Source organism: Epinephelus moara, chromosome 12 (genome assembly GCF_006386435.1).
Source record: "Epinephelus moara isolate mb chromosome 12, YSFRI_EMoa_1.0, whole genome shotgun sequence".
Taxonomy (NCBI): Eukaryota; Metazoa; Chordata; class Actinopteri; order Perciformes; family Serranidae; genus Epinephelus; species Epinephelus moara.
In genome coordinates, this window is record NC_065517.1 from 19256992 (window position 1) to 19362451 (window position 105460).

The following is a 105460-nucleotide window of genomic DNA, read 5'->3' on the forward strand; positions in this document are numbered from 1 at the left end:
TTGCTGCGCCGCCGGGGGGGGGGGGGGGGGGGGGGGGGGGGGGGGCGTGGGAAGAGGCGAGCCAATGGTTGGCCTGGATACGGACACGCTCTGATGGGATTTGGGGGCCGCAGTTGAAAAAAAAATTGATATTAGAAAGGAGAAGGTACCATCCAACTCAGATGCCGTGAATCTCCACCAATCTCTCACGTCTATGTACGACACCTGCATTCAGTATATGTTTACCCCCTGCTGCTAGGGCAGAGCTCCAGCTCCTGTGATGATAGCACAAGTAGAAAGGAAGTGTGATTAATTGTCAAACAGAAATCTCCCCCCCCCCCCTTCTCATACATACCGCATTCAAATGCAAGAACACGCACATGCTCAGTGTTTCTAACGCGATTGAAAGGAAGGAGGCAGGATTAAAGCTTGATCTCTGAGACAAGTTGCTGATGCAGTGATTCACCAACAAAAACACATTTCACCATGCTTCCGACAAGCACTGTGTCTTCCTTGGCAGTGATTAAAAATAGAAGAATACACGCTTGAGTCATGCAAACATGGTTGCCTTTGACAAAACAAAGTCTATTTCCTAGCTGTTCTGGAGCTTTGAATCATAAGACATCTCCATTGGCTGATAGGCTGCGTATTTATCATAGAACTGTAAATGTTCAAAGTGCCCTAAAAACAAAAAGTGCTCAAAAGCTCTTTAGAGCAAAGGGGAACTGCAGAGCTGAGTGGGTTCATTCTACAGGCAACCCTTTCACCTTCCACGTTCAGACATTTGATCCCTTTAAAATATTGATTAGAGCAACTTTAAGAGCTTCTGGTTCTTGTTGAAACGTCTTTAAAGGATTAAAATCCACACTGAGAGCTTCATGTGAAAACATGTTACCTGTTATGTGATGCAATCAGTGCAATCAAGTGTGTTTCTTGTGTGCACAAAGGTGGGAGGATGGCAGAGCTGACTCATTTGAATTGCGTTGGCTTTGTGTTGCTTTAGAATTGGAATCCCGCAGTTATTAGTTTGTAAGTCTGAGGCACAACTTTTTTTTAGATTAAAGTGCATATATGGGCAGAATTAATAACTGCAAGGACCCTGTAAAAAGAAACTGCTCACTAGTTGTTTTATTATCAACATCAAGCAGCAAAGATTTATTTTGAGCTGCAGATGAGAAATAAAAGAGAGAAAATGTATCATGTCAATCATGTTTGAGTAATATTCTGGTATACCTCAGGGTAGACTACTGGCATTTGTTTTGAATTGTGGCAATGTGTATGTACCATAAAACTTCAATTAAAAGCCTAGTCCCAATTAAACACCCAGTCCCTTTCACTAGCCTGGTGTGGCTACACATTTTGATGAATAAACACCTGTCTCAATTAGAGGCCTGGTCTGGTTGCCAAGCAGTTCATTTTTATTTTTTTAAGTTCTTTTGATGTATAAAAACAGGTTGTTGGCTACCCACTTGAACTTAGGTTAGTTAGCTGTTTAGATCGCACATACGAATATAAACGTTTAAACTTTTGTCAAAGTAGAGATGCTGCACATTGTTAGCTTGGTTAGATTCTCCACAATTGGTTCATTTTACTGAAACCATGAGCACCAGAGAAGACCATAATTTATTCAGATTTACTGGCATGACCAAAAAAATGGGGACTCCCTTCCTCTGCAGCTGTCATTAAGTCAGAATGTGTGCCCATTCGTCAGTTACCCAGTAATTTACTCATATTGCTTTAGTCTGTAAGGGTCCAATGATAAAGAGAATAAAGAAGATTTTTCTATGAAAATTAATCCAAGTTGTGAGTATTATTTTATCAGGATAAAGTGGTGTTGTGTCGGTATGTCGGGTGCCTTAATCCTCGAGTGCTGTAAAAAGAGAATCCTAATTTTTGGACATGTAATATTCATACCAGTTTAAATAAACAATTTGATCATATGTCCCGTCTTTGCTGAGCAACTGTTTTGTGTGAATGAAATTAAATGTCTGTCCCAAATATAGGCCTGTTGAGTTCAGTGATTTAAGCAAATACCTGTAATAGCCTGGGCTACCAAATAAAGTTTTATGATATGTATGAAATTGGCAAACTTGTTAATTTCAGTTATCATTTTCAGCTGTAACTGTAACCTATTTATTTATGAGGGCTGTCAAATGATTAATTTTTAAAATCGCAATGAATCACTGAATTTCAATAGTTAATCGCAATAAATCACATTTTTAATCGCATGTTTAAAATTCCAATATTTTGCCTTTTAAGACAGTTTTGAGGTTCATATTAACAAGGTGAATGAATGAATGCAAGGAAATGTACTTTATGATCTTGACTTGTAGATTTATTTCTTCTAAATCAGTGCTGTATTATGATGTGCAGATACTCCGAGAACGGTCCTGTTTACATGAAACTATTGCTCCACAAGACAGTACGTCATATGACTGATCACAACATGCCAATCTAAGGACATCCCTTAGATCCACAGTGTTGACTGGTCTACAGTCAGTTTCCACCCATTTAGCAAGCGCTGTGGGTAACTTTTTCAATTTAGTTTCATCCACAGGTCTGTGGCGATTCACTTACTCCAAAATAGTGCTTTGCTGGCTTTGTGATTCAGTTCCCCGCTGACATCAGTCTGATTAGCTGCACCTGAGTGCTTAGCTCTTAGTTGGTAGCTCATTTAAAGCGCAGTGGTGTTGTTATTTTTCATTGCTGCAGCAGCAGGAACGTGGAAAGCCGCTGTGGCAGCTTGACTACAAGTAAGGGTGCGTTGAAAGGACAAAAAACAAAAAACATGTTATCTTCAGACTTCATTTCATTAAGGTGTTAATGCTGACAGCCCTAGTTTAAAAACATATAGTTAACACCGCTATCAGATCTATCTGACATTTCTGCTATGCTTATGTTATGGACTGTGTTGCTTTGCCAGCATTTATGATAAATCAGATCTATCAACAAGAGGGCTAGTAGTAGCTGCTTGATGCTCATTAGCTTGTCTTAACTTTGTCTACTGCTTGCCTCTGGACAAGAAGCATACAGTGGCTTTATCTGGGACGCAGCTGCCTGCTGCGTCTGGAAACAAGGACGAAAGGATATTTGAGAGTAGGCTAAATCAAGACAGTAAAGTTGTGGGTTGGAGAAAATAAAACAATCAGCTAAAACAATCATCTGAAAGATGCTTAAAGGAGCTGAATGTGACATTCAGAGCACATCTATGATTCAGAGTCTGGGATTCTCAAGATGGAGGTGGCTGAGCCAGCGGCTAGCAGCTAGCAGTGCTGATTCTATAAACAGCGCTAACAATAGCAACAGTGCTGACAAAGCTAACATCAGGACCTTTATGCTGCCTCTTCAAGGCAGGAATTCCATGCCATTATGCCGCCTCGTTGTTCTCTAAGAAAAGTGTGCAATTGTGGAATGGGGAGGCAGAGTTGTTTCACCTATAAGCCTGCAGCGGAGGTAGTGACAGCATCAAAACAACATCTGTGTAAAAGGTACAGCCAGCAGGATGGGCTATGGACAGAATGGGTGTGATGTTTTGATGACATATTTTGTGTATGACCCACTGCTGGGAGATTTAAAAGGCAGCTGATAGCAGTTAGCAGCTAACTTAAAGACTAAGAACAGCAGCTTAAAATGTCCACAAATGGGGAAAACAATGAGGTTTGGGAGCTCCCTACACTGGGAAATTCAGGGAAAACCATAACGTATCGCGACCCTAGTCACATCTCTATCGCTTTCAGTATGCTGGCATGCTATCTAAAATTACACGGCATGATGCTGCTGTTGTTTGCTTCTGTGTAAAACTGCAAAGGTAGCATAAAGTGTAAAAAGGGCCATTGTTACCTGCAGGGGAACCGGAGGGTGGGTGCTTAGCTTCTGCAACAAGTAGTCCCAGTATCAGCAGTAACAGCCATATGAACGCAGTGCTGAGAGGCAGCGATAAGGTGGCTGGAAGGATACACACACAGAAACTCACATGCACTAACATGCACATTTGGTCGGACCAGCTTACCACAACAAAGAACAGAGAAGCTTGGATTACACAGAGGTAGCATGACTTCATCCTCTGCTCAGGGCGCCATTACTCCACTATATCTTTACATAACTAATAGTTGTCTGCTGCTGTATTTTTGCTCCTGATGTCGCCTACAAGTCCTTTAAACTCTGTTAAAAAATCTGTGATAATTCTCTGTTGGTTGTTACTATGAGTAACACATTTTACATTACCCATAGTCATTTGATCACTTGTTAATATATAAGTATTGAATAGTGCAGCTTTAGTTTGCTATAGCTGCTGTATATGTTAAATTGTAACTATGCAGCATTTATTATTCTCAGAGAGACATAACAGTAGCTACATCATTTATACCATTAGTCCTCTTTTCCTAACATCTCCTCATTACATGCTCTTTTCTCTTTGAACTAAGTGAGAGCACTGAATATGAACTGCGAAATTACTCCAAAGTACCGACGACAACAACAGAGTCAGGCAAATGTCTCCACTGCTGTTGCTTTTTGGAGGGAGATGTTCCTGCAGCAGACTAGCCCTACCCACTCAGTTTGTTTTTTAGATATTGTTAAGGAGGATAGATGGAGGTGGTTCTTGAGAACACAGGTAGCTTTAAAAAGCACAGTGCAACCACAGGTGGCATGAGAAGATGGAGGACAAAATGATTCAATGCTAGATCTGGCTGTACAAGAAACCTTCCACCTACACTGCTCCATCTGAATGTGTGATTTAGAGTCTATTTTCTTCACTGATTTTCTGGCTCGCTGTGAACATGAAGCTACAGCTCCATTTGGAATGGAGGCATTGGCGAGGATACTGGGAAGTGCAGAGCGGAAGGGGGGGTGTCTGAGTCTGGCTTGGCAGCAGGGCGCTGCAGCAGTTAATTAAAGCTGCCGGGCAGGTATTTAGGATTAGGAGTGGGTGTGTAGAGAGGTCCTCTGGTGGCCTTCACGTGAAGTCATCATCTCGTGGGTAACAGTGACTGTGAGGGATTCATTTCATGATTTGTTACAACTGGGCACGGAGCATTTTTGTCAGTGATACATTTGATTAATCTTGTGCTAAGGTGCCATCCTGCTGGCTAGCAAATCATAGCCTACATATCCATCTAACCATGATACAACTGTGTGATTATGTATTGTACTATTATGTGTATTATGATTTTTTTTTTAACAGAGCAACATAGGCGTAGATTCAGGGGGGGAAAATGTAGTGCATCTGCATTTGTCTCCACTAGTAAAAACATAAAGCAGAGGACTTTTATTCCAATTAACTGCTCGAAAGTGACTCATAGATACAACAATACCTCTGGTCAAGTATGTGGTATCAGTATGCAACCCCAAAAAACAAGTTGCAAACTATCATAAAGCAGAAAGAAGGTTGAAGCAGGAAGTACCATCAAATTTCCATAAGGTGGTGCAGAAAAGGCACAAATTGATGCATAAAAATTCAGTAAAATGCAGGAAATGAAGTGCTTGACCCTCAAATTTTCATGCAGAAGGTACCCCAGACTGCCCAATCAGTTGTTCTTATGCACAGTTTGTACTTATGCAAAGTAATGCACTGGAATTTGTACATAACACACGTAATCAGGTTGACATAAAGTTGCCATCACGTGATCAATGTGCTGATAGGACTTTACTCAATATCTATCTTCTACCTTTTGCCCATATCTTCAGAAAATTTGCTATTAAATTCCACTGTTACGCCGATGACACCCAGCTCTATCTATCCACCAGGCCTACTTCCGTTCTCCCCCCCATTCCCTTTCTGACTGCTTATTGGATATTAAATCTCTGCTTTCATGCAATTTCCTCAAACTTAACAGTGATAAAACTGAGGTTCTCCTTGCAGGTACTAAATCTACTCTGGCTAAACCGCACAGTTTCTCTCGAACCATTGACAACTCCAAAGTCCATCCATCCCCTCAGGTCAAGAGTCTGGGTGTCTTCCTGGACAGTACATTGTCCTTTGAGGTCCACATCAATAATGTTACTTGCTCTGCATACTTTCATCTACGAAAATCATCTCCCATCACTTAAACCTCTGAGCACAGCCATCCTGGTTACATCTGGTATTGATTATTTCTTCTCCTGCCTCTTTGGTCTTCCTCTCAAGTGTCTTCATAAACTCCAGTTGATCCAGAATTCAGCCGACCGTATCATAACCAGAACCCCCTCCATAGATCATATCACTCATGCTCTCTCTCTCTTTCATCATAAAAAATAAATATTTTTTGATCAAGAGCAGAATGGCTTGTAATTAATTTCAAACAATATCGTGGACGAAATAATTTGTCAAAGCATATTTAAGAGAAAACAGGCATGAAGCCACAAAAACATTTTTCTAAAGACAGAAGAACTTTGATTTCTTGTGATCTCTAAAGCTGCACTGATCAACATTTTCATATTAACAATGAATGAAGTGACTATGTGTTGCGAAACAAAAAATCCACGCAGTGTTGGGTCTGCAGCTGTCCCCGGGTCTGTTGACTCCTTTTATTCTTTTTTAGCCAATTGTTTTGGTCTGCAAATTCCACTCTCATCAATCCTGTGTCCAGCAGCAGGCAGTTATCTTAACAAACGAACCCACAGGTAAACTGACTGTACACTACTTGGTCACCACACACAATTAGCAACTTGCTAATGAGGAAAGCATTCTGCACTCCAAATGACAGCTAATGATGCTCCATTTTTGCCTGGTGAGTCAGTAACACAGTCATTGCTAATACATTTACACAATAACATAATAATGAAATATGTTGGAAACAGAGATTTTTCAGATTGCTTTGGAGTTCTTCTGTCCCCAGGTGATCAAAAAAAAAAAAATCATAATGACACTTTAAGAGAGCTCAGATGAAATTTGGGACGGCAGTTTCTATGCACCACAGGTCTGGAACAAACTTCCAAGACAATTGATTGAAAACCTTTTGTTCTTTTAAATCGAGGCTCAGAACTTTTCTCTTGATCACTGCTTTCCCCAATTTCTCTTTTATTAATTGTCTTACATGGTTTTATTTGTTCTATGCGTTTATGATTATGTAAAGCACTTTAAAATGCCCTTGTGTCTGAAATGTGTTTTAATTATAAACTTGTCTCTACATTTTTGTAGTAGAAGTTAGCATCGGCAGAGGATATACAGAGTGAAACTGTGAGAAAAAACTTTTTCTTAAACACAGGTGTTTCCCACAAGCCACAAGACCTTTGCAGGCTAAGTGTGACCAGCTCAACAAAAGGGGCCATTCCAGTGGCCTTGACTATGACTGCAGCAAGGACAGCAAGCACCAGTTTACCCCCATGTCAAAAACACATATTTTTCCTCTCATCTGTGGTGCTGTTTATTAGTCTAGATTATTTTGGTGTGAGTTGCAGAGTGTTGGAGATATCAGCTGTAGAGATGTCTGCGTTCTCTCCAGTATAATGGAACTAGATAGCAGTCAGCTTGTGGTGCTCAGAGTGTAGCGCCACTGCTACAGACACGTACATCAGGTGCTGTGCATAGGGCACCAGTGCTGGAGGATGCACCAAAACAGCTTGCAACTGGCTCATCGCACAGTGCTGCTGAAGCAAAGCTCACCAAGCTGTGTGTTTGCATTCTTAGTTATTATTACAGTTATTATTGCAGTCAGTTGCCTCTGCTGAGCAACGTTTTTCAAAGTTTAAGGTCATTAAAACATACCTGCATTCAACAATGGTGCAGGAATGTCTGAGTGGTCTTGCTGTCATCTGCTTCAATGCAGAACTCCCTCAGAAGCTAATTAATGACCTTGCAGCCAGGTAATGCAGACGTGTGTGCCTTTGTAGAGCCTCGCGCGACTGATGAGAAATACCTGGTCTACAGTTCTTCTATACAGTCTATGTGTGGAATATATATACTGTCTTTGCAGAGTTTGGGGCACGCAACAAAGTAACTGCACTTAGGGGACCCAAATGTCCAGCAGCGGCCCTGTTGAAGCTCCACAAAAAAAACACATTTGAAATACTCAACAGCAATGTCTTTTCAAGAAATCATGACCTGGTTACAAAAGATAATCCACAGACTTTGTTGCAAGCAGTTTCATGTAGGAACTATTTTCTTTCTACTGAACAACACCCGCTAACCATAACACTGTGCAGGGGGAAGTGTGCATCTTCTGCTAGCTCACCTAGCACCACTGAGCTAGCCAACATTAAAGCTCAGCTGAGGAGGACGCCATTCATGTTTCCATCTTGCGCTGGCACAAGCACGAGCCTCTTGTCCATGAGTAGATGCACCTTTCCTTCTGCATGGTGATATGGTTGGCGGGTGTAGTTTGGTAGAAAGAAAATTGTCCCTCCATGAAACTGCTCACAACAAGGTCTGTGGATTCAACACATTCTCACTCCGACCTCATCACATATTGACGTTTTGTCATGGACTTTCCACATCCAGAAACAACGTTTTTTCAAATGCCAAGTGCCATATAGTTCCATTACATTGGAGAGAAGGCAGACATCTCCACAGCTGATATCTCCAACACTCAGCAACTCGCAACAAAACAATCTAGACTGATGAACAGCACTACAGGTGAGAGGAAAAATATTTTTGATTTTGGAGTGAACTGTTCGTTTTAAAAAACCAATCATTTTTATACTCCCAACACTCAAGGCTACTTTTATTTCTCATTTTCCTGTTGCCAGTTGGACTTCCATGTTGATAATACTGAACAAGTCAAAGCTTGTACGTTGTGAAGGTCAAGGAAACTGAGCTCACTCCCTCGTGCGAACATGAATGAACTTTCCTCTCAGTATTCTGTACCTGTCCTTATCACAGAGCTTCTCTGTCTTACTCCTTTTTTCTCACTTTCCCACGCGCAGATACAGTTTTATCACCCGTACGCCCAAACACTCAGTCATTTACACTCACATACGTTGACACACACTCACACACACACCATATGGCCGAATGTCAGACAGCTGCAAGACCTGGAGTAATGTGGTGGGGGATTGTGTTGCAGAAAATGATGATGATGGGCTTCTGTTCACAACAACAACACTGAGCTCCCTGCTTGTGTACATATATTTGTGTGTGTACATGTGTGCGCGTGGGTGCTATGTGTCAGCGTGCAAGTTGACTTGTTATTCTGTACGTGTGTCCGTGTGTCACTCAGCCGTGTGATAGATACTGAGCTGTCATATCTGTCAACCAGACAACAGTCCTGCATGCATATTCATTATTATGCTGATTTTCACCCAAAGAGCTTTTAATGAGTTCACAACATTAACAACTCAGATGAGGTGATGAACAAAAGCTTTGCAGCTTTTTTTTTCTCTGTAGCTCTTACTGAGAAAGCCCCAACACAGACGACTAATGACAAATTTATATTACTGTAATTTTCCTGTGGACACTAAATTAATGTGTGGGGATGGCAGGGTGGTAAAACTGTCAGGCCTCAAAGGGGTTTAGGGATAAAGTGGACTCTTGGCTATGTAAAGCATTCAAGTTATGTGAATAAAAGTCACCACAGATGTGATTACATGATTCTGTGGTAACTAGTGGTTCTGTTTATTGTTGTAAATATTTCCTAGGTAACACAATAAGTGACTAATAACTCTCACTATGACACATTTTTAAGTGCCTTGCACTCTTAAAAGCAGACTGTGACAAACTGAGGAGTAAAACCAAATCATGGGGTGAATCTGTCACCTAGTGGTCAAATTATGAACTAACATGAAAGAGAAACCTCTTTGTATCAGGACAGCAACAACATTTGTCCAGAGTATATCCTCCAAATCAGGGTGTTTATCCACAGGGTTGTATAGTACAGAGAGACTTGGACCCAAGAGTGTAATTCAGACAGCAGTTAAGTTTAAAGATTTTTTTCTTTTTTTAAATTGTAATTTACTTTTCATTGGCTTTTCTTCTTCAGACATAGTTATCCCTCCTTCCTTCTCCCATCTGGTTTTAATATATGAAGATGAATGTTTTAAGATTTCATAGATCATTTTATCAACACTGCGTCTGTCATATCTGCAGGTATAAATGGATTTATTTTCAATGAGGCAAGAAGGGATGTCTTGTGTTGATCCAGGGCACTGTGGAGAAACATGGCAGGCAGGCTGAGCAGGGCTGGAAACAGGTTGGCAGACTGGAGTAGCAGGCAAACTGGTGATTGATGGGTGTGGATCTGAGGCACAGGGAAACAAGGTACAGGCAAAAAAAAATCCAAGAGTAAAAAAAGCAACAAGTAGGCTGTTGGTAGTACTGCAAGGTAGACTGAGCGATCTGGCAGAGACTGGACTGCAGAGCTGAGTTACTTGTACTGCTGGGGCTGATCAGTGGATGGCTTTCAGGTGAGCAGGCAGATTGGCAGCATGACTGATGAGACCACGCCCACAGATACACAGGGCCTTGTGGGTGATTCAGATTGCCACCTTAGATATGTGCCTGTTAAAATAAAATAAAAAACCCACATTAAATAAAAAATAATTTAAGTTTAAACATGGACGAGTGGTTTACAAAGTATTTTAACAGGTACTTCTTCCTGTTTTTGACAGTGTTTGTGTTTGTACATTTAAACTAAATGTTGTTTTCATCCCCCAGACAGGTATCATTACAGAAATTACCAAACCATTACAACAGTTAAATGGATACTACAAAGACACTGGAGGATAAAGTGTCCCATGGGCTACAGTAATGGCTCTAGCGTGATGAATATTTACATAGGGCCCCTTCCTAGTTATCAGTCATTTTAAGATAATCAAGTGTTAATCATTCAGTAGTAATCAATAATCAAGTGTTACTGCTGGATTGATGTGCTTAGCATTGGATAAGATGTCAGTTTTTGTGTGTGTGTGTGTGTGTGTGTGTGTGTGTGTGTGTGTGCGCGTGTGTAATTGTAACTGTGACTGATTTTTTTTACAGATAAGATACTGTGATCAGTGTTTACAGTATGATACTGTAAATGACAATACAGTGATGATACATGAAAATACAGTCATGAATCTGTAAGAAAAATACAGTAATGATACTGTAAAAAAAACTTTTACAGTAACTTGATAGCATCCAGCTGCTAGTAAGTTTCTGTAAAATTTGCAGAAACCTTTTTACAGTGTATTTTTTCCTTATTTTTTTATGTGTGTTTACTGGTCTCCTATTAGGTAAAGTGATCCTTGTTTGTTTTTGTTCCATTGCTCAAACCTTCGATAAAATATTCATTATTATTTTTTGCTATACTGTGTGGTAAAGTTCATTATTTATTTATTTATTTATTACTTCAGGTCCTTTTTCAAGAGCTTTCAGCCACACCTCACAGTCTTCAGGAGTTTTCTCTGTTTTCAGTTGCTTCCTGTCACCATAGTTAATGTGAAAGATTTTATGACAGTACTGGATTTACAAGATGTTTTGCTTTAATGTGATGATGTACTTTAATTTTTTTATGAATTTAATCACTGGTTTAGCCAAACTCAGGCACTCCTATCTGGTGATTTATCAAAGTGATTTATCAGTTTGATTTATACTTTATTTCTATTAAACTCCTTAATTGTACCTTAAAAATATTCTTAATTTCCAGATATTTTTAGCCATATCACTCAGTCCTATTTCTTTTTTTCATTATTTTGCTCACTACACTACCTTTATATGTACAATTTATTATACTAAACAAATAGTGACATGTTACGAATCACTTGCAGATCGATGCAGGACAAACACATGTGTGCTCTTACCTGCCTGGTTGCCTGGTTGTAATGTGCATGGTATCAGTAACTCAAGCCTTTATGCACAGCTCAGAAAAATAAAACAATATTTATGAATAAATACCAATATTAGAAAATGTGGGAAACTAAACTTCTGGTTTGCATCACATCTGCACTACTTATAGCCTTCATTAGTATGATAGATCAAGTGCTGTTGGTGCATGCTGTACTTTTCCCAACAGCTGTAGTCATTGTATGCCATGACACTGAGGCACGTTCAGTTTTAATGTATAAATGAGGAGGATATGCACAATCTACAGTCTGTTGTGTCTTTGTATTGTGGTTAAGATAGGGTCTTGGGATTTTAAAGGAATAGTTCAGATTTTTTGAAGTGGGGTTGTATTGTGTAGTTATCCATAGACAGTGTTTTACAAATAATAAATGTCAGTCAGCACGCCCCCAGTTTGGAGAAGCAGGCTGGACTCCAACATGGAAGCTAAGCAATGTACTGCTGTGGAGGGGGTTTTAGCAACAAAATGTATTTTAGCCACCTAAAAAGAAAAAATCAAAATGCTATATTGAGAGTATTTTCACTGCTTTACCTTTCCATCAGACAGCAATTTACGATGGGAAACTGAAGCTGTCGTATCACTTTCTTTAATGCCGGACTCCATTGAGAAAAACAGTGATTTAACATCGCTGAACACAGAAGCTGTTGGTCTAACGCTGCTTTGATCAGTTAGTTTGTTTGTGTTATTGTGTGACTTAGGTGTTAAAAAGGTTTAGCTCAGGTTCACCAAAGTCACATCATAACACAAACTAACTAACTGATCGAGGCAGCAGTAGACCAGCAGCTCCCATGGTAAGCAAGCTAAAATTACTGTTTTTCCCAATGGAGTCTGGTGGATTTGACAAAAGCATAAATGGGGAGCTGAAACCATTAACAGCTTCCCTGTGGAAATAGACTGCCTGACAGAAAGGTAAAGCATTGGAGATACTCTCAATATAGCGTACACTTAAACTGATATTGATAGTTTTAGGTTGGACTTTTTTTAGGTGGCTAAAAACATTTTGCTGCTGACCCCCACCCACAGCAGTACATTGCTTAGCCTCTGTGTTTGAATGCAGCCTGCTTCTCCAAACTGGGGGCGTGCCGACTGCCATCTACTGTATGTAATACACTGACAATGTATAGGCACCCCATACAACCCTACTGCAAAAAATCCGAACTATCCCTTTAAGTACTCATTACTCCAACACAGTGTTAAAGTATATTGTATATAGTAGCCTATATATTGCATCTTGGGTCTCAACATAACCAAGAAGACACGCTGGCACTAAGTCGTATATCTGCAAGTATTTAATCATAAACATCTGACATCTTTTCTCCAAGAATAACATGTTGCATTTTACATGTTGCATGTAATATATTTCCACAAATACAAGTTGAAGTAGTCTAAAAGAAAGAAAAAGAGTTCTTGAAAACAACACAGATACATTGTGTATCCAGAGCTTAGTCCAGAACATCATTCAGCACAACATACTGCCATTTCACACAGTGCACAGATTAACAACTGTTTTGAGTAGCATTTCGTATTACTAAGTTGAAAAAAAAAAAAAAAGAAAAAAGAAAAAAAGTAGCCAAAGTTCGTCAGATGATGGCCATTCTGTTTAAGTCTCAAACAGGCAACTCTGGTCAAATGCTATACTTGTATGACGGTCAGTTGATCATTAACTTCATTGAAGTTGCAATAAAGGAAAGGAAAGAAGAGTGGGTTGCATGCAAAACTCTCGCTTGTCCCTTTTAAAGTCTAAGGGGGGAAAAGAAGAAATGGCATCTCCACTGGACTCTGTACAAAACAGTGAGAAAAGGACAGAATGACCAAGACATTATTATCTTCACAGAGGGAATATTTCAGACCATCTAGGATATCAACGTTTTTATACAGCCCTCTAATGGTAACACATTAAATAAATGGCGTATTCTCATGATTCTATCGATCTACAATTCTCTGAAAAACCTGGTATGTACAATGCAGTGGGCAATTATCAAGCCATCTGTTCTTTGAGATACTTTCTGTTATAAACACACACTATAAAATGAAAAATATCTTCAGTTTTGCTACAGGGAAATATAATCACTTTGCTCTCAATGTTTCCCTCAGTTAACGACTTACACAGGTAAACTTAACGGCAAACAATCAGAGTGTATGTGTGGTCTTACATGGATGATTTTACAAGCTGCAAAACTTCCTCTGGAGCAAATATTTGCATATAAACAAAGAAAAGAATAAAATGGCTGCATATACTTAAAATCTTTTCATCACATTAAAGGTAGTCATTGCAAGCATGGATGGATTCTTGAACAGGTCTGCTGGGCACAGGCCCAGGGGCCCAAAGTGTCAGGGCCCCCCTGGCCTTCATCTGCACAATGTCCCTCAAATTAACACAGATTAACCAGGAAGAGACTCCAAAGGCCTTTATTTTTTAACACAGAGATCGCACGATGGAGTGCTACGAAGTCCCTTCTTTATGTCAACTTTGCATTTTTACACAGAATGAAACAACATTAGCCTCTAGTGTGACATACACATTGCCAGCACATTATGAACAACTTGAGAATTGCAGGTGTGAATGCTGCATTTTGAAAAGCTGACTGGCTTTAAATGTTGAATAATACCATTAATGCATGAAATCTATGGACTATTTTAAGATTCCTGGTCTCAGTTAACACTGAGTTCAATGCGACAGTTGGTGGAGTTTCTCTCACTTTCAGGCTCACTGTGCCAAACGTGTAAGTCGGATTGTTTCCATAGCAACATTCTTTGAAAGAGCACAAGTTTTACTCCATTTTGACCAAAAATGATGTATGTGGAGTAAAAATTGTGGGTGTGACAGTGAGCTAAAGAGAAAGGTTTAAGAAGCTCTTTGCACTCTGACAGCTGAGTCCCCCACTCTAACTCTGAACATTTTGTCCTATACACACCAATGTAAAAACCTGAGGAGGGCATTTCTACCATGCTTCAAAAAAAAAAGTCTGAATATTTCAAAAAGTGTGAATGGGATTTCAGAGTTGAATACAAGCCAGAATGTACGAAAGATTTTAAAGTTTTTGGAGTTTCTACGTGAATGTATGAATGTAGAAATAGATTTTGAAAATGTTTGAAAAACCTTCCATTTGTATCAAACGTGGGCATTCCTCATTTAAATGGTGAAAATTTCTCAATAAACTGAATATTTTGGAAAGTTTTTTAATGATATGAATGATCAAAATACAAGCACACGTCCTAACTGAGCAGAACATTTTGATGTTCGGTTTCTTTGTTGAACAATGTGGAGGGATCGTGAAAAAAAGTGGGCAGAATTTTTACATAGAATAACATAAGGTGGGAATATTCTCCAGCATCCCTACCCACTTGCAATGGTAATAACAATCATTTATCTTCCTTGTTACATGGCAGCTGATCTCGCCCTCTCCTCAGAGAATAAGGAGCTCCCAGACCTCATTGTTTTCCCAATTTGCTGACATTTTCTGCCACTGTTCTTATTTTGAGTCAGCGGCTAACTACTACTACTACCAGCTGCTTTTTAAATCTTCCGACGGTGGGTCACACATATAACATGTCTTTTTCAACCTCATAAGAGGTGCCATCCATAGTCCCATCCTGCCAGCTGCCCTTTTACATGGACATCATTTCAGCACTGTTACTACCTTTACTGCCAGCTTAAAGGTGAGACAACTCGGTCCCCCCATTCTGCGATTGTACCTTTAATACGGAACAGCGAGGCAGCATAATGGCGTGGAATTGACCTTTTTAAGCCCCGCCCTTTGTGATGGTCCAACAAGCTGTCGGAATAAGCATGGAGAAGAAACATTATCATATTTTTGGAAAAATTAAATAGTGATTCCAGAGAGAAGCAGACAGAGGGGTCTACAAAATCAGCTTGAAGGTTTGGTTCTGGAACAGAGAAGAAATGTATATCTTTTTCCAACCTCTCCAGGTAACGAGTATCATTAATACACGACGTGCCCCAGGCACAACATTTAGCTCCAAAGCCACAAAACCAGCCTGAAATGAAGGAAATCTGAAACGATTGCATTAGAATCAATGGAGCACAGCTGTGTTGGTGTTGGACCCTGGTTGAGCCGGCCTTATGCTTCGTTATGATTGGCCAGTCTGCGTCCGGGGGCGGGACTTAGCGAATGGAATGCAAAGGAACTGCAAAGAGACACAAAAACGACCAAAAAAGACGCAAAATAACTTAAAAGTGACACAAAAAGACTACAAAGCGCAGTAAAACAACAACAACAAAAAAGAAGAGGCAATACCAAACCACAAAGTCTGTGTGTCTTACTCCTACATAGAAGAGGTGATGGGGCCTTTTGCATATCTGTGCCCGGCAGCCCATTGTCTCATAATCCACCCATGATTTCAAGTGCAATTACAACTTAAAACAAACACATAAGAGAGTAAACTAGCATAACTTAACACTGAACACCTCTCCAGTGTGTGTGCTGTTTTCTCAATGCATGTAGCACCCTCTTGTGGTCAAATCCTCACACTACATCTCATGCATTCAAAGGTAGAAAGGTTATGGGTGCAGGAGAGCTAATACCCACATACAAGGAAAACACAAAGGGGTGGATGAAGGCCAAATGTAATCAGTCATTGATTTGCCAGCCCTATGATCAATATCAGAGACAGCGCTTGGAAAATAACGTGAAACACAACATTGTTAAAAGTTTCAAGTCAGTGATGAAGTCATTCCCCGTCCTCTACATCAGACAACTGTACAAAGTCTGCAAGAAAAGATGATGCAATCTTCATTTCCAGCTCTCCTGGAAGTTTTGTGTTTAGTCTTTTCAACTGTTTGTCAATTGCAGAATTAGTAGTGGACAGGGTTTGCATTTGTTTACACCAAAGACACACTGAACTGAGCAGGAATTAGTGCTTTAGACAATGAACATTCAGGCCCACTGAGGGAAACCTTGACATTTGGACCTTCAGTCGGCTAATCCACCACACACTTGGCACCGCGTGGCAAAATGTCTCCACCTTTGTCCTTGAAACTGCTCTCAAATGGCTCGTTAGCATTTCTGGCAATGCTAATGTGAAACAGAGGAACATAGCTGCTTTAAAAATTGCAGGTTGATGTTCCCATTTATTTCAACAAAAGGAGACACATTTTGCCCAGCGTGTGCAGAGTGTTTGGTGATAACAGACTAATTTAAATTGTTTCTTTAACACCAGCAGCCTTTGCCTTGGTCGCCAGCCGCGCTGTCGCAGAGTCCTTCCTCTTCCTCCAGAGCAGCAAGATTAATCTCTTCATTAATGGACGTCCGGAGAAGATCCAGGTCCTTTTTATTGGCTGCCAGCACCTGTTCAGCCAGTCGTGTAAAAGTCTGGGAGAGAAACAAAGCCACCAGGATAAGATAAAACAGATAAGATCCACTGATATCCTCATCTGAAGGCCTCATAGCTCAGGGGTTAGAGTACTGGTCTTGTAAACCAGGGGTCGTGAGTTCAAATCTCACTGGGGCCTGTTTCCTTTAAATAGTACTGTCTCATTGCCTGTATTCAATAAAAATCTGTCTGTTCTAATTGGGACTTTCCATGTTATAATCATGGATAAATGCTGCTCTGCACATGGTCATAAAACGACATGAGTTTGGATCAGCTCACCTCTGTTATGTTTTGGTTGGTGAAGGCACTTGTCTCGAAGAAGTCCATTCCGTAAGCCTTGGCCAGCTGCAAGACAGATAACAGTGACGCATTTCACTTCGCTGTTTTTGTCATTTTGAATTAGGAGCACAGACAACTGACTCGTTATTTCCTTCCACACAGGTGCAGCGTGCTCTGCTGCCTGTCTGCTTTTAATGGAAAATATGAGGCAATGAGAGGCAACAGGAGGTGAAACATTAGTCAGTCTTAGTCTGAGGTCTGCTCAGTGTGTCAGGGCCTACAGAGCAGACATGAGTGCCTGACTGGAACTGCACTAATTGTTTTTATACCAGTGTCCATGTCAAGCCCAAAGGGTGACACGGTTTGATGAACTTGGAGCCAAAGTTTCTACCAGAACCCAGACGGAATTCTGAGCCTGATTTTCTAACTGAAAATTATTCTAGAGATTACAAGCTTTTGGGCAACCTGGAGAAAGTACCTTTGTTCAATTCAACATTTATGGAGATAACCTAATTTGCTGTCTTGCTAAAAGAACCTGATTTGCAATAACTATACATTTACTGCCGGGAAGCAATTAGCCTAGCTTAGCATAAAGACGTAAAGCAGAGGAAGACAGTTAGCCTGGCTTCCCACTGAGCAAGCAACGTCTGTGGACGTCCAAGTCTAGTTGATATCATGTCCACAGACGTGATATCAACTAGACTTGGACGTCCACAGACGTTGCTTGCTCAGTGGGAATTTCTTCAAAGTTCAAAAATAAAATATCTAAAACTTTAATTACTGTCCCACAGCTGTATGCCTTTGCACACCAGTCGAGTTTCTATTACAGTTTACATCTGAGTCTGTGAAAACATGGATACTTCACACATATCTTCTCCTGGGCAGCACAGAAGATCTATACAATCTGCACAGTTTCATGGTGGACACTCAAGGTTAGTGTCACCAGTTCAGTATCTGACCAAATGTCTCCCCTTCTGTTCCTGAGATATGTTGTTAAATATTGGCCAGAGAAGTGTTTATGCAGAACATTATGATGTCAGATTGCAGTTGACCTTTGACCTCTTGGATATAAAGTGTCATCACTCCATCATTATATCCTATAAGACGTTTGAGTTAAAACCCTTAAGGTGTTCTTGAGATATCGCATTTATGAGAATGAGATGGATGCAAGGTCACAGTGACCTTGACCTTGGACAACCAAAATCTAATCATTTTATTCTTCATTTGTGAACAGTGAAGTGAACATTTGTGCCAAATTTGAAGTAATTCACTCACGGTGTTCTTGAGATTTTGCGTTCATGAGAATCAGACAGACAAGGTCACAGTGACCCTGACCTTGGATTTATGACCACCAAAATTGAATGAAGTCATTATTAGGTCCAAAGGGACATTTGTGCCAAATTTGAGGAAATTCCCTCACAGTGTTCTTGGGATATCGCGTTCACAAGAATGGGAGGGAGGGTCAGACGAACGGACGGACGGACGGACAACCTGAAAACATAATGCCTCCAGCTACGGCTATCACAGATGGCGGATGGCGACAGTGACAAACAATATCATTGGGATCACTTTCAGAGCGATTTTATGATTGATAGAAACACTGACAGCCAATCAAAATCCATCCGAATCAACAGGGTGTCAGTGTCAGCATGGCAGACGATATTGCGGAGAGACCCATCAAAGACACCATCAAAAAGAAGGACTTCCAGGATGCAATCAGGCTCACCCTCTGAATCAGTGCTAAGTGTTTTGTTGTTATTATAAAGAGGCTCTGCATGAAACTCAGTGCGTATGAGTTGTCCAGACAAAGTCCTCAACATGGACGTGGCTGAACTGGTGGCTAGCAGCTAACAGAGCTAACTCCATAAACAGCGCTAAAATAATGTCCTCAATAAAGTGGCCAGTGTTTGCAGCAGAATAACTGGCACTGCACAGGAAACTCTGCAGGATCTTTACAACATGCAGTTATATAAGAAAGCAAAATCCATCCTGTCTGATTGTTCCCATCCTTCACATCAACAGATTCACTTTCTGCCATCTGGAACCCTCCTCAGACTTCCTCTAGCTAAACCAACAGACTCAAACACTCCTTTTTATACTCTGTCATCTCAAACTCTTGGAGGAAAACGTAGTTGTTGTTTTTTATCTGTCATGTATATCTTTGTGCGTGTGTGTGTGTTTCAGACCTGTGTGTATATGACAACAGAGTGAAAAAAAATCCAATTTCTCCTCGGGGATTAATAAAGTATATCTAAGTGCTGTGCAAATGGATAACTGTTGTTTGTAACAGCACATAACTCTGTCTAAAACAACAAATTGACATTTTTATATTTGCAGATTAAACAAATAGGATACAACGTGTTAATTTATGAGCTTAAGAGGTGATGAAAGGCATCATTTTGAGCTAAGCTAACAGCCTCCAGCTCCAAAACTAATACAGACATCAAAGTGGCATCAATATCCTAATAATTTCTTACAGAACCCAAACTGAACCCACAATCTTCTGCTAAACTAATACAACAAAGACAACCAGCATAATAATAATGTACCCACCTTGATGCCTTGCTCTGTGGCCACCTGCCTCTTGTCCACCTCATCTGCTTTGTTCCCCACGAGGATCTTCCGGACCTTCTCCGGAGCGTACTGCAGGCGGTTGTCATATGAATATAAAGGGAACGAGGGATATTTACAGATAAGGAAGAGGAATATAAAACAACATTAAAGAGACAGGAAGAGAGAGATTTCAAATGTCAAGAGATTGCAGAGGGGAGAAAACACAGCGCTCAGGAAATGAGACCTAGATTACAAGTAAATGGGAAGTGTGCCAAGATCAATAGAGTGTATATTTGGAGGGACGCATAGAGGAAATTAGGTCCATAATGACTAAATTAATAGAATAAAATCATGTGGGAAATGACAGGGGGGAAGCAGGGCAGACGAGATGGCTTTATGAAGACTCAAAGATAATAAAAGAATGTGACTACAAGAGAAAGAAATGTCTTTATCAAATATTCATGAGTCCACATTTAAAAATAAGATGACAGGTATTGATGGAAGATGGAAAATAATAAACAGAGCAGTTTGGTTTTTATCACACCACGTCAGGCGTCTGCTCTTTGTCAACCCGAGGCCTCTGCTCAGTGAGGAGTTGTGTCAGTTTTGCCCTTTTTCTACACTGTGGAAGAAAACTGTCTGTTGATACTAAATCCCAAATCTGTGTGACTCACCTCGTCCACATCACTGGCCCACTTCATGATGTGCTGGAAGGATCGCTCACTCGTGATATCATACACCAGGAAGATTCCCTGAGGAGAGATGTTCCAAGATTAAAAAACAGACAACGCATTTTACAGCATGTTGTGACGCTTAAACGCAGATTTTTAAAATCAATACATTCAGAAACATTAATTTGATTCCTGTAAAGAATTCAGACCACCACTTAGAGAGCTGGCAGCCTCTGCCAACAATTCATTTTACATTGTGAGACTGGCTGGATGAGACATCTGCTGATTTTTATAGCACAAGACAGGAACAGGACACAATACCACTGCCAGTTTCTGGGAAATGGACAATTCAGTTTCAGTCTGTTTAACCTCTGTAACCTCTTTAACGACAGAAAGCAGAGGCAAAATAAAGCAGTGTCAGGGTGGTGGCTGTGTTTGGCCATGAAGAGCTACTCGTAACATCCTCACACTTACAATACAGCTGCTGTGACATCCTCCCAATGTTTTAGTGATAATTTAAAGCTGCTATATGTAGAAACTTTTTTTTTATAGTCAGTCATTTTTATTGTTTTCTTTTGAGCAGAAAAAAAAGCATCAAATGGGATACATCATATGGCCATATAAATCTGACAATGCTGAGACAAAATGAATAAATGACAATTAACAATGCTAAAAATGAAAATACGTAAATAAAAAATAAATAAATAAATATACATAAGTAAATGAAAATAAAAAATAAAAATACATAAGTAAATTAAAAAAAATACATGAGTAGATAAAAAATGAAAATACACAAGTAAATAAAAAATAAAAATACATAAGTAAATAAAAAATAAATATACATAAGTAATTAAAAATAAAAATAAAAATACACAAGTAAATAAAAAACATACATAAGTGAATAAAAAAATACATAAGTAGATAAAAAATAAAAATACATAAGTAAATAAAAAACATACATAAGTAAATAAAAAATACATAAGTAGATAAAAAACAAAAAATAAAAATACATAAGTAAATAAAAAACATACATAAGTAAATGTAAAATAAATAAATAAATGAATTAAATAATAATCGGCAAATGTGAAAACAACTGAATATCACAAGACACATTTCTTAATCATTTTGAAGGATTTGACCCAGTATGTTATCGTATAGTTACCTCAGGGACCTTTACTGAAGGAGATGTAATTCACCCACTTTGCATAGTATTTCTCCACCCGATTAATAACCCTGAAGGAGGGGACCTCATGTGCAGCCACAACACCCAGGTGGGTGAACCACACCCTGGCTGGTGGTAAGGTGACTGCCTTCCATTCTGTTATACTAACTTTTCTCCCCAATATGATTGATGTCTGGACCCAGTCTGCCTAGGGTGCAGGCAAGGGTTTTAAAGGGACGGGATCTCCCAGGACAAAAAAGTTTGGGCAAAATGGGATGTCTAATTTAAGGACCATTTTGATATCCTCATGTACGGAAGACCAGGATTTCTGTGCAGCAGGGCAGGACAAGTGTGCCAACGCTCATCCTACATCTCCAGCAATACGGGCTGCCTCTGTTAATTTCACCTTAAATAACCTCGAGGAGGACTGGTATACCCTGTTTGATACTTTAAACTGCACTGGTCTCGTTCTAAGTTTCTGTGATGTTTTCTTACAGTTCTTCCCACTGAGCAAGCAATGTCTGTGGATGTCCAAGTCTAGTTGATATAAGGTCCACAGACGTGATATCAACTAGACGTCCACAGACGTTGCTTGCTCAGTGGGTTGTTCCATTACAACACATAGAAACTTTGATCCATGAGAGATCCCTTTAAAATGGTTCATCACAGCACCTCAAGTGGTGCCAACTATGAGTCATGAGTTATTCTTGTAGCTGTGACTAATTTAATTTCAGATATTAGTTTGATTTCAGTTTGTTGTGCTACTTTATAATAATAATAATAATATCACATTAAGGGGGAACTTAAGTGTTTTTCACCCTGAAACCAATTTTCCTATGTTTTTGTATCTAAGTGACTAATGAAGACAACAGTTCCTGAAAGTGATCCAGTGCTGAGTCAGACTGCTGCAGCCACAGCAGTGTAACAGGCTGCGATGTAAACCCACAGGCAACTGTGCACCATCAACTTACATCCATTTAAAGTGCTTGTTTTGCCACTGACAGGCTCAGATTGTTATTAGAAGTGAAATTGAACATTTTTCTTTACCTTTAGCTTATCTGTTATTATGACCAAGTCTCGCTCAAGGAGAAGTCTCGTTCTGAAATGTTGTAAGAGGTGACATGTTGCAGGAAAAACATCAGTGGAAACATTGGTGAGAGGAGTGCAGGGAAGAGTTTGTTGTGTTGGAGTACAGACAGTGTAGCTTATTGTTTTTTAAAAGATAACACTAAGCTGAATGTTTCGCTGATTTCAACAATGTGAAAAAGTCCATGAAATTTCAGAATGAGACTTTTCTTTGAGTGAGCCAGAATGATGATTCATTTCTTTGTAGGGTCCATAATGTTGTCAAATATCAAATAACAATCTGAGCCTGTCAGATTGTAAACTCACGCTGCACAATTGCCTATAAGGATTGCGTCACAGCCTGTTTTGCTGAACCGAAAATGTTGTCTCCATTAGTCACATGTGAATGAGGGAAAATAGGGTACAGGCAAAAAAAAAAAAAAGTTTACAAAATGAGTTGCAGCAGGAGAGTCAGTGGAGGAGAGTAGAGGACTACCTGTGCTCGTCTGTAGTACTGCTTGGTGATGGTCTGGTATCTTTCCTGGCCTGCCGTGTCCCTGGAAAGACAACAGCCATAAACGACAAATGTTAAATGTGTCCAATACTGTGGTTCATGAACAAATACCTGTAAAACTATTGACATTACCATCAGCCCAAGCTGCTGTACATTGTGTTTTACTTTTGATTAGTAAATGTTAGCATGCTAACAGACTAAGCTAAAGTGGTAAACCTGTGGTGTGTTTCAAATCACATACTTCAGTTAGTACACTTTTATGTAGTATACTATGTGCACTATGTACTTATTGGCGTAGTGCGCGAATTTCGACAGGGTAGTGTTGTCTCAAACCAAACACGGCCCTTGTGCACTTACCGGAAATAAACGACCGCAAATTAGCTAGTTAGCAAACTAGCATTAGCATTCACGTTATTGTTCGCCAAATCATTACAGACTGCTAAATGAACCCAATAAACATACTGCTGGCTTATACCCGACAACAGTATAGTGGTGCATAGTGCAAATAACACATGTATTTGTATAACGCAGTGACGTTCACGGTCGCACAGTCTTCTGCCGCCATTTCCAGTTTGAAAAGTGATTCCCTTCCCTTCCGATACGTAGCCAAGATGGCGACCATTGAGTGCGAGAAGTGTCCATAGTTCCACACTCAACTTCTTGACCGTTTTGAGTGCACCATGTGGGTACTCATAGTGCACTGCATTTTTCCATACTTCACAGTGTGAACGCACTTATGCACTCAAAATATTAAGTGTAAGTACAGAAGTATGCGATTTGAGACACAGCACTGGTAAACCTTACCTGCTAAACATCAATATGTTAGCACTGTCAGTGTGAGCATGTTAGCTCGGAATCACCCCTGTGCCTATAAGAACAGCCTCACAGAGACACTAGACCAATGCTATTGATATTGGATGAGACACATTTTTGAAAATATGATTTAAAAAATTCCACACTTAGGTTTTTAAAAATTCTCTAATTCTACAATATCAGGGCATGGAAACTACACTATAATCACGGCTGCAGCTTATAAAAACTATAGCATTACTTTTAGGTCTGTGACGTGACACAAACTCCAGTCTCCTGCTTGAAAGTACTATTATTCGATTGACCTGAAAGTAGTTCAACATAAACATACTGAGTCTAAAACTACAGAGAACAGTTTACAAAATGTGCAAATTTGTCAATGTCAAACATAAAATTGCTCCAGGCTGCAAAAAAAATTTCCCCAAAATTACAAAGGACATGACCTCAGTGCTGTGGACTCCCTAAAAACTTGGTATGTACTAGGATGGGCGTGGTTTTGCAGGATGCAGCAGTGCATGCTTGTATATTTTGAATATTTTTGACTGATACTTAATAGACTATTGTTTGAATACTGGGCCCAGTGTGTGACTCTGACCAAGGGAACCCCCTGGTTGTTCTGGTTAGTACTGGTTTGTGAATGTTAATTGTTGTTACTGTAATTTGTGTTATTGTAATTGAAGCATTCCCTGGCACAAAAAATGTTTGTTTGGGATAAATAAAGTTCTGTTGAATTGAATTCAGCAAGCTTCTCGACCGTCCCAGCCTGTGCTTTAAGTGCATGTTCATGAGTTTTCCTCTTTATATGACAGCATGCATGTACCTTTGCAAGAATGCAGAACAAAAATCCTGAATTAGTTTGGTTGGATGAAAATGAGAATGTGGACTGAGTGTCAAAGTATGGACTCATTTTTATTACTAAAGCTTTGAAGATTAGGCAAACTAGACTGAATAATATACACTAAAAGTATGAAGGCATGTAGAATATACTATAATGTGTTCCTATAATTGGTATATTTGGTTTCACACATATGTACATGAAAATTGAGAGTCAGCTTTGTAAGTCTGTTTGGGCATCTATTGATGCAACATACTACACTGATATCAGAATACAGACCATCCCCTCACTACCCTCTTATCTGAGTAGATTTTTGTTGTTTGACATAATGTCGTCCATCTAATTGTCAATATATTTTTTAGCACTATTTAGTTGTACATATTTTCCGGTATAATATTATGATGGTCAGTTTGATAATTTATAAGCAGTCAGGTAAAAATAATTTGAAAATCTGTGTATCTTTGTAAATCATCTCTGTTTGAAGGTACCGTTAGTTGTGAGGTTTAATTCTGGGCTGAAGTCAAAGACTACAAATAAATAATATCCCATAATATCCCCTCTGTATGAACTGCTGTTGTGTAATATCTAATAACATTTTTTAATCTCCTGCACAAGGCCGTCCAACATGGCGTCCCATGCCACAGCCTTACCATATCTGTATCCGTACTTTGATACCATCTATTAGCAGTGTCTTCATTTTGAAGTCGACTCCTGTGGGAGAGAAGACATAAGGTTAGGAAACATTACACTCACATAGGAGCTCTGGATGTATGTGATCTTCCTCCAGACCTGTGAGTGCTGTGTTCTGACTAAATGTTCTGAATCTTCTCACAGGCGTTTGCACTCTCCACCCCATAATTGACTGAAATCAATTAAGCCGGCGTGTCTTTTACAGACGAAGGTTCACCAGTATCTGCTGCAGCTTTGCAACATCATAGAGGGCATTAACGCAACGAGAGCCACATCATCCCTGTATAATCAGCCTGTTAGAAGATGGGGCTAATGATCCAGTGAGCACAGTCCTCGTTTAGTTCACTTCTCTGCATCGATCATACGGGAGGTGAAATAAGGGAGAAGGGCGAAACGATAGAGGAGGAGATGAGAGAGAAGGAGCAGGGCTGAGATGGGGGGGGGGGGGGGGGGGGGGTCACTTATGCTTCAGTGATCTCTGATCTTTCTCAGACAGCTGTGATATTGTTCATGGATGGAAAACCACAGGCGGGGCCCATTTTTTATTTCTATCAAGACTCACCCTGAGTTCATTTTTAAAGGCCTGAGTAGATATTGATATACGTGAAGAGAGGCCGCTCAGAGTAAATAATTTTTTGCTGATGCTAAGTATTTTTTTATGCCTTTATAACAAAAAATAAATCCATATATCGATTACTTCACCAGGAATTCATTTTGTCAGGGTGGAAAAAGACTATCTATACAGGATACAACAAGTCATGAATCTAAATTCCTGTAGCACAACCTCACTTCCATGAGAATTATTTCACTGCAAAATAACCAAACTCAAGTCTCAGCTGTGTAATGTGGAGAATAATATATCTAAATTGTAAATGCCTCTACAGAGTCAAATAACTTATTATTATTATTTTAGACTAAAATGTATCAGAATCAGCTTTAAAAATCCAGCATATGTAAAGCATGTTCAGACGTAGAATGTAAGCTTGTCTTTATTGACAGAGATATGACAGAGGAACATAGATGGATGAATTACTGCAGGGTTTAGACAGCCTATATTTATCTACAGCTTTGAGAAAATACTGAAGTTCAGATGTAGTTTTTAACCAACAGCAGCACCTCTAACTGTAAAGCTCTGTTTTTTAAAGGGACAGATCCCCCCAAAATCAAAAATACATATTTTTCCTCTTACCTGTAGTGCTGTTTATTAGTCTAGATTGTTTTGGTGTGAGTTGCAGAGTGTTGGAGATATCGGCTGTAGAGATGTCTGTCTTCCCTCGAATATATGTGAACTAGATGGCACTCGGCTCGTGGTGCTCAAAGCGCCAATTTAAAAAAAAAAAAAAAAAAAAAAAAGTCAACAACAATGTCTCTTTACAGAAATCATGACCTGGTTACTCAAGATAATCCACAGACCTTGTTGTGAGCAGTTTCGTGGAGGAACTAGTTTCTTTTTACTGAACTACACCCGCTTACTGTATCACCACACAGAAGGAAGAGTGCATCTACTCATGGACGAGAGGCTCGTGACAGCACAAGATGTGAACATTAATGGCGTCCTCCTTGGCTGAGCTCTAACATCTAGCTAGCTAAGCGGTGCTAGGTGAGCTAACAGTAGATGCACGCTTCCTTCTGCGCACAGATACAGTTGATGGGTATAGTCGGGTTTCGTGTCCCTTTAAAGCTGTAGTTGGTCTACATAAGACAAATGATCTGTGAAAACAAGAATGTTTCTCTGCCTTGTCATATTTCTTACAATGTCCTTACACATGTGGATGAAAACAAGCAATCAAATCTGAGGAGTCTCGAAGTCAGCTGCCAATCACTGCTCGTGAACTGCAGTCAAACTGACAAACGGCAGCGCTGACCAAATATGAATCAATCATGAATTACCTAGCACCACTGAACAAGCTAATGTTACAGCTCAACCGAGGAGGACTCTATTACTGTTTACATCTCGCACTGTCATGAACCTTTCGTCCATGACTGCACGCTTCCTTCTGCATGGTGGTGCAATTGGCGGGTGTAGTTCAGTAGAAAGCAAATAGTCCCTACATGAAACTGCTCACAATAAGGTCTATGGATTATCTTGAGTAACCAGGTCATGATTTCTGGAAAGAGACATTGCTCAACACTCGGCAATTCATACCAAAATAATCTAGACAGCATTATGGGTACAATCAAAAACCTGAGTCAAAGAATCAAGCTTTTACCATTTAAATATGCCAGTTTAACCATTAACTCTGTCTCTACTGAGTTATTTTCCTCTTGTCTCTCTTCTCCACAACTGTCTCCTCGGACTAATGCATCCAAGTCGGAGAAAAGCAAACCCACAGGCTTCTACAGACCACACTAATCCCTGAGAAATCAATTAACAGTTCATCCCAATTAACCTGACACTCAACACCAATATGTCACAGCAGGCATCACGCTCCGAGAAAGAGCCACTGAGTCCAATCGATTCACGTAACTGGAAGAAGTGCCGGTTTTTATTGCTTCGTTTCTGCAAGGTTTGTATTCCAGGAGATTGACATAAAGAAACAGCTGACATATGTACTATGGCTGGCCTGGCTGTTTGCTAAAAACAAGCTGGAGTCAAGGGAAGACTCCGCAGAGGCTGGAGCTCACTGAGTCGACAGCATGAGGCCTCATTTAAGTCGCGAGGCGGCCTTTGCCTTTGACGAGAGAGCATTCAGACTAAGTGAAAGGTCAGCATAACAATCAGTGGCTTGCCTTGCCTCAGGCTGGAGAGGAGATCATGAAATAGAGGCTGTCCTCCCGTGTCATCGTCCGGCTGTATTAGCAGTGTGTAAACTTCCTCTTAAATATGAGCTGCATATATGGACTAATGCATTCTCCAGCTGTACAGTAGTCTAGTCTACGGCAAGGGGGTGGACCAAGTCTGGAAAGATGAAAATAAGTCAAGATGACTACCCAGACGACTCTTATGAGAATAAATCAAAATCAGTAACTGGTCTCTCAGACATTAGTGCGTTTTGAGTTATATTTACCAGAAAACAAAAGATGCTTCCGCCCACACTGTCTGCTTCCTGCTGCTCAACAAATAAATTGTATGAGCACCCATCTGATTGCTCGGCATTGTTTTATGACTGCCTGGTGAAATGAGGCTGTTTGCAAACAATGAATAACTCAACGGCTGTCGTGAAGGTATGAAAAATGTGTCTCCTTGTTAGAGGTTTGATATTCAAATTGTTCTGGGCGTCTCCATCGCTACAGCAGAAGTCCCACTGGCTGAGAAGTGGTAAAGAAAGTCCTGAATGTTAGGTACTGTTAGAGGAAGATCAGAGGTACACGCATGTCATCGTCTGCAATCAAAAACGTTCAAGACAACGAATCGCCAGAATAAATGTTGGCATTGTACGTTTCTGCAAACCACAAACATTATGATTATTTGTATATTATCATTTAGTGAGTACGTTGAAGCTTCACGTTATGTTCCAAAAATGGTGTGGTTAATCTAACAGGGTCAATTCTACAGCAGTAATATGTGTAACAAAGTCAAATGTGCAGTTGTAATGTTAAGTATTACAATTACACAAAATTTGTTTCAGTTGTTATTACCTGACACGCTTAGGCCTCCATGGTCAATATGTAACCCATTTCTGTACCCCTACGTTAACGTTTGGGGGTAAAAGGAATAAAGGAATAAACGAAGATCGCCTCCAAAGATATCCACAGTCTGGGTCTCTTCATAGCAACACAACGCAGACAACACTAGAGTCCACCGGTCACATTAACATGTGGTTATGTTTAGGCACAAAAAATTTTTTGGTTAGGAAAAGATATTTTGGCTTAAAATACCTGTTTTTGGTGGCGCAATCACAGCTGGAAATTCTACCGATGTCTCCTTAAAATACAACCACTTTTGGTCACATGATTGCTGCTGGAACTGTTGCTAATGTCTGACTCAAAAAAACAAAAAAACAGTTTTGTTCATTGGGCTTGAACTTTGGTCTGCAGCTTGGCAGTCGTCTCGCCAATTCATTCATTCATTCATCTTCTAACCGCTTCATCCTCTTGAGGGTCGCGGGGGGGCTGGAGCCTATCCCAGCTGACATCGGGCGAGAGGCAGGGTACACCCTGGACAGTTCTCCAGACTATCGCAGGGCTGACACATAGAGACAAACAACCATTCACGCTCACATTCACACCTACGGACAATTTAGAGTTATCAATTAACCTAGTCCCCAATCTGCATGTCTTTGGACTGTGGGAGGAAGCCGGAGTGCCCGGAGAGAACCCACGCTGACACGGGGAGAACATGCAAACTCCGCACAGAAGGGCTCCCACACCCGGGATCGAACCGGCAACCCTCTTGCTGTGAGGTGACAGTGCTAACCACCACACCACCGTGCCACCCCGTCTCGCCAATGTCTCACCAAAAAAAATCACATTTCGTCTGGTAGGCCCCTGGAAATGCTGCTGTTGTCTGGCAATCTGTTGTTTGTTGGTCTTGAACAGTGGTCTGCAGATTGGTAGCTGTTTCGCCTAGGTGGAAACACCACTGGAAATGTAACAGAAAATGCAGCCAATGTCTTGCTAAAAAACAACCCCTTTTAATGGCTATATCACTGCTGGAAATACCACTGATGTCTCACTTAAAAACAACTAGTTTTGTTGTTCGCTGGTCTTGAGCAGTGGCAGTTGTCTTGCCTCTGTGTCACACCATCCATCGTCCCCTACAACTCCTGATGACAAAGTCAGAAAGGTTGATATCATACGTATGAAAGGTACAAATATAACGTATCCGTGGTTTGCAGAAATGTACAATGCCAACATTTTTTTTGGCGACTGAGTTCTTCAAGAGCAGCCTTCAGTATTACAGTGCAACTACTCAGCCAACATTTGTACATAGGGTCCTTGTGGGTAGTAAATGGGCTGAGAAATAGGCCCTATATGGGATTGTTCACAGGTTCCATATTGACCCAATGCCAACTGCGCACAAGGATGGGTCTACCCAAGTAAATAAGGTAAGGTGCCCATTTATGGCCCATACACAGTTGCTGCCCAGGTAGCCCTAGCATAACCAATGTGGAGCCCACTTGGGTAAACCCACCCATGTGGGCAGTTGGCATGGGGCCAAGATGGAACCCATGAACAATCCCATATAGGGCCCATTTTTCAGCCAATGTAGTGCCCACATGGGCCCCACATACAACAACATCCACATGTTGGCTGGGTATCTGGCATCAGTTCAGTCTGCAGGGGAACAAACTCACCTGCAGGCTTTCATATGCAAACTGAGACTAAACTGTGAATGACACATTTGTCTTAATTGTTCTTTCACTGCAAACAAAAGCTCCCACCTCACACTGACTGAAGGCCCTCGCATTTGCCAGGTTTTGAGAATAATTCGGCTGTCCATCCTAAATCACGAACGCCAGCTTGTGAAGAAAAAAGAAGTCATTCTACAGATTTCCCTCTCCTCTTCAGAGCGAGCTGTGACAATGGAGACAAGCACAATGTGCAGGCAGAGACAGCAGTTAATTTAACATGGCAGCCCTTCACAATCAGCAGTGTGAAAGTCATGTAAAAACTAATGGGTACACACCCAAAATTGACTTGACGAATTACCAGGATGACTGTGTTCGACTGTGCAAGACGGATTAGGCGGTGACACGTGTCAGCGTGCTGTAGGTAATGGCAACAGGCTCGCTAATGGATGGACGGATGGGCGCTTTGGCACTGACACAAATTCACCGGGGAACAGGTCTGTCATCCATGACTATCAGAGGATGGCCAACAACTGTCAACAGCTGCTGTCTTTATGGTGCAGCAGGACATGGGACACTTTCTGTCCAATTAAGAAGTTGTTATCAACCTGGACTGAACAATTAAGCTTTGTATTGGCCTCTAATGTGATGAAACCTGTACGATGACTCATTGTGGTTATTTTATACCAGACCAGTGTTACACAGCATTTATATTTGGATCAGGATTTTAGTTAAAGACATAACTGAATCTAAATCTCTTCCAAGAGATAAAGACTGAGTGAAAACTGAGAGGAAAAACATCACTTTCACTAAAACTAAGAAAACAGTTAGGTCTGCACCTGGTTTAAAGTTGTGTGGGAAGACTTAAAAAGCCTCAGCCTCACACTGCTCCATTTTGCAGAAGCGTGCTGGTAGTTTATATTGGTGAAGATTCTCAGTCATCCAGGTCATGGTAATAATCTTGAGTGCTGTAGCGTAGGCAACTGGACCTGCTTGAGTTTCTTGAATGTGCATTCCTGACTCTATTGAACTGCATATATGACATTACTCAACTGCATCTGCCTGGGTGTTTTGTCCTTAGGGTGAACGAGTTTCTGCCTCCCCTTACTGGATTTAAGTGCACAGGGATGTGGTGGTTGTTGAGAATCCTCCTGAGTTTCTCGGATACTCCTGCGACATAAGGAATGACGGTGTTGTTTCGTTTTTGTGTCACTTCCTTTCTGTCCACTCCGGGTCTTTTTGAGATTTTATTGCGACAAGAAAAACAGAAAGAAAAAAGAAAGAAACTCAAGCAAATCCAGTTGCCTAAGATATAGCACTTAAGATTGCTGGTAGTTCATTCACATGTGCATAGAGATTCAAGTAGTTACATTACTTTTATTCCATTTTTGTGTAGATAACTACTGAAACTACTTGGGCTGCCCCGATAGTCGACCAAACATTGTCGACATAAAAGGTCATTAGTTAGCAATTTCATTGGTCGCTTAGTCGCAGAAAAAAAAGTGTGTTAAGAGCTGTGCCTTGTCAAAATAAATCAAACCATATATGACTGGACCATGTGGGAATTTAATTTGAAAGGGCAGACACAGGAAGTGGCCACGCTCAGCAGTCAGACAGGAGTCAAGTTAATTTCCAGGGCTGGTACCTGCCGTTATTCCACAGGCTAGCTAATATCGTGTCGGGCAGGAAATCCAAAGTGTGGCATCATTTTGAGAAGGTGAAGGACGAACCCAAGGTGATATGTAAACTCATCTTCATTGGTCGACTACAAACATGACGTATCATNAGTTCACCTCCTGGGCACTGCCGAGGTGCCCCTGAGCAAGGCACCGAACCCCCCAACTGCTCGGAGCGCCTGTCATGGGTAGCCCACTCTGACATCTCTCCATTTAGTGCATGTATAGGTCCAGTTTGTGCATGTGTGTGTTCGGACCTGTGTGTAATTGACAACAGAGTGTAAAAATTGAATTTCCCCTTGGGGATTAATAAAGTATATATAAAAAAAAAAAAAAAACTCAAACCATTGTGTTGCCCCGTCCAAAATATATAATCTAATAGTTAAATTAACATCATAAACATGCGGCGACTAGTCAACTAATGGCCCTAAATGACGACTATTGGTCGACAAGTAAAATTCTAAGTCAGTTTAATTGTTCAACTTCATCCACTATAAAGTAACTGGTAGTTTGCAAAGCTGTGCTCTTAGACATCCCCAGCACTAGAGCAGCTGTTAGCAGCTTTTAAGATTAACAAACCAAAAAAAGAGACTCATAAAACTCTAACTTCCGTACTAGAGATATAAGACCACAGCTTTTATGTTCCTGGAAAACCCAGAAAGAAATACAGCTCTGACAACCCCTCTGTTTTCTCTGATAGCTCTTTATGAGCTGATAACTGTCTGGGGCGGCTGTGACCCGTGCCCGGCCCTTTAGACTAATGAGCTCGTCCAGCAGCGGCGGGCCGGGTGTACGACCAGGCCGTGACCATAACACCACAGGGATCACCACCAGGAGGACAGCTGCTTATTGAGCTATGATATAGGGCAGGGCCATGCTCGTACTTTATAGGTGTTGTGACAGCCAGGAGCTTGCAGGAGTCCGGTGACGAGGCTGCCGAGGTAATGGTGAGGAAGATTAAACTGAGCAGTGTGACTGAATAGCATTAATAAATCATCTCTACAGCTGCTCTTTGCCAGAGCAATGTGCTCTCTGGGGCCCAGATGAAAGTCTTATGTGGAACAGAGTGACCTGTTAAAATAATATGTGATACCTGAATGAGCCAAGGTGGTTTATTCCTCCAGGTTAGAGCCCGCTACTGATTTTTACTGATACTGAAGGAGAGTAAAAGCTGGAACTTTTGCTTTATCAAGAGCTTTGACCAGGGGAAAATGTCATACCCTTTTAATATTTTTCATACATATTTTCATCTGCTATCTGCAGCTCTGAGTGTCCTATGCATTGTCGAAAAGCCTTGGCGGATCAACAATGGTGGATTTGAATGACTCGTTCTGTGGTTACGACTCTCTTCCTTTTGTGTGGGAAACTCTTTCAAAGTTTGAATTAAAAAAAAAACCCAGGATGTCCTTCAACAAGACCATAAGGTTAAAATATATATCTGCTGTATTTCATCATGTTGCCTGTGAAGACTATTTGCTGTATCAATTTAAATGGACACCACTGACCTGATGTAGAATGCCAAAAAAACATATAAAGGCTGGGAGAAAGTCATGTTAAACATGAACCAAGATAAACATAAAAATCTCTAAATACCTGTTTACAGCACAGGAAACAAACAACTCTGGAAGCGGGTACCTCTGTACAATTTTTTTTCTTTTGTGTATTTGTGTTCTGGGGCCGTCTGTCATGGTTTGAGTTGAATATTTAGCAAAATCTTGTTTTAGACAACACCGTACTCGCAACTTTATGACAGGATGGGGAAGACCCTTTCCTGTTTCAACATTACAATGCCGTCTTGCACAACACGAGGTCCATAAAGTGAAGGTTTTCTGAGATTGGTGTGGGTGAGGTTGACGCCCTGCACAGAGCCCTGACCTCAACACAGTCCAACACCTCTGGGATGAACTCAAATGATGTCCTGTGGCTGAAAGGAGGCTTAATACCTTTTTAAAATTTAACGGAGTACACAGTATATGATGATATTTGTGTGCTGCGCAATCTACCCTGACCCTGCCCTCTTAATGGCAAGTTTGCAGCGTTTTGCAAGCTCTTGTAGCTTTTTCAGTCTAATGAATAAACAACATAAACTAACAACTTGTCAAAAAGGTCATATTCTTACACATATTTCACTTATTAAACAGAAAAATATAACTGTGCACCTTCTGAATTCAAGTTTATCTCTGTCACCACACTAAGCAGGCAGCAGTAACTCAGCATATAAGAACCTGAGTTGGGAACCAGAGGGTCACCGGCTCAAGTCCCCGTCGCGACCAAATATGGAGTGTGGACTGGTAGCTGGAGAGGTGCCAGTTCACTTCCTGTGCACTGCCATGGTGGCCTTGAGCAAGGTACCAAACCCCCAAATGCTTGGAGCACTTGTCAGTCAGTGGAAACAAAATTAACCTTTGTCTAACGTTGGTCTAGCTGGTCGTCTAGTTAGTTAGTCCATTGTTCCAACAATCACCAACTCTGCTTTGGCCAAAAAAAAACCCTTGATTCGCTGAGTTAGATGTGGAAATACATTGTTTCCCTGCTGTTTCTCTCTGCCTTTGCCTTTTTACTTGTCCTATAACGTTATCCCCACCACTCCAAGTCACATCTCTCCAAGCTCTGCTGCCTGTTCCACCAGTAGAGACTGACCTCTTGTGGCGTGTGCTGTGCACTACAATACATTGCTTCAATACTTCATTTCTCGTCGAAATCCAGCGCTTGGGCAGTGACTTCATAGTCAGAAGCCAACAAAAAAAGTGTCCTTTAACATCGGCATGATACGTAGTTGGTTGCCCTTTTAGTTTAACGGCGCCCATCGGTGTCAGGTAAGGCGACGAAAGTCCAAGTGGGGCGGGCAAGAGAGGTGGAGGGTGGGTCCAACAAACACTGACCTTTACCTGTGAGAGCGGTGTTCATGTTAGAGCTTAGATCGGGCCCAAAAAATTCAGCCCGACCCGGCCCGAGCCCGTGCACATTATGTCCGGGACCGGCCCGGCCCATCCAATTAACTGTAATTATGGGCCCGAGCCCGATTTAAACCCGACATTTTTCAATAAGTTGGCTGTTATAATTAACGCTAAGGACACACCGAGCGTGTTAGTGCCACGGAAGTCCTGCGAGTGTAGGCACTTGACTGTCCACACAGGCAGCGCATTTCTCCTGCGCTCTCCGCGCCGGTTAAACATCGACTCCACTCGTCTGTTCCCGTCAGTACTCGTTTTTTCACTTCAACAGGTCATTTTAAACATGGGTAAGTCCATATTTTCATCGTTTTTTATAACGTAATAAGTTAATGACAATTTGTCATTGCATGTCCATGTATTGAGCGTGTTGGGTAAACACTGAATGAATAGGGCATATTTTTTGGAGGCACGGAAAGCCGCTGTCCCTCCCACTTATCTCTACCACCCCCCTCTCTCTCTCTTTCTGTGAATTGCAACCCCCAACCTGTAGCCATTTCTCTCTTTCTCATATCTGACTCTCTCTCTCTCTCTCTCTCTCTCTCTCTCTCTCTCTCTCTCTCTCTCTCATATCTGACTGGCCCGGCCTGGGCCCGTCAGAGGGGTGGGGGGCCCCGGCCCGACCTGGCTTGGGCCCGCAGGCCGGGTTGAGCCGGGCTCGGGCTCGGGCAGAGAATCTCTAGCTGTTGGTCAGTGTTGAGCCATCAGGAAACATCTGTCGCCCTAGTTATTGTAGTGTCTGCACCATTGACACTTGCGGGCCCTTGTCGGCTTTGTTTTGGCCAATTCAGCATGTTGAATCAGTGTTAAATATGGTGGAATAAATGCAATCATTTGTATTGGAAGTTTAGCTCAGCACATGAGAGACAGAATCAGAAGTGAGGAAAGTAAACAAACGGCTAATGTCAAGAGGGCATGAGAAGCAGCATCAATGTTCATGGTTTTAGAATAAGATGCTCATCATCAATCACACAGGAGTAATGTTTGGGTCCCCACATACTGTATCAGCATCTATTTGCTCAGTCTATGAATTTTATGGGTACATTTTTATGCATACCTGCAGCGCTTTGGGGTTGCATTTTTGATGTATGAAAGGCGCTATATAAATAAAGTTTGATTGATTGACTGATTGAGATGCAAAGTAAGACTCTCATCAGGTTTTTATCCTCTAATGTTTCTACAAAAACTTGTGTTGCTCTGTTGAATCTAACCCTGCATGGGTGAGAGGTCCAGCAGTTTTTGAGATAATTAAGAGCAAAAACTGAGCGAGGGGAGTCGACTGAAATGGAAACTGATGAATTATGGAGTTAACCATGGAGGGGGGGACATGGGAGAGAATTTATATCCCTCTGTCACCGTGAAGGTTGGGAAATTATTTATTGATCGTCTGCAGGAGAGCACTGACGGTGGTCACTCTTGATCTCTCTGTCTCTTTGGACTTTGTCGGGCTTGTACAGTCTCAGGAGGCGAGTCTGAATTATCGCCCGTGAAAGACCTCCCAGCACGGCTTCTAGACACAGGCTGCTGCCCACAACTATTCAGTCCAGTATAAATATCCGGACTCCGCCACTTGTGCCGACACAAGAGCCTGATACCTCAGCACCCAGCTGTGGTTGAGAGCAGTTGCAACAAAAGCACAAACAGATCACTACATGAAGAGAGGATGGACCTTTGTTGTAAAAGGCTGCAATTATATGAACATGACTCTACAGGGAGGAAGTGTCCTGTAGAGTGCTATAGGTGCACGACTTTAAATAGCATACTGCAGTCGTAGTAAGCCTTATGAGCTCCTATCATTATTGGGTGGAGCTGGTGAAACAACAAAAGCCTTTGAAGTGCAGTGCGATAAGCAGGAGAGTCTGAAACATGAGTTTGAGTCTCACGCTGTGGCAGTGGGGTGTTTGCAGGAGTTCACTGAGCGCTCAGAATTCATACAGGCTTTGAATCCACCATAAAAGCCTCCATGCAAACGCACCAGTGGTCCAAACCATGTTAATAAATGATGCCAAAATTAACAATTAATGCTGGAATTGTATTCTCTTTACTGTCAGATCTTTTCAAGCACCATCTGTCAGCACATCCCAGCCTGACCACCAGCTCCATGATTTATTGTCTTGACCTTATTCAGACAACATATTCTCTATCTTCACAACAAAAAGTCAGCTATTCATCAAAACCAGGAAACCAGGAGGAGCATTTCCTGACTTTAACTTCACACTCGAGCCACAGGGATGTCTGTATCCTGTATTCCGTCCACATTATGTCCAATTACTGCAAACAATGTCAGAAAGTAGTCGCTCCCACAAAGAGTAGGAGCTTACTGGGAGAAAATATCTCAACACACGCCCAAACGTACACTCAGACACGGCCGCCCGGTTGCCACAGAAGAAGAGATAAGAGACACAACTGCAGCATGTGGAAAGAAAAAAACCCCCCACTGCTTACTGTACATCCTTATTTCGCTCACCTCAAAGTGAAGCACGGTAATGCGCCTGTCATGCTCTGCGCTCTGAATCCTAACTATGGAGGTAGATATACTGCACAGCCCATATTAACTATAGAGGAAAGAGGCTGGTTCGGCTTTGCTGAGTCAATAGTCATATCCAGGGATGAGGCAAATCCACGAGCACAGGTAGGAAGAGGTACTGTTAGTTTACTCTACAGCTAGATATATATATATATATACATATACATATACATATATATATATATATATGGTGCTGGATTTGTTTTCCCTGTCAATTAATTAATTATTTGGTCAATGCAACATCAGAAAATTGATGAAAAAGCCCACAATATCTTACCAGATGCCAAGCTGGTAAGGGCTGGGTAATAAATCAATATTATATGTGTATGAGGCAACATGGTGGTGCAGTGGTTAGCATTGTCGCCTCACAGGAAGAAGGTTCCTGGTCTGAACCCAGGGTGGGGAGTTCGGACCTGGGGTGGAGGAGCCCCTCTGTGCAGAGTTTGCATGTTCTCCCTGTGTCAGCGTGGGTTTTCTCTGGGTACTCCAGCTTCCTCCCACAGTCCAAAGACATGCAGGTTAATTGATGACTCAAAATTGTCCGTAGGTGTGAATGTGAGTGTGAATGGTTGTCTGTCTCTATGTGTCAGCCCTGTGATAGTCTGGTGACCTGTCCAGGGTGTACCCTGCCTCTCGCCCAGTGTCAGCTGGGATAGGCTCCAGCCCCCCACAACCCCTAACAGGATAAGCGGTTAGGGGAAATGTATGTATGAATGTATATCTATATGAGACTAGACATTATCTTAGATTTTCATTAATTCATTTTCTGTAACCGCATATCCTGTTAAAGTTTGCGGGAAGGCTGGAGCCTATCCCAGCTGACATTGGGTGAGAGGCAGGGTACACCCTGGACAGGTCACCAGACTATCACAGGGCTGACACATAGAGACAGACAACCATTCACACTCACATTCACACCTACGGACAATTTAGAGTCACCAATTAACCTGCATGTCTTTGGACTGTGGGAGGAAGCTAGAGTAAATGGAGAAAACCCACACTGACACAGGGAGAACATGCAAACTCCACATGAACCCCCTATCCCAGGTTCGAACCAGGAACCCTCTTGCTGTGAAGCGACAATGCTAACCACTGTACCACCATGCTGCCATCTTAGATTTTGGATATTGTAATATCGTAAAGCCTGCATTGAAGTAAAGTGATGTCATTTCCTGAACTTACCAAACCGTTCTAGCTGTTCTAATTATTGCCTTTACCTACCTTGTCATTATATCCACATTACTGATGATTATTTATCAATATCTTACTGTGTAAATATTTTGTGAAAGCACCAATAGTCAACCCTACAATGTCGTCGCAATATCAATATCACGGAACATGGTCGAAAATATAGTGATATTTGATTTTCTCCATATTGTCCAGTCTTATATTTTTGTCCAAAACACAAAAAAATACTGTGATTAAAGAGGAAGCTGGAGGAAACCATCACGTTTTGCTTGAAAACCAACTGAATCGATTGACCAATTACCAGAATAGTTACTGATTAATTTTCAGTCAAACAACTTATATTTGTACCATAATTGTTTGGCAAGTAGGCATCGAGACGTCTTCAAGGATTGGAGGATCAGAGGTTCCTTAAAAATGTCTTTACCAATCACCACGCCTTCATCTCTACACATGACAGGCATCCACGCACTAATTCTGCAAACTTATATGATACTGAAAAAAAACTGTTCTTCATTTTGAGGCCCCTATCAGTTTGGTGGGTGCCTGACGCACAACCTGCTCCCATGTATGAACGTATGCCGTTGCTATATTCTGTGTGGCACTTGCTTCCACTGGCAGTGCCAAGTGCTGATAGTTGGTAAACTCATCTGTATGACTGCCAAGTGTTGGATCTTCCCCCTCAGGGCTTCCCCAGCCAATGCAATTACACTGATTTTACAGTCTTTATTCCACGTGAATAAACCTCTCTAATTAAATCTGCACAAAGCCCTGTTAAATTCCTGATCAGATCTAATGTGTGGGATAGAAAGTGATGATCCAGTGGCCACAAAGAGAGGCTGATGACATCAAGAGAAAAGGCTGAGAGACCATGCAAAGCAATGGGGTTGTTAATTAAGGCAAATATGATGGATACAAATGAAGCAATAACTCCTGGTGGCAGTGCAGAGTCTTACCGATGGTGGAGATGTGAGACGGGTGAAATTCGTTGTCCGTGAATCTGCATAACAAACATGTTTTCCCAACCCCAGAATCTCCGAGGAGCAGGAGTCGGAAGAGCACATCGTACTGTTTAGCCATGGTGTTGGATGTAGTGTTGGATTAGAAACAGCCCCAGTCAGCTAACTCAGCGATGGATGAGCGATCCCTCCCCTCCTGCATCCCATGTCTGCTCACACGGTCACCATGAGGCTGTGGCTCTGCTGCTTTGTGTTCACTGACGCTGGGTCGGTAGGTGACAAAACAGGGATGCTCCAGCTTCCCAGGCTGCCTCCAGCTTCCAGTGGGTGCGGTGGAGCATAGTCAGGTAGGACTCAATGAGGAAATAAGACTTCCGGTGCTGCTTTCCAACATAAAAGCTGCAGAGGACTTATTTTAAAGGATTTTTTTATGAGAACGAAAACACCTCTGGCAAAAATCACATTCATTATAAAAACAGGTCAGTGCAAAGAAGTTACAGTAGTAAATAAAATAAATATAAACATCTTGTGATACAACCATGACATATTATCACAAAGGGCGTGTTTTTAACTGTATTGAAAATATATTAGATAACAGAGGAAAAATTTAATAAAACAAAATGAAATAAATAAAGTAAAAATGAAATAAAAAATAAATTAAAAAATGAAGACATAAACTAAAATAAAATAAAATAACAAAATAAAATGAAATTAGAAAAAATAAATTAAAAACAATAAAATGAAATGAAATAAATAAAATTAATAAAATAAAATAATGAAATGAAATAAAATAACATGTACACATAATAAATAAAAATAAAAATGATGAAATGAAATAACATGTAAACATAATAAAATGAAATTAAATTAAATAAAAATAATAAAATGAAATCAATTGAAATAAAATAGGATAAAATTAAGGGGGTTAAGACTATCAATTGTTGTACTTGTCTTCCTATTATCAGTTTAAAAGACTTTATACTACTTTACTTTCACAACTCCCAAATACAATGAAATTGTGATATATATATATATATATATATATATATATGTATATATACATAAGAAGAGAGTCTACCTGTAAATAGGTTACTGTCTGTGTTCAGTTGAATTGAATTGAATTGAACTGAATTGAATCTTATTTAATCTGATTCTATTTTATTTAGCCAAGAAGGTCCCATCGATATACAAGATCTCTTCTTCCAGGGAGCCCTCGTAAAGACAGCGGCACAGGCAGTTACAACAGTAAAAAAATAAAAAATAAAAAGCTAAGTCACATACAACAGACACAATATGTTAAGCAACACAAGAGAAAAATGTAAGAAGAAAAGGGGTTTACAGGCTAAACCAATGATGTCCATACACAATCCACCATACAGAATAGGTCAAGGACTTTATGAAGCAGCAACATGTTTCCTTCAAGGCAGTTTTAAAAAGACCTTTATAATGTTCAAGGACAGGAGTGCTTCTAAGGTAGCAACACTTTAGAGCTTTGGAGAAAGCAGTTTTACCAAGCTCTGAGCGCACCCTGGGGACATTTAAAAGAATAAGATTTCTTATATGTGTGATAGTTTATAAAGCTCACAGCATATTCTTATTACATCTGCTTATTGCAGGTTACATATCATCCACTTTTTATGTAATGTTTATTAAAGTATCTGTACTTTGCTTCAAACTGATCAAACTAGTAGTGGGATATTTGTTAAGTAAAATGCACAATGCAAGCATGACATATTAAAACCAGATTTTAACTCAGGGCCCCTCTGCAACATGGGACCTCAAGACTAGAAAGGCTAATGACAAACATGTACAACATGCTTCACTGGTTATTTGAAAAGCCCATCACATCCAGTAACATTTCCTTACTGTCCTAACTACACTGTCTCCACAGTCAGATGGTATAATAGCTGTACCTCAGCTGGCAGCCAATAGGATTCCCCAGCCAACACTCCCACCTACACCCTAATCTTAGTTGTGTGCATTTGTTATTAAATCAAACCACATCTCAAAAATCAACTCATAAGATATGCTAACAGTGTGACAATGACAAATATAGTGTTCAAAACTTCAGTGGTGTCATTTCCTGTTTCTCATCTGACAGGTTTGCATTTTTAACATTTATTTACAATCAAATTTGTGATTAAGTAATTGAATCTGAAGCTACAGGACCTCTTAAGATCTCAGCCAACTGAAAAGTTTCCTGCTTTGCCTGGTTGGTAATCCAGCTGTGTGTACAGCTGTGTCACAGCTGTGTTTGGAGTCAAGGGATCTGACCTTGTGTAAACCACCTTTCAATAAAACATGATAACGTTTGTAACCCTTCTATCACACAGACTGGTATTACTGGACTGAAAGCAGGCACAGCTCCAACACACTCTGCCTGCCCTTTGAAAGATGTTGGAGAAAAATTCTCATTGAGAGGATGTGAAGACAAATTCTACCAGATCTGGCCACCCTTTATCGACCACTTCAATAATGTTGTTAATCCTTTCCACAAACTAGCCTGGATTAAACACCATTCACAAAAGCACTATTGACACATTTGAAATACTTTTTTTTCCAGCTTATTCTTTTTTCCCCACTGCATTCTTCCCTTTTTATTTTGTCTTATTCAACTTGTCTCAATACATTTTTTCTGTTCTCTAAGAACTGAATTTCCAAAAAATTAAAATACTGCAGCTACTGCTTTTTCCCTATACGTGTGTGATAATTCACCTGTAAAACATGGGTTTGTTTAATTTCTATTTTATATAATTGTTGTTTTTTGATGTCTTCTGCACTTATAAAATACTTATCGTTCAACTTGTGTGTTTTACTCTGAAAACCCCCAATAAAAAAGAAATGCAAATAAAAAAAGCTTTAAAAACATGCTAACTACAGGGGTGTCTAACTTTGTGTCACTTTTGTCATTACTGTCCATAAAGGCTGTATGGAAATTAAAAAAAATCATGTAGAAATGTGATTTTTTTTTTCATTTTGAGCGTTTATTTTGAAGGCTAGGTCACACCACTTCCGGTAGTGCACCATTTTGTTTGTAGGCGACTTGACGCATCAACGGTAGAAATAACGCGCGCGGTGGTATTGCTTCTTTCGACGTCAGTGACATAACACCAATGAGAGAGTGGGAATGACATAAAACTATAACACAGACATTTACTTACTCGTTTATTCATAATTTGTCATAAAACTCACGTCAAACACTTTTACCAGAGGCTCTGAGTGTTTGTGTGCCTTTTATTGCACTGTGAATGACTAAAGTTTGTTCCCTTGGAGACGCCGTAGCAGGAGTGCGCGCAGTTTCCGCCCACTCCAACCTCAGCAGGAAGTGAGCGGAGTCCAGAGAAACTAAACTATCAAAACAAACTAACAGCATCGCTTCACTCCCCGCTCCCCTGCAGCTTACGGGTCCTGTTGCCACCAGCACCATGGACGGTGTACCGACGCCTCTGCGGTGCTTCGATGAATGCCACCCCGCGGAAATGTTCGTGGATGACGGTGTGGAGACTGTGACTTCGGTGGAGCAGGTGAGTGGCGGCACAGATTAGCTCCGTTAGGTAATGTGGCTAATGCTAATGCCGATGCTGAGATTGAGTGACAGCCTCTCTGCTCAGGATGGAGGCGCGTGCGGAGAAGTGTGACAGAGATTGAACTCTCACACACTTTGTTTCTATCACCATGAATCAATCTGTAGATTAGCAGAACGACCGGAAACTGATCAGAAGTAATTAGCTAGCTGGTTAGCAAAGTTGAGCTTTTAGGTAGCTAGCCTTGTACCTTAATGAGATTATGAATTAAGTTAGCCTTTAGCTAAGTAACTTAAACAGTTAAGCCTGAGTACAACACATGTCAATTTACTGTGAGACTGTTGACCAGACTGAGAGGAAAACTCCACATCTAATAGACTTATTATGGTCTGGATTTGAGTTAGTGTGGTTTATTAATTCAAGGATGCAGCAATTAAAGGGGAAGAACACTTAAATTGGGAAATTCTGACATGATGTTTTTGTGGTTTAGTAAAGTTTAATCAGTATTTGTGGACATGAGCTACTCTCTCTCAAAGACAGGAATCAGAAACTTGTGATGTCATCAAGTATAAAGTCTGGAGCTGCTCCATAGACAATGAATGGGAACCTGATTTTGTGTACCATCAGGATGGTGTCATCAGGATGGGTCTTTTTTTCAATACCCAAATGATCTTTATTCTACTGTACAGTCCTGAGACAGAAAATGTTCCCATATACAGGGAATATTCCTCTGGGTGCTCTCAGTGTCATCTATAGCAGTGGTTCCCAACTGGTCCAACCATGGGGTCCAATTTCTCCAGTCATTAGTTCAAAGTAGGGGTGGGGGAAATAATCAATACAGCAGAAGAATAACAGAATAATATAAACAATTGCTTATTCAGTTGACTAAGAACATTTTGCTGCTGCAATTGAATGGCTGAAGTGAGATGAACAGACTGCAAGCGTAATCTTACCGGATAATAAAACAGACGTTGACAAAGCTTTTCTTTGGGGGCATAAATTTGCAGTTGAAAAAAAAGGCAATATATGGTAATATATTTATTGCAAAACTCAGCATAAACCAACATATTTAAAATCACAGTAATATTGTGTCGTGATTTAAGTATCACGATAATATCGTACGTGGAGCCTCTGGTGATTCCCACCCCTTGATCAAAGTCCAGACAGTTTAATACATCAGCGTCATACTTGCGTTTGGCCATGTCACTGAGCTAGTTTGCTGTCTCTGTTGAGTAGCTGGCAGTTATTCACTCACTCTACAGCAGGAGACAGCACTTCAAAGTAAAAGCTCTGTGGCAGAAATTCACTGTACTCTAAAATAATGTTTTTTACAAACTTGACATGTTGGCGAGTCACTTGCAGTCCAATCACAATGGACCCACGACCCACTTTTGGACCACAACCAACCAGTTGGGAACCACTAACCTATAGCACCTTTTCAATTCATTGTCCATGGAGCAGCTCCAGACTTTATACCCTATGAAATCTTAAATTTGAGTTTCAGCACTCTTGTCTTTGGATCTGGAGGAGAGATAGTCCTTTTTATTAACATATTTGGACTGTCTTCAACCTTAGGAATACAATGTATGCATTTTGAATAAGGATGTAGTTCCCCTTAAAGTAAGAGATACCTAAAAGAGAAATGACCCCCTTTCCTAGTAATAGAGTCTAACTACTAACTATCTTTGCTCAAGTACGATAAGATCAGATAACTTTATTTGCCATTTGTAGAGTCAAGTCAGAAATACACAAGTAATGATAAATAGTAAAAGTAGTAGAAGTAGTGTTCTTATCTGTACTTTACTGTACAATTTTGAGGTACTTGTACTTAACTTCAGTATTTCTATTACATGCTACTTCATATTTCTGCTCCACTGCCTTGTGGAAGCCAATATTTTACTTTTCACTCCTCTATATTTATTTAACAACATCAGTTAGTAGTTACTTTGCAGAATTAGATTATTGATACAAAATATAAATCAACTAATTTATGATGTATTATTATGGATCAAACCACCCACCCAGCAGTATGTAAAATATATCAAATGAGCTCCACCCTTGCCAGCTGCAACATTCAAGTTATGGGCAAAAAATGCTTTACTTCTTATTATAGTGACATATGTATTATTCTGATGTGGGCAATTCTGCATAAAGAGGACATTTACTGTTTGTAGGCTACTTGTTTGTAGTATATTTTAATGCTGCTAATACTTATTTACTACTTTATCGTAAAGGTCTAGTGTGTAGGATTTAGTGGCATCTGGTGGTCAGGTTGCAGAACTGAAACTCCTCCAATGTGCTAAGCATGTAGAAAACTATGGAGGCCAACGCAATTTGCAAAAGGCAATGTATAAAGCCAGTGTTTGGTGGCTACATGGCAGACTCTGAGGAACAGGACCCACTCCGTATGTAGGTGTACAAAGCTCATTCTAAGGTGACAATAACACAATGTTTCTTATTTTCAGGTGATTATAAACTAATGAAAACATGGTTACGAATATTAGAGACAATGTCCTGCCCCTTACACACTCCTCTTCATCCCTTATGGGATTCAAAGAGCTCAGTATTTTTGCTCATTGCTGTTTCTGTAATAGTGTGGGGGTTTTTTTATGGGGTAGTGTTGTTAATGCCAGGCTCAACGCCCAAGCTTAGAGGGCCAGTGTGCTGACTTTTGTCTGGCTCATCGCCTGAGACCAAGGTTGAACCTACCAGAGGTCCTAAACCCCTGTCCAGCATCGCTCTCAAGGTCTTAGAAGTGCATAAGCCTCTGCACCACAACAACATAACAGTACAGGGAGAAGATTTCTTGTCCCTAAATGCCCCTAAGTCCTACAAACTGGGCTTTAAGTAAGATTTTGAATGCAGGACAATTTGTAGCGAAGTATTTTTACACACTTGTGTTGGCCCTCTCCAGCCAGGGGCCCGTAACCAGAAGTTACCCAATTTAGAGCCTGGCTGATCGATTTGCTTTCATGATATTACCAGCTGGCACATAGTATTTGATTGCTTACTTTTTTCATTCATAGGAGACAGTTCATGTTCCTCAGCAGTGACATTTTGTAAAATATCATGGTGAGCTCAGCAGATAATTTGCATCCATCAGCTGATAGGTACCAAGAAACTGCCAAAGATAAGTTTAAGGTCATTTAGAAACCCTGTCACCAAGTCATATTTTTGATTTATCCCATTACAGATCGACTTCTTTACACTAAATCATACTACACCTCCACTCTTTTGTCATCATTTGTTTATTTTGTGGCAAAAAAATTTAATTATAAGTGTCACTTATCTATCACAGAGAAATTATAAAAGTCATGCCAGGTCAAAAATGTAACTACTGCAATTTAGAATCAGCACAATGCAACATATGTGATGCTTCTATCTTTAAGTCTGTAGCTCTGTAAGCAAACCGAACCTCTGCTCTGCATTTGACTGATGAAAACAACCAGCTGATGAAAGGCTGATTTTGCTGTTGGTTGTCTTTAGCTCACAGTGACCTTCATAATCACTGTTTACGCTCTTCTCTTTTCTACCCTTTTCTTTTCTTTCCTGTCCTTTTCAACCAGAAAAAAGTGGAGCGCAGCATTGAAGAAGTCATCAATGTTTACAAGCAAATACACAGCCTACCACAGTGAGTATCCAAAGAGACGCCGTGTACTGCTACAGCTGTTTCTGAAATAACAAGTTTTCCAGCAAATGGGAGCACAGACAGTGGTTGGGTTTGGAGAGTTTGTCTCTGACTTATATGTTTCTTTTCTTATTGTACCACTTCGCCTTTACACAGCATTTTCTAAAACCAAGCTACACTGTCATAGTGAAAACTCTCTGTCGCAGTGCTGCTCCATTAGGTCTGAGCTGTTTTCACATCAGTGGTTGTGAGGATGTTACACACTGCTTAATGCCGCTAACCAACATTCACCCAACATCTGACAGGAAAGTCTCTTCCAGGAAAAGCTCTGCCCTACAGACATTATTCAACTTCCCTGACTTTGGTCAGATGTCACAGTGTTAAACAAAAATCTGATATGCATGCAAAATAATCGAGGGGAGACTGAGGGTGCTTTCAGACCTAGAGTTGTCTTGCTTTGGTCTGAATCAAGTGCTAAATTGATACAAAGTTGCATAACTGCCTAGAGTTGGTTCGTGTTCTCACGGCAGCATTTACAAGCGGACCAGATAAAATGCCTTGTGTGAGAAAGCTGCTCTTGATTGGTCAGAATTTCCATGTGGGAAAAATCCAGGAAGTAAACAAAACGTTGAAGAAGAGTACACTTGCAAGATAAATGTGACACTTTCTAATGTCACAATGGAGGGACAACTACGCAGGTTGATTTTAGCGCTGCTCATCGTGGACTATATTGCTGTCACTGTTCATTTTAGTCAAACCATACAGTTTGAAAACGAGGCGCGGCTCCAACTAGAAAACAATGTTTTGATGCATTGGATGTGCTGAATGTGCATATTAAGGCAGTACAGGAGGAGGTGCACATTAATAATCCTCCAGGTAATGTGGCAATATTATATACCGGATAAAAAAAGAAAGTTTTAAGTCATCCATTTCTTGCATGTATTAATGTTTTACAAAGGGTTTATCTTGAGCTATGCCACATCAATACAGGGTTAGTACTATACAGCTGTTATCATTATTATTTTTTCATGCAATTATATCAGATCGGTAATCAATATCAGCCATTGCCCAAGTTAAAGTATCAGGATCGGTATCGGGAACGAGAAAATGGCATCGGAACATCTCTAGGAATATCTAAACCGTAGTTATTCTTTAACCCTTTGAAACCTGAGCAAATTGGTGGGATTTCTGTCAAAGCACGGAAGAAGGCAGTAAGCAACAAAAGAAGAAATGACCCAAAAAAATTGCAAGAAATTAGTAAAAAGAGAAAATTAGGAGCAAGAAAACAAGTAAAAACAAAAAAAGAAAAGAAAGTAAGTTAAAAAATAAACAAACAAGAAAATGATCAGAAAAAAATTCTTAAATATTATACAAAATTCTGTAACATAATTTTAAAATATATAAAAAAAAAAATAGAAATATTGTTTTTCGGTACCTTTTTTCCTTTTCCCCTAGTTTAAAAAAAAAAAATCTGAATCTATTTATTTTTGCAATCTGTGGGAAATTTCTTATCGAAGTAGTAAAAAAGAGAAAATAAACAGGACAACTATTTTTAAAAAAAAAAATAAAAAAAAGTAAATGACCTGGAAAAAGTGCTTAGAATTATAAGAATTCTGTACTATAATTTTAAATATGTAATAAAAATAATTGTAATATAGTTAAGGTAGTTTTTCACTAGACTCTTTTCTTTTTGTTTTTTTAATTTGTGGGATATTTTACGTTGTCCTTTATTCCCATATTTTTGAAAGAAATTGCACCAATTCGCTCAGGGTTCAAAGGTTTAAATACTTGTTAAAGGTTTCTGAAAGCAGCACAAGAAAAGTGATGTTGCTCCAGGTTTCAAAGGGTTAAATGACTGGCAAAATATTTCATATCCCAAATATTGAGCATAAATCAGTGTGAGTCCAGCTATGAGAGAGAAGTGAAATATTAAATCTGTGGTGTACTCTTTTAAGGGAGGTGTAACTGCCTCATGTTGGTATATGAAATGGAAAATGAAGTAGCCTTGCTTTGTGCTTCAGGTGTGACTCTGTCTCGTCAGATTTTAGTACAGTAATTATGTATAAAATCAGTGCCCTAATTCGTCCTGACCTCACTTCAATAGATCATAAAAGCCTTTATATAGTATATACTGAGTGTGGAAAAACATGCATTTTCAAACCCACGGTAACAAATTGCTCAGATAATGTGTAGCCGTAGTGATGAGGAGCATCTATTCATCACACTCATAATGCTGAATTCATTTCACTGCTATTACGAGACATTTCCAGGAACACTGCTCATTGGCTGCGGCTGTTTTTGATCACCGACACCTGCTGTTTGCCCGCGGAGACGCTGATGTATGATGGCTGTTATCTAAACGACGTGTTGATCAGCCCACATACTTTGCTCCTGCTATCAGCTGTCATCAGTCTCCTCTTAATAGGGTGACTCATCTCATTTCTATGACAACTGCGCGGACCTCAATGTCACCGGCGCTGCAGTCAATGGGGAGATGTAGTACAAGAAAATTAACCGTGTTCATCAGTGGAGGTCGTGCGTTTGGTAGTGATCATGTGTTTGGCCTGGACTCTGGGAAGGTAATTGCAGTCTTACATGAAAGTCATATAATCGTCCAAATATGCCACTGAAACCAACATGGCCTAAAACAAACATACAGTTTGAGTGGCAGTTTAAGAGTGAAGAAGTGTTTACTGCTCTTTATTTTTTAAATGTAAGTTCTGCTCAACGTGAAATTATCGGTTTCATTTATGTCCACGCTCGTCTGTAGTTACGTCTGCCCTCTACTTCTGAACAGCCGAGTGGAAGCCTTGTCTGACGAGCGTCACTGAGGTGGGCGGGCTGGCTTTTAGCTGCTTAGCGCTCGTCCTCGTCTCCCTCCAGATTGTTGTTGTGTTGCAGAATAACTGCGATGAAACCTTGGGCAGCGGTCTGTGACTAACCCTGTGTAGGTAGAGTGTAATCACAATGGTCGTAGAGACCGCAGGCGGGGAATCGGATTGGGTGGGTGGAGAGGAAGGAGGGGAGGGTCAGCTGTCTTTGACTCACTGACACACACACTGTCAGACACTTGTGTGTGTGTGTGTGTGTGTGTGTGTGTGTGAGGAGCTACAGATGCAGATGAAAGTTCCTGTGGAGCACGCTGACATTCAAAGGATGGAGGGGAACAGTGTGTGACTGAGGCTCAGAGGGTTTTATGTTTTTATGTGCTCATATATAAATACTACTTTGTCACTCTGCTCAGGGATACGAGGAAACTTCACTGTTGGCTGACACACACTACATCAATGCACACAAAGCACAGTCATGGTTTATAGAGTGCATAGCTTTCATATTTGAATATTTGTTTAGTTTTTTTCTACGTATTTATACTCGTCTGGGGCCTAGTTTTTTTTTTTAAATGTCATGTTCATTTTTTAGAGAGACAAGTACTGAGTATATCATGGACTAATGCTACATACCAAAGCATTATTAGCTCAAGCTAGTTTGCAGCTCTCATCCCGAAACAGACCTTTATGCAAAGGCACAAAACAGCACATTTATTACAATTGGCACCTGAAAGTAGTAAACCAGTTCAAACTCCTGTGTTTGTTTGCCAGATGTTCCTTTTTCTTTCCTGTTCTAAATGAGGACAGACCATGAAACTCTCCTGCTGATAGGAAGTGAATAATAAATTAGGAAGAGAAACACAAAGGAGACACTAATGAGGCTGCAGAGGAGCCAAGATACCTCAAAACATATATAGGTTAATAAATAAATAAACAAGCTGATAGCAGTGCCTTATGTGAAGAAAAGATTTCAGTTAGTCTCAGATTTTGTGACATAGTTTTAATTTTTAAAAGTATTAAGTGTGTTGCTTATGAAAGTGTGAAGCACGCAGAGTGATCACCTGGTGGACATCTGATGGAAACACAAACCATTTTTCATTTTGTGTAATAGCTATGAGGTTACACATGATGTTTAAAATGGCAAAAACAAGAGTGTCCATGAATAGCATTTCTCCAAAGGGACTGAATTGAGCGTCTCCTTTTTAACTGTTCTGTCTCTTTTGACATTTTCTTGTCTGTTTCATGCTGCTGCCTGTTTCAACCTGATCCTTCTGTCCTGTGTTTGGTGTCCAGGCCGACATTGTTGCGGGAACAGCACTACCTATATCTCAAGAAGGGCTTACGTCACTTATCAGATGCTTATGAGGTACAGTATCACACGTCCAGCAGGCAGCCAACACAGGGTTGGAAATTAGCACCAGCCACCAGCCAACTTCTGGCTGCTGGATTTGCATCAGTCACCAGTCAAAAACACACTGGTAACCTATTGAATGGTTGGTAGATTTTGGACTAAAAATGATAATTTTCAACCCTAACTTCATTATTCATGATAAAGATAAACCAAGAATATGTATATGTATATGTTTACCCAAATATTGTACCAGAGATACTTTTGATAAATAAATAAGGGGAAAAACCAGCATATACACATTTTTTTATACCACATATAAATAACATTACAAAGTTATCCAGTGAAGTGGCCATCAGGCCAGAGCAGTGGTCCTACAGCAGCAGTCTCATGATAAACAGAGAGAGAGGGGCTGAGTAAATCAGTTCGCTGCACGCATCTCTACAATGAAATACAGATTTTAACTGTTTAAATGGTCAAATATGCAGTAAAGTTGCAATGACTGGACAAAATTGCAAGGTCGTGCTGAATTCACAGGGATTGAATACATTTGCGTTAACGGTTGTGATCCCAACATCATGAAATCCTGGAGGGACTGATTGTTCAGCCTGTTAGACCTGGCCTGTGGAGGTCAACAGCTCATATTCTCCATACAGAGGATGAAGAGGACACTGAATATCTTAAGCCTTAAAAATTTCACTCTTACGGAAGGTATGAGACGGATCAGACAGTTCAACATCAATGATCTTACTGGCCCCTTTAATCCTTTGAAACCTGAGCAAATTGGCTTGATTTCTATTAAAAACATGGGAAGAAGGCAACAAAAGAAGAGATGACTCAAAAATTGGTAAAGAGAGAAAATTTTTAAAAAAAAAAGACGAGAAAGAAAGAAAGTTAAAAACAAACAAGCAAATGACCTGGAAAGACTACTTAAAAATTACAACAATTCTGTAACACGATTTTAAAATATAATATTAATAATAATGATTATAAATATAGTTTTCCCCTAGATTTTTCTTGCTTTCCTTATTTTTGTTCTTCATTTCTTAATTAATTAATTAATTAATTTACTGTTGCATTTTGTCATTTCTCACCAAGTTGCTTATTGCCTTTTTGCCCATGATTTTTTTTTAAAAAATCACACCATCTTGCTCAGCGTTCAAAGGTTTAAATATGTGCGAAAGGCGTTTGAAAGCAGCACAAGCAAAGTGATGTCACTCCAGGTGTCAAAGTGTTAACTAAATATTGCAACTAGGCATGTTGCAGTATAGCAGTATTGATGATAACCATGATATTTAAAAATGAAATATCAATATCATGTTTAAAAAAAACATAATAATACCATATACATTATCCAGCACCTCTTAAATCATTTCCATTTCTTTCTGTTGTCGCTTTGTCTCCCTCCCCCATCGCCATCTGGGTGCTTTTTGACTAGTTATTAAGTGTTATACAACAGTTCCGGCCCTGCAATCTGATTGGTCGAGAGACAGTAAAACTGTGATGATATTGGAGTACAACATTCAGCGGAGCTCAATGACTTGGAGAAAAGCAACATACTGTCAGATCAAAAGGCAGAGTCGGCTGTGATTGTCACAGCCGTGACGATATCACAGTACAACATCACTCCCTCTCGTGTGATATTGCTTAATTATTGCTCTTTTTGTACGCTTTGTACAGTTATGGTTACAGACTGTCTCTTCACCTCCCTGAACTCGTAATTTCAGTTTGATTCATTTGTCAAAAAACGAGATAAAACGCACAATAAACAAAGTTAAAGATGAGTCTGACTAATAACATTATCATACCGGTCCGTTCACTCAGCGGCTGCATTAGTTCCAGTGTGTCAGTCGTAGCCAGGACAGAAGGACAGTAACACTAGCTGCCTCTGCTTTAAATAGAAATACCACTGTATTCACTTTGCAAAACATATTCTCGTCTGCTCAGGGGAAGGTCACCTCTGTTTTTGTGTGTTAACTGTTCTCTCGTTTCACCAGAAAAGAGAGATGAAGGCGTGTGTCGTCCACTCAGCCCTCATGACAGTGTTTGATTGACAGCCAGTGTGTTACTCTGCTGTCACACTGCTCAGTATCTATATGTCCACTTCAAACACTGCAGCAATGTTGCAGAGATCTGCTGATGGAAATTAGAAGCTGAGTCACAATATTATGTAATAAAGAAACAGCCCATCAGTGTGTTGTTTTTATCACAAACACCATCATCTCTCAGCGCTATGGTTCCCCTCCTGCAGGCTCGCTCTCTGCTGCTTCTGTTTACTCTCGTCTCTGTCTCTGACTGACTGATCTCACTATCTCATTTACTGCTATAATTGGTCATCTGATGCCCATCTGATCATGTGATGTGTGTGTATGTGTGTGGGTGTGGGTGTGTGTGTGTGTGTGCGTGCGGGTAGTGTCTGGATGCTAGCAGACCGTGGCTTTGCTTCTGGATTCTTCACAGTCTGGAGCTACTAGAGGAGCACATTCCCGCTACGGTCGCCTCAGAGTGAGTCACACACACACACACACTCTCACTCTCACTCTCACTCTCACAACTAGGCTGCTACAGCGAGACATTGCCAAAGACTTTTTATTATTTATTGCCATTGCATAATTCTCATAATTACTGGAGTAGAGCAAATAATGCTGCTGCAATGAAATGAAAAAATGTTGATAATTAACTTCAGCTTCACACACACTCTCTAACTGCAACATGAGCAGTTGTAGTTTTGGTTTATTGTGTCATACAATATAAATATATATGACAAATAACATAATACAATTGCCCTACGCACATAGACTTATAAGACACAATATTTACGCTCCAAAAAGAGGGATAAAATGTTAAAGTGACAGGAGTTATTTCCAACTTCGGGGTTCCTGCAGATCCTTGAAAAGTCTTAACCCTTTGAAACCTGAGCAAATTAGCTTAATTTCTTTCTAAAACATGGGAAGAGGGCAACGAAAAATAAAAGAAAAAATGACCCCAAAAATTTGCGAGAAATTAGTAAAAAGAGAAAATTAAAACAAGAAAATTTGTACAAAAAAAATAATTAAAAAAAAAGAGTTAAAAACAAACAAGAAAATGACCTGGGGAAAAAAGAAAATTATAATAATTCTGTAACATAATTTTAAATATGTAATAAAAAGAAATTGTAATGTAGATTTTCCTGAGATTTTTTTCCCTAGTTTTATTTTTTAAATCATTTTCTGAATCTGTTAAGTCTTTGTAATTTATGGCGTTATTTTTACCAAATGTTTTCCCCATGTTTTTTAAGAAATCGCACCAATGTGTTCAGGGTTCAAAGGTTTAAATACTTGTGGAAGGGGTCTGAAAGCAGCACAAGAAAAGTGATGTCACTCCTGATTTCAAAGGGTTAAAAGGCACTGATTTCATTAATCTAAAATAAGGCCTTAATGTGTATTAAAATGTCTAAAATCAATGTTTCAGTAGTCGTATAAATGCTCAGACATCGGAAAGTAATTAATTTTTTTTCTGATTCTGCATTTTAAAATTTCCAAATAACTGGATAATTGGATGATTTAATGATAATAATCCAATTTTTTTCCCCTTTGAAATTAAAAACGCCTCTCACATTAACACCACACAGACCAGGATAGTTGAACCAACAACATTCATATTTCGTTTACAGCAGGGATGCTCAGAGAAGAGAATTCACTGTCTGCTAGCTTGTTGTTACTGTACCCTGGAGAACATGGGGAAATGCACATTCAAGGAAAATTGACTGTTTAGGCAAGATTTTTCAGCCTGGCTGAAACTGGTACAGGGCAGTGCAGACGAGGCTTGGTGTATTTTATGCAGGAAGTTTTTAAAACTCGTCAGAATGGGAATCAAGACAGTGGAATCCCACATGCAGACTCAGAGTGAGGAAGTGTGAGAACAAACACCACATATTTCTCAGTTCTCTTCTTCCCTTGTTCCCTCCATGAGACCAAAAAAAGTCATGTCTTATGTCTCAGTAAAACATTTGGACAAAATTGTTCCTGTACCCAAGTAATGGGTTCCAGTTCTTATTTTTCTTCAGCTAGTTATCTTTTTTTTTTTTAGTCTGACACAGACTTACACTCAAAAGTTGTCATTCTGATTGGCATTATAAAAGTCGGAAATCCTTTAGCTGTCGGACCCTGAAATGGTCCCAAGATGTCAAAGGACAAACACAAACTATGACCAAACTACATCTGTGTTAACTAAACCATAACATAGATACAAAATTTGTGCAAAAATTTGAATTAATAACCCATCACTTTGTTTTATAAAAAAAGCACTGACCTGACCACTGACCTCCTATTTTTGTTAATGTCAGTACAAAACAGAAGAGCTCCAGGTTGTGTTATTTACTGCAGACATCATAATGAACATGATGAAGATAGAGAGGTAGATTTTATACTAAAATATAAACCCTAAAATGATCATATAATGAGTGGTGATCCATTTTCTACTATTTCTCCAGTGAGTCATTGATATTCAGGGTTGTGCTGTTAAATCATTTATTGCCTGTTGTTTCATAAATAACTGCCCCAATTAATCTTAATTCATGTCTGTAATCGAACACCCACAGTAATTATCGCCATGGTGTTTGTGTAAGAAGAAATTAATGTTTTCCTCCGATCACTGTGACTGATAATTGTGATTAGTGTAATGACAGCATTGAGCAGAACAAGCAGGTGTATTGTTTTAGACATGTTTATGCAGCCGTGACTTCAAACGCTGTCGCTTTTATTGCCACCAAAATGTCATTTGATTAAATTACTGCCAGTCCAAAGTAACGCTCAGCAGAGCCCGTGGCGAGCAGCGATGCCAGGCTGCCAACCCACACTCTCATTATGACTGCGAGGCGTGCCAACACACCGGCTGGCACTGCCCAGCGCCAATGTGACACCCTCGTGCTCACACACACAAACACACAGGCCCTGTTCAAGGATTTTCAACAATGCAACCTACAACAGCTTGCTTTCGCCGTCCCATGAAACATACACTGTTCTCAGGTCAGTACTGACACCGCGCTGTTCGGCCAGAGTTAATGTAGGTTTCACTTCCAACTCAGTTGGCTCGCGGCGTGCTCACAGTTTTGTGATTTCTCTCCATGGCGGAGGATGAGGAGGACGTTTATGAGGGAAGCAGCTCGGTGCACAGGACTGGAAAGAAATGAGAACTGTGGTTGAGATGGTCCGTGCTCGGTGCCACGTCAGGGAGAGGGAGCTCAGCCAGCGGTGCTCACTTTACAGCCTGATGAAGTCTTGCAGATCTGAGATGCAGAATTAGAGCTCTGATTAACTAGTGAATAGAAACTGGGTGTTTAAAGGGGACCTATTATGCTTTCCCTTATTTCCTGTCATGTATATATAAAGTTACAGTGTTGGATGTTCATATTTAAACAAGGCCAAAGTTCCAGATATTGAGGTCAACATATGTAAAAGTCATCCATGTGACCAACAGCCTCAGGCTTCAGACTGTTGTGAATGTTTCCATATGGTCATCTGCTTCAGGCACGTCACTGCAGGTGTTTACATTACATAGCCTACACTGCTACATGTAGCTACATGCTAACATCAGGGAAACAGATTTCGGATCGTATTCCTGCTGGAATATGTAATGGCTTTGGTTTTGTTTTGTGACTTTTCAGGATAGAAAGTGCCGATATACGCCGTTACAGTCATTCCCCAGCTGCAGTGACGGTGCAGAGACACTGAGAGTGAGACCTGAAATTGCTGACGAATCAGAGCTGACTGGGCTTTGACACACAGTTGAAAATAAAAACATGTGTCACTCATGTTTATACACTGACTCTGAAACTTTCTCATAGTAACATTCAGGTGCATGATGATGTATTAAAGGATTAGGACTGCACACAGACAGAAAGCGATTGTGTCGATAAAGAGGGAGGACAGCTCAGCCCTTTCAGTTAGCAACGGTGCCAAATGCAAGACATGAGCTGAGAGTGGAGACAACCGGGGAGGTTCCTCCAGTGGGGAGGAGCAAGGGAGCAAATGTCTGTTTCCATTTTGTCTCATATTGCAAATTTTTGGAATGAATAGAACGATAAAATGCATCAGACTTTCTGTGTGTAACGTTTTTTATGTGATAATGATTTAACAAAACACATGAAAAATATGGACTTAAGGCCTTTGCACTGAGTCTGTTTTTTTTGGGGGGGGGGGGGGGGGGGGGCGCGCACCACAGCTGCATTAAGGGCGGAGCTGTCCTCCCTCTCTGTCTCCACATTCTGTGTGTGGTTCGCCATCATCATCCACCTGAATATTAATATCTGACCTGTTGAAAGTGAGCTATCTGAGCTATGAAATGATTCGGTGCACCCCATTCCTCTGTCTCGTTGCGGCTGTGTCCCACCGCCACATTTTCTTCCCTGATTCTTGGTCAGACGTCTCTAAAAGGTTCTGACAGATGTGAAAAATTCAGAAAATTGAACCCGTTCAGAAAATTTTACTGACGGACGAAAGTTTTGGACTCAGTGTGCAAATGTGATTGACACAACTAAAACGTAGCGTCTCAGACAGAGGGTGAATACACGTGTTCCAGCACAGACAGTACGAGGAAAATAAAGTGTTTGGTTTTTTTAAACATTAAAGCATGTAGACATGTAGACAGAAACTCAAAATACAAATATGAACCAGAAAATGAGCATAACAGGTCCCCTTTAATGTGTGGAAAAAGTGGTTTGTCCATGTGAAGTTATCAGTGGACAAGTGTTAATGCTTCTGTCTCCAACCCAAATATCTCTGTTGGTTAAGGTTACATAATCAGCACACATCCTGTGATCAAATATGCAGGACACACTCGCTCATTCTCTTTTTGTAGGCTGATATGTCAGTAACATTCAGCTGTTATAGTGTCTGCTTGTGTAAGTACATGAAACAGTTTGTGGTCATAACTTTTTGATCTTCTTCTCCTTCCAGTGTGTGTCAGTTTCTGGCTCGCTGTCAGAGCCCAACAGGCGGTTTCGCCGGTGGACCAGCACAACATGCTCACCTTGCACCTACCTATGCTGCTGTCAACGCCCTCTGTATCATCGGCACAGAAGAGGCCTATAATGTTATAGACAGGTATGGTGATGGTCACACAGCCCCAGCTACCTCACTGTTCTAACACAACACCAAACATAATGTTAAAGAACACAGAAAATATTCTGTTAAAGCTGACTTTTGTTTTGTCGTAATACTCCTTTATATGTAGATGATTGAATGCTTCTTCTGTAGATATTTCAATGTCAAAATGCAGCCTAGAGTCAAGTCACTTTGGTGGCAGTACACAAAAAGGCTAACTCTGAGTAACACGATGCACTACAGTATATAAATGTACGGTGCCTGGGAGTGGCCATAGGGAGGAAAAATAAATAAATTGAGGCCATGTTTCTATTCATTTCTGAGCATGAGATAAGTGTGTATACAGAGAGCCAGCACAATGAGTCCAGCTCCAATTTAGTTTGGGCTGTTTGTGGTAGTTTTCCTTTTCCTGTACATGTAAATATCATCACTCGTGCTCTCTGCTGCACCTTACTGCTACACTGAAGGCCTTTCCTTTACTCTGGTGACTCTTTACAGCCATCTGAGAGCATTGAGTATCTGCTCCATCTGCAGTCTTTAGCTGGAGTGAGGTTGCAAACCGTGAAGCCACAAAAATGCATGACAGATCTGCTGGTAACATTTTGTGCGACCAGTATCGGATCGTTGTAAAATAACCACAGAACCCTTTCGTGTTTACGCACACATAGAACATGTCGTTTTGATGAATTATTCCACTCAGTTTCTTGTGCAGATCAGCAGTTGTGTTGGAGACTGACACGATGAAAACACTTGATACAGCACCTTGAAAAGTTGCACTTAAAACTCACCCGGCTTTAGACTCCCTCAGGACCATTCTTTCTTGCCAGTCTTTCACGGCTGCTTCTTATGGAATGCAGTAAGTTAGCAGCTGTATCAAATCAAAATAAGCCAGTGTTAACCCCAGTGCTAGGGCTCACAGTGGGCTGTTAGCCAGCAAAACTTTGTCAAGTTTGTCTGATCCCAGGCTGCTCCGACTCCCCACCACCGGGTTAGCAAACTTTCTGTTGCTGCCATTACTCAGGTTAAACCAAGCACTGCTGCTGGTCACTAGCCTGCTGTGACCCCTGATGGTGGAGTTGGCTGCGGCAGCACGGCAGGGTGCGCTGTGCTGGCTCTCTGTATATGCACTTACCTCTTGTGCACGCATTAATTAAAACATGAGAATGATTTACATAAATTGAGGCCACAAATTAGATTTTGAACACATTGATTTAGGGCCGTATAGACTTGCCGCTTGATCGAACGTATGCTTACACAATGCGCCGTGTCTGTGTATATACTTGCTGCAGCACTACCTAGCCAAATCACACAATACTGGCGACCTTGGGGCGTCGGTGGCTTAGTGGTAGAGCAGGCACCCCATGTACAAGGCTGTTGCCGCAGCGGCCCGGGTTCGACTCCGGCCTGTGGCCCTGTGCTGCATGTCACTCCCTCTCTCTCTCCTCCTTTCACACTTGTCTGTCCTGTCAATTAAAGGCCAAAAATGCCCCCAAAAATATCTTTAAAAAAAACAAACAATACTGGCTGCCTCCACTTGGGGCAGACAACAGAAATATAACCCATAAATCAGGTAGTGCATGCCGGGTGTTGTAAACAAACATGGATGCCCTTGTTATGCTTGATGAGGAAGAAGAACTATGTCACTATATAACGGCGTGGAAACATCATAGAGATGCGGGTAGTTCCGCACCAGGTCTGTCAGCCTCCCTTCAAAAGTTTCTGCCATTGCTCCGACAGCGACTCCATCTGGTCTGATCTCACGGTCATGGTGTTCATTCGCACGAGCGCACGCGTCACAGTACCTCGCGTTGAGATGTGCGGCCGACGCATCAAACAAACGCAGATCATGCATGGCAGCCATGATTCAGTCGCATTTGCGTTGTTTGTGGCAAGAATACTACGGCCCTAATTCTCTGCCAGCCACCGTACAAATCACCTCAAGAGTATCACATTGTTTTTATATTGAAGTCACATGCAATCTGAATGGTGTCGAGGGCTTCAGGTTATAAATAAAACAATAAAGCAAGGCCTTTTATTTCCATTTATATTAAATCAGTTTGATGGCACGTATAAGTAGGTATAATCATATTTACATGTCAAAGCTTTAATCAGTGGCTGTATAATGATGCTTTTTAATCTCTTTTAGTATAATTTAATTTTTATTATGACACTATTACAGTTGTAGGAGAATATTACAGACACATCTTGTTGGTGTTATTTACCAGTAGTTAATTATAAGAGCATGTAGAGGTAGCGTTTACACGACTCCTTATTTTCTGCATTTATATCTGAGTAACTGATGCTACTGTTTACAGTCGTAATTTCTGTGTTGACTGTTTATTAAATCTGCAGTACTTAGACTGCTCCTCTCACTGTGCACCCCCCCCCCTCTGTTATTTCTCTCGCCTCATCTCCTTCTCTCTGTCCATTATCTCCCCTCGTCTTCTTCTCTCTAATCCCCCCTCTCTCCTCCTGTGTGTACCCTCTCCAGGGAGAAGCTGTTAGATTTCCTAATGTCAGTGAAGCAGCCAGATGGCTCGTTTGTGATGCACATCGGAGGGGAGGTGGATGTCAGGTGAGTGCCCAGAAGATAACGCTACCTTCTCCACCCTCTCTTCTCTGTTCTCTCTTTTTTTTCTATTAGCAGGAAGATAAAATCACCACAATCACAGGCTCGATTAAAAACACGTTTGGTATCCACAGTTATTCATTACTGTGTGTTTGCTGTGTGACAGTCGACACACTCTGCAGATGAATTTGCACATTTAGTCTCTCCACCAAATAAGTAGGACATTATTAAAAAGTACGCCTCTCGTTTTATCTCCATCTCCTTTTATGCTCTTTTGTTCCCCTGGAGTGTTGATATAAAAGAGGAGAAATACCCACATCTCTCTTGCATAAGAGTGGATTTATATTATTTGAGTTAGTGTGTGTGTGTCACAGTGGGTTTTTTAATAAGCAGCTTTGAGGTATCGTCTTCTGTTCCAACAAAGAAGCTCAGAAGTCAAAGTTACTTTTTCACTCTCAGAGGAGGCTGTTATCTGCTGCCAGCCAATTAATGTTCTGCTGTCATTACGTGTTATTTAAACTCTTTTCCTCTGCGACGGGTTTCGTTATCTGACGCTGTCCTGTGAGAACCACATATCGTAACTATTCACGAAGCCTTGTTTTAATTTCTGAGGGAACACAGTGGGTTTTAAAGGTTGTTAATATTCATTCAAGGATACGTCTTGTGATATTCAGTGTTTTTCTTAATGTCAGCAAACCCCATTAAAAGACTAAAACCAACATTATATTGATCCTACTGACAAGCATTGTCTGTGTAGGGCTGCCCCTGACTAAGAATTTTTCTAGTCGACCAATAGTCTAGCGGGGCAACACAATGGTTTGAGTTGAAGGTGTGAGAAAGAATAGTATCAGTAACATTGTTAACACTGTGCTACATTACAGAGAAATACAAAACCGTACTAATGAACCTTCATTAATATATTTTATCTACAAGTGCACGTCACACACTGAGCGAGCCGCCTGTTAATGACACTGTGGGCAAAGCAGTAATGATTGTGCTAAGTGGCAAATGGGCATGTAGCTACTGACATGTTTCAGATGATACGTCATGTTTGTAGTCGACATATCACCTTGGGTTCGTCCTTCACCTTCTCAAAATGATCCCACACTTTGGATTTCCTGCCCGACCTTTCAAATTAAATTCCCACATGGTCCAGTCATATAAGATTTGATTTATTTTGATAAGGCGCAGCTCTTAATAGAGTTTCACGTTTGCTTGTTTTGTTAATTTCTGTGACTAAGCGACCAATGAAATCTTGCCGACTAATGACCTTTCTGGTTGACTAATGCTTGGTCAACTATTAGGGGGGCAACCCTATGTCTGTGTAGCCAAAGCCTGATATATCTTATTCCCTTCTGATCCCTTCACATTCTTTTATTACCACAAATACAACCACTGTTGTTGAAGATTTACAGCCATTAGCGATTGCATTTAAGATAGGAAAACTGAATATAAAATATGGCTTATCAAACTTACATTTGCATTTTTTCATTGAACTTATTTTTAGCAACAATTATTTTAAAGATTATGCATGACTGACATTTTTAAATTACCATTTTCTTAAAAAATCTTTTGTACCACCTGCAGTACTCCAAAGTACCTCTAGGGGTACCTGTTACTCCCCTTGCCTGTACCCTCATTACAAATGAGGGTACAGGCAAGCATCTGAGAAGCTTTTGAGAAGACCATGAACTTTGTTTTCTGAGCATTTAAAATCAACTTTTAACTCAGCAGAGCATTTAGAGTTGTATTTAGGTTTTTGTTTTCTCTGTGCGTCGTCTGCCTCTGTCCCTCTGGAGAAATATGAAAGCTGTGTTGGCAATTAGATATGAAAGTTTTGACAGCATTTTACGACTGCATTTTTAAGCTCTGGAAGAAGCTCCCTGACGTCACTGAGCATGCTCGGAGTTGTGTTTCCACGTCAACACTGCTGAGAAGAATAAACACTGGTCATGCACACAGGAACAAGCTTCGTCAGGCTTTGGCTACACAGACGGTACCAGTTAGTTTGATAATTCACTAATGTTTCCGGTCTCTTCAAGGGATTTCTCGATAATAACACAGAGATAATTTAACCAGCTTTATCTTATTATTTGTTAAAGCTTTACAGTCTCTTGACAAAGGAAAATGAAACGCATAAAAGCCAAGGTGACTTCACGTTGACTTGCTAGTCTTCCAACCACTCAAAGCTCTTTAACACTACATGTCACATTCATCCATTCATTCACTCACTGGTCGCCGAGGCTACCATACAAGGTGCCACCTGCGACTCAGATTTTAACACACTCACACACCGATCCATCGGGAGCAATTCACTATCTTGCACAAGGATACTTCAACATGTGGACTGGTGGGCAACACGCTCTCCCTCTGAGCCACAAAAAACAAAATGGATGTTTATATTTGGCCTGCTGGCGGTCTAAAAATACTAAGCTTTGGATGACAATGTGTAAGTGTAGGACGAGCAGACTTCCTGCTCACCCACGTCTCTCTCTGTCCATCCATATCAGCCTGTGTTTCTCTCTTACAGGAGTGCATACTGTGCAGCGTCTGTAGCGTCGCTCACGAACATCATCACACCTAAACTGTTCGAGGACACGACCAACTGGATCCTTAGGTACATGCCGCCACCATCACAAAACTGTTTTGTGCCTCCATTCAGAGTTTTAGTGTGTGTTTTATTTCCTCTGTCTGCAGCTGTCAGAACTGGGAGGGAGGTCTGAGCGGAGTGCCTGGTTTGGAGGCCCACGGTGGCTACACGTTCTGCGGCACGGCTGCCCTCGTCATCCTGGGCAAAGAGCATATGCTGGATCTGAAAGCGCTGCTGGTGAGGAACTCTCATTCACCTGACATTTTCTCACTTTCTCAATCACAGGCACATTTTCGTGGATAATGGGGTGTCACATTTCTGATTCTAAATCGAGAATCAAACAAATGAGCTGTCAAATTCCCTAATTGAAATCCAAAGATAAGCAATTCCCTTCTCCCCTGTGTGCTTGCGTGTCCAAAGACAAACACAACGCTTCACTGACGACATGGCGTAGCTTACCATAGCACGCAGCTGCCCTTTGAGACAACATGGCCACTCGCTGAGTCAAAGTTGACGGAGGAAGAACAGTAGAACTGGAAAATCCTCCCCCTCCTCTAAAGTTAATGGCGTGCCAGCATTTTGCCTTCACCATGAGTTTTGTAAACAACGAATGCATCATTGACAGCAAAACTAGTTTATAGGCTGAGCTAGTAAACTGAAAGTGAAAGCTGCTCGCTGTCATCTAGTGGCTCTGCTTTTTGTCCCCGACTGACTGATGAAATAAGTCATTGTTATTAATTTACAAATAAATTATTTAAATTTGACCAAATGGCTTAAGTGTGATACGTTCCAAAAGACGTATCACGCTTGATTCCATGTAGCCCAGTGGTTTTCAAACTTTTTGTTCCCAGGGCACATCAAAGAGCAAGCCCAAAATCTCAAGGCACACCTGTATTTATATCTGTGCACAACAGCCTCTTCATGATAGAGTCTACTGACAGTTTCTTTCACTTTTCTTTCAGTGGTGGTTCGACAGTGATCTGTTGATATTAACGATTTGAGACTTGATAGTCTAACAAAAGTTAAATCGTATAAATCGAATCAGGACCTCGAAGTGGAAAGTCAAATTGAAGCATGGATTTGGAGAATCTCGAGACCCCTAACAAATAAGTATTGAAATAACATTAAACAGGACCTGTGGTGCTGCTGCATATCGAGTCCTAAAGACAACAATAAAAGATGCTATCAGTATCCGTGACAACAGAGCCTTTGCGTTGAAGCAATATCCATTTCATAGGCGTCTCACCGCTGTGCAGGGCCGAGCACAAACACACAGCTGTGATAGAATAAAATGTTATAACCCAGAGCGAGATTTCATTAAGTAAAACTACTGATAATGCCTGCTGGAGAGCCATTGTGCTGTGAAGTAGTACACAGCCTGGCTCTTTTTTTGTTGCTTATTTAGATAAGATTCTGTCCTGAATGTGTGTTCAGCACCATTTTGTGTCTCGCAGATCTATTTAGAGACGTCGCCGTCAGCGATACCGTGACATTTTTTCATTTTAGTTGTTTATGTAGCCACTGGGCTCTCGGCATATCAGAGGACAAAGTTTCCATCCGTTTTCTTTCAGTGGCTGGAGTTGTCACCATTTAAGATACTGTGTTGATGCCTGTGGGGAAATTCTCTCGTCATTTGACTGCTTCCAGAGGAGGACGAGGTTTGAGCAGCGGCCCCGGAGCTGTAGTTTGGGTAGAGCTGTAGAGTTGTGCTCAGGGACTGTGCAGCAGGGCAGATGCTCAGTGACAAGGAGCCTAAGGTCATCTGGAAGAGAAACAGAGATGGTGTGTCACCAGGAGGCCAACCTGCAGCGTTTACATCTACTATTGAAAGGAGAAACACAGCTGATGTTCAGAATCAGTGCTTTAATTTCTTTAAGCCATCATTCAGGAAATAAATCAAGTGTGTTTTTTACTTTCAGGCAGGTGGACTAATCTAAGTTCAAACCCCCCCGTCAGGGAAATTAGTCGTTAGGAACACCCCCCCTCCTTTAAACAGCTTCACAGATCTGAATATCCATTGACACCCAGCCAAAGTCACAGGTTAACAGAGCGCGCGCTCTAAAGTATCCTCTGTCACTGAAACCCTCCCTGGTAATATGGATTTCTGTCTCAGTGGTTTAACCTGAGTGTCAGGGGAGCTGGAGCTGCCGGAGATGGTCTGTGGCGGTTCAGCAATGGTTGTAAGTCGACACCAGGTCGAGAATATCTACAGCAGCATGACTCACCTGCTGCACGCTGTCGCCTCCGTTGCTGAGCCGTGACAGATGTGTGTCAGAGCAGGTGACACTCAGAGTCCTGTAAGGTTTTATAATGCGAGTGTACAGCTTCCAAAATGTGAGGATTTAACGTCTTTCTCTGCTTTATGTCACTGTAAATCAATTCTCTTTGGGCTTTGGACGAGGGGTTTCTCAGAATAGCCGACTAGTAAACAGTGTGCATCGCTGGAGACTAATTGTGCATCTGTGGTTTCAGCAAGATGCCCAGTAATAAGACAGTGGCATCTACAGCAAATATACAGCTGGGGGCGCTGTATGGGCAGCTTTTGTTGACAGTCATAGCTCTGAGTTGGCCTTCGAAGGACGAAGGTGGACATAACTTTGATTGTTGCTCAATATGGATTTGTTTGAACAATCAGTTCTTAAGTTAATAGACAGAATTTAAGGTATGTAGAAAAGTAAAGACTCCTGCTATCCCTGCAAGACATTGGTCACAGGGTTACTGCAGTAAGACTCGCAGCTCAGACGAGCATGCTGGAGGTTTGGTCCAATCAGATCTTCATTTATAAACAGCCTCTCAGAGTCAGTCAAGGACGCTGATATTTCACCTGCAGCCAGGTGGCTCCTGCCTACAATAGTTAACCCTTTACTGGTTGTATTGAAGACCTTTTTGATAATGTGATTGCTATTGGATGAAAAAAAAAACCATATATCTCCTGTGACTAATCACCAAGTAAACTACATTTTGGTGATGGTCGATGACAACTGAAACACAGCAGTTGGAGTTTTAGTCATACAAAGCAAGACATTTAAAGACAGTGAGCTTTGAAGAAAATATGATGGGCATTTTCCTCTGCGTTCTGACACTTAAGCTCTAGTCGTCATAACAAATGAATGTTAATATCTCATCTTGAGACATGTCTGAAAACATCCACATTATAAAATCAGAATACATCTGTCTGTAAAATTTTAGATTTAGTCTTAGTCTTGAGACGAAGGTACTTCTGAGTTTTAGCCACATTTTAGTCATTTTTATCCTTTGTAGTTTTAGTCGACAAAAACTCATGACATTTTAGTAATTACTTTTAGTCGTTATGTGTTTGTTTTTGTTTTTTTAATCTCTAATTTAATCCAGTCAGGCTAATTCAGGTATCAAAACATAGAATCAAGGTGACAGTTTGTATAAAAATTTAATTTAGATTTTTTTTTTCCACAGCTACAAATGATTTCTTCACACTTACAGACTGTTATTTCTCCAGCAGTGCTTGACAGATTTAAGGGGTGATTTACGAGCACACACTTACTGATCATCATTTGCAAAGCTCAACATCTCTCTATTTATGCTCTCAAAAACTTTGACACCACAAATAACTTACCTGTACCAACGTTCATTGTAAACTCTGACTCATCGATCTACCTGTTTAGAGGCAGAAAAATAACTTGTGAATAATGTGTGAGTGTTTTTGCTGGCTAGCAAAACATTCTGGTGCAGACTATTGACTGGAGTTTGCCTGCCTGTCGTTTTGTGACATATGAAGATAATTACAAGCTCACCCGCTCTCCGTTTTCAATGTCCGATAGTTGACCATGAACATTGTCATCGCGTTTCGTCTCATCAACGAAACTGGAAACATAGATTTCGTCTTATTTGTTTTTATTATTTTTAGTTCGTCATCATCTCGTTTTAGTCAGGGAAAAAGGTTGTTGACGAAAAAAATTTTCATAGTTTTCATCAACGAAGTTAACACTGGTCTCTAATTCACTGCAGCACAGTGATAATGGATTTTTCCAGATTCTGAGATCCCGTACAGGGTTTTGTTCGTTGTTGTTTTTTTGTTTGTTCTCAGTGCCTGGCAGCTAAGAGCAACACAAGACACACTGCATTTTGTTTTACACAGTTTCTGTAGTTGTTCCACTGTTTGCTATATGTATTTACTAGAAACAGTAACTAAACTTATATTAGTACTGTTTAGTAACTGGGCATAGCTACTGGGGAAAACACAAGTGCCACCTCATTTTCCCGGCAGATCGTACTCGGTGCCAGACAGATTTGTGTGGTGAAAATTAGGCTTATAAGGAACCAGTGTAATCGCAGATGGTGTCATTATTCTGTAGCTATTACATCTTACAAGTCAAGGCAAAAACTTCTGTTTACACTTTTGTATACTTTGCCAGATATTTAATACTGTGTTGTTCTAAAACTGGGCCCAGAGAGTGACCCTGACCCGGGGAACCCACTGGTTGTTCTGGTTGTGAATCATTAACATTGTGGTTACTTGAAGCGTTCTCTGGCACAAGAATTTCCTTCGGGAAAACTAAAAAGTTTTATTGAATTGAATTGAATTTAAAATGGTGCAGTATTGAAGTGGGTGTGAACAAAAACGTCTTTTATGTAGTTGTCCTTTATCAAGTGATGTAGGATGAGTCACGCTGCGTAAATCAGCCCCAGTTTCATCTCTGAAAGAATGAACAAATAATCAACATCGAGAAAAGATTCATTTTTTTAAGCAACTCTCAAATGTATCTGGCCTCGTTGTACTTTTTTTTGTACTTTTGTTGCATTTTCAGGGACAACAATTGACAATCCGGTGATGAGTGTGGACATTTATCTTCTTCTTCTTCCTCTTGAATTTGTACAGCGAGCACAAGGCTGCAAAAACAAAACTGCTCCTTTTGAGTGTTTTCAAAACCTGAAAATGGCAGTTTGAAGTAGAGGTGCAGATGTGTCGCTGCCATTGATTAATCAATGCTAGGTGCTGCATCTGAGTAAATGACCTCGGAGAGCTCAAGATGGTCAGTTTGGCGGCACAATTAAGATGGATGTAAAAACACATTTCATAGTGGGTGCATACATGTCAGACTATGACACTGACGACAGAGGACAGAAGCAGCGTGGCCGTCAATGACACCAAAACAAGACAGAGGTTCTCTGCATTGTTTTTAATACATGACTGTTTTGGTGCAAACATTTCTTCTGAGATCTACTCGTCTCGTATTTAATCTACCCACATTTGGCACTTGGTTGGTGTTAATTTGGACCCTTTCTGTCGAGTACAGGGAAACGGAAGCAGCGTAATTCCCACTAAACTCAGCAGCAGCAGCATGAAGCATTTATGATGTAGATTACTGATTAAAAATTAAATGATTCTTTTGAATGTCCTTGTAACTGTAAGAGGACAAAGTTCTTTCCTTCAAAACAATAGTAGAACATTAGGATCTTTGCATGTTACAGCTAAATAACTAGCGGTGTTGAAAGTCTCTCCACTGTAAAGCTGTTTGTTCTTGCATAATACTCATTTTCCACACTGTCAATACCACTTTGTTGCTATCTCTTCTCTCCAACAGCGAGTTGACACACACTGCTGCAGGGCCTCCGATAGCCTCCTGTCACTCACAGTCCTGTCTTCTCGTCACTTGTCTCGTTCGCTCAGGTTGCATCCGGGCTTTTGTGGCACCGTTTTGGTTTCTTACTTGCACTTAACTGCATTTTTGAATGTGTGACAATCTCAGAGGCTTTTGAACGTGTCCCCCACTGTACACGGTGTCTACAGGTCCTTAAAAAGCCTTAAAATGTCTTTGGAGCCGATGGGTCTTAAATACACTCGGTCACATTACCGTGAAAATTTCTTCAGCACGAAAGACTCAAAGACTGTTCATAATCATTGGACAATGAAGAATTCTCAGGAACTCAGAAATGACCCAAGGAACGGGACAAAGAGCTCAAGGTGTCGACTTTGCCTCCAAACACCCCAGAACCCAATCTGATCAAACATTTGTGGGACATGCAGGTACCCCAGAGGTACCCCTGATCCACTGTGGGTCCTCCTTGGACCAGACTTGGCTCTGACCTGTCGAGGCATGGACACAGGACCTCTGGAGGGTGACCTATAGTGTCTGGCACCAGGGCGTTAGCTTCAGATCTTTTGAGTCCTGTGGGTTGTGAGGTGGGGTACCAGCACATCCCACAGATGTTTGATCAGACTGGGATGTGGGGAATTTGGAGGCCAAGTCAATGTCTTGAGGTCTCGGTCATGTTTCATGGGCCACTCCTGATCGATGCTTGCAGTGTGGCATGGTGCATTGTCCTGCTGGGGGGCCACAGCTACTGGGGAGTGGTGTTGCCATGAGGGGGGTACATGGTCTGCATTGGTGTTTAGGTGGGTGGAGTGTGTCAGGTGGCACTTGTAAAAAAGTTGCCTTGTTATATTTATCTTTTAATAAAAATGTATTCCCAGTGGTTTCAAAAATGGTACAGACTATCAATATTTCAAAATAACATATCAAAGTTAGAAATACCGTGAACCTCCTCGTCCTCCTCCTCTTCATCCCTCCTTCACTGACACTGAGTTTTCCCTCTTCAGTGTCTGGAATGAATCCCTATAAACTAATGATAATGAGCTAAACATCATCCTCTTCCTCGCAGACAGACCAGACCCCAGCTGGTATTAAACCCAATATTCCATGGTTGCCCAATCCAAGCTGGGCAGACTGGATGTGCACCAATTAGTGGTTTCCGTGGCAACGATACAGCCAATTCCTTTCCAGTTTTGAAAATAAGACATGGCTTTCCTTCATCCCTTCGCCTCTGTTTCTGGTCCTGTGTGACCCTGCGGGGCTCCAGCTCTGTCTCTGGCAGTGCTCAGGGTCGATGTGATTACAGTCAAAGTGACTCCATCAGAGTTAAACCATCCTCAGAGTTTCCACAGGATGGACATGTGATCCTATTAACTGTGTGTTTGTCCTGTGTCATCCTCAGAGGTGGGTGGTCAGCAGACAGATGCGGTTTGAAGGAGGCTTCCAGGGCCGCTGTAATAAGCTGGTGGACGGCTGCTACTCTTTCTGGCAGGCTGGACTCCTGCCTCTACTCCACAGAGCCTTATTCAAAGAAGGTACTGTATCTCTGCTCATAGCAAAGCCCCGAGGCTGTGTACAGTGGCTGTACTGTATAATTACATGGACAGGCTTTTGACTGCTAATTGCATTTTTTTTAACTTAATCAAACGTCTTGCTCATTTTTTAATTAGTGTGTAATGACTAAACAAATGGTCCAATCACAACATGTTATTAAACTGATCACTGCAGCTTTCTCCCTCGAGAGTCGACTCAATATCAATTATATTTTCCACGCTAACATGTAGAGAAAATCGCTTCACCCAACTTGAGAATTTTCCCAGAAGCACACCACAGAATCGATGACAAAATGTGATTCTGCTCACCATTAACCAAGAAAACAATCCTTGACAGTATTAAAGGAATACTTTACCCACAAAATGATCATTTGTTTATCAATTCCTCGCCCAGTGTCAGGCTGCTGCGTGCCTCCACCAAAACAACCGGACCGAGACCTTCTTGGAGAGGTGGTCTCGGTCCAGTTAAAAACAAACTCTGATCTGAACCAACTGCAGTCACATGACACATTGTTTGGGTTAAACACTCCAGTCCTGGAGGATTATTAATGTGCACCTCCTCCTGTACTGCCTTAATATGCACATTCAGCACATCCAATGCATCAAAACATTGTTTTCTAGTTGGAGCCGCGCCTCGTTTTCAAACTGTATGGTTTGACTAAAATGAACAGTGACAGCAATATAGTCCACGGTGACCAGCGCTAAAATCAACCTGCGTAGTTGTCCCTCCATTGTGACATTAGAAAGTGTCACATTTATCTTGCAAGTGTACTCTTCTTCAACGTTTTGTTTACTTCCTGGATTTTTGCCACATGGATACACACCGTGCGATACACACAAAGGTCTCACAGCAAGGTTTAATAAGAGTTTTTCTCCTGTGTTGGCTTGTGTTTATCCCTGCTACACACAATGAATGTCAGTATGATAAATATGGACTTGTCATTTCCAGTTTAACCAGTTTCTCACCATAAATCTGAGGTGCTGGAGGTCATGTTTAACTTCACATGGAATGTATATGCTGATGCATTTTAAAGACACTGATTATCACAGTTTACAGTAAACAAGGTCATCTTGTAGCAGGTACTGCCCAGGAAATGCATCGTACTGTACAGTGGGAAGTAAAGAGGGAGATGGGGGCTAATTGCAAATGAGCTGCCGATAGAGCACATCACACTAACTCAAAAAATTATTCGTGTTTACATTTGAAATGTCATTTTTATTATTGCATTTTCACCTGGATTTTTGATTAGATCTCAGATTTTCTCTCTCATTCACTCATTAAATCCCTGCTTTAATTTGACTTTTTGTTATTTTTTATTTTTATTATTATTATTTAATTAATCTAGTTAGTTTTAGGACAAAAAGGGAAACTAGTGAGCATGAAGTTTCACGTTTGGCTGAACTGTGTTTGTGCAGGAGAGTCGGAGCTGAGTCGGCAGCGGTGGATGTTCGAGCAGCAGGCCTTGCAGGAATACATCCTCCTGTGCTGTCAGAACCCAACAGGGGGCCTTCTGGATAAGCCTGGCAAGTCAGTACCGCACCATCTGGACACACACACACACACACACACACCCCACATTAAAGGCTGGTGACACTATCAAATGTAATCANTCTCCTGTGCTGTCAGAACCCAACAGGGGGCCTTCTGGATAAGCCTGGCAAGTCAGTACCGTACCATCTGGACACACACACACACACACACACACACACACACACACCCCACATTAAAGGCTGGTGACACTATCAAATGTAATCACACGGTTTTCACTCATTCACATCATTAGCTCTCTCCTGTGTTGTTGTGTTTTCACGTGTGCAGGTCCAGAGATTTCTACCACACGTGTTACTGCCTGAGCGGCCTCTCCGTAGCGCAGCACTTTGGGAACATGGACCTCCATCACGAGATGATCCTTGGCAGGGAGGAGAACAGATTGGTGAGGCTGCAGCAGGGCTGGGAGGGAGGAACGGCTGAGCGAAGGTGGATTATTTCAGAGATGGATTATTTACTATCAAGAATGGATCCAGTTTTAGGAGAAACAAATGACTTCTCTCCAGTTCCTTAAGAGTTGAAGTAATTTGGAAACCTTGTTACACCTATTACATGAGCTGAAATACCTCTTTATTGAAACTACCTGTCATGTTTTAATTATTGTAAACCAGGTGTGCTACCCATGTACCCATTACTCTGTCTCGACCTCTCTGCCACCTTGCAAACTAGTCTTTCTGCACAGTCAGCCGGCAGGTGGTGCTTAAAGGAATCGGACATTTTGTAAAACTCTGCATATTCTCTGTCCTGCTGAGAGGGTACCTGCCAGCCGTGTACCACCTGCAGTACAAGTAGCCCTGGTTAGGAATCACTGGTTGTTACATTCTGCTGCAGGAGCTGCAAGAAAAGCTCCACAGTGACTCTTGAAGTGACTCATGAAGAAAATCAAAACATTTTTTATTCCCAAATTACTGTCAAGTGGCCCCAAATAATCAGCATTAGTCAGAGGGTTATTTTATTAATTAGCAAACAACATCATTTTGATGATTTAATGGAGTCTCCTTGAAAATGAAAAAGAAAAAAAAATCTAAATGAGCTGAACGCCTTTTAAAGTCTGATTTTGCCTCAGATGCAGTCGCACCATTTCATTTTTCCACCAGCAGTAAATAATTAAACTATTGGCCGTCTTTCATCTGCCATTTTTGCAGCACACAGATGTATTTTCTGATGAATTTACTCAAGAGAGCATGACGCTGTTCCTCATTTCTGCACCTTTGAATGAAAGACGTACCTTTAATTCTCAGCGTGATGGTCTGTGGGTTCACTTCCTGATCATCAGGTTGCATTCTGATGCAAATTTAAAATGAGAAGCACTGACGTCTGGGTGGTGCTGAGAATAAGATGTCTTGTGGTTTGACTTTCAGTGGTGTTGGTTTTATTTTCCTGTTTCCTGTTGTATTACTGGCACACAGAGCTGGTTACAGTAAATCTGCCCACGGCACATGCACACAGCACCTCTTAGGTTATAGCACATGAGTCTGCAGCCGATGTGCACAACAGTTGGTTTGTTTTATTGTGTCTTCAGTAAGAGTGGACATAATGGTTTAGGTCAGAGTTATGCTGACCATGTACTAGTGTTGCACAGTATACCGGTACTAAAATAGTACCGCGGTACTAGAGTATTCCAAACGGTACTATACTGCATTTGGAAAANAACCATGATTTTGTTTTTACCATTACACCCCTACTATTTATTGTTCTAAAGGTTTGTATCCAAAAGGACTTTTCCTTAGGAAAAGTACCAAAGAGTATCGAAAAGTATCGAAATTCATATTGGTATTGGTACCGAAACAAAGATTTTGGTATCGTGACAACACTACCATGTACGTATAAAGCCACAGGGTGTGGGCAAAATATTAGGGACACAAGCTCAGTGTAATAAATCAGCCCTGCAACAAATGCTGCCTCAGTAAGCATTATCACATTGTCTCCTTTTTTCAGACGTCATCAGAGAAGTGTTGATTCAACACTGGAAAGTTTGGAGGCTGCACAAGTGGTGGTGTTGCATTAGACTGCATTGCACTGTTTTGTCCTCACCACAGACAAAGGTTGACAAAATACAGGACAGGACAAAGGTGGTATTTATTGCAGGGCTGTTGTAATGTAAAAAAAAAAAAAAAAGTAGGGATGCTGTGTAAAATGTGAATAAAAACAGAATGCAATGATCTGCACATCCTGTCAGACCTTCAGGTATATTCAGTTGAATTCAGTCCAAAGACGAGATATTTAATGCTCAGACTGATACACTTTGTTTTTTGTAAATATGCACTCATTCTGAGTTTGATTCCTGCAACATATTTTTAAAAAGGTGGGATAGAGGCATGTTTACTGCTGTGTTACATCACCTTTTCTTTTAACAACACTCAGTCAGTGTTTCGGAATGAGGACACTACAGCCCAGTTTCCACCAAACACTTTCGGTATGGTACCTTTGGAACCAACAGTAATCCTTCAGACATGGTACCTAGACTCTTGCGTTTCAACTGCAAACAGTACTCTTAAATGTGGGCGGGGTTGTTGTCACTCACTGCTCTGTCCAGCACTCACTGTATTTCCTCATTACCAGCGACACAACTGGAAGTCGGCACCTCGTTTATCGTCCACAGAACGCTTGAACATCCACTCATTACTAAAATGTCATATAAAAACTAAAGTGATGGTCAAAGTTGTCACAGTGAAATTTAAGGTGTGTTGATGGATTCACGACATTCACAGCTCATGCATTGAGTCACATTACAAGTTAACATTCCACCTTAAAAGTTGCCGGCAGTCGGCCCAGTGAATTAAGTTATGTTTTCTCAGACTGCAGCTGCTGCGAGAGGCAGCGAAACATCCTTTCATTTTATAGTTACAGTTTACTAATAAAACTCTCACAGTATGAACAGTGGTTACATGAGCCTCAAAACCAGCCACAACTCAGCCCTGAGCAGAGTGACCGTCCTCTATTGACCAATCAATGGGCTGCAGTGTTCACAGCTCCACCTTTTAGTACCAGATCTGTGTGCTAGGTACCCCAACAGAGGGGGGGGCAAAAATGGCGACGATATGGAATGGTTCTATTGGTACCATCCACAACTTTTCACAGTGGACACGGAAAAAATTGTACCGAATTGTACTGTACCGTACGGCTCGGTGGAAACCAGGCTTAACTGTAGTAGTTTTAAAAGTAAAAAATTTTTTCTCAAGATTCACAAGCGGCCCCCAAACTCTTTAAGATTTAAAGCCCGTCTGTGTGAAAGAATGGGCCAAAGTCTGAACACTGTGAGAGATTAAGTTTCTTCATACAGCAAGCATCTTTTATCGCAAACAAAGGCCTCTCCCATAGTTGAATACATTTCAGTTAGCATGTTATGCTAACATTTGAAAACATTTTTGACGTGTTGAATACTTATTTGCCTCCACTGTATGTAAAAAAGGATTTGCAAATCATTGCACTCTGTTTTTATTTACATTTAACACAGCGTCCAGTCTTTTTTGGGATCAGGCCTGCATGTAACAGCTGTTTTTATTTGCCGTCAGTAGTTCAAGGTCCACACAGTTTAGTATATTCAACGTTATACTTCTAGTAGCTAGTTTGCTGCCTCTGTCATGTAGCTGTCCGTTGCTCACTCTACAGCAGGTAACACCACTTCAAAATAAAAGCTCTGTGGCAGAACTTCACTGCACTTCAAAATAAAGTGTTTTTTTTTTTTTTACAAATTTGACACATTGTGAGTCACTGGGGGTCCATTTAAAATAGACCCTCGACCCACTTTTGGACTGCAAACCACTAGTTGGGAACCACTGTGCTAAGCTTGTTATGTTTGAGGGATGTTTTTGTTTCATAAACATTTAGAATAAACAGTTTACATACAACTTTATACAGTGTGGAAGTGTTTAAAGAAATGGATACTTAAGCAGACCAGTCATATTCTGAAGTAATCAATGAAAAGTCTCCATGGACAGAGGAGTACGGTTTACACTGCACTGTAACTGAAATGTACTGTAGAGGTAATACTGAAGCTGTAATTACACCCAGATTAAATAAACCTGCTGGAAATTTGGGCCCAGAATAAACACAAAAACAGATCAATAGAAGCAACCAGAAGCTTTAAAATAAAATATTCTGGTTCAGCAGGAGTCTGATTTTCCTCTTGTTCTCTCTCGTAGGCTCCAACTCATCCAGTTTACAACATCTGTCCAGAGAAGGTGGCTCAGGCCCTGCAGTTCTTTCACCGGCTGCCCGTCCCCGATGACAACAGACAGCCAGGAGCCTCTGCTGACGACACACCGTCGGACTCCGCCACTGCCTCCGGACCAGACGACCATCAGTCCTAGTTAGTCATTGGTGGAGACGTCACTGTGTGTGTGAACCAGCCGACTCTGGGGAACGGGCTCGAACCAGCAAACAGCAGTCAGCAGTCTGATGTAGACGAGCCCTAAATAAAAAACGGTCGGAGGGTCGACCGTCGGTAGAAATGAGGGCTGGAGTTTAGGAGGAGTTTGCCTGAATAAAGGTCAACAGTTGTGTGTGGGCAGCTTAGCATTCAGCTGAATTTATGCTTGCAATGCCTCATGTTTTCATTCTCTGAAATAAAAGGGAGACTTGGTAAGGTTTCAGTATGAATAAACTTTATATAGCAATTTTCATAATGGTGTTATAAAATGATTTGCAATTTCACACACACTCCAGACACATTATTACTTTAAAAACACTAAGATACAACAGATAAAACACATTACACACACCTCAACATCTAAACAGTATCTTTATTATCTTTGCAAAAACTAAGACTGAAGCAGGGCTGAAACTCCAACTGAGCACTTACAGGTTTGGTCCTCAGTATTTTCTCTGGTATTTTATCCACCTTTGGGAGAGTTTACAGTCTAAAGTGACACATGGTGCATATTTTTTGACTCAGTATATTTAAATTGTTATTTTTAGGACAACAAACTGGAAGAATAAAGGATTTGCTGTATCTCCACTAGAATTTTATATTCTGTCATTTCCTTCAAAAACATCTGCAAAGAACTGCAAATAACACACACACACACACACAATCCATTGGATTTATTACAAATTAAACAAGCAAACAAGACAACAAAAATCCCAGGCTGAGAGGCAGCAGGACCAGCAGTCCCCACACCAGAGCCTCTCTGCTCTGCTGCTGCACAGGAGCTCTTAAGCCCCTCCTCCATGCCAGGTGTGCTGCACCTCGTTAACTAAGGCAGCACACCTGGGCAGATCTGCAGTGGAGGGAAAAGGGACAGCAGCAAATAAGACACACAGCTCCATTCAAATCAAACTTGCAGAACAATCAGCTCACTCAGTAAATAAAATATGATCCAAATAATTAAACATATTAGACCTCCTGTTTGGGGTCAGCATGGGGCTGTTAGACTTTGACTCATCCAGGCGACGTCTCTTCCTCAAAGCAGCAAATACAAACACTGCATATCTGAAATAAGAAAAGGCAGATTCACCATGTTGCATTGTGGGTAGGCAGGTTGGCTACTGGTTGTTGGTTACACATGACACAACCATCAGCTGGCCCAGTCTGCATTCTGTTTTCCTCCACATAGTTAAAGACTCCACACTACAGTGTAAGGGGAGAATGGTTACATAACAGGACATGAAAGGACAGCGTGCCCTCAGTCTTTATTGCAGACACCTGCCAGCATCTCTGGAAACCAGAAAAACCTGAAGTCATGTTTGCCTGCTGTTCGTCTGGTCCTGAGAGCTCTGCTGCAGCAGTTGTGGCAGTGAGAGGGGGGAAGGTGACTGATTATTAGTGGTCGTACAGAGCCGGTTTAAAACAGGCCAGGTATTGCTGCTACTAGCTTTCTCATAAAACCATGTGTGGCATGTCCAAATTGCACCAAAGTTGACGCTACACGTCCCTGGGGCCCCAGTAATACATCTTTGATTGCAATTATTTTATCCTGGAGAATTGAGACATGAAATTGCATCCCATACCTGTCATAGGTGTGGACTCAAGTCACAAATTTGATGACTTCAGAACTCAACATAAACTCCTACACCAATGACTTGTGACTTCACTTGGACTTGAACCTTTTGACTTTAAAATACTCAATACCTTCATCCAACCCCAAATATTTAAAAGTATATTATTTAAAAAGGTTGCCACGCATCAAATTCCCTTCATTTTTTGAATCAAGTAACAATGCTCTCCACTCCCAGCAAGTCGACACTTAACTCCCCAGGGGTCTCATTTAAAAACACTGCGTATGCACAAGTGTGGCCCGAGGGAGGCGTACGCCACTTCCCACGCAAAAGTTGTGATGCATAAAAACAGACTTGATGAAACTTTGTCCCATGCTTACAAACATTTTGTAGACGGGAAATTGGCGACTCAGATGGTGAGATGGAAGCCTGATTGTAGAAAGTGTTTAATATTTTTTGGCACACACCATTTTTGGGTTTGAGTATGGATCCTAAGCATTCTTTTAAAAATGGGACCCCAGATATTCTTAGTATGAACCAATTTGATGGCATCCAATCAAGCGGAAGCAAAGAAATATGAAAAAATTATGTTACCAAGGACCAGTTGGAAAAAATTATACACAAGATAATTTAATTTGTGTACAAAGACATTGCAGCAGGTGACAAAAAACAAATTGCAGTAGCCTGTGCAAAGCATGTAGGTGGAACATTACAGAGACGCAAGAACTTATAACTTCATACGACATTTGAACAGTAAGTCAAGACTAATATTAACATAGTGAGTGAGCTCATTCTTAGCTAATGTTAGCTACACAGCCAAATAAATTTTTAACAAAGTTATTTTAACAGATACTTATTTTAAAAAGCATTCATGAGTTTTTTAAATTTAATATATTATTACTCTGTTGGTAAAATGGCATTAGATTTGATGAAGAGTGCATTATGACTTATAGAGATCAAAACTCAAAAGTTAGTGTTTTCACACTTGGTCCTTTTTTAACAAACCGAACTCAGTCCTCTGTTCACACTATACTGACATAGTTTTGTTTTTACTTTGATGCTGCACTGCACTGCAGTTAGGAAGCCCCTCGCTTTCAGATGAACTTAAAATCAGAGGAAAACCTTAGCGTTTCTGTGCCGTAAACTGTTGCCGTTCAATGTATTCTACATTCCACATCTGGAGATGTGCAGTATCTTCTATAGACCAAACTATTCCTCGTCTTGCGTCCTTGCAAGCGTTACAGGCTGACGTGGTTTTGTCTGTTTTTTCCAAGCATCCCAGTGCAACAGCATGTGATCTAGAGGGCTAAATACATGGCAAAGAGCAAAGCGAATCAGGAGCGCTTTGTGTTCACAAGGCACAGGTTAAGCAAACTGCACTGCGGACTTTAAGTGAATCGAGGTGGTCTGAGTTCTCTTGGAGTGATCACATATGGACAAAAGTGCTGAGTCACCTCTTTGCGTTGGCTTAGAGGGCTGAAAAGGACCAAGTGTGAGAACACCCTTGAATGCAAACCACTGACTTGGTCCCCTATAGACAACAGGAAATGTTATTTAACACTTTGGTCTGTAAGCTAAAAAACCACACGGAGCATGTTAAAGGATAAAATAGTTTATTTTATAGTCTCATAGTAAAGGTAGGCCTCAACTTGCAAGACAATTGTTGGCAGTATGTACAACATACTTGTAATTTCCATGGAATGGAATCGGACAAACAAAGACCTATTACACTAATTATATCCTCCTAAATGGAAATAAAATGGAAACAATATACATACACACACATTTCCTAGACACGCAAAAATGCTTCCTTTTTTCCTCGAGGGGGGGATTCAGCAACATTGATTTTTACTGTGTAAAGCACGACACATCGACAGGGGTTAATTTGCTTCCTTGTACTGCAAAAGACGGGAGCTACCTTTTTGACATTCAATACCTATTTCATACCCTTAAGGAAAACTACATGTGACAAATTGGCATTTTCCCATGACTCGTGAGATTACTACAAAATGCATAACATACTTTAGAACTTCAAAACATCCAATCAATGCTCTTTTTTTTTTAATGATATATAAAACGAGATGCCTAACGTATTCAGCCACCTAAAGTCATTCACTACTTCAAGCTAAAGGACAAATTACGATACAGGTTTAGGAATATTCTCCTTCAAAACATCAATTTCAACAAAGGAGTCATGTTTTCTCTTTTTTTCTTTTCTTTAAATCTTGTGTTAACAAACGTGTCAGGCAGAAAACATCTGCAATCCAGTGGGCCTGAGGTGGGTATCATCACTTTAAGATTTGCTTCAAAGCATCTTCACATTCTTTAGTGGAAAAAAGTAAGCTACAAATGTTTGATTTTTTTTTTTTATTTTAAAAAGGTAAACTTCTCTGGGACAATTTATCTAGGTGTGTGTGTGTAAATTCTAAACAGGTTTTTATCAAGAATAACAAAATAAACAAAAACAAAAATATATAATATAGCAGTGCTTGGAGTACGCCAGGCGTGCCCTTCCCCCCCAAAAAACAACCCGGGGAGGAGGAGGGGCTTTATTGAGGGTACAAAAAAAGCATCAAGTCCTTAAGTAGCCAAGCTGCCTCTTTTTGGGTTTTGGATTGTAGATGTTGCCGGAGGGGGGGAAATACCAATGATGGAAAGAAAAGAGAAGGAGAGGGATGGGGAGAGGAGGGGAGAAAAACCTGAAGCTCTCTACATGGACTGAAGCAGTCGTCTTCCACCCTGCTGACTTCCTCCCTCCTGTTCGTGGAGATCGGGTGGAGAGAGAGACAATTGTGGCGGCGGTGTAAGGAGGTTAGAGGGGTCATGAGTCTCCAGTGCGAGCCCACCCACAGATGGAGGAGAGAGAGCGAGGAGGACGGTGAGGGAGGCCGGGGGGTGGTGGTTGTTGGCATGAGAGAGGGGGGGGAGGGGAGGGGTCGATGAGCCTCGATGGCTGCACTTCCTCTTGCCCTCCTTTGTGCCCCCGCCGCCTCGACCTTGGCTAGGTTTTAACCGACTCCGCTCTCTAGCTGGCCTCCACGCGCAGCTTCTTCCTGTTGGGAGGCTCCGACTCGGCCTCGGACTCGGAGCTGGAGTCAGAGCCCCCGTCGAACGCCGACACGGCGCTGCCTTTGGGGTTGGTGTACAGGCTGCTGTCAGACGAGGAGTAGCTGGCCTGGAGCTGCGCGGAGCCCTTCACCTTCTCCAGAGCACGGACTGCACGAACACACACAGGAAGAAACAGGGAGGAGGAGGGTGAGGAAGGTCAACGGCAGGATTTCAAAACATGACTCAACATGCTGTCCTTAAATGGACCCAGTCTAACCAGCACATCTGTGATGCTGACCAGTGGCAAACAGTCTCCACAGATGATCTCAGAATACAAAATGGATATTGTTGTGTTGCACCACCAGTTTTTAAATAACCCTGCTCTGCTGAGTGGGAAGCACCCTCAACAGAGATTTCCTCTGCATATCCAGTCATGCCCCATCTTCCAGCTAGCCTCTGTTCCACTGCCATCTGATACTCATTGTATTTACTTTCAAAAAGCTGCCACACATTCATCAGATTTTCAATTAATACTCCAAGTAAAGGCCTCCTGCCTCTGTGCGTGCTGTTATAAAAGCTCCTCTGTCCAGCTGCGTGTGAATGCGAGTGCCCCCCTTCATGTGTCACTCAGACTATATATAAAGATGTACATTGCGTCTCCACTGTGGGAGGAAGTGGAGACGTGTTGTCCATCTTTATATACAGTCTATGACTGACACATGTACAAAAATGAAGGCTAAATATCATGGATATTGCCACTACCATCTGGCACTGGTGACATTATTTGGAGCCAGAGTCTGCGCGGTAGCAGTCTACATGGTATTAAGTCCACCCAGACACCAGTCCAACATGTCGTGCAGCGCCACTGATTTCGAGCACACTGATTTGGCACATACAGCTGTCAATCTTGATGTCAACCCCCTTTTTATAGCATCAAATAACGTATTAAAAACAAACTTAAAAAGAGAACACTTGAACATAAAGCAGCGTGATGAGAACGACCTAAAATGGCGGAAAATCCATCTTTGGGAGAAATTTATTTGCCATGTACTTTGAGTTTTTAGTTTGGCCCATGTCCCATCCGCTAATGTGGAGGAGTTGGGGATTATGACCTGTACTGCAGCCAGCCACCAGGTGGCGATCGAGGAAGAGCTGTCATGTTCACCCTCATGTACAGTCTATGGTTCCACTGGTGAGCTTATCATCGCTCTGCACTGCGCTCATGTAGCAAATATTCCTGATAATGCTAGCCTAACCCAGCAGCACAGAGGATGGGCATCACAGAAACATAAATGCCCACCCCCCCATCCCAGGTGTTTCTATTGTGAGCACTGTTAGCCACCTCCATGTTGGCTTGTGACATGGGAGATGAGAGCCATGTGCAGGCAATCCCAGCCAAGTCTCTTAGAGATATCGAACCTTTTCACAAGATGCAGTGATGTTCACGGCTACGACGACCACTGAGGTCACGTTCTGTTTATTCTTCAGGGAATTTGGTAGTTTTAGTGCTATTAACAACAGATCTTACACCATAATGGAAGATTAAACATGGTGGGCTTTTAGGATTATAAATATTTGGACTTAATATATTTTATTTCTGAAATAAATATTTTCCAAACAAAGATTTAAAACAGCATTAAGAGTCCAGTGTGTAGGATTTAGGGAGATATATTGGCGAATTCATGTTTGTTTTTTTACCGTTTAATCACCTAAAAACAGGAATCATCATGTTTTCCTGACCTTAGAATGAGCTGCTTATGTCTAAATAGAGAGAGTCTGCCATGTTTCATTAGCAGCTCAGATCGACTCATTGGCCATCGCAGCTAGAAGCCCTGCTGCAATAGCCAAGCAGCGTCGCAAGAATGCTAAGCTTAACGAGAAAGTGCTTTACTTAGTGTTCTACCGGTTTTAATCGCTGAGTCATTTTGTTTTGGAGAGGAAGAGACCTCTACAGATAAATCTACTCCCGGTAAAAATCTTCTGAACGTCTGGATCTTAAGTTTCAGAGGAAAAGGTGAGCACAGATTGAGCTAGCGACCTGTCAGCAAAGAGCCACAGAGCATAGGAGAAACCCTGATTTGTAATGTAACACTGCTTTCTGCAGTGTTTTTACTGGTTTTAATCACCTGGTCCATTTGTTTTGGAGAGGAAGAGACCTCTGCGGATAATTCAACTCTTGCTTAAAACCTCCTCAACAATGAACACTAAAGGCTGGTTCCAATCTGCAGTCCTCACCACAAGATGCCACTAAATCCTACACACTGCTCCTTTAGGGGAAACCTGGGGATGTGTTTCTGGGGCTGATATTAATGAATAAAACATTATTTAACTGTTTTAAAAAGTGAAGATCTAAATTAAATAAGAAATCAGGGCAGGTTGGGAGGGCTCTGATTGAGTATTTTGAGAATCCTGGCTCAAGTCCTGCAGGCATCTCAGCCGCTGGCACGCTGTCAACATTTGAAAGAAAACACACTGAGTTATAAAAGCTAAATTAGGCTCAGAGAGGGGCTAAACATTGGCTTTCTACTTATCTGATGAGTTGTGGTGGCACAAACACTTTGATGTTGAGATTGGGACTTCATGTTCTCAAAACTATTCACCCACATGCTCTCTTATCACTACAATCCAACTAAAACAAACATGGCGGTGGAGCATTTGCATTTCCTCACACACACTCTCTCTGACTGTGGCAGGTCAAATTTAATTAGCTAATACTCACAACCACAGAAACCTCACCGCTACCCCAAACTGAAGTTCTGAAAACAAATGCAGTCATGTAGAGCGTCCCCACCCTGAGGAACACAGTGACAGGAGAGGTGGCATTGTTACCTTGCTGCTCCAGCAGTGCGTTCTGCCTCTTCAGGTCGTCGATGTCCTGCTGGTGCGTGTGGTTTTTTCGCCTCATGTATTGGATGTACTCTGTGGCTTTGTCTAGGATTTGAGCTCGAGACGCCTGTTTGGTAGACTGCTGTTAGTGACACATGCAAAAATTGAAGCAATGACGCAAGTATACAGAGTTCTCATCACATTTTTCACACAGTCATAACTCCTATCATGATACTGCAGACTCAAACTACCGCATGCCAAATCTAGAACACCGCTGTGTGTTTCTGCACAGCTTGCCTCCTCTTAACCTCTCAAAATTCCTGCGGCACTTCTGTCTGACATCCACAGGCTAGGTCACAACCCTGACACATTACTGTCAGCGTGTTCGCCGCGATTACAGCAAACAAAAGTGCCGCAGCAGCCCGTCAGCTGGCTGCAAATCAGCTCCTAAATCTTCACAGAAAACAGACATTTGCTTCATCTCTAATTAATGCTGCCTCGCTGTAGAGCTTCCCTTTTGTCCACGAGCTATCTGGCACCGCCAATTATTGACTTAATATCAGCATCACAGAGATTTGTACTCATTAGGGCTGGGTATCATTTTCTGTAGTAGTGTGGACACAAGATTCAAGTTTCTGTATCAATACCAAAACCCCAGTTTCATTCACTGTTTTATCACCTAAGAGCAAGTCGCCTTCCTGTTATGTTATAGTTTTTTTTAAAAATCTTTATTAAATAAAACCCTGTTCATACCAAAGATTTGCGATGACAGGAGTTGAAACTTGTTCTGAAAATCTGCTAGTTTAATCCAACGCAACGAGATGAGATGGTGTATCGTCTCCATAGCTACAACTCTCTGTACTTGTGTTCAATTTCTAGCTTGTTGGGTGCAAGTAACGACAGGCCTTTGTGTTTCTGAGTGTGACATGCACACATAAACCCAACAGCAGCATAGATTTTAATTGTGGAGCACGTCAGCCATCGTATTGATTAAAAAAAGAAAGCGAAACAATGGTGGGGGCAGAGGGCAAGTAATATAACTGGTTTATTACCTAACCCTGTAGCCGTTTTTACACAGAGACTGCATTATAGGGCTGCAATGAAGTCCCTTCATCACACCTGCTTTGCTCTTTTATACAGAACTAAACAACAGCAATATCATGGCGCCCAAGTCTGTGATTTTAGACTGCATGTCAGCATCCTGAAAGCTAAAGAGGTGACAGGCGTGACGTAACACAACAGTGTCAGCCTCTAGTTTGACATATAACAGTTGCATCGACAGCGCTTTAATGGGATAATGTGGCAATACCAATCATTTGCCGTCTCTGTCATGTGGCAGCTGATCTCGTCCCCTGGTTGGAGGCTAAGGAGCTCCTGGACTTCTTTGTTTTCCCAATTTGCAAACATTTTCAGTTGCTGTTCATCTTCTTTGAGTTAGCTGCTAACTGCTGCTAGCTATATTTTTAAAGGGGCTGTACACATGCTGGGTTTTTTGCACCCTCAAATTTATTGTTTTCAATGTAGATGCACGGCAGGCAAGCTCAAACGCCAGAGCGATGCCGTCGAGTTCAACTTTTGGAACGCAGCAGCGCACACTGCATGTCATGTGACGAGGAACAACCAATCGCAATCGACTTCAATCAATAAATATAGTCTGATAAATACGGAAAAGTTGATCATGTTAGTGCAGGGCTACTCAGAGCTTTTCTTCTGTCCTACGTACAATAGGCCTACACACTTATAAACAGTGCCTGGAAGAAGATCAGCTCTGCACTTAGGATTTTAGGTAAAAAGGCTATGATACAGTGCTTGTTAAGGTTGCTTTGCAACCTCAGACACAACCTGTCATCGAAGTCTTGAAAGCTGGCTCAAAAAGGCACAAAAGTAGCGCCCAGTGCCTGACGTCGCATTTTCCAGGCGGTTTAAGACGTGGCATGTGTACGGCCCCTTAGTCTCCCAGCAGTGGGTCACATATTTAACACGTCATTAAAATGTCACACCCGTCCCATTCTGCTGGCTGTCCCTTTTACACGGACATCAATTCTGCACTGTTACTACCTCCGCTGCTGGCTTTCAGACAAGACGACTCTGTCCCACTATTCCGTGACCGTACCTTTTAGACAGAATGGCGAGGTGGAATAACTCCGAAACATCCCCACCTTGAACAGGCAGTGTTAAAGGCCCCCATGTAACAACGGTGACACCAACTACCACAGCAGTCTTGAGAACTTGATGCTACAGACAGATTTTAGTCTGTAAAAAGTACTTGAGGTTTGGTACCCAGCCCTAATACTCTCTTAATATTCTGTTTCCTCTCACAGGAAGAAAAATGCTGCATGCTGGCCCTAAATCAGAGCTATAATAGCAGGATGGTCCTGGGAGAGAAGAGAGGGTCGAGCACTGAGGCAGCTGTAACCCAACACTTCTTACAAATGATCAGCAAATATCCCTCACATCATCTCATCAGCCCCCCGCCCCTCACACGGTGTCAGAGCCATGAACTGGTCTTTAAGGGGAAACTAAAACCCTGTGTGCCCAGTTCCTGAACCAGCTCTCCAAATATTCTCAATGTCATGGATGTCAAAACAGGAAGAGAGCAACAAAATTTCCCCATAATAACTTCCTGACGCTGGTCCAAGTATTTAGACTGCATCACTGTTTCGCTGCTGCCAATCTGCACTCGTCCTCCACCATCTGCCCTCCGCCCAGTCCCTTCAACTGCTTCTCTCCACTGACGCACACACAGCCAAGTAAAGACATCTGCATCTCTGTACATTCATTAAAATTACATCATGGCAGAAACACACTCATCCCTAACTATCCTCTGCTGTAAAGACCTCACAGAACATACCACAGTATTATACTTCACCTTTTAGTAAAAACAACATGGCAAAAGTTCAAAAATTTCTTACATGAGAGCCTGAACATCGTGTGCCTGGAGGAGCTGCAGGCTGAGCTGTACCAACCTTTTCTCCCTGCAGGGCAGGTACCGAGTCCCGGAGGCTGTGAAAGCTGTCTTTGATGTGGTCCCTACGTTTGCGCTCCAGCGCATTGTGGTGTGCCCGTTTGTCTGCCTGCAATGAGAAGAGTCACAAGGCCTTAAGCCTGGCAGCAGAGCAGCGTGGGCAGACGACAGCGGGCATCCGTGGTCGACCTACACAAACGGCTCTGCTGCCTTTACAACAACACCCCCAGTGTACCCCCAACCAAAACATATACAGACATCTTTCTATCCATCACATCGGATCTGAACGACAAGCTAGTGTGAGATTTTTAGTAAGAAGCCAACATTTACTACATCAAAGCCCCAGTGATTATTTTCATTATTGATTTATCTGCCAACTATTTTCTTGATGAATTGCTCTGTAAAAAATACCTTTCACAAATTTCTCAAGCCCAAGGTGACATCTTTATAACTGCTTGTTTAGTCTGACCAACAGTCAGAACCCTAAAGATTTTTTATTTACCATCACATAAGACCTGCTGATGAAGTGTGTATTGATTAATCAACTAACTGTTCCAGCTACAGACAAAATACTGATCTAACCCTAATTTCTAAATGCTTATAATTCATCAAAAACCTTGACGTAATTATTCTTGGTTGCATGACATCTTTACTAAAGATAACAACAACTTCAGTATCAACAAAACCTCAGACAAACAACCGTCACACTCCGAGGACAGCTGTTATTTACATTAAAGCTTAAACTGAAGCCGACATCAAACCCTGACATACTAACACAAGTTCTTGTGTTGGTTGCTGATAAGGATGCTATTGTTTGGTGGTGACCTAGTGAAGTCGGTCACAGTCTGCTACACAACAAAAGGAAAGAAAATCCTGTAGTAAATATTTGTGTACTCTGAGCGAAGCCGGTGAGTAAAAACTGCATTGTGGCAGCAGCAAAATTGACAAAATTCACATAGTTTACATACAGATTACTGATGAATATATATATATATTTTATATATATATATAAATTTATTTTTGGAGGATGTTACTCAATGTATCAAGGGGGTCACAGGGCTAGACTAACAGCTGCCAGGTTGCCATTTTGAGAAATCAGCAACTACTTTTTGGACGATTTAGCAAATAAAATACAAAAAAAACAGGGATAGCAAAAACAGAATGTGTAACCTGAAAAAAATGAAAGATATTGGATGCGTTGGTGATATCTAAATATTGCCGTTACAGTCAGAACTCGATAGTGTGTTGGTGCGTTTACTCGTGTGTGCAAAAGCAGCTGTTTTAGAGCCAAAGCAAATTATGTTGTTTGACTGAGGGTCGACACCTTCAACTAACCCGTCAACATCACAAACAAATGTACTTATAGATCAACTAACAAAGAACCAGATGAACCTGAGCTAGTAGATACGATAAGAAAAACATTATCAGATAAAACGCAAACTACCATTAAACTTAGATTAAAAGACTAGTCCCAATTTAAGTCCTTTTTACTAGCCTGGTGTAGCTACAGATTTTGACAAATAAAGGTCTGTCTCAATTAGAGGTCTGGTCTGGTTGCCAAGCAGTTCATTTTTATAGAAGTTCTTTGGATGTATAAAAAAGGTTGTTGACTACCCACTTGAGCTAATGTTAGCTGTTTAGATCGCACATACACAGTTTTAAAAGTTAGCTCGGTTCATTCTACTGCAACCATGAGCACCAGAGAAGACTGCAATTTATTCAGATTTACCGGTATGATGAAAGACAAGTGGTGACACCCTTCCTCTGAAGCTGTCATAAAGTCAGATTATGTGTCCATTCCTTGATTACCCGTTAAGTTATTTATATTCCTTTAGTCCACTGATCAAAAGAATCAAGTGTTTTTCATAAAAAACAATCCAAGTTGTGAGTATTGTCTGAACAGGATAAAGTGACATTGTGTTGGTATGCTGGGTGCCGTAATCCTTGGGTGCGGTGAAGCGAGTGTCATAACACATATTTGATATATTATTTGAAGATTAACTTTTACACAAGCTATATTCATACCGGTTCACATGAACAAGTTGATTCTCTTTCCCATCTTTGCAGCACAATAGTTTTGGGTTAAAGGAATTAAAGGCCTGTCCCCCAAATATAAACTGCTGAGTTCAGTGATTTGAGCAAATAATAGCCCGGGCTACTAATTGAAGTTTTACAGTACAAGGACTTTTGTTTGGTTATTTTAAGAAGCTTTAAAACATTCTTAATGCCATATTTACATTATTAACTGCACAGTATTTTAATTGCTCAAAATCCAAGGTGACTAAAAATGACAATATATTTTCAGTTGTAGCAACCAAAAGTTGATGCCGTGGGTCAACAACTGAACCTGATCTACAAAATGTTCCATGTTACCAGAGACATCTTAAAATTGTTAAATTGTCAAAAAAAAAAGTAGTCTTTTAAGATCGATTAAAGAAACTGACTAAGGGAAATCCTTAAGTTAAAAAACTGTTGTCAAATAATCTGTGTATCTCCAACAAGACTGCACAATCTCACACAACTGAAATCAGCATCAGCATGTTTACATGTACAGTTAAGTGGAGCTACGCCTAAAGCTCGACTAGGCCATTTAATTGGACTCCTGTCCTTGTCCCAGTACACAAGCATGGGAGGGGAATCCATTTATTGACAGAAGTATGTCCGACTCCACTCCAGCTTGTTAGTATTAACAAGTACTTTTTCCGGTTGACCTATTACATCACAGACCAAACAATCGCCATTCTGTGTTTTCCTCCCATCCATGTATTTTAAAATGTTTAACTCTTTCTGCTGACACAGCATGAACTGCGTCTCCTCGTCTGTCCAAAAAAATGCACGGCTCAGAATGTAGATTTCGTCATGTTGTTACTGGCTTCTTCTTCTGTTACACATTTGATGCTATGTAAATTCCAGGTCAAAGCCTGTGGTGGAAATTGTGGAGCATGCAAAGAGCGCCTAACCCAGTTTGGGTCCAACGGTATACATGTTTACAGGAATAATCGGACTCGAATAATTGGACTCCCAATCACATTACCTAAGTGTGTTAGTCCCATTTTGAGCAATTTGATTGCCACCGTGGTAGACATACATACAGATAATCAATAGTGAAATAGCATTAATTGTCTGTCACCTGACTGATATATGGTAAAAAGGCTCAACAAACAGTGTTGAAAACAAATCTAAATGTTGCTCTCTAGAGGTTAGAGCATTCTGTGGTCTTTTTGTCTTTGGGCCTCCTCCTGAGCTTCCATCCCCCTCCTTCACTGTGACCCGAGCTGACCCCACCCTCAGTGCATTTCTGTCCCTCCTTCTCTGCAGGAGCACACAGGAGTGGCCCTTCAAATTCATGACCTGGGCCAAAGTCAAGGAACTCAAGTCATTCAGTTGGGGTGAGAGGTGGGCGGACACGAACATCTGATCCTGGATGAGGATTAAACCGACTGAATAAAACGGCACAATGACGGTCAAAGCCTTAGTTACGTGTAGATTTATGATGGTACTTCTGGGAGAGTTTGGTAGCTAAAGATTAAAGGGTTTATGTGCAGAAGAATTTACTTGGATGATGTGCAGGGATTGTTGGTTTTCCTTCTGCATTGAGCCACATTTCTCACGTCTTTTGCCAAGTTAAATAACTGGCTTCATCACAAAAACCCAGTCCTCATCTTAAACATTACCAGTAACACACACACAGGCTCGTTCAGCTGCATCTAACAGGCTCCATATTTCAACCACATACTTGTTTTCTAATTACTGTGTTAAGGCATAAGATGGCTGCCATAATCACATGACCAGAGGCAGGCAGGAGATCAGTTTGCTGCCTGTGGTCCGACCTGTTTTAAGGCCAAACCATCGCAGCCTCCAATCACATCTGAGTCTGGCCTAATCCACGCTGTCACCAGGCTGGGACATTAAATCCAGCACCCAATCAAAGCTCACACAGCTCCACTGATCATCTCGCTTCATACTCTATTAAAGCAGGGCCTGATTTAAATATTAGGTCTGAAACAGCACGATGGTGTGGTCATGACATTGCCTCGGGCAGACGGGAGACAAGGTGGAAGTCACGCGAGCTGGTATCATCTGACTCATTTTGTCCACGACGGAGTAGCCACAAGTGAGACGACACGCAAGTTAAGACAAGCCTTCAGGGTGTCATATGTTGGGTGGGAGGAACAGTGTGTCAAGTGTGACTCAGTTACCAACATCTGCAACGAATACAAGCTAACGGCTAGCAACTTAATGCTACAAAACAGGAAATGACCCAACCTGCACTGTAAACTATCACCTTAAACGCCACACATATGAAACTGACACCGTAATAAACAACACTTCATCAAAATTCGCAGCATGTCCCTCACAACGCTCGCCTTGTGATTAGTCTGGCTGGCATGGTGACAGCTGCTCCTGCGGCCTGTTGCACAAGAGCCACAAACCATCCAGGAGAGACAAATCCACGAGGACTATGTGCCTCCTCCTCGTATCATACACAAAGCCCAGAGAGGCGAGACTCCACTCCCTTCATTAACCCCGGCACAAACACATGACTGGTATTGAAGGCATGTGCAATTACAAGTCTGGCAGCCATTGTGATTCTCACTGTTTCACTAATCGAAAGGAGGTTAACAAAGTACACATGGATGATTTCCTCCTTGTAACTAGGGCTGAAGACACCATATTATAATAGAAACCAGATTACACATCAGCCTTTGCTCCTAATTTAAAATTAACAGGTTATGTTAACTTAACGTGAGTTTTTTTTATCCTGTGTCATGCTCACTGTATTTAAGTTTTTGTTTCTGCATTTTCAGATCCCATGTGAGACTGAATGTCTTTTGCTTTGTTTTTTGCCTTTAGCACTAAATTTTAACATTTTCAAGTTGCGTTGAGCACATTTGGTGACACACAATTTCCACTTGAGGGCCCTGACACACCAAACCAACGGTCAGCGGTTGGTCAATGTCAGGCTGTCGGTGAGGATCTGTCGCTCTAGTTTTTGTGGTGTGTCCCGCATCGTTGGCACTAGTCGACCCTGGTCGGCTGTTTTTCAGTTGATTCAGCATATTGGATTGGTGGAGCCTGTCGTTGAGTGAAATCATTCTGACTGGCAGTTCAGCTCAGTGCATGAGAAGAAAAATGGAAGTGAGGAAAGTAAACAAACAGTTAAAAGGCATGAGATTGAAACTATTGTGGTATACAAGGTAAGATCTTTTTTTAGCCATTGAGCTGTTTAGCAAAAATGGTTCGTAACTGTTTGCTCTCTTTCAAAGCTCGCTCAGTATCTCACTATCGGAAGTGCCTATAGGCATGACCAATCATGGAAGCTCCAACAACACCACATCTGTTCCGAATTTTCATTTAACTGTTCTCCGGCGCAGCCGTCAATGTAGTCCCTGAACATGGTGATCTGGTGTCAGGATTTCTGGATGCACCACAGATATCACTTGTTCTTTCATCATATGGTAGTACTGTTAACATGCTAACTGGCTAACTGGCGTCTTGAATCTGTCCTGTTGGTCTTCCAGTTTCAGTTTTTGAACAACAAATACAGACAAGAGTTATTTCCTCTCACGCAGGCGGAGAACGTACGTGCCAGTTGGCCTTTGGCTGTAGTCGTCATGGTGTGTTCAAGTGCAACTTTTTGCCCGAGACACAGGCAACGTGAGGCAATGTAACAGTCAGCCTCCGTCGCCACACGTTTTTTTATGCCAGTTTGGTGTGCCTGGGTCTTAAGAGAGGATGTGAGCATCAGCTGACTTGTTTTAACTCTTACATAATGCACACACATTTATGAGGCACTGTACTTAATATCACTCATCTTTAAAAAGGTAATTATGATGCAAACATGTATTTAAGCACAGCTCCCTGGAGCCGCTCCATTATGGGTATTAAGTGCCTCAGGGTGATTTAATGTGAACACTCTGTAATCAGCTACTTCTACATGTCAATACTGTGAAGCTTTTACAAGTGGAATCATCCAGTAATCTTTAATAAAATGATCCTATAATGATAAAACGGCTTGACAAAATCACTGGAGTGCCCCTCTGGAGTTTCGCCTTATTCTGTGAGGAGCAGGTCAGGGCACAGGCCCATGACATCATGGAGTAGTGCCCATGTGCTCCACCCCAGTTCCAGATACTCCCTCTCAAGCAACACTCATGCCTCCCAGGTGCTCTACCAACAGGCACAGAGTGTCATTCAACCCAGAGGCCATCAGCCTGGTGAACAAGGAGCTGGAGGACAAGTCTGTGCTCTATCTGAAGCTTGGCACAAAACTTAGCTGCATATCTGCCATGTGGACAATTTCCTTATTCATTTTTTATCATTATTTTATCATGACTTTTTTTTTCTTTACATACCAGGTCAGGTTGGATATAAGGTTTATAGCCTACCAGTTTGGTGAGCGTCTGTTGCCCTAGTTTCTGCGGTGTGTCCCACACCATTCGCGCTTTTTTTTGCCCTTATCAGCTGTTTTTCGGCCGATTCAGCATGGTGAATTATCTCTGGTGATAGCAGAGTCTGTCAGTAATAGAAATCACTCTGATTGGCAGTTTAAGTCCGTGCACAAGAAGAGAAACGGAAGTGAGGAAAGCAAACAAACCACTTAAGTCAAGAGGGTGTGAAATCAATACAAACATGTTATGTCAGGTAAGATTAAACTTTTAGCCACTGAGCTCTTCAGCAGTTACGGTTTGTAATGGATTGTTCTTCACTAACACACGGTGAATATCCTTAGGATTCGGTTGTTAATGTGCCAACAGGCAAACTGGTGTCTTGAATTCATCCTGTGAGTCTTCTGGTTTTCCTTTTTGAATATTAATACAGACTACCATCGTCTGCTGGAATGAAGTTATTTCCTCTCAGGCAGGCGCAGAACATAAACGCTAGTTAGCTCTTGGCTGTAGTCATTGAGGTGTGCTGAAGTGCAACTTTTTGGCCAAGTCACGGGCAACGTGAGGTGACGCAACAGTTGGCCTTCAATGCTTCTAGTTTGTTGATGTCGGTTTGGGGCGTCTGAGAATTTAAACAGCTTCTTTGCTTGTAAACGTCTGTCTGTTTCCTGTCTGTTTTTACTTGCCCAAAATCAAGTTGCCTTTGTAGATTAAAAGAGGTGCAGTACTTTGAACTGACATTTTAAATTCTATTTTATAAATAAATATATATATATATTTTGTTTTAAAGAATTCAGTTATTCTTGCCAGTGTTTTTTGTCGAGGTAGGCCACCTCTGTACACCTTTATGAATTAAAATGTTGATTTTCACGGAAGAGGTCAGATGTTCTCTTTTACACAGGAAATGACACGTACAGTATTCAATAGGTGTGGCCATCTTTTAGGCCGTCATCTACAACTAAATTGATCACAAGACATGATGCATCAGGATCAACACTTGTTGGACGGATACAGTTATCAAACAGGGAAATCTTTTTTGGATAATCCAGCATGTTAAATACTTGGTAAATCAAGATACTTAAATGATATAAAAATATATATATTGCTAAAATTAAATTATTTTAACTGATTTGTAATGTCGTGTACCATGATCTAATACACACTGAGAAGTTCACGTGACACAACGGCATAAACTGTACAACAAAATCACTTATTTTTCCATACTTACTTTCTAGAATCCTGCACAACTTCCAACCTCCCCATGAAATTATGTTATTTTGCATAAGTGTATTCCAGACTTAGTGAAATAAGTTTATTACATGAGAGTTTTATGAACATCTTATTTGGTGCTTAATCACAAGAGCTGATTCAGTAATAACAAACTGCATTATAAATACAGTTGATTGTACTCAGACATGTTCTTGTGCCTTCTTACCTATATAGTATAAACTATCAGAGTGGCTACGCTCATCTGGCACTTCGAAAAACAGGTGTCCAGTTACCTCAGTGCGACCGTTATCAGTTCATCCTAAAACCGATACCTTTCGCTGGCTGCCTAAGAGGACACGCCAGCTGAGCTGCTGCCTCCATTCTATTCATACCTGACCATGACACATTACATAACGGCTCCAGGTGGAAGAGCTGGTAGCTGCCGCTTCCCGGCCACTGGTGGCCGTCTCACATTCTCTGCATGAAAGCCTACACTTCTGTCGGGCTGGTGGAGAACGTGGAGAACCTTCTCGGTGGAAACACCAATAGTACAGGAGCTCCAGCTACAGGTGACTGACACCACTGTGGCAAAGATAAAGTAGAAAGTATAAGATAAACACCATGTTCTTCCCTGCTGTGGAGCTATGTTCAAGTTGAGCTGCAACAACAACTGGTTTTGTTTTTGATTGGTATATTTTTATTTTTGTTGTCAATTATTTCATCTATAAAATGTCAGCAAGTAGTGGTGAAGGAATGAGACCTAAAACTTGGAGTTAGCATCTTTGCACTCCCGTATCCCTTGTCTTTAATTCAATGTTTGTTTTAAACTGGTTTTTGGTTAGATGCCTGAAATAAGGTCTGTGGTTAACACAAGCTTCAGAGACTTTCACGTTGTGCTCTACAACATAAAATACATCAGTAAGTGAATTTTGACGCCTTTAGATGTCTTAAAAAAGGTGGCCGCTCACAAGTGGCTAAATGAGACTGCAGGAAATCATCACAGCAAACACAGCCAGACTTTGAAGTCATGCGACTGTCGTGTAGTTTGTTTATAGCCTAATGTTCGGGTTTTGCTTGTGGCGACTGCATTTACACTCAAAGAACATAAAAGTGATATTCATTTGTGAAGACGATATTGCTGAACAAAACGTTTGTTTATCACAGAGCTTATTTTCAGCAATAATCCACAATCCAAAGGGAAAATCCCATTTTCACCATCTCTCTACAGTCGCCATGGTTTCCTCATCAAAGAAATCCAATGGGATTTCCCACTGAATTTTGACCAGGACGACCTTAAGTTTCACATCAGCCTTCAAAAAAAAGTCATATCTGCATCACTCTATTGTAAAAAATGCTCATACGAGTTCTCAGAACCCAATGTGTTTAATCTAAATGTCAAAAACTCAAAGATATTCAATTTATAACAATATCAAGCCTCATTTGAGAATCTAAACCTGTGTTTCTATGACATTTTTGGTTAGAAATTACTTTAATGTTTATCTTAATTGTTGCCCAAACTTTGTCTGTCTGTTGACTTCAAGTCTTGGCTCTAAGTCAAGTCCTTTGGATAGCATGCACGCTATACATCAAGTCTTTAGTGTTCCCTACCCATTTCAATTTGTGTCTAGACGCGAGGGTCAGTTTCTTATCTGCCCAACTCGACAACAGAACCCACTATCTAGATTGGAAAACCCATTCAGTGTCTGCCACCCTCCACCTACCATTACCGCTTAATGGTTTTACTCCTATGCTTGTATGCATGGCGGATTTACACGTGTTTTTTTTATATTGAAATTGCAATTTTGAAACTGGAAGAGCTGATATTTAATTATCACTTATATAGTTGACAGTGAAAATTTAAGCTGGCAGATATTTCCTCAAATTATTCAGCCCCATTTTGTACATTTTAAGGCTTCATTTTTATTAATTTAAGGCAAGACATGCAGAAATGGAGGCAACTGTGTGACTGTAAAAGACAAACAGTGATCAGGAGATACATATTTTATGTTTACAGCTTTGGTAATCATATTTACTAACAGTAAGTATGCTGAAATCATGTTTGTTTGTTTTGTGGCTCTGCAATTGAGGCTAAAGTGACCGTGATCAAGGGAGAAAGGTCTATTGGAGGACACCAGCTTAAAAAAAAGATATATCTATCTTAATATTACTAATGCATGCTCTACAATTTAGCATTAATGTTATATTTCTGAATTCAGGTTATGTGATAGGAGGTGAGGCGTCGTGTTGTGCACCGAGTCGTGCAGGGTGTTTTTCTCGCCGGCATGCGATGCAGCTATACGTCATTCATTTAGGCTGCCAGCCCTTTAGTGGCCTGTAGAGAGAAGATGGCTCTAATCACCGGCTGCAACACAGGAAAACATCCCGCAGCACCCCTTCCTGACACGAAGGCTCGTCCGACCCGAGATGCAGCAGGCAGCAGGCGCGGCTGCTGCTCATCCGACACATGCAACAAGCCTCATCTGCATCACCATGAATGCAGCACAAATGTAAGCGCTCTCTCGTCACTCAGATGACCTAGATGTGTAATTTGCACATGAAAAAAGAAAAGATCACGAGCGGAATCCCCGTGGTGTGAGGTGAACCACCGGGGAGGAAACGACTCGGAGCGACTAACCGGCTGCCAACGAACACAGACAGCTTTGTATTAACCGGAAAAAAAATAATAAACAAGCAACAATAAAGCCTTTGTAGCGGGATAAAGCTTTGGTCTAAATATAGATGTCGTGTCACCGTCTCCCTATGGCCGCGTACACACAGGATGGGGGATACCCTGCAGTGCACTGCTAACGCTGCTGAAGCCGCACTAGTGTAGAAAGCTACAGAAAATGACGGTATATTGCCGTGCACAAATATTAATTTACACCTAAATACAGCTGCCCCACAAAAAACAGTGCTTTCCCATTCACTTTCAATCAACCTCCAAGTGTGTAACCTTCCCCAAAACACCATAAAAATAAGCAGAATGTGATGGATAAAATCAAGTTTGCAATAACAGTGAGACATTATCGACATTGGACACAATCCCCCCAGCATTACGCACCACACAGTGATATCTCGGCGAGTCTTCCTGCAAAGAAACAGAACAAAAAGTACAATTGTAGCCATAATTGTTCAGCACATCTCACTCTTCCGCTGAAGTCACTTGAAAGTCAAATTTAGCATGTGTATAATGCTGTGAAGCAACAAAGGCTAGCGTTGCGTATCAATTTAACTAGAAACCCGACAAAACACACACATACTTATCAAGACAGAAAAAGCTAGCCAGCTTATTGGTAGCTAACGCTAGCTGAGCCGCTAGTTCAGCTAAATCGTCGGGTTAGCAAGAATAACATCGGTAAAAGGCTAAAAGTGTTCATACTCACGTCACTATCGACTTCGATGTCATCGTTATCACTCATTCTTCGATAAAATAGTCTAGTTTAAAGGGACGGGAGGCTAAAAAAACAACATGAAGCAGTTTAGCACCGAGCGGCGCTCCAACAGACAGACTGCTAAACGCTCACTGTTTGGACAGAGCCGAGGAGGACTTCTCCACGTGACTACACTCCACACACACAGACACCGCTGCGCACCGCACATGCGCGGCAACCCAGGGGCGTGTGGGAAATGTAGTCGCTCCGGCAGTTGTTCGGTAAATCGCCACATAAACACCTCAAATTATCGAATGATTTTTCATGTAAACTAATTTTAAAAGATATATTTATTTAGCGCCGAGCAGCAGAGACATTACTCAGCTCGTTAAATATAAAAAAAAATAGAGAGCAGTGTTTTTTCGTAAACTACAATATCCACGAGTCATTTATCTAGCTTTCGACGTCACAGCGTCCCTTCGCTTCAGAAGCAATGTGGGAATTGTAGTCGGAGTCATATTTGTATGTCAGAGAAGCTAAATAAGGCCATGGCCGAGACACGTGGATTTTAAGAATACACTCAAGGAACACAAAACCACACACACACACACACACACACACACACACACACACACAAACACGGTCCCAGATACAACAGCCTACAAACAAACAAACATCAATCATGTGACTGGTTTCTCTAGTCACAAATTCAACCTTATTTACTGATATTTGTTTTAGTTTTTCTTTATATTTCACTTTCATTTTCACTCACAGCCTTTATCTATATGACTGTACTTACAACTGAAACAACTTACAATTGAGCTGAAAAACACATTAATCAATCATTTATTTGTCACATTCATTTCAAATTTATTGATAAAACGCAATATCATATATCACAATTTTCCCCTGTTTCCAAACTCCTTTTGCCAAAAAAAAAAAAAAAAAATTAACAAGCAAGAAAATGTAAGAAACCTCAGGAAGAGCAACTGAGGTGTGATCCCTCTTCCAGGACACGCAGACATGCAATTAGAATTGTGTGTACAGAACAAATCAAAATAAAGTCATACAAAGTACAACTGCAGTGAAATGCAATTTAATCACTTCCTTCAGCTTGTGTGGTGCAGTTTTGTCTTTCTTGCCTTTTCAGACTGGCTGCAGTGTGTGCTTTTATGGCAACCTGGATGGTTGTGGAACGATTTAACCATAGTTTTTGGGACAGTTGCTTTTGTTGTTTCACAAATTAAATCCACCACAGACTCAGTGAATTCATTGATGTCATTGGTGACGTCAATGGTGTGTGCTGGAACCATGGATGTATGAAGAGAACTGGATACAGCGTTGGAGGTGGAGCCTCATTCATTCCTATGAAAGTTGTTCAGTCAACACGTTCTCACTCTGACCTCATCACATATCGACATTTGGTCATGGGCTTTCCACGTTCAGATACAATATGCAAGGTACCCTGGGTGTGTTGGTCAAGTTCTGCCTGTTAAATGCATTGTCTTCTTTCTAAATACACTTCTGTTTTCACAGGAAATTATACGTTTACATACAGTCTCTTTTAAAATAAACACACTTTGTCAGTACAACAACGCAAATTGAAGTTTTATTTTCCTCCAACAACTAAATCATGTGGTTGGATTTAGGCAACAAAAGCACATGGTTAAGTGTAGTACAAAAGAACAGGGTTTGGCTTTATAATCTTGGACCCATGCACCACCCCTCCCAGTCACCCTACTTGGATTTTCGCTGCCTTAACTTTTGTTCTTGTCCTATCGCGCAGTTAAGCTATAACGGTGACCCGTCACGTATCATGCTGCTGTTAAAGGACGGCTTTCTTTCGTCAGTGTCTTATGCCGCAAGTCACTGCCCAAGCCCCGGGTTTAGACGACTTTGGAGTGAGACCGGGTTGGCTCAGTGGCACATGAAGCCAGAGAAGTTCAACTTTGCCGGTGTAAAATTATCCGGATCTTCTGCATCATTCAGCCCATTGAGCAGGGACAATTAAGACTACACTAGCCTAGTGGCTGGTTACAGCTAGCCAAGTGGGCTACTTGAAGTTTAGCACTCCGCTAACTTGTATGGGGATAAAATTATTTAATCCTGCAGTTCTTCTAGACTTTCCAAATGTTATCAAACCGAATGGATCAAATCCCGATAGTGATGCAAGTCATTTCACGGGTGTATCCACCAGGCCCGGAGTGGCTAATCGGGAGGGACGGTGTTCAGTTATTTTTGTTATTGGGTCGGTGTTCAGTCATGGCACTGGGTATCACGTATACTGCTACCGCTATCCCTGGACTACCTTCACTGGCGCCCTCTGAGGTGGAGACACTGGCTCCACGGTGCTCTGGAGCTGCGGTCTGATTACGCACACATCTCCAACGATTTGTGGAATCGACCACCGACATGCCTCCTCATCAGAAGAGTGGACGGAGAACGCCGAAGTCCCTGTGGCACCCGGGGTCGAGACAATGGCTCAGCAGCTGCGTTTGACTACGCATACATCTCCAACTACCACCGTTCAAGTTAATTAATTATCAAGTCAATGAATTGTGTGGCGTTGTAACATATAACATAACATTATATAATTTAAATAATAGTATGATGCAACGCCACATAACTGGGAAACTTAGTCTTGTAGCCCCTCAGAAGCAAGACCCGGCACCAAGCACCAGCCATGAGCCCACAAGTCCAGAGTGGGCACTTCTTATTTGAACAGAATATAGATTCTGATGTTGTTGAAAAGGGTGTTGTGTTGTTAAGAATAATGTTGGAGATGTGCACTCATGTTGAAATAAATCTACATTGTGAAGCAACCCTTACTTGAACTGAATTGGAAATATTTTAGAAAAATACACTGAATTACAAGGCTTTAGAGAACAGTGCGCTACTGTAGACTTAACATGTAAGGTTATAATAGGTCGTGATCTAAAATGGGCCAGTCTGAGGCATGAAACTCCAGGGCTGAAAATGAGTTATATATATGTCTCTTTCCCCATGTAAGTCTAAGGGAAAAAGTCTTTTCGACCCAATGGCATCACGTGACTGGCTCTGAAATAATAATTCCACTGTTTGGAAAGCACTTTCTGGGGGCCTGCTTGTGACATGCTTCAGACTCTGATTGGCTCCATCTCTCACATCACTGGGGGCTGTGCTATAGTTTGTCTCTATATCTTAACCTCAATAAAATGGTGACATGGTCACTCCTTCCATACATGGGCAGCGACTCTGGTCTGCAGCTGCCTCTTAAAGGCGTATAGCAGTGATCCAAAGTGTTGAATGAGTGTGTGTAAGCATGTTGAATGGTTACTGAGTAGCAGATAGCACCATGTATGGTAGCCTCAGCCACCAGTGTGTGAATGTGTGTGTGAATGGGTGAATGTGACATGTAGTGTTAAAATGCTTTGAGTGGTCGGAAGACGAGAAAAGCGCTATACACGTGCAGTCCATTTACTATTTACTATTTATTATCCTTGTGGCGCAGGGTGCCAAATAACTGGTAAATCCAGTGAAAGAAAATGAATTTGCAAATATTGTGCTAACCCATGACTCATTGAAGTAATTCTTCAAGCAAAATGGCAAAAAATTACAAAGTTCCAGTGACTAAAGTGTAAATATTTTTGTTATTTTCTATGGTTGTAAACTGAATATCTTTTGGTTTTAGACTGTGAGCCAGACAAAACAAGCACTCTATTTTTTGGCATTTACTGATGTTTCATTGACCAAACAATTAATCAAGAGAATTATTACATACCTGTTGTTGGTTGCAGCCCAATAATTCTGACATACAGCCATGATAATGATGCATTAATTTCCCACAACATACCGTTAAGATTATTTTATAAACATGTAATGATGGGGGGAAAATGTGTTATGTAGTGCAAAGGCTGGTCTCAGGACCAAATAATCTGCTCTGGTGCTTCCTTTTTCACAAAACTGTGCTGTGGATAAGGAGCTTACACTGTGGATTATTTTGTGCTGCAACAGTGGATCAGTAAATGTGTAAAAAAACAAGCTGGGACCAGCCTCATCCCTCCCTGCAGCAGGTCAAGAGGCCACAGCAGCTGTTAGCGACACCCTGCCCTCCATGCGACACAGTGCTTTAGACCTGCACTGACCTTGATCCTACCATCTCGTCCTCCACTCTCTAACCAGCCTGGATCTCCCCCCTCCTTTTCCGTCTTACCCCTATATCTAGTCCTCCCACCAATTTTACACCCCATCTACCATGTTATAGAATCATACAGTATGTCCTGCAGCAGCAGAGCCAAACGGGGTCACCCGGAAACATGGTCGGTAACAGTATAGCCTATGTAAAGGATGACAACACAATAAGGCCAGGCTTTAATAATGCATCTGCTGCAGTGAAGCCTCTCTGTCTTCATGGACGACAGCGAGAAAGCATCTAGCTATATTTGTGCCCCACAATCGCATTTAAATTACCTCCGGGGATGGGTAATGTTACAGAGGAAAATATGATAATGAGGCAGCGCGCACAGAAACCAAGATTTTTCTCTACTGCTGTCTCGCCACACCCTTAATGCTTTTCCCCCTCAAGGCCTGAGCTGAGTTATGAAGTGTTTTAGCACCATTTCAGTCCATAATATTCAGGCTGCAGGGAGCTCCGACATTGATTAGCTGTGGCTGAGGCTGCAGGAGGAATAGTAGTAAAAATCCAGGTATGTGCAGCACTGGGCTGTAATTATAGGCAGAGAGGCTGATCAGTGCAGGCAGAGCCTCCCTCCCCTCCCCCTGTGTCTTTATAGGGCTGGCCCGCTAAACCATTAAAATGCCCTCCTTTTGTCCCCTTCCAGCATATTGCAGACTACACTGGAAGGATCCCAGTCACCATTAGAGATTTTTTTTTGTTCTTGCTGTTGTCGTCAGTGCATGATTTATGAAAGGGGGGGAGGCACTATCAGATTAAGGCAGTTTCTCTCTCCATGCAAAGTGCCTTGGATGAGCATAGTTTCAGACGCAGTTAATTGTGCCGTGTTAACATTTCATTACACAGGAATTTTACCTACAAGTGATAGGATGGAATTACAAACTGATGCAGTTAAACTTGTACGGTCATAATCAATATTTTGTCTTGTGTGACCGCAGGATTTAATGAGGTGTAAACTGCAATCATAGGCTGTAAAAGTTATAGACGTAGCCACCATGATGTCACCCATTGGTTTGTGGACTCCAGGCTGAAGCCATTCAGTCGTCGCCATCCTGGTTTTTTGGAGCTAAACATGACCTTATTTGGGCGAGAGGGATGGATCTGACTGAGAAGCGGAGGACACTATCAACAGACAGCCTGTCACTCAAAGTGGCCCACCCTAAATTATGCGTAACTTTAAGCCTTAGGAAAATGTATCAGGGTAATTTTTTTAAATAAAATTTGTTCTTTAAAAGTTGTCATTAATGAGGAAATTAGCTATAGAGATCAACACTGTTTTTTTGTACAAGACAGTTAACATGTTTATTAATGCTCTTAAATTGGGCATTTAAAGCAGGATTTATATTTTATACTGAGCTGAATCGATGCCGTAGCTATGGCGTAAGCTCTGTGTTGGTGCAGAGCCAACGCCATAGCCTGACACACACCTCAACAGAAATGTAACTACAGGTTGTGGGGACACAGACCTCCTGTCTATTTTTGTAAGCTGAAACCATTCCCCTCAGTGGAAACAAAGCTTTTATTCACTTTCATTTCACAGATAAGAAACAATAAATTGTGAAGATAATAAAGCCTCCACTAAAATAGCATTTTAAGTCTTGTGTGTGATTTATCCTGGCTTCATATAAGCAGAGGAAATCTCTGCTTGTCGCTAGGCTAATTTATACAATATATAAAATGCCATAGGCTTGTGCTAAAAAGATTAGCATGTTGTAATTGTAGGTAAATGAGTCTAGCAGAAGACAAGTGCTTTGTCTGTGAATGCTGCGAGTTTCAGTGAAGCCGATTTGTGTACTTGTGTTTGAAAGTGTAGCTTATTAAGCCACATTTACTGTTTCCAACTAAGCTTTTCAGCACTTCACAGAAACCCCACAGTGACACAGACACAACTGCACAAATATAAATGCTCACAACGGCATAGGCCATCCATGCACGTAGTCTACGGCACAGGCTCTACATAGAGCTGACACACAAGTATAAATTCACCTTAACACAGGGGTCCATAGGGACTGACTGGCTTCCAGAGCCAGCCTCAAGTGGCCTTTCAAAGAACTACAGTTTTTGGCACTTCCATGTTATCTATATATTTACATTAATATTATTCTTGTATTTGAAACCTGTCTTAGTATGTTTTTTTCTACTGTCCAGCCCCTTAACAATGTTTTTAATTTTGTTTAATGTCCTTTTAAAATGTGTTTATTCTGCACTTTGTCTAAATGCTTTTGATGTTTATAGAGTTGCTGAAATGTGCCATATAATGCGTTTTATAAATAAACCTGCTTGCTTTACAGAAGATGAGGAGAGGAGAGTGAATAAAATGAGAGAATGTGTGTGTGTGTGTGTGTGTGTATATATATATATTAGAAAAAAGGTTTGTTCTGCCTTTTTCTCTTTTTTAGCAAATAAATTACACTCAGAATATGAGTGTAGAGAGGTGGAGAGTGTCAAAATGTACAAAACTGTTTTTGTACAAAACTGTACAAAAAGAGCAATTACATTTAATGGATAGTGAAAAGGCAACCAGATGGAGCTGGGGGAGGGAGACAAAGCGAGAACAGAAAGAAACAGAAATGATTTAAAAAGCACTGGATTTATTTACACAGTATTATCATACATAGGTGTAGATTTCAGGAGGGACACAAGGGAGACATCCACCTCAATATTTAGAACATCTGTCCCCGTTAATAAAAATATGAAAGTAGGAGAGGACTTTTAGTTTGACAAAGTGAAAGACATTTACACCATGAATTGATGCAGGGAAGGTGCAAACTGGTGAATAAAAATCCAACAGAATGCAGGAAGTCAGGTGTCTGATGCTCAAAATTTTTCTGCCAGAGGACCCAAAAAAACCCCAGTTTCATAAATGTCCCCCACAACATTCAGACAAAACGTACACCCTTGTTATCATGTGTGTTATTAACATGATATCAATAATTAGTTTTTAAATATCACGTTATAGTCAGTGCTGGTATGTCAGAATCAGAATCAGAATCAGAAATACTTTATTGATCCTCGAGGGGAAATTATTTATGTTACAGGTGCTCCTTGCAAGAGAGGAAAGATACGTGAAAATATAAGAAATTTAAACAATAGTATTTACAAATATATGGTTAAATAAACAGGAATTATTAACAAACATAAACG

The 105460-nt window shown here is 41.1% G+C and overlaps 3 protein-coding genes and 1 non-coding gene across 15 annotated transcripts; 2 read left to right on the forward strand and 2 right to left on the reverse strand.

Moving 5' to 3' along the window:
- Window positions 1–12985: 12985 nt before the first annotated feature.
- On the reverse strand, window positions 12986–40472 carry rab15 (RAB15, member RAS oncogene family). The gene is made up of 7 exons (XM_050057622.1): window positions 40151–40472; window positions 25585–25645; window positions 23272–23332; window positions 20552–20629; window positions 19878–19967; window positions 17325–17390; window positions 12986–17044 (listed from the first exon to the last, which is right to left on the reverse strand). The coding sequence occupies exons 1-7, from the start codon at window positions 40272–40274 to the stop codon at window positions 16883–16885; spliced, it is 642 nt and encodes a 213-aa protein (XP_049913579.1). The 5' UTR covers window positions 40275–40472; the 3' UTR covers window positions 12986–16882.
- Window positions 17112–17184, forward strand: trnat-ugu (transfer RNA threonine (anticodon UGU)). Its single transcript has one exon. It is a non-coding gene; the product is annotated as a tRNA-Thr (tRNA).
- Window positions 40473–43439: 2967 nt separating the features above from the next.
- On the forward strand, window positions 43440–77022 carry fntb (farnesyltransferase, CAAX box, beta). 2 transcript variants are annotated; one of them, XM_050057612.1, is made up of 12 exons: window positions 43446–43677; window positions 47244–47308; window positions 51427–51499; window positions 53895–53986; window positions 58417–58563; window positions 61055–61138; window positions 63663–63749; window positions 63830–63959; window positions 70695–70827; window positions 72262–72373; window positions 72665–72779; window positions 76540–77022. In XM_050057612.1, the coding sequence occupies exons 1-12, from the start codon at window positions 43579–43581 to the stop codon at window positions 76705–76707; spliced, it is 1305 nt and encodes a 434-aa protein (XP_049913569.1). In that variant the 5' UTR covers window positions 43446–43578; the 3' UTR covers window positions 76708–77022. The 2 variants fall into 2 exon arrangements, with proteins under 2 accessions (XP_049913570.1, XP_049913569.1); XM_050057613.1 differs by lacking the exons at window positions 72665–72779; window positions 76540–77022 and adding an exon at window positions 72576–72598 and having other exon boundaries at window positions 43440–43677; window positions 72262–72429.
- Window positions 77023–79930: 2908 nt separating this feature from the next.
- On the reverse strand, window positions 79931–98329 carry LOC126398360 (protein max). Of its 11 annotated transcripts, none has more exons than XM_050057625.1 (5): window positions 98155–98329; window positions 97833–97859; window positions 87121–87282; window positions 84212–84335; window positions 79931–81550 (listed from the first exon to the last, which is right to left on the reverse strand). In XM_050057625.1, exons 1-5 carry the CDS (start codon window positions 98188–98190, stop codon window positions 81360–81362), a joined length of 540 nt encoding a protein of 179 aa, XP_049913582.1. In that variant the 5' UTR covers window positions 98191–98329; the 3' UTR covers window positions 79931–81359. The 11 variants fall into 11 exon arrangements, with proteins under 11 accessions (XP_049913582.1, XP_049913581.1, XP_049913587.1 ...); XM_050057624.1 differs by having other exon boundaries at window positions 84212–84347; XM_050057630.1 differs by having other exon boundaries at window positions 87175–87282; window positions 98155–98328.
- Between the last annotated feature and the right edge of the window lie 7131 nt (window positions 98330–105460).

Excerpts from the sequence above, each read along its gene's own strand:
- rab15 (XM_050057622.1), bottom strand. The coding sequence starts at position 40,274 with ATGGCTAAACAGTACGATGTGCTCTTCCGACTCCTGCTCCTCGGAGAT. Across the intron at positions 23,333-25,584 it reads AAAGTACGGATACAGATATG|GGACACGGCAGGCCAGGAAA; the intron begins GTAAGGCTGTGG and ends TTGTCTTTCCAG. Across the intron at positions 17,391-19,877 it reads CCACAGAGCAAGGCATCAAG|CTGGCCAAGGCTTACGGAAT; the intron begins GTGGGTACATTA and ends TCTGTCTTGCAG.
- fntb (XM_050057612.1), top strand. The coding sequence starts at position 43,579 with ATGGACGGTGTACCGACGCCTCTGCGGTGCTTCGATGAATGCCACCCC. Across the intron at positions 58,564-61,054 it reads GCCTATAATGTTATAGACAG|GGAGAAGCTGTTAGATTTCC; the intron begins GTATGGTGATGG and ends TACCCTCTCCAG. Across the intron at positions 63,960-70,694 it reads TGGATCTGAAAGCGCTGCTG|AGGTGGGTGGTCAGCAGACA; the intron begins GTGAGGAACTCT and ends TGTCATCCTCAG.
- LOC126398360 (XM_050057623.1), bottom strand. The coding sequence starts at position 98,190 with ATGAGTGATAACGATGACATCGAAGTCGATAGTGAC. Across the intron at positions 97,860-98,154 it reads ACATCGAAGTCGATAGTGAC|GAAGACTCGCCGAGATATCA; the intron begins GTGAGTATGAAC and ends GTTTCTTTGCAG. Across the intron at positions 87,283-97,832 it reads CGCCGAGATATCACTGTGTG|GCAGACAAACGGGCACACCA; the intron begins GTGCGTAATGCT and ends TTCTCATTGCAG.